Genomic DNA, 144,179 nt, shown 5'->3' with positions numbered 1-144,179 from the left:
GGGAAGGAAGGTTCATTTGATATTTTTGAAGATGTAGCACTCAAGTGGGACCTCTTTCCATACAAACCTACAATAGATTCGAGATCTCAGCCTCACTATAGGTTGAAAGAAAGAAAAAATCACTAGAGGAAAGGAAAGAAAGCTTTACATCTCTGGTCAAGCTCCATGAGGCCAGAGATAGAGAAATTCTTAAAACACCCTCCATTTACTAAGGGAGAATGCTTCCATCTAGTGACAATAGGAGGAATCTATAGGAGGATTGAGGATAGACACACTCACATGGGAGACATTTTTGCCCAAATTTCAAGAGAGGTATTTTTTGAGCACTTTAAACATAAGCAAATAGAGGAGTTCCATTCTCTATAGTAGAGGGGCCTTACAGTAGCCTAGTATGAGAGTTAGTTTCTTGAGCTCCTTCCTTGTATTGAATACATGAAGAATGAGAAATGATAGATCCACCATTTCATCATGGGCCTTGATTTCTCACTCTAGGATGTAGTCCACTTGGATTTCCCTACTACTTTTAGATGAGTAGTTGAGATAACACTAGTTGTTAAGGATACTCAGGGTAAAAAGGAGTCTCAAGATCAGTCTTAGAACCAAAACTCTACCTAGCATCAGGACAATAGAAAACCCTTGGAAAGGAAATAAAAACTATTCAGTAGGGTCCTTTAAGGGCCAACACTCCCAATAGTAGAAACCACAAAAGGATTCTAGGAAGAAACCATCATAGGGTTATCAGGGCACTAAGCCCAAGCAGTAGCAGTCATAGGGTCCTAAATAGAATCAGAAGGTATAGGCCCCTGATAGAGGGCCAACACCACCCTTACAAACTCACAACCAAGATCACAAAAATATGGAGACAAGAGATGACAAAAATGTTTCATAAAGCATCCATTAATACTTGAAAATTCACTAGAAGAGCTTACACTTGAAGAGCTTCTATTTTCCGAACTTGATTACAAATGATAATAAGCCTTCCTTAAATAGGCACTTCTAACCCAAGACATTACAAACACAACCAATGTGGGATAAAAGGTAAATACAACTACCTTTAAATAAATATTAAATTCCCACCCAAATACAACCAAGCACCCAACAAATATTAAATACATGATTTATCCAAAACCTTCTAGAATTTCCACCTACACACCTCGATTAATGGAATGACAACTATTTTTCTTATTTTTCTATTTACGTCACCTATGCACCTTGAAAATAGAAATTCCTCTTTTCTTCTTTTTTCCTTATTTTATTTTTAAATTATTTTTCCTTCTATTTTCGTCACTTTCTCTCTTCTCCACAATTTTTTTTTTTTTTTTTTTCAATTTTTTCCCATGCAAGATGCTCCTGCATCAGACTCCCCCAGTAGATAGAAAAGTGTGTTCCACACTTTGACGCCAAAAGTAAGATCTACCACCATCTTCATCTTCACCAAAGGCTTCCACCTCAATAGAGACAACAAAACCACCATGCAAATCTTCCACACCAACATCTCAACCATCCAATCAACATGCTCATTCCCAGAAACAAACTGAGCATAATGCTTCATTACCAAACTCCCATTCACATCAACAACTAGTGAATCCATACCAGAAATAACAAGCTCTGCATTAGCATCAACATGTAGATCTCCATCAACACATTCCACACTCACAACATCAACAACCTCATTGCTCACAACAAGATGCTCTGCAATACATAACTCACCTCCAAAAACAACTGGATCATCCACGACCAAGTGCTTTGCAACATACAAGTCACCACCAACATCAACTAGATCATCTACAATCGAGTGCTCCATAATATCCATGTCAGACTCAACCAATCGATCATGAAAACCAACATCTGTCCCAACATCAACAACATTAGGAATATCTTTAGCAACAACCTCTAGTTGCTCTGCAAGTTCTGCATCAGGCTCCACAAACTGATTAGCAAAACCAACCTCTTCCACCTCAACCTTCTTAGCTTGATCAGCCAATCTAGCATCCAACCGAGAAAACATCTTAGAAAAATTCCTCTCCACTATATCATGGATTTTGGCAATCATCTTAGGGTCCAATCCTCTTGGAGCCATCTCCCAAGATCTTCGTAAACCATCTGCAACAAATCCTTCCCACGCTCCTTGTGACAACCGTGAATTGTTTGCAAGTCAGATCGCAACCTACCACCTAGCACGAACAATCAATAACCACATCACAAGTCTAGGACAACGGATTTGCAATCCACCAGCTCGCCACAATCATGCCTCAACAAGTCCAGTCTTCCATCTCTGCATCCATCGATCAATCTGCATGTCCTCCCAAGGTCCTAGTGAAAATTTCCTCAGCTTCAACGATCTTGTCTACACACTCAGGAACTCCCACTCTGATAAACTTCACCCAACCAAGGTCTTGGTACAAACTGCCTCACACTTCGGCGATCTGCTTGTACACTCAGGAACTCCTGCTCTGATACCACTTGATAGAGGGCCAACACCACCCTTACAAACTCACAACCAAGATCACAAAAATATGGAGACAAGAGATGACAAAAATGCTTCATAAAGCATCCATTAATACTTGAAAATTCACTAGAAGAGCTTACACTTGAAGAGCTTCTATTTTCCGAACTTGATTACAAATGATAATAAGCCTTCCTTAAATAGGCACTTCTAACCCAAGACATTACAAACACAACCAATGTGGGATAAAAGGTAAATACAACTACCTTTAAATAAATATTAAATTCCCACCCAAATACAACTAAGCACCCAACAAATATTAAATACATGATTTATCCAAAACCTTCTAGAATTTCCACCTACACACCTCGATTAATGGAATGACAACTATTTTTCTTATTTTTCTATTTACATCACCTATGCACCTTGAAAATAGAAATTCCTCTTTTCTTCTTTTTTCCTTATTTTATTTTTAAATTATTTTTCCTTCTATTTTTGTCACTTTCTCTCTTCTCCACAATTTTTTTTTTTTTTTTTTCAATTTTTTCCCATGCAAGATGCTCCTGCATCAGCCCCATAGTCACAGCTAGCAAAGACTTGGCAGTCTTCTAGGGGTGGTTACAATGGATCTAGTAGGTTTGGGGGTCTACAAAAATCTAGATTTAGGGTGTATAGGCTTATACCTGGGGACCGTGCTACACTTGTGGTGGCATGGGTCACCTAGCCAAAGAGTGTCCATAGGGATAATTAGTTGGTGGTTAGAAAGGGGCTACCTTAGAGCCTATAGTTGGTGATATGGGTAGATCCCACAAAGAGTTGCAACAATGATAACCACAAGGCTAAGCATCAGGCCACAATTATCAAGGCCACATGTATAATACAAGGTACTATGGTTGCTATTTTATTTAATTATGGAGTTACTGACTCCTTTATATCTCATTATAGTGAAGCGTTGTGAGCTAGTGGCAGTTAGACATGATGTCAATTGAGAAGTATAGTTAGCCTTAGGAGCTAGAGTGTCAGTTACTTCCATGGTGCATAATTGTCAGGTTTAGATTAGAGACATGAACACGATGCCTGATGTATGAATTACCCCTTAGGGTTCATATGATGTTGTCCTTGGAATGGATTGGATTTATTCCCACAACGCCAAGATGGATTGTTGACAAAAGAGGGTAGAATGTGTGGATGAATATGGAATTTTTAGAGTGATCTTTGGAGTGAAAAGACCAGTATCTCTTCATATGATTTCTGCTACGCAACTTAGAAGGTGCATACAAAAGGGATGTCATTTGTTCTCTATCACCATTAGTGACAAAGAGGAGGATTCAAAAGGAGAGTTATCACTCATTGATCACCATTAGTGATGGTTGACACATTGACCAAGGTTTCCCACTTCTCACCCGTACATACAACATACATAGCATGAGACATAGTGTAGGTGTTTTTGCAAGACATTGTCAGACTTCATGTCATTCCCCATAAGATCATCTCTGATAGAGACTCGTTGTTCACATCATCCTTTTGGAGAGAGCTACATGTAGCATTGGGCACTAGGCTCAATTTTAGTGCAGTGTACCATCCTCAGACCAACAGTCAGATCGAGAGAGTAAATCAAGTATGGGAGGACATGTGTTATATGTACATGATGGACTATCAAGTCAAATAAGAGCAATACTTGCATCTTATCAAGTTTTCCTATAACAATGGGCACCATTCCTCTATAGGTATGCCACCTTATCAGGCCTTGTATGGAAGACCTTGCAAAACACCCTTGAGTTGGGACATGATCAAGGATAGAGTGTCTATTGGTCCTCAGATAGTCAAAGAGATGGAGCAGTAGATGACCTTGATTAGATAGCACCTTAGAGAGGCATATGATAGGCAGAAGAAGTATGTTGATATGAAGAGGATTGATTGAGAGTATAAAGTTGGAGATAGAGTCTTCTTGAGAGTGTGACTGCACAAGAGTCTGATTCAATTTTGAAAAGAGCTCTAAGTTGGCACCTCAATTCATTGGACCATTTGAGATCCTATAGAGGATAGGACCAGTTGCTTACTATCTAGCCTTTCCACCTAGCCTATCATGCATGCACAATATGTTCCATGTTTCTCTACTTAGAGGATGTATATATGATGAGTCTCACATTATAGATTGGGATGCCTTGCAAGTGGAGTCAAATAGGAAGTTAGTGTTGGAGCCTATCCATATTATTGTCTGATGGACCCTAGCTCTTTGAGGCTGAGAACTAGACCAAGTTAGGGTCTAGTGGGATTGTTATGATGAGGTCACGACTTCATGGGAGGATGCAACATAGATGAGATATCAATACCCATACCATCTTTATGAACTCTAGGAGGAAGTTCATGCCTAGTGGGGTAGGATGTGAGGCCTCACCCCAATCCATCATAGCACATCTAATACATTTCATTTTGACACATTATGACCCAATATGTTGAGACATTATCTGATGGATTGGACATTATTTATATTATTTTATGTCATGTGATGCAATACTTTAAAAATGCTTAAATAGGTTATCTAATGTTAATTTATAGGCCTGCATTAATATGATGTGTTTTAGTAAATAATTCAAAATTATGAATATGTTAAATTATGGAATTAGAGATGATTAAATATGTGTGCAAAAATGATAAAAAGGTAATTTAAATGAAAGTTTAACGTTTTGATTAATGTGATTATCCAAATGATACTTAAATATATACATGTGATTTTTCTCAAACTACTAATATTTGAATTGAGTGTGCAAGAATAATTAACCATGAAATTTATTGGAGAATTAGTAATTGACCCTGTGTGCAAACTGTAAGAAAAAGGTTGAATCCAATAAAGTGATTTGAACCTCATTGTCAAGTGTATTATTTGTATCATAATATGAATGTGTGTGTATCATTCTGTAAATTGTGACATGTTGAATGTTATGTAAAAGTAAATCTTATGGTGTCATTTGACACTCGTTATATGCATGTGTGCCGATAGGTCAAATTAGGGTTAGTAGAGTAACCCATTAATCTAAGACTAATTAGTTAGTAATCTAATTTAATTACCGGGTTTAGTGGAAATGTTACATCTTTAGGGTTTTTGAAGAGAAGATATTTCAAACCACTTGTATAGGTCCTAAAATGATCCTAGAGGCCAAATTTAATGTAATCTAAGTGCCCAAAGGGTATGTATATGGATTGGGGACCTTTTGCACCCTTCTAGAACTTCCTAATAGCATTTATGACCCCTAAAATATCCCAATTTTTCCTTTGTTCGAAAATGGATCATCGCCATGAGGTTAGTCAAGTTTAAATTTATCCTAAAAGGTTTTCTTGATGGTAGGAACAAGTAGGAAAACTATAGAAGGCTTAAGTCAAGTTTGAAGTTATTTTTATTTTAGGTGGGTGAGTTTAGTAGGTTATTTGGTGGCCATTTTGAGAGTTGAAAGTTGTTCACCCATTCTTTACATTTACAGAAAGTCAAGCTTGGAATTAAGGAGGAAGAAGGATTTAGCTAATCTCAAATCTCCATTGCCATAACCTTTGTGAAGGTAGGATTCTTCATGGTCATGTTCTTCATGCATTATACATTGCTTGCTTATGTAGATCTCTTGCACGTGTGTATTTTGTGTTTGTGTTGTAACATGTGAGGGATGGGTATTTGGGAGTTTTCTATTTACTTTACTTCCATGTTTTCCTTTTGGTTTTGTTGGGAAATCTATGAAGGGTGTGTTGGCATTACTCACCCTTAGATAGGGAATAAGTGGTCATGTATGGGAGAAGGGCTTTAGTTGGACTCTAAGTCAATGCAAATTCTCTCCTCATGTTGAGGAGAGGGAGAAAGTAAGGTGTTATGGGCCCTTACTTGTCAATACAAACTGATTTTGTTTTGGGGAAATAAGGAGAGAAAGAATGGAAGTTCATTGTGACTTTGTAGCCTTGGAAGATGCATATGATTTATGTTCGTGATTGACATCTCCTACCTAGAAAATTCATCTTCTCCCTAGTCTAGGTTCAATATGGAACCTATTGTGCATACCATGGATAGGATTTGTTTGTTGAGTGTGTTATTATGAGTGTATCTAATTGTAACCTAGTTGTTTACTAGTTCTCCTAAGCTCAGGGTGTAGCCTCACATCAAGGCCTTGGTTGGAAGGTGAGCTCTCCATGGTTGTCTTTATTTATTTTCAAATTTCTTGGATAATACCTTGATATGAAGCAAAATTGGATTTAGAGTCTTCATGGTGTTCTTGAGTTCATTGTCATGGAGACTTCTCCTTATGGTGATTCCATTAAACCTTGTTATATGCTATGAAGAGAAAGTTGGATGGCTATTGAATCTATTGGATTTCAATATTCCTAATGTAGTTGTTATTTTAATAAGGGAAATATGATCCTAATGTATAAAATTTGTTAGTAAAAATGACAACTGTTAAAAGGATTTCTTTGTAAATCTCTTGTAATTGATTGGTATAGGATGAATGTAGAAATGTAATTATTTCAAAATTCACTTCTTGTACCTTTGAAAATTAAAAGTGATCAATTATATTGTATTGATGCTATACAAAGATATTTAATTTGATTATGGCTATTTTCTGTAGGAAATTAGATTCAAATTTGATGTTTAATTAGTAGGGTTACCTTGGTCGTATTTAAAATAGTCAATTTGAAACAATGGTAATATCAAAATATGGACCCATCAAAATAGAGTTAAAATCAATAGGAATTAGTGTTAACATACCACTATACATCCTGGAAAATATAAATAAGGTCCTCTTTAAATCGCCTTGAAAAGTTCTCACAAAAAAATAAGTTGAAATTTTTTGTTTGTCAAAATGATCACCTACAAGATTATGTCAAATGCATGATAGGAGGATTTAATTCAAAATACATGATACTCATTACATTAATATTAAATATTATCCCTAAAAATAATATAGTCAACAAAAGAAAAAACATAAATATAATATGAAATTTAAATTACCTACTCAACCTTTCCCTCACCCACTAAACTTTATTGCATTAAACTCTTACCTTTATCCTACACTCCACATTCACATGTGTTTGACTTGGGTCTTCCTAAGGTTGGTGTACCATGCGCCCACTCATTTCATGTAAGATCTGACATGTCCTTTGAAAAGGGCATATGAAGGATAAGAATTTTGTAAGGTTTAAACCATATATTTTATGAGCTCCCTTTTTAAAGTCTTTTTTTGCCCATCCCATAAAAACCTATGTACAAAGCCCAAGGAATTTCCTTGCTTCATTTTTCAGGTTGGGGGAGTGTGCAAGGGATGAGATCACCCTCCCTTGGCTCACATGAGTGTTTGCCAAGCAGTGATGAGAGTTAGAAAAAGGTAATAGAGGATTGGGGAGAGTAGGTGTTAGTTAGGGATAAGGTAGGATTAGAATGTGATTAGGAAAAAGTAATGGGAATTAGTTTATGATTTAGAATATTTTAAATGTTTAATTTTTAATTTAATATTTTATTCAAAATTTTGCATTTATGTTAACAGAAAAGACAAAATTAGTTATAAAGGTAGTTTTAGGAAAAGTACTTAGGAATGTCTTAGGAGATGGTTAGGAGTTATAAGTTAGTGTTAGCTTTTTAAAATTTAAATATTTTATTGGGGTCTTTGAAATCTAAATTAAAAATTTTTGATCAGATATAATGGGATGGATAAAAAAATTATGAATATTAGTCAAAAGCTTAGTATTAAATATCAATCGAGATAGTGTTACAATTCAAAAGTTATGCTAGGTGTTTAGGTTGGATGATTGATTCAATATTAAGCATCTAAATAATATATGAAATTATAATATATTATTTAAAAATTAATTTAAATATTGCATTTTATTATTTTTATACTTATACTCAAAAGTTCATCTAATTTGAATTGTGAGGGTTATAGGATCGAAGGGGCGTTGAAAAAGTCATAGGTTGTTAACCTAATAGTGACTAGGAATATGATTTAAGGATGAAATGAATGTTATGAATGAATTAACACTAAATATTAAATTATTTAAATTAGTATAATAGTTTATTTTTAAAATAGGAGTTAAGGATCAAGGTGTTTGATTAACTTGTCGAAGATACAAAACTAGTTCACCTAGGAGATTGAACTAACTTACTGAAACAAATAGAAGATGAATAATAACTAATGTATCTTATGAAATTTAATGAACTTAATATTTTGAAATGCTAAGTAGTCAAGAAAGGTTGACCTGATTAAAAATTTAGGGTTTAATCAACCCAAACTCAGTGTTCCTATAACACCTTGATTTAAATGTTCTAAACTCAGTGTAGTTTGGTTGAATGACAACTCTGCATCATATTGAAAAATAACTAAAACTCACTTTTAATCCTTTGTCAACTTTCCATAACCTATTCAGTCTAGCATGTATTAACATAGTGAATTAATTAACTAATTTTTAAAAAAAAATTGTATGTTTTTGCCCCAATATTTTGTGCATGACACAATCTTAATACCCTAGCTAGAAGCTCTAAAGCTTATATCCCACCACACAAAAAGTCGGCAAGAACTAGGATAAATTACAATAATTTTTTTAATCCAACCATCCCTAATAGTTTTCCTAAAGTAGAAACTCTAATTGCTAACCAAAATGATCACAGAGATATCCAGATAATAAGTGATAAATTTAGTGAGGATAGATGGCTGGAACGTTTAGAATTGGAAGTGTATGCATTATGGAGTGACCCCAAAGAATTAATCCTGAAATTAATAAGAAGTTTAAAGGAATTTTTTAGGGACCAGGTAAATATCGCTACTTATTCCAAGTGTTTGATGTATTTACATTGTCTAAATAAACAAATTATGAATGAATTGGTTTCTATTTCGTATTGCTTATATAAGGGACATTCATTAAAATCCATAATATGAGAACCAAATTGTAATGAACAAAACTTAGGAAAATATCATGCTCCTATTTGGTCTAAATGTAAAAAATATTCCTCCATAATTAAATCATATTTAAACTCTCAAGAAAATAGGTAAAGACTTAGGTAACCTCATTGGTATTAAATTAGATTTCAACATGTATAGTAACATCAAGTTTTTTATAGATATAGAGTTATGGTAGAGGGACCTTAATAGGAAGAAGATTATCACAAATAGATCTATTTATAATCTTACCTTCACTAGATATGAAGGAAAAATCAACGATATCATTAGAATGAATTCTAATTGTAATGCTTATCAAGCCAATAAAATCACAAACCTAAAAGAGGCACAAGGCAGTATCTATGCTTGGAGAAAAAGATCAAAGTATGACAAAGAAACAAAAAAATAAAAGGATGGACATATTCAAAAAGTAAACAAAGGGAAGAATGAAGCTAATGAAGAAGCAATGGAAGAAGGAGAAGTAAGTATTGGGGAATCAAAGAAGCATAAATCATTTATAGAACACAAAAGATCAAGACAATAAAAGGAAAACAAAGAGAAAACAAAGAGATCAAAAGACAAAGGAAACAAGATTAGAAAGTATATGGATATGAAATAAAAAATCTCCAAGTTTAAACAATGCATACACTGCCAAAAAGAGAATGGTTTCATAGAAGACCTCAACTCCAGTATGAAGAGCTATAACAAATTATCTAATGTCATCTTATGCACACAAAATGATATCTATGATCAAATAGCCTTAGGAGAATAATTACACATAAAACATCTAAAACATTTAACTATTGATCAAAGGGTAGAGAAAGTTAAAGACCTAATAAACAAAGAAGAAGAAGAAAAATCCATAAATAGAAGGATAAAAGATGGGTCAAGAGATGGAGTAAGGAAAGAGATTATATAAGTTGAAGGAAGGAAAATAGTGAGTTAGAGTAGTAATGAATTCTTATCCTAGGTGGAAATTTTTAGAGTAGATCAGGAAACACTAAAATAGAGGTTGGAGGCTATAACAAATGAGAATGAAGGACATCATCTAGATAAGGAGGATAGAGAGCCTCAAGAACTAGAAAAAAGATATACAATAATCAGTGAAATAAATCATAGAGGCAATCAAAGTTTAGATAAAGTCTAATAATAACTTAGAAAATATGGACCGACAAGAGTTGATAGAAATAGAAATACAAGTAGATCAACAGGCTAAGGAAAACACTATACCCCCAGCCTCATCTCCACATTGGGGTAATGTCGCAATCTAGAAAAAATCAAAGAAAAGATCTCACAAATTTTGGCAAACTCCAACAAATGGAAAAGAACCCTGTGAAGGAAGTGATAGTGAGAAACAACAGAACTGGGAGGAATTGAACAAGAATGAGGATTCTCTAATACCACTACAAGTGGTATCCTTCACTAGAAAAATTAAGGTAGATGATATAGAAGAACACAAAACTTGCAAAGAATAAATGACAATTAATGATAATCAGATAGAAATATGCTAGACATGGGAAGAGTGTGGGGTTCTATATGATGTAGAGCAAATAATTGAGAAGGAAAAGGTCAAAAGTATGGACTAATATTATGAAGGGGGTAAGCAAACAAAGATAGATGAAATGGACATAGGGGATCAGATAATATAGGAATTAGAAGAAGAAGAGGAGGCCTCGAAGGAACAAATGGCATCAACCAACATCAATAATGCTCAAAATTTTATTGATAATTTAGGTATTTCAATCAATTGGGATGATTTTAAGACCCCAAAATGTGGTAAAAAAAAGATGGAGCATAGAAGAAAGTCACTAAAGGAATTGAGAACTATTGTAGGGCAATCAAAGGATCAAAAAAGTATCAACAAAAATTTGAATGCAGGGAAGGGGAAGCACCTTCCCACAAGCCAATGAGGATCACAACATGGAATGCAAGGGGTCTAAATACCCCTAGTAAAAAATGCTTTCTCAAGTGTAAGCTGACTTTATTTGAATCAGAATTAACACTAATTCAAGAGACTAAACTGAATATTGAAGAAGGAAGCAAACTAGAAAATAAACTGGATAGTTGGAAAACTAATTTAGTAAAATCAAATGGAACTTCATGAGGTATAGAAATCATGTGGAACTTGTGAAAAATAGCTTTCAACAAAATGGTCTCAAATAATAACTAGATGGGGGGGGGGGGGGGGGGGGGGGGGGGCGGAATTAAAAGCTTTAGACATAACCTCCAACTAATCCTTATCAACGTATATGGGCCCACCCAAACAAAAAATATAAAAGAATTGTGGGATGAAATCAACTCTTTTATGGAAGCTAATCATAGAGAAAACTTCCTTATCAGTGGTGATTTTTATGCAATCTTAAACCTTGAAGAAAAGTATGGTGGATTTCATATGGTAACACAAGTAATAACACATTTTAAAGAATGGTCTAGAAAAAATAACTTAATGGATATATCAACCAACAATGGAGTATATACATGGAACAATGGAAGAAAAGGCTTTTTTCACATAGCAAAAAGACTAGATAGGTTTTTTTTTTCCAAAGGGTACCTAAGTGCCATAGATCTGGCACTTCATTCATTAATTCTACCATATATTGGTTCAGATCATTACCAGAACATAATTGAATTTATAGAACCCATCAAACCATCAAGGAAACCATTCAAATATGAAAAAATATGGTTCTTAGACAATAATTTTATGGAAAACATTAGGCAATGATGGCAAGAAGGTGATCTTCAAGGATCCAAAATGTATTGCTTTGTGTCCAAACTTAAAATGCTTAAAGAAAATATTTTGAAATGGAATAAAACTCACTTTAACAACATGTTTAAAGAAAAAATAGACAATGAAGAAGATCTTAAGAAACTAAAAAAAGAGATAATAGAAAAAGGAATAGTTAATGAAAAATTTAACAAAGAGAAAGAGTTATTAGCAAAATGGGAAAATACATTGGCAAAAGAGGAAATCTTCTAGAAACAAAAATCAAGGGAGTTTTGGCTAGCAGAAGGGGATTGTAACACAAAATATTTCCATAACAACACTATAAATAATAGATCTATCAACAAAATTTTAAAAATAAAAAATAATGAAAAGAATATAGAAAAGGATCCTACTAAGATAACAGAGGTATTCATAAATTATTATAAAAATATCTTAAACAATTTTGATTGTTCTAATTAGATAGCACAAGATGTTAAAGCAATCCCTAAACTAGCCACAACAATATATAATCAATTTCTTAACAAACCTTTTTCCCTAGAGGAAGTTTAAAAATCCCTTTTCAACATTAACCTAGATAAATCTCTGGGACTAGATGGTTTCCAAGAATTCTTCTTTCAAAAGTGTTGGGATATTTTAGGAGTTGACCTCTAGAAGGCAATATAAGCTTCAAGAAGTGCAAGATCATTATTGATGGAGATCAATCACACCTTCTTAACTCTTATACCCAAAAAATGAACTATGAAGAACCTGAAGACATTAGAACTATCACAGTTTGCAACACTATTTGCAAAATCTTATCAAAAGTAGTAGCTTATACACTCAAAAGTATCTTTCCTAAACTTATTTTTTTAAAGAAAATTGGTTTTGTACCTAGTGGATCTATTTTAGATAGTATTTCTATCATTAAGAAACTATCCATTCAACCTCCACAAACAAGGAGGCTTGCATGCTTTTGAAACTGGACATCCAAAAAGATTATGATTTGGTGGATTGGAGATTTCTATGCAAGACTCTTGAAGCATTTGGGTTCTCTCACCAATGGATTAACATCATATTCAAATGTATAGCAACACCAAAAATTTCAATCCTTATAAATGGTTCTCCAAAAGGTTTTTTCAGTATTTCTAGAGGGATTAAACAAGGAGACTCTATGTCACCCTTCCTATTGATTATCATGGATGCAACATTTGGAAGATCAATAACAAAAGCTTAGATAGAAGGAAAAATCAAAGGAATAATTATAGCAAAAACTATCATGAATGTTAGTGACCAACAATTTATAATCCCACTAGTAGAAAGTATAATAGAAGAAGCACAAAATGTTAAACAAATTATACAAGAATATATGGAAGCTTCAGGGAAAAAGGTGAACGTTGAGAAATCAAAAATATTTTTCCTCAACACATCTCCTAGAATGGAAAATCTTATATGTAATAGTTATGGGTTATTTCCCATGCAAGCATTTAGGTATTCACTTAGAAAAATGGGTAAGAAGTACCAAAATATGGAATACTATCTTTAAAAGAGTTGATAAGAAAATTGAAAGTTAGAAAGGAAAATGCTTAACCAAGGCAAGAAGAACTATGACAACTAAAGCTATTTTATTTGTCATCCCTACATACTAAATGTCGTGTCTCCCCTTACCTAAAAATATTAATAAAAACTAGAGGGAAAACTTAGAAACTTCTTTTGGAAAGGAATAAAATAAAAAAAGAAATTAGTAGTAATTAAATGGGATAATATATGTAATCCCAAAGAGTTAGGAGGCTTAGGCATCAAGAATTTTATCTTGTATAATGAAGCATTAGGAGAAAAACTAGTTTGGTGCATGTATCAAGAGAGAGATAGAAAGTGGGCTGAAATTTTGTATCGCAAATATTTTAATGCAGAAGATCTGACATCTTTATTTAGAATTAGGAACCCTTCAAAAGGGTTTGATTCTTGGAACTTTATGCTAAACTATTGTTCTATCATTAGTAAGTATGCGACTTGGGATATAAGGAATGAAGAAGAATCATTATTCAGGGAGGACTCCTAGGATAGTCTTCCTCCTCTAGACAACCTCAATGTTCTAGGAAATGTTAAAAATACATTAGTTAATCTATGGGGAAAGTATGTAGACAATTACAAGAAACTCAAAAGGTTGAATAAGGAGGAAATTTGGATGTGGAAATCTTTAGAGTATAGATTTAACAACCAAAGAAAAAGAGACCTTTAAGCATCTACTTAGTCAACGATAGGTCAATCATAAGAACATAGAAGATAAACCCATATGGATGGCTTCAAAGGATGGGTTGTATAGTGTGAAGAAAGGTACAACCTTATAATCAACTCACAAATATGGGAGAAGATTAATATGCCTCTCAAGTTATGTTGGGATTCAGCTTGTTCTCTAAAGGCAGGGAAATTCTTATGGGTTGACTTTCAAAAGAGAATATTAACACCTGATAGATTTAGGAAGATGGGGTTTGGGGTACCATCAAGATGCTCATTGGTTAAAGAAAATTCTGAGACAACAAAATATATATTATTCCAATGTCCCTATACAAGGGAATGTTGGTATTGGCTTTGTCAAAAGTTAAATTAGACATCTCCTTTTTCAGAGAATCTTGATAGTCACTTAATTGGCTAGCCAAATGGTGGGAAATATAAAATATATTATAAACTATAGAATATATCTCCATCCATCCTCATGTGAGAAATCTAGAAAGAAAGAAATAGACATATATTTTGTAACTCAGAACTTTATATCCCCTCCTTTCTCAATAAAATAGAAGCCTTCATAATAGAAGTTATGAATAATAATTTAAGAAGATCAATAAAAGAAGAAGGGTCTTTCTTAGAGTCAGATGTGGAGATGTGAAGGAATTGGACCAATCTTATCAATCCTCCACTGGTTTAGCATCAAAAAAACATTCAAGCAAGAAAGGAACGTAGATGGGAACTGCCACCAATTGGGTGGAAATAATTAAACTTCAATAGATCTTCAAGAGGAAATCTAGGGAAGGAAGGAATATGATGTATCAAGTGTTATGAATTTGTATACTAGATCATAAAGAGAGCTAAGTAATTAAGCATCTCAACAAATAATATAAATGAACTAGAAGCTCTATGGGAATGACTCAGCCTAAGTTTAAAATTGGGCATACAGAGACTAATTATTGAAGGGGACTCCCATATAATTTTGAATGCTTTAAGAAAAAGGAAGATGCCAAATTGGATTATTAACTTGAAATTTCAGACTATAATTAATCTTATAGCTAAGTTTGAGGAAACTAGGTTTCTCCATATCTATCGAGAAGGAAATAAAGAAGCATGTCATCTAGCAAACATGGGAGTGGATGGAAATGACATTACAATCTGAGCACCTGAGATCCTACTTTGATTCAGGATCGTGTTCAAATTATATTTGGTTTATTTTTTTTTCCCTCTCCTTAGATTACCTTGTAATCCTTATTAGTTACGCCTTTCCCATAAATCCTTCACATTTAAATCCTCCACACATTACAAGATGAGATGCCTTTTTCCAACACATAAAACTGAGCAATCTGTAGAACAAGACTATTAGTGAAACTTGTCCATAAACCTAAACCAAGTGTAGAAAGATATTAGATGTATGTTACTTGTCATATATGAATTACACTAAATATATCTTGATATAGGTTTTATCTACTCAAAATTAGAAAGCTACATTTGTTGGACCTAACACTAACTTGTTGAAATTTTAATCCCTATATATATTTAAATTGTGTGGGTTGGAACTCTTAGTCATGTTCTTTTTTAGGCAGTGATTCAATAAATTGGTTTATGGGCTTTTCTATGTAGATCACATTATTTTTCTTAAATCTGTCAAGCCTCTTCATATGGTTAGCCATCATGACTTAGTCACACCTTATGCCAACTTCAGTTATTTTTATATCTACCATCTAGAACCTACTAGGACTTTCACGAAGGCTAATCTTTTGAAAATTTGGGTCTATATATTTCTTCTACTTTCCACCCTTATCACTCTTGGTTGATATCTCTGTTAAGTGTCCTTTGTGTTTAGTGATCCACAACCTAGTATAGAATCAACAAGATCTTTGTTTAATGCACTTGAAGTCATTAACCCTATTGACAACATGTCTAGGGTAGTGGTGAGTAGGGTTTTAGGGGAGAATTTTTTTTAATTATGATTACACTTGGTGCACCAACAGTTCTATTTTAGGGTAGTTCATAGCTTATCTTGTTAGGGCTCATGTAGGCCACTAGGAGATTATTCACCTATGCTAAAATATCTCTGATTCCATTTGGTTGGAGGGTCTCGAGAAAGAAGTTCTTAGTATAAATAGGCAATAGGAAATTCCACTTGTAGAAGTTTACATGTCAAATTCATCCGGCAATTTGGGGCAAGCAAATGTTATAAGGTGTCCAATTTTATATATACGAGATATCAATCAACTTAATAGAGAGTGACCTAAGATGGAGACCAGTATCATGTTTTTTCTTTGATGAAGGGATATAGTCATGGACCATGATAAGGAATGACTTCTTCATCATCTGAGAGTATTTGATTCTTACATTAAACCAGGGGTGGAATTTAGTGAGTTAAAGAAACTTTAATTTTCTCTCCCAAATCTGTATAAATCTAGAAGGGAGAAAACAACACATGTCTTAGCCCCAGGCTCTATGGTAATAAACTTGGAGAAAGTGGATGACCTAATCATGGTGTATTGGAAGAAAGAGGAGGACACTTGATCTCTCCAACCCTCTCTCTTTGAATTTTTCTTTTTTGGTTAGGGTCCTCACTTTGGCTCTATGGTGTGATTCTATTGGGGTCTTCCATTCATACTTGTTCTTTATCTATATTTGGGTATAATCTTTGGTCTATCTTGCATTTGTTTTCCTTAAGGGATTAGGTTATGTTAGTTTTGAGCTGCATGTCTTTTTTCACCTTGCCTTCTCCTTTTTGTCTATGTTTTCTACTCCTCGAGTTTGGCCTTTGGCCTCTATTTGTCATTTTGGTGTCATCTCTCTTCTCTAGATTTTTCTTCTCAATTCTTAATAGTTATCTCTGTCCTTGCCCATTTTATCCCTCGGTTGGGCATGCTATTTTGTTTGGGTGTCTATCAATCCTTCTTCTTTGGGTGTAATGATCAAATCATAAGCTTGTTTTAATGCCTACCCTTACTTGACTTTTCTAATTTATTTTGACCAGATTATTTTAGGCTTGTTCTATTATTACGTTTTATGATTAGCAGTGCTGGATTACCAAAATTGATTAATTGTATTTCGTATTCAGTTAATAAATGTGTTGAGTTACTTTAGTACTAGTTATTTCATGTATTCATGATAATACTTTGATGATGATTGTATAGAATGAATCCAGTTATTTTAATGATGTTAGTTAGATGAATAATTTTTATGCAATTTCTATGGATACCCCATACTTGCATGTGTATGGTGTGCATGTATGTTTTCTTTATGTTTGACATTTCTAATGTGGTTAAGGAAGGGAGTCATAGTAACCTTCTAGTCGAGATCTACATGATGTACCACTTTCTTCCATTGCCTATTTAGTTTAGAATATTGTGTTTATACATGCGTGGATTTTATGCAGATTGCAAGTTCCAGATCGACTTCCTTGAATTGCTAGGATGAGCATACCCTAGCACAGTATTTCAATGGTATAAGTGGGGAGAAAACTCTTGAGTTAGAATCCTAACCTAAGCCAATTGTCCTAGAAAATAGGACAAGTATTTGAGTTAGTTTCACCTTTCCAAATTTGTCATTAACTTTAATTCGTGATTTTGACCTAGAGTTTGATTTTATTCTTTGCCTTCAATTGAGTTGTCATCTTTGGTTTTGTCGGTTTGTTGTGATTTTTTGTTATAATTAAATCAAATTAAAAGATAATTTAATGGAAATTTAATAAAGAAAAATCAATATTTAATTATATTTAATTAATTGAGAAATCAATTAAATAAAGGAATTAAATTTAAAAGATTATATTAAAGTTCCATTTTTGATGTATTTATATATATTTAATTTAATGATAATTATTTAGGAGTTTTATTTTAACAATAAACTCTAAACAATATTATTAGTTGAATTAATAAATATATTATTAAAACATCTCGTGAATTTAATTAAATAAAAGAATGAAACTTTAAGATAAAGTTATGGGTCTAATTTAGGCGTAATTATATTTATTTAATTTAATAATTATTATTTAGGAGTTTTATTTTAAATACTAAACTCTAAATAATACTAGTATTTATATTAATAAATATATTATTAAAACGTCTTGTGAATTTATTAAATAAAAGAATTCATTTAAAGATAAAGTTATAGTCTAGTTTTGGGCATGATAATATTTATTTTATTTAATAATAATATATTTAGGAGCTCATTTTTAAATAAATGCTAAATATTATTATTACTTAAGTTAATAAAGATTATATTAAAAACGCTTTGAAAATTAATAAGAGAGAGTAAGCAATTATTTAATAAAGTTTATTTAATTAAATTACAGAAAGCTTATGCATGAAATTAAAATATAATAAATTAATCAAAGGGAGAAAGAAAATTAATTTAATAAAGATATTTTAAAATTGCTAAGAGTTGTGCATGAAAAGGTAAAAGATAACAAGTAATAAACAATAATTGATTAGTGAGTTCCCTCACATGATTGCACAATCAAAACCCCAAATTGATGGAGAACTCTTTATCAGAGATCACGTGATTGCACAATCAGAGCCTCAAATTAAAGGAGAACTCTTTATCAAAGATGTAGAGCTCATTATGCAATTACATAGGTTTTGGAGGAGCAATTTCAAAAAAAGGAGGTTTTTAGAAAGAAAGAGAATTTCTTACGTGCTTCGTTTGTTGTCAAATTAGCATCAGATTTAGGTAGAATCTAGTGGTTAATTTGCACAGTAGATTTAAATCAAAAATTTGACACTAGTCAAAATCTTTCTCTCTAAATCCAACATTGATTTAAAGCTCATTATTAATGACAAATATTAGGATTGGAATGAAATATCTCCTATCGCGGATAGAATATAAAAAAATACTTAGAAATTTCTAAACAGATAGAAGGCAATCTTTCAGGTGTTGATAATAAATCATTTTGATCTTAAGATTTTGATTAGGATTTTTCAAATGATTTGGGTTTGGTTTTGTTCTTATATTTTGATAGCCTATTAATTCCAAGATATAAGGGACATTGTCTATGTTAAGGAATTTCGGGCATATTTCTCCTAAAACATAGTTAAGTAATTGGAAATATGACAAATCTAAACGATATAATATAGTTAATGGGTTTAGGTAGGTTCTTTTTAAATTCAAGGGATGGATTTTGAGAAATTCAAACTCTCAAATTGCTTTAAGATTTTCAATTAGAATTGTAGAGGATCCATATATTTAGAACCTTCCCTTTCTATCATACTTTATTTTTCTTATGTTAGTTTCTAAATTATACATTTATTGTTCTTTCAATTGTATAATTTGTTATCTTCAAATCATAAATACAATTTAAATATGACTTCAAAGATAGATTAAAGGGGTGTCAATTCAAAAGAAACTTTCTACATATAGGGTTGTCTTTAAAAGATAAGAATAGCTACTCTTTTGTTTTATATAAAGGATATTTGGATTGGTACTAAACATTTGTTCAAGTTGAAGTTTTATTTAGTGATGTTGAAATCGAAGGAAGTGATTTGAGCACAATAGGAAAGCCTATGGTTATGAGTATCTCAAGTTCACTAATAATCCCCAATATCCTAATTTAGTTCTAGACCTAAATGATAGCAGATGAAACCTAAAGAGCATGTATTGTAAGGAACATTTTCCCTTGTACCCCAAATACAAAAGGGACAGATGTAAATTATCTTTTAAACTAAAAGAATGTAAGTGGCAAGACAATAATTATTATATCACTGGGGTATACCCCTTTCAATGATGTAATTTGTATAGGACTACTATCTTGGGCAAGACTGGAGATTTTCTTCTCTATTCTTTCCAACCAGTGCTTGTTTGAATGAAGAATGTTGTAAAATTGTTCTATGATAATAAAATTCACATGGTCTCAACCTTTTACCAATAAAAAAGTGAGTCATAATCCTAACTAGGGTTTCTATTCCCCAATTATTAAAAGCCACTAACTTTATTCAATAATAATTACTTTAATGATTTAATCCTTTCATGCACACTTAAAGAACTTTTTAATTAAAATATTATTTTATTTTCTCACTTTATTATTAATGCAAGCACTCCAATTATTTATTATTTAAAATCAAAGATAATCAAAGTGCATTATTTAAATGCAACTCTAATTAAATCATTATATTAGAACAATATTTAATATTTAATATTTTAAATTCTTTTAATTAAATTTTGTAAATGAGAACTTTAAATTAAATCTTTTAAATTCATCGTATATTCAAATAATTCCTAATAATTAAATATCATCCTATTTAATATTTCCCTTTTTTTAAAAAATAATCCAAAAATCATAAACAAGCATTTTACCAAGCAAATCTCATAGTCTAAGCCACCTAAAATGCATAAGAAAAACCAACCAAAGTGAAAATCAAACAACATATGCAAATAAAGACTCACAAGTTTATAAAGGGTAGATAATCAGATACGAATCCTTGCAAGACAAGTATTTAAGCTATGGTTGGGATTGGATATGATCATTAACTTCCCATTCTTACCATTGAGTTATTGTGATGGGGGCATGCTCATCCTTACAATTTAAGGAAGTTGATGTTTGGTCACTACAAATTCCATAAAAGATGAGCATGTGTGTGTGTGTGTGTGTGTGTGTGTGTGTGTGTGTGTGTGTGTGTGTGTGTGTATCTAAGCTAAACAGGAAATAGAAAGGAATGATACATCATGTAGATCCTTACTAGCAAGTGCTTATGACTCCCTTAACCACATCAAACACATCAAATAGAAAAGTAAAATAGACACACACCATACATATGCAAGTACGGGGTAAGTATTAAAATAAATCTCGAGTACAAATCATCACATATTTAAACATAACAACTCATCATCATGAATGTAAAATAATCATCATTTAAAGGTACATCATAAGAGATCATCATTAAAGCAATTGTATTTACTAACTAAGAATAATTAAAGCATCATTAACACATAAGTAATCATAATCACCAAATATATCTTGTGAAATACAATCAACTAAGTAATCATCACTGATATATATGTAATCCAAGTCATGAAACAATATCATATAACTACAAATCAAATATTGCAAAAACTAACACATGCATGAAATAGGCCTAAAAGAGTTTGACGAGTAGAACATAAAAGTAAACTACGAGTAGGCACTACATTTCATTTTGCACTGGAACACTCTACTAAGCTGAAAATTGATTTAGGCAGCAAAATGGAGACATGATATTAGTCTACCATCAATCCACCACTTTGACAATTAGACGAGTTGCCACAAATAAATATGAACTCTCAATCATGATTTTTTTTTACTCCCACAAATTCCAAAATATAGAATTGTAGCATTGTCAAAAATTTTCCAATGGGTTCCAAATACTTTCTAGAGCCTACCATCTTACCACTTCCTTCACTTTCTAGTCTCCAAGAACACTCCCACATACCACAATAGATTATTGAAATATGATTTGGAAATTTTAAATTACTCTCAATTCTTTACAACAACTTATTTATTAAGTTGTCTATTTAATAATAAAATTTCAAAGTCCACATAATCAACTATGATGCCACATTAACATCTTTTTTTAAAAGTTGGAAAAATCATCCCAATTTTTCCCTTTTTTTAGGATATGCATTGATGAGAGATTTTTAGTGGCTTGCTATAGATCTATAGATGTATTAGACACCATTCATGTATTGACTTCTCTCCCTTATTACAATCCCTTTTTCTCTTTCCAAAGAAATATTTCCCAAAATTAAATTTGCAATCATGCAATGAGTTTTCCAAAGAGCCATTTCTCAAAATTAAATTGACAATTAAACAATGACTAGTAACATAACACTACAAACATGAAATTGGGATAACAATACTAATATCATCTTTGACAACTAAAGGAGTAATTCTTAGAGCATTACATAAATATCAATCCATGTGAAGTACATACTAGTGCCATAGTGTCATCATTACTTGAAACAATTAGCCAAATCATTTGTATCATAGTTTCTAATCATATTGCCACAATACACTTGATACTTTGATTTTTTGTGTTTAGATCTTTGTAATTGTATGACCTACTTATATTTGAAACAAAATTTGAATTCTACAATAATATCAATACTACCAAACCTCCCCCAAAAAAATACCTACGATCGAAACACTCTTCTTATATTTTATACAATTTCTTATAAGACAAATTATCCAATTCTTTATTGTACATTTACATAGATTAATTATTTTATATAATTATTTCTTTAAATATATATATATTTTTCTATCCACACTATTAGTTTTCACTTTGAATAAAAATTGATTAATCTCACAATAACTTAAGAAAAATGTCACCATCAATACTTGAATTTAGATTAGCCAAATATTTTATATCATATTTTCTAATCATATTAGTATAATACACATGATACTTTGATTTTTGCATTTAGATATTTGCAATATACATTAATAAGACATTTTTTGTGACTACTATAGGTCTATTTTATTTTCTTCACTACTGCCCTAAAGTTTTCACCTAACATATCACCTATTGGACCCTTCTCATGTAACATATCACTATACACCATATATTGAGATAAAAATTATAATAGCACATTTGACAACTAAATGAGTAATGCTTAGATTCTTTAATAAATATCAATCCATGTGACAACATATCATTGTCATAGTGCCAAAATTACTTAAAAATAAATTAACCAAATCTTAAATATATTATCTTTTCCAATCATATCATGATTTTTGCATCTATATTTTTTTAATTAGATAATCAATTTATATTATAGAGAAAAGCTAAATTATACAACAATAATATCAAATCCCCCAAAAAAATACCTACAAACACACCCCACTTATAATTTCTACAATTTCTTATAAAATAGAGTATTGAATTCTCTATTATAAATTTACATATAATTAATATTTTGTAAGCCTAAAAATTTAATAGTTACAATAGAAAATTTGAGGTAAAATCTAATGATATTTTAATATTTGATTAATATTGTATATTTTATATGAGTCTTTTATGTAGTTCTTTTGATGAATAGTCCCTTTCTATTAGTAAGTTAATATACTAGTTACATATTCAAAAAAAATGGGTTGGGGGATACAAAATCACCCCATGAAAGTTCACACGACCAAAGTCAAAGTCAACAAACTATTCATCAAAAAAATATACAAGCAGATCCCTCAGGCCACCAAAGTAGTGCTAGTCGAGGGAGGTGGATCATCACAATCATTATAACCTCATGAATCCCTATGATTGGCAAGAGGACTAGGAATAGTCCAACCATCAGAAGCATCATCATCAAAAACTTTTTCTTTATCTTTCTCCTCTGCCCATGATAGAGAAATAGCTAGATCCAAGCGTGGGAAAGACCACTTGAAGCCACTAGAGCCAGGAGGAGCAACATGAGAGGGAGCCATAGGAACTAGAGACCAACTAGAGCTATAGCAAGGTGGAGAAGTCAAGCAACACCACCAACTAGCATTGTCACCACTAGGAGAATGATGGCGGGAGCTAGCGAGCGCGGTGTATGCGAGCAATGAGCAGAAGAACTATGACCCTAATGGCAGCCCCAGGGTGGAGTATGGTCAGCTGAGGAGTCAAAAGGAACTCTAGTAACCATATAAGGTGAGTTACCCCAATGATTAAGCAATTCTTAAAGGTGGGCCACCTCCAGCGCCACGTTGTTGGCTTGGACCTGAATCTACAACATGATATTATTAGAAATGCATGCTTTAGTGTACATAGAAACATTGAAATCAAGAAAGTTGTGAGTGAAAAGAACATCATTCCTATCCTTCCACAAAGTAAAAAAATCTCAATCCTGAAAGTATGCCAAATCTACGCAAATTGCCTAGGAATCTTGGGTGAATCACCAAACACAATCATGTGCCAAGAAAAGGGTTTTGGCCTGAAGGGCTTGAAAAAATCATGTATTCATTGCTAATAATTTTGAGCACGCCTACAAAACCAAAAAAGTATGACAAAATGAGTTAGGATGCCCACAAAAAGGACATCAATGATTTCAAAACACCAATATGCTTGAGTCGCAGCCCAAGGGGAAGCCCTTGAAACAATAGGCACCAAGAAAAATGGGCAATCTTAGGCTTAGTGATATTACTCCAAATAGTATCAAATTGCACCCTCCAATGATAAGGAGAAAATTGAAGATGCCAATAGTGGTTGAGAGTATTTGGCATAGGGAGATGGCGAGAAAGCTAGTGATATCCTAAGCTAAGGCTTGTAATTGGTGAAGGATGTGGTGGGATACTACTTCTAGTCTTTCCACCAAGGTCGCATAAGCTAGATTCTCACCTTGTGAATCAAATGATCTGGAATGGCAGAGAGCAAAATATCAAAAGTCTATTGAACTGGATGAGTGATAGCCTTCTTTATCACTATACCAAAGTTTTGAAAAATATATGGTGAAAATGCCTTGGAAATTGTTGTGGTTAGGGTTTGTTATGTATTGTTGTCAATTTTTTAGTGAAAACCCTAACTTGATAAATTTTTCCCCGAGCCCAGTTTAATCTTAATTTTTCCCTAGTAGGATATTCTTATGTCCTAAGTATTATGTCTTTACTCTGTCATTGAGAAGTTTCTTAAATCTGCTATCAATTTTGACCTTTACCCTAGGTTTTGTGTTCAAGTGGGAGATTGTATATGATTTTCATATTTTCCATCTTACATTATGGTCTTACGATTGAGGTTCAAAGCATCTAGTTATAACCCTAAGTTTTCACTCTTTTGATGTTATGAAGTAAAGGCTAGCAGAGGATCATAAAGGTAAGTGTTAGGTCTCCTGATGTTACGATAGCTAATGTAATCATAGCTGTGTTTTGAAGTTTTCAATCTTACAATCATCCCATTTCATGTTGTTGTAAGTGTCTTATGGTAAATAAAAAGTGATATGATGTTACGATAAGCTGAAGAGCATATAAGCATAAAGGCTTCAAAGGGAACCCTTGATCATATGAGAGCAAAGAGATCGTAAGATTGTAGGACATAAAGAACTAAAGGTGTGAATGGTTACAATCTTACGAAGTGGGGACTAGTGCATAGGCATAAGAAAAATGAACACATGTCAATTGAATCTCCTAAAGATACAAAGGGCATTGGATCATAATATTGCAAGGGTAGACCATAAAGGCTTCTAAGCATATGGTTGTAAAGGTCAAAGCAAGGTAAATGTTAGGGTTTTTGAAGCTATGTTGAAGAAAAGCCATAGTCAGCATATGATCGAGAGGTAAAGTCAATGGTTAAAAGAAAGCTTATAAAGTTACAAAGTCGTTTATATAAAATGATCGAGAGATTGTAAGACAAGAAAAGATGAGGCTCGATGCTACACAAAATTATGCTCATAAGATCGCAAAGGTCTATGTATATTGGAATGATGTTGTGAAAGGGTTTATAAATTGCGATGGAGAAGACATTGCAGATTGATATTTTGATCTTATGACAAGATGTTGATTGTAATATCATAGAAGACATGAAAGGCACCCTTGATCATGTGATAAGGAAGTGATTGTAAGATTGTAAAGGCCAAATTATTTCTAAAGATGATACTAGGGGTTTGAATTTTAAAGTGAATCATAAGATCACAAGCCCTAAAATAAGACATGAAAGCACTTTTTGCCCTTTTATGAGATGGAAAAATGACAGAAGTTGGAGTTCTTGACCAATAAGATTTGAGTAAAGTATAGAGAATGCAAAGCTAGATACTTATGTTGATGCTCCATTGAGATGACATAAAACATTGAGTTTAAAGCTTGTGCATGCATGAATTCAATGTGTAGAGATGGTTGATGAAGTAAATGCAACATAAAGACATTCTCTAGGCTAGTAATATGTTATCATTTATAAAAAGAAAAGATTTCCAAAGCTTTTAGTGTGAAGGATTCATAGTTTTCAGCACTAATTGTAGAGTTTCCAGATTTTTAATTCATAGTCAAGATGTCTGATAAAGAAGCTGAAGAAATCTAGGCTGTAGATATGGAAGTTGCTAAGACTTCTACTTTGAAGGGAGGGAAAACCTGATAGAGGAAACCTAATACATATGCAAATGAATGGATAAAGTTGTTCCCAGATTCCTAAAATGATATCTCTGCAAATGATCACGAGTTTAGATATTTGTATGCATTCTGCAGGGATGCTACATTCCTTGGTGTTAATGGGTATGAATTATTCTAATATTTCTACAAAAAGTAGATTTTATAAGATCACAATATGTAATCCATGGAAGAAAAATATGGCTAAGCTTATTTTCCCAGAGGTATTCGTGGTTGTTGATCTATTGAAGTCCCTAATCAAGTCCTACAACCCAGCTACCAAGTCATTTCATAGGCACGATGTGACTATTATGTGCGCATTGGATCATGCTTCTTTCATTAAAGCTTTTGGATTAGATGGCGCAATGGGCGAACCAATGGACTCAGAAGAACTTCAAGGAAAGTTTGAGAGAAATACAAAAGCCTAAACTGGAAAATATATGATGCAACACATCCCAATGGACCTCAAGAAGGTTGGGGATTATCCAAAGAAGGTAGATAAGATGATGCCCTTGGACAAATTCAAGAATTACTTTGTGAAGACTGTGTATGGTGTCCATAAAGTAGTAGGTAGAGATGGTTTTGATATGGTATATGGATTGATATACATTGTGGCTAGATATGTACATTATGCATATCATGGTGGAGATATGATTATATAGATTTCATTCTAGAGAAAATTAAAGGTAATATTGAGTTGGCATGGAGAGGAGAAATGGGGAGTTTTAGATTCAACCATTATTCATTACTTATGCATCTGATTCTGTATAAGAATGTGGGGTATATCAGCCTAGATTTCATTAATCAAACATTGGATGCCAATGGAGAGCTATCAATTCAATTATGGACATGGGTTTGGGATAGATTCTATCACTACTCTAATTGTGTTTCTTTTTTCAATTACTTTAGTTATGTGATTATGAGAATGCTAGACCCTAGTTTATGTAGGGCTCTTGAAGTGTTAAAAATTCTTTTGAGACCAACCCTCCTACCTACAAATAAGTGATTAGATCACAATTGGGGAGACATTTTCTTGTTCCCAACTTTTTCACTCATGAGAGTATATGGTTGTCCTCAACCACCCCACATATCCTAGACTAGCCATCATTGAATTCGTGTGGCAGTTGTTTTTGGTTAATAGAGAATATCTAGGGCCAAAAGTGCATAAGGGTACTTTTCTATGTAGGTGATTTAGAATAGGAGACTTTTCAATTGAAAAAGAATCCTTAGACAAAATTCATTCTTTCCTCCACCACTATAATTTGTCAATTGGTCCCTATAGGATATATGACCCAGATGGCTACATGAGGAACACCCTAAAAGAAATTAAGAATTATGTGTTTCCAAGTACAAAGGAATTACCACATGAGGACATGATTCTAAATATTGTAGCTGAGGGGGAAGCTATTGAAAATTTAGCTAAATTTGATGATGTTTTGATGGTAGAGAATGAGATGAAGAGAGCAGACCCAAATTTCAAGGGTTTTTATATGGATATCCCTTATCCACAAAGAATACAAAAGATGGTGGATGATTATGCTAAGATCATGGCACAAATGCTTGTAGGGCCAATTGGAGAGGAGGAAAGTATACATCTTGATAGCTCGGAGCCAAATGTAACTTTAGAAATTGAAGAGGATGAGCATGTTGAAGCATCATGGGTTACTAAGGGTAACAAAAGGTAGAAAGTAGTCCATATACCTAAAAAGATTAAAAAAAGGACACTTTAGATCATGCCTGGAAGAAATTAGTATTTTGTTGATCTAAGATAGAGTTACATACATGATAGAGTGAATGCAATAGAATTCTCTGACTAATCTAGAGTTGGTAGCAGTAAGATTAGATGTTAGGATCATTCAAGCTCAACAATTTATAGAAGATGACGAGTTCATCAAATCTATTGAGTTTAAAAGTTTCCTCAACAAAGTGAAGCAGAGTGAACTAGCCTTGAAACTTGAACCAAGAGAATCTCATAAAAAGAAACAAGAATTGGTTGATAATCTTCATGCCTATGACCGAAAGAGTGAGGTGATGACTCCTATAAAGGCTAGAGACCTAGTACAAAGAAGTGGTATGCTTCTAGTGCCTAGCTAAGATCTAGAACAAGCTTTCATGCTTGACCAGATAAGAAGACAAGAAAATGCTATATCTTATGAAGCATTTGGAGCTAATGGACTTTAGAGGGGATCATCATTCAATATTGATTCCAAGTCTCTAGCAGTATGGATCATGGCTCCTACAATAAATAAGCCTAAGTTAATGGATGTACAGAGTATTGACCAAGGAAACATGATAGTGTGGACTCTGCAAGGCACATCAGGTAAATAAATTTCTTAGGATATAAAACACTTCTCGTGCATGAATAAGGCTAAAGTGGGAGAAATATAGAAAAAACTAGCTAGAGCATTCCATGACTACATAGATGTTAGGAAATTCTATAAAGAAGAGCTTAGGAAGAGCCATGTCTATAAATAGAGGATAGAAGAATTCTATGAAGAAGAGCTTAGGGGTTAGAGATTGAAGTTGCATCTTTGAGAGAGCAACTAGCTAATGTAGAGCAAAATAGGGTACAGGGTATCCAGGAACAACCAACAAGGGTCACAACAAAAATGTCTACTCAGACTATAGAGCTAGAGACAGAGGAAACTAAGCCAAGAAGGATGAGCACTGGTGCTCAAATCCCACAACAAGATGATGAGGTAAGGGCAACTGTCCTGAAAAGCATGATAGGCCATATAATAGAGACTCTGAAGAAGATTTCTCAATAGTCTCATGCTCTTTATATTTCCATACAAGATGCTGAGCATGTTTGCAATGAAGCACTTGCATGGCTATCACCCACTATTAATCTATGGGGGCCATATATACAATTCTTAGAGAGGCTAATCATGTTAATGACAAAGAAGCCAAACCTACTAGATAAAACCATTACAATTAAAGAAGGCCTAGAAATAGTAAGAGAACTAATAGGTTTCTTTACTAGTAAATTACAAATGATACAAGGTAGAATGAAAGTCTTGTCACAAGGGATTAAGCCTTGTATCCCACCAATTTTGGCTGTTGACAGTAAACTGAAGGACTGGCAAGAATGGTCAGGTTCTTTCAATTCAATACTAACACAAGCAGGAACAACATTAGTTTTTGAAGATGACAATGTTGATGTTCCTTTTAATATTTTGATTGATCCATTGTTTAAAGTTGAAATAGACTTAAAAACGTTTTCAATAGAAGCAAAAACCATCACAGATGCTAGGTGGGATAAGGTGAAAAAAGACTTAGGTGAAGTTAGAGACATTGAGTGGCCTATTAAAAGAGAAATATATGTACAGAAAGAAGTGGGGGAAATTAAGGCTCTACTAATAGGGAGTAGTTAGAATTTCAACAAAATGACAAAATAGATAAAAGGGTAAAGAAAAGGGGCAAGGAAAGCGACAAATAGTTAAAGACAAACATAAATATGTTGGGGACACCTACAAAAAGTGCCACTTGCCAAATTTGTAACTACATTCCAATTTTCATTAAAGTATAGAGAATGCTTACAAAAGTAACATGTGAAATATATTTGTATTTGTTTTCTAGTCAGTTTTTGACATTTGTCCTCCCATCTGAAGCTTGTTGCAATCCTTCCCATAAAAGGATTTCCAAGATGTGAAGTGAGGGTCCAGAGTTTGTAGATTTAAATGTTTATTGCTATTGCAGTTGGTCCAATTTTGTGTCAATGATATGTTGTATTCAATTTTGCAAGTCCAAGAATACAATGAACATTGAATGGCTAAGATTGTCAAGTTTTGTGTTATATTCCGAATCTTATATTAGCAATGTGTGATTTTCAAGGAAGATTAATACAAAAAGGGGAATTTTGAATATCTGTGTCTCTAATAGTCCATTTGGTTCATGGAATTAAAAAAATCAAGATTTCTACAAGCCTTGGTTTAGCCAAATCAAAATTTTGCAAATCTTCATTCTGATTTTGGGGATTTTATTTGAACCGTTTGTTTCACTTGGAAGATTCTTGTAAAGACACATTTTTATGCTTAAGCTTGGAGTTGAAGGAAAATTCCAAAAAGTAGTCCAATCTATTATTTTTACACTCAAAAAACATAACTAGGTTTTGATTTTCAATTCCTACTTGCTAGTGGGAAGTTGGAAAACTTGGTTTTGAGGCAAAATTGGAAGTTTGGTATGCTAATTCCATTTTACCAATTTGAAACAAACACAAAAAATTTTCAAATCCGAATTTTGAAAAATCCAATCCCTGTCATCTTCCAGGAACCAAATGAACCCTAAATTCTATCTCTGGTTTCATGTATTTGTTATCTTGAGATTGATTGAATAAAGTTCTTTCAATTTAATGCAGCTAGGATAGGTTGTATATTAATTTCATTGTTGCTTTTAATTCAAAGAATTAAGTAAATGCTTCTATGAATTGATAGGGTTTCTAGGCATATGGGCAAGATATCATAAGAATGAGATTTAGGATTAACAACTGATAATTTTAATTGCAAGTCAATTAAATAGGTCAAGATTCTATTGGTTTGACTTTGTATAATAATGGATAAGGCACTAGTCATAAATTGGTGATAAAAATTGATGTATTCATATGGTTACACAATGAACATTTAAATCAAATTTCTATTTCTATAGTGAAGAATTCTAATTGTTGGTCATTACTTATTTGTAATAGCTTTCTTCTAAGTTATAGTTGGCTACTGTAATCAAAGAGTTAATTATAAGTCCAAGAAGATGTTGATTTTTTTTGCTATAAGGGATAGATGTGGAGAGAAGAGTGTGAGTGAATAAATTTTGAAGAAGAATATCAAAGCACAAACCATTTCAATCCCTGAGGTGGACCTGCCTTGGCCCTGTAGAGCCTAAAGTGTAGAAAATCTTTGTGCTTTGTTGAAGTTGGTCCAAATATGAGATAAATTGGGTTGAATATGAGAATTAGCTAATCTTTAGACCTTATTGTATCTTTTGTATCCTAATATTGGGTTTAACAACCTGGTAGTTTTGAAACACCAAAAATGAGCAAGATGGAACTAGACTTGCATATCCTCCCAAGATTTGAGACTCATAAAGATCTTGGAAAAAGGTCCTTAGGAGTCTTGATGCCATATTTGGAAATATGCAGAGCACTAGCGCCTTGAGTCTTGGTCAGAGGAACACCCTGAATGGAAAACAATGGGGACCACCAAAGGTTCAGCTGATTCAAAGAAAGCTCATCATGAAACCCATCACCATCCTAGCGAAGCCAAGGCTTCACAACTTCCCAAGCTTTCCAAATGCTCTTGATAACAAAAGAGTTGTATATTTGAATGGGTTCCCACATGATGAGAAGGTTCTGAAGACCAATCCCCTTCCACACAGGCTTGTTAACAAGAAATCTAGAAGATATACTGTGCCAAACCAACACTTTCCAAGCTTCATTGCTAGTGAGAGCATGAATAATCCACTTAGCACAAAGAGTGAGCCCTTGCTTCTATGTGAAAAGAAGGCCAAGACCTCCAAACTCTTTGGGGAGACAACAAATATTCCAGGCAACCTTTTGAAAGCCATGATGATCAGAACCAAAAGCCCAAAGAAAGTCATAGAGCAAACATTCCAGCTCGAGGTAGGAGGCTTTGGAAGGAGCCCAAGAAGAGGAGCAATACACATGAGTAGCCACCAGAACCTTCAAGCAAATATGGAATTTCCTTGCAAGAGAAAGGGGTTTAGTGATCCAGTAATCAAGCTTTTTCTCATTTTTCATGAGCACATCATTCCACAATTCCATCGAAGAAGCTTGAAAGGCGAAGGGGATGTCCAAAAAGTGGAATATCTCCCTGTGAGTAACCCATTTCCACTCAAATTGAGCAAGCTAGGGTGGTACTGGAAGAAAAGATTGTCTGTAACAGAGGGTGTTGTGCCATTGAATAACTAAACTAGAAGCTTGACAAAAGGTGTCCAAGCATTGCAATGCATTAGTGATATTTTCCTCGTCCTTTAAGAGAGTGAGAAAAGAGTCATCAACAAAGTGACCATTGACAAGCTGAGAAGAAGACTCAGGCAAGTAAATGTCGTGAGCCAAACCAAAATAAACAGAGTGGGCAAGTAAGTAACCAAACCCTTTAGCAATAAGAACATACAAAGCTGGAGCCACAAGCAACCCTGCTAGATAGATTGAAAGAGCTCGAAGGCTTTAGATTGAGAACTATTAATGGTAATGCAAGCATTAGCATCTCTAAAAAGCATTTCCACAGACTGAAGCAAGTTAGGGCCAAAACCCAAAGCCTGAGGCATAGCCAAAATGAAGGGCCATTCAATTCGATCATAATTTTTGGAAAAATCAATTAAAAAAAATATTCTGCTGATTGGACTTGTGAGCCCACTTCATGCCTTCCCAAACAACAATGATGTTGTCAAGATTATACCTGGGCTTGATAAAACTAGTTTGCTCTGGTCGCACAATTAAGGGAAGAAGATGTTGAATCTTGAGAGATAAGGCCTTAGCAATAATCTTGTATGACACATTAAGCAAGGTGATAGGCCACCAGTTGCAAATATTCTTAGGGTCACCAACTTTAGGTTTTATGTAATTTTTATAAAGTGCACATATATAAATATTTGAAAAATATTTTTTTTTATTCGAAAAAATATATAATTCAAATTAATCATTAATTCTTTATATTACTATTATAACTTGGTTATATTTTAGTGTATTAATCTTTAATTGAAATTGATAAATTATTAAATACTTTTTCTATGTTTAAAATTTTAATATAAACGTATATCTTAAAATGTAGGTACAATAAGAATAGTACTTTTTAGCAATTTCAAAACTTAAAATTCTCACATATAAACAATAAAAAAAAAAATATAGAAATTAATTAATAATTTTGGTTAAATTAGAACTAGTTGATTACCATTGTATTAGCCTACATTAGCCTACCACAGCAAATACAAAAATAAAATAAAACTCATTTTTCCAATTTTCCTTGAGGAAAAAGCAAGAGCTTGGTGCTAAAAATCTAAGAAAATCATCTCAAACTTTTGAAAAAGTAGTGGTAACAATATTTTAACGGCTCCCTCGAATGACGCGCTATGGCACTGCGTTTTTTGTTTTAATTTTAAAAACCAGGTTGTCCGTAGCCAATCAAAGGGCTTTCTGGCGGGCGCGGATGTTTACAATCATACCGTTGGACAGGAAAAGATAAAGCAGGGGAGAATGAATGAATGAAGAATGAAGAGCAAAGGCTTGTCATCTGCGACTTCATTGATAGCATTCATGATCTGCGTACAAGGCACGATTTCTTTCTTGATTGTGGGCGTGAAGAGAAATTGAGGTACAGATATGCTCATGACCCGTCTCCAATTGAAAATGTTCTAGGAATTCATCGACCCATCAGTTGTATAACAATAAGAATACGAATTTCTCTCGTAGAGAGGATCTATGATAGTGAGGAAAGAAAAGGATTCAAGGTAATTTCAAGATGGGTTCTCATGACCCTTCTCCAATAGAAAATGTATGGTTAATTGTGAAGAGAAGTCGCCAAATACAGTGCAGCTAAGAACCTTGCATTCTTTCACGTTGGATGTCATGGGAAGATATTTATGTTGTGGGTATTCATTGATCCACTAATGACATAACAATAAGGCAGTAATGATCAAATCAGCAAGTCAAGCTTAACAGAGTACCTTTGGCCATGAAAAACAGAGGAATGGGATATGAAAAGCAAAAGAGGCAAGGAGAGGCAGCGAGCAAAGCAATTGAAATGGAAGAATTCTCTTTCCAGGCAATGTAAATCAGTTTCTAATATGCATTATCTCGTACTTCTTGCAATAGGACATGGGCATACTTTGTTTATGCTATTTTCTTTACTTTTCTTGTCGTTGTGCTATGCTTAATTTTTTTGTTGTGAGAAATTTCTATCGACGCCTCTAAATGAAAATATTTCTTTAAAGGGCTTTTTCCATTCACGTTAACCTGTCGCCTCCCCATGCTTAGAATTTCAACTGGAAATACTCTGTTGCCTGTCTTTGTCGTCTTCCATTTCCTTAGGCTTTTCAACCAGGCATCCCTAATATATCATGTTCCAGGTCTCAAACAGCCACTGTTTTAAGCCATGAAGCCATGGTTACAGAGGACAAGGAGGATTTCCAGGTCATCTACCATCTGTTGCTCCTTGAAATATCATTGCTGTCAGACTGAATTGTTATTAGTTTACAACCCACTAACATGGAACTTCACATTTTTTTTTTGATTTTGACCACATGAAAAAAAAGAAAAATAGCTCAAGAGCATCATGTTTTTTAATTCAAGTTATATTTTCTTTGGTTTTCATTTCCAACAAGGCAATATTGAGTTTAGTGACTCTTTTTTAGCTGTTAACAGTTTTAAAGGATTTTAGAATTTGAATCGTACAGTGGGTCCATGGAAATTATCATGTACTTTAGCCTTTCTAATCATAGCACAGTCATCTCTATACTTAGGTTTTCTTGTTATCAAGGCCAGTTATTGTCTTAGGTGGAAAAATACGGCTGTCAAATTTACTAGAAAGAATATTAGCTATTACCATAAACTTGCATCATTCTCTTAACAAATGAAAGAAGAAATTGTTTGTTATGTGGAGGATGTGCCTCATCTATCCTCAGTATTTACTGAAAAGAAAATTGAAACCAATGTCCAAAGTCCTCATGCATCCCACCTACTTAGTTTTCTGTGATGGTCTTGTTAGCAACTTAGCACACATATATGCACCCTTGCTAAATGCAAGCTTAGGTATCTGGTGAAACATGGGATGATGTCTTAGAGTGTAGGCTCCGATAGTTAGAGATCAACCTCTAATCATAGAGTTGGTTTTCCATTTGATGTAGCTTTGGAGAGTGGAAACCAATCCACTTCTTACAACACTCACCGAGGAAAGGGAGAGGAAAGCTAACTGACTAAACATATGATAATGCACCAATAATAGGACAGAATTATTAACTTGCTTCCAAGAGCACAAGATTATCAAAAAATCTAACAATTTCTTGCACGCAATCTCCAACCTCACTAGCATTTACATAAACATTTTGCATGAAGGCATAGTTACAGGGTCATCAGGACCACAACTATAAATGGACCAAATGTTGAAGCACAACATACAACCTGCAATCAGATGATTAACTCTACATAAAGGTATATGGCTGGATAAAAATATACAACCAAAACAATACACATTACACTGAAAATCGCAGGAAGGTCTAAACTTAATTTATTGCCAATCCAAGTTCAAAGGTTACAGGTTACTTTATTACTACAATTTTCTTAAAAAACCAGATATCCTATTCTTGTTGAATTTTTATGCTTTATCTTCTTGCCGAAGCATATTTTCAAAAATGAATAAAAAAACTTTCCTGATTCCCTTGGAGCTAGTTCATGATAGATTAATGACAACAACTCCTTTCATTATACTGGCTCAAAACTTTTGGGCATTTGAACTTTGAAGATTCTTCTCAAAGATTCCTAAAATAATCGACAGACTCCTAAGCATGGCATAGAAGATGATGGTCATTTGATTTATTCAGCTCAAAATAAGGAAATTCTCCCTGTAAGACTCAAACTGCTTTTCCACCTCCTGCATAAATGGATGATGATTTCTAACTGCAATAATTGTCCTTGATTGCCATAAGTCCCCCCAAATTGCTTTTGCATAAAAAAGGGCACGTTTCTTGGCTTCTCACCAATTGATTTTAATTTTTCCAATTGGTATTTGGAACCCAAGGTTTCATCATAGGTAATTCTGTACTCAGCATATCAACTTCATTATATGCACCAGACCAGCAACTATGTTCTTGAGGCCACCATCAAAATGGTTCCGTGGATGATGATGATGCATTTTAAAACATTTTTATCAAATGCAATCCTCAGTAGTCATGTGCCCCGTTTGCTAAGCTTCTAAATAACTGATAAACGATAACTATATTGTGAAAAATACAAGCGAACAGTTTGAATAGCTTCCTTGCTCTTTCAGCTTCATTTAGCATTATGTCAAACAACTTGTATGCTTTATGGTCCCACAATTTGCAAGCATGCTGGAAACCAGTGCTTTCATTACCATTTTATGGAGGCTGCTGGTCAAGGCATTGAGCTTCTATGCAAAATTTTTGAGCAATTGAGTCCTTGGTGTGCACCTATTTTAAAGACTCTCAATGTATGATATTGCTGACCTTCGTTATAAACAAATAGCGGTTCCAATGTCTTGCAATGACTCCTCTAATGTCATAATTATTTGATGCAAATAATAAGAACCCATTTGTTTTTGTATTGCTAGCAGAATTTTTAAGATTACAACCCTCAAACAAGATTTATTCCAGCAACAACATTTCTTTATTCATTAATGGAATTTGACACCCAAGAAGTTCTTTTGCTTCATAAGGTTGTTGGGATGTCCTTCCAGACACCCAAGAAGTTATTTTTAAAGCCATTGCTTCATAATGTTGATGGGACGTCCTTCCAGACTTTCCTGCTTTCCCAGTTGAATCTTAGATTAGTTCTTCTTCGAAATTTTTCAAAATTTTGTATAACTGTCAGAAACCCTTCTATAATCTGAAATCTATTTAAGAATTTACATGCTGGCACTTGTGTATGTATCTTGTCAACTCATGACACCAATTTCTCAGGGGAAGCCTCAGATGTATAGCTTCCATTGACACCACCTGATAAATATAGCCTCAGCCCTCTTCAATTTCGTCAACAAACACCTACTACATTTGTCAATAGCTCTTTCCACATATATGTGTAAATTGAACAAGATAAATACTTGGAACAAAAAACAACCCCTCACCATCAAAGCAATTTTCTCCATGCATTGGAATTCTGTAGTCATCTGAATTTAAAGAAACTTTATCCAACTTAGATTATTGGGTTCTGTATATTTTAAGATGCAATTTGGACCTAGAGTTAGCTCATATGTCCTAATTCAGTAAAGTATGTACATGACAGCACAGCTTCCATTCTTCTGATATACATCAAAACTCCCTTTACTTTCTTTAGTTTTCCTTCCTTGCACAGGGCTTTAATCATTACACTAAATATATATCATCTGTAAATGATATCAAACCCAAGCATTTTTGCATCTGTTATCCACAGAGTTTTACTAGTTCTCCTTCAACAGAGAACTAAGAAGACTACTGCAAGGTTCAATTGCAGGAATGAACCCAACTTCAGTCAATCTACAAATTTCAGAATCCAAAAGTCCATCAATGTAAAATGGTAATGCAAACCTATATAGAGTCACATAGTATCTATGGAACAGTCATATTCATGCATCTGAAATAGGAGTTTCTTGATTTTACCTTATCCTAATGGTTCGTAAGAATGTGAACATTTGTTATGCCTCCTCCATAAGCTTGAACACATGCCAATGATTGAAAAAGAAAATAATGATTTTCCTCTCAAACACCACCCTAAACCTACATGGGGCATCAATGCCTAAACTTTTACAAAGTAGACAACTTCCCTCCCTTTTGATGTACATGTTCATTTGAAACATTAGGGTTCTACGAAAATTTCTGAGATTTAAACTCAAGATATCTTTTCAAGAAAAATAAAAAATGCGCCTTAAACAAAACTCCCTCAAGAGCTTTGAAGATTATATGATACCTTCCTAAAAAATAGACTATTGGAGTTTTTTTTTTGGAAAACTCAAATTAGTTAACAAGTGACAAGTAGGAGCTGAAGGGGCTTTCTAATGAATGATTCATAAGGCACAACACGTGGTGAAGGTTTTGCAAATGGGGTTGCAAGCAGAGTGGGTTTAACCATGGAGGAAACTCCGTAGTTAAGCATGCTCAAGCTGGAGTAGTACTGGGATGGGTGACCTCCCGGAAGTCCTTCACCTCTGTGAGCATCACCTAGATCCAATGAGTGCTAAGTGTTCCATTCATTCTCATGAGAGATGGGTTCAGTGGACACTACTCATGAAATATGGGTCAATGAGTTTGACTCAAAATTCACATAGTTAAATCCTAATAACAAGCTCCATCATAATAATGCATAAAAACATAAACCAAAAATTTGCAACTAGAACAATGAATTTGTAATATTACAAACCAAGCTGAGAAGTGTCACCAGAGACCAATTCAATCTTTGTACCATAGTTCTAGAAATTTTTGTTTACATCTTGATACTAGCATTATCGTAGTATGCAAAGAAAATATTTTATTACTTATAATGCAAAATTATTTATATTCTAGTCCTCTTTCACATTGATCAACTTATACTCAATAGCAGATGAATTATTGTCCTTCTTTGCAACAAAATCTTCAAGTCAAATAACTCAATCCTACACCAGTTATCATCAACAAGATTTATGGATCCCTAATACTAATCTTTCTTCACGAACGAGTATGGTTGATCATTTGTACTTAAGATTCACTTCCAAAATATAGAAATTCAACACATGAATGCTAGTTTTGGTAGCTTGGACAATTGTTTGTCCATTCCCAAGAATTATTAAATAGTTATTTTTTTGGAGACTTTGGCTAGAGTCAAGACAATTATTTATTAATTAATTGTTTCCTTTAGGGACATCTAGCAACCAATTTGTTAGGGTTTGTTAGGGTCTAATTATCCCAATCGTTGATTGAGATTAAATCATGGTCGTTAGTTTTCTAATGAGAGTAGTATAAAAAGGGGTTAGTGGGCATTTGGAAAATGTACTCTTGAAAAACACTTGTAGTGATAGAAAATGAATTTGCAGCGTTAGCAAATAGTTTTGCAGGGATAGCAAGGGTATGGTTAGAGCATTGAGGACAACAACAATCGATTTTCAGTAGGAGAAATTGCTAGAAGAATTTTTGGAGGATATTATTGGAGCTCTGCCACTAAGAAGCAAGCAATTTATGTATCTCTTAATTTGCTGAAGTTTAATATAAATTCCTCATTTGCAGTATTGGTTTTCCCTTAGGGTTTTTTCTAGGGATAATTTTGTTAGGATTGAGCAACACTAAGAGGGGGAGGTGAATTTGTATTGCAACACTTTTAAACAATTTATTCTTTTTACCACAATACAGATAATGCAATACAAATTCACCTCCCCAAGGGAAAACCCCGGTGGAGATGATACCCACAAGATAATGCACTAGTATAAAAGTGTCCTTGTTAGGAGACTTGACCCTATTAGGAGTTGATACATTACAACCAGTACATAAGTCCCTGTTAAAGGTCTTCAATTTTGTTAGGAGTTGATGAGAACAAAAGGAGCTCATTGCTCAAATACAAGGAAGGTTGTAGCTACCTTCAAGAACTCATTGTCAAATACATTAAAGATTACATAAAATTTTTGGGTTATACCCAACGAACTATATATAGCATCAAAATTCTTGATTAGTTCCTGTGGAATCTCACATTTTCTCTACTCTGATAACTAGCATCAAGGCTCACACATTACATAAATACCATTACACATCCTCACGTGCCATAATGCATTCCTTTAAACCACCATAATCCTTTGTTTCTATTGGCTTTACAAGGACTCAACCAAACATATCCATACCCATATCAAAGTATAGAACACAAAACAAAATCATGCTATCTAAGAGTTAAGATCTTGGATGTCATCCCTTCAATGCCGAGTAAATCAATTGTCAAGCCAATTCAATTTACTAAGCCAATTATCTCGAATACCAAAATTGTTCTATATCACTGCCTTCCTGGACTTGCACTACTTCATGATACCATAACTTTTTCTCCATCACATTCAAAACCAATGACCATAATAGTATACCATATACATCATATCCCTATAATTACAAAGCCTTCTGATCATTCCTCTATCATTGTTGACCAAAACTGTCCAACTCTACACTGGATCCTTCTTAGACTTGGATATTTTTCACTTATCTGACTCATCAAAACTTATCATCATGACTGGCAGTCATACCAGAGATGTATGTTGCCATTAATGACAACACTTGCATGGTTGCATGGCATACAGTTGCCAAAAATCTTGCCCTTTGACATTGATAGCAATGTTTAGTGAAAATTGGTTGTGTCCAATGGCAAAAACCAAATAGCTTTATATAGCTAAGGTGACATTTCTCCCCCTTTACCATATAATCTATATACACAAGTCTATCTCTCCCATACAATATTATAAAACATTTTTCTGTCACGACCCCTCTAGGCTACTACTTACAAATCTTCACATACTTATAGATAATTTGTTAAGTATGACATGTGATCGTATCATCAAGTTTTACTTAATTTTTAATTTCTTAGAAGCAATTCATTTAGATATATATATTTTAATATATGAATGTGCTTATGTAGAGGTAAATTATTTAAAATTTTCATGAATAATTAAGTTCTTATAATATTTAATTTGATTTTTGTGAAAAATGAAATATTTAAATATTTTGTGATATTTAATTTGGTCTCTTAAGTATTAAATATCTTTGCAAATATTTAATTAGATTTCTTTAATATATGGTTATCTAAACATCTCGCAATGTTTAAATTAGTTGATTCTTCTAGATGATATTTATTAATTCTTGCATCTTATAATATTGATAATTGATAAGTTCTGAAATTGAAAACAATTTTAAAAGAGAACGTTTGGAACAATTACATTTAATCGAATTTTATTTAATAAAATAATTCTTGAATAATCGATTTAATGGATAGAACATTATTTCACCATCATTCATTTTTATAATAAATATTAAAATTTAAAATCAAAATAAAATTACTGTTGGCCAATTTTGCCCCCCATTCAGCCCATCATTGATACCTAATTTGAGTGATCTTCAATGGGCTAGATCCTTTTATATGGGTTAACACACTTTTTGGTTGGGGTTAACATCTTGTGTTAACTCAGTCTCTTCATGAGCCGAGTTGGCTCGATTCCTTTATTGACCAATCTAGTTCAGTTCCTTCATTGATCAAGATGGCTTGTTTTCCTCATTTTCTGAGTTATAGGTTAACAAACGTTTTCTGTTAGGGTTAGCATTACTTGTTAACCATTTTTGCCATTTTTGAGAATGACTTTGCTGCTCTTTCCGAAATAGCGAAATTTGCTATTTCGGAAGGCTTACCTTTTTGCTTCCATGAAATCGCGAAATTTGCTACTGTCTCCTCCATCGTGCAGTTGGGAATGTGCCAACCAATCATTTTTTCCACGTGGTGGATTCTTATCATGTTGAGTTTCTTTTAATTAGACAATGGTCGTATTTTTGCGTCATTGCTTGGGCCTCTTGTGAAGATACAATGGTTGTTAGATTTTGGAGCATTTTGTGGATATTTTGAGCGCATCTCAGCCGCTCGTTTATTTTGAAGAAAATCTTGGATCTACGGTTGGGTTTTATTCATATGTTGGGGAGATTCTTGTAGCATCTAGGCTGTCTGTTTCAACAAGAGGATCTACATCGACGGTTCACACCTTTTTTGGGCAAATCAGATTTATTCCACGTGGCTCAACTCTGTAATTTTCGCGGCGGGTTAACATTGTGTGTTATCCCATCCCACATTTTTTGACGACTCGAATTGATTTGTTGGGGCCATGACATGTGACAAGGATTGTTTCTTTAATGTTGAACGACATTCTTGGGCCTTGTTTGCATGACACCTTTGCATCTCCGTGCCTCATTAATGATTGTAACGATCAAATCTCATGGGACTTGATTTCTTATGGTTGGGTGCATTTGTTTTGCCCTTCCGATCACTTCACTACAACAAGCTGATTTCAAGATCAGATTTTACTCTGATATTCATTTATGGCTTCTCTGCAACTCAACTCCACTTTGGTTGGGGTTTGAACTTCAAGTTAGATTTGAGTTATGCTTGAACTCTTCAAAAGGCAATTGTAAATACTTTTTTCGGGTTCTTCTCTGTTCTTCTTTGTTGGTATTTTGCAATAGCGTTATGCTCTGCAATTTTTGCCTTACATGAATAGAAAACCTAGCTTCTACCTCATCTTGCTAGTTTGATATATTGTGCATTTTATGCCTTGTATTGATTATTTCTTTTCTGTTCTTTCAAGTTTGTATGTCGTGTGTATCTTGCTGTTAAATGTTGTTGTGTGAACTTGTTTCCTTGCAACATTTATTAGTTTTACCTTTATGTGGATTTTGAAAGAGTAGATTTGGGTCAAGATCTGTGTATTTTTGTGATTTATTCATGTTTTGTGCAGTTATAGATAGAGTTGTAACCGTTATTTCTATGTGGTGCATCACCCCCTTTCCCTTTAGGAATTTAATTTTATGCATTCCTTCTCCCTTTTCCTCTCAAGTGGTAGCGTAGGTGCATCTTGATAGTAAAGAAGTCGACCTTCTTTGGAGATTTAACCTCAGAGCACAAGTCCCACACTTGGAGGTTGTTTCCATGTTACACAAGGTCGCTTGAGGGTCATACCTCAAGCAAGGGTGCCAACTTTTGTGTCAACAATTACCTTGGTAGACTTCCAAACAAAGTCCATGATAAATGTTTATCAAGTTTTCAAATAATTCATAATATTTACAAGCAAAAAAAGGGAAAAGAGTTGAATCACAAAATTTTAATTATAAAGTAATTAATGGTCACTTAGCACTCAATATAAAATAATAATAAGCGAACTTATGAACTACAAGGTATTAAAAAGAAAATAAATGCATATGACAAGCGAACTATATAGAAATAAAAGTATGAGCTGATAAAAAATAAAAGTCCATACTATAGAATGGAGCATTTACTTCTATTACTTCACGCACAGGTCTGGACTGCATATGCGTCCATGCTGGAGAAGAGAGGTGACATTGATGGAGAACGTGGCTGAATGTGAGCAGCCCATGGATGTCTATAGCCACATGTGACCTCTAGAACAAACCCAATTTGATATACGCTAAAGTATATGTGCAGCTATGATCAAATTTGGAAAGAGGATTTTGGAGCAGAAACCCTAAGTTATTGCCGATAGAGAAAAATATAAAGGTGAGTACCATCATTTTCAAGGGCATACTATGCGGCTGGAAAGGGTGAATGAGGAGAGGTTGGAAGTAGTATGCCTGGTTCATCTTGCACCCAGCTTTACAAGTGTTCCTCCTACAAGATAAGACTCCTCTTTTTTGTTTTTTGAAAGAACTTCAATGTCTTAGACTAGGTATGTTGCTCTCTAATTTTATCTTCATATTACTTTTTGTTCTTAAACTGTGTCAGTAGTTTTCTTAAAAAGAGGAAAGAAGAACTATCTGATTGTTATTTGGTTGCTGCTGTAAAAAAATTATAAAATTCTGGAAAGTTTATCTATTTAATCTCTTTTACCTAGCAACTGCTGTAGAATTTACCTAGAATGAGTGCTCTCTATTTGAGAAAATGTCTCACTGTTGTAAGTAGTTGGCTGGGAGCTATTAAAATGAAAGGATTGACATAGAATGAGTGCTATTTGTTTGAGAAAATGTCTCACTGCTGTAAGTAGCCAGTTGGAAGTTATTAAAACAAAATTTGGATACTTCTACCACCATCATTGCCATAAATCTGCTGGCTGGGAGTTGTTTATACAAAATGCACTCCTTGCACCTTTATTTTGTCATGAACATGTTTGCTAAAAGTGATTTTCTTTGGGAAAGGATTGATATAGATCGAGTGATAATTGTTTGACAATATACCTCACGTTATAATGAATGCATAAATATTGTTTCAGACAAACTTATTGTTAGGAAAAATAGTGAATGAATAACAATTGTTTGACAAAATGTCTCACTGTTTTAAATGGTTTGTTGGAAACTATATAACAAGGACTATGCACTACTACTCCATAGTTATGGACTGCGAGCTGTTTAATAGTAAACTGTGCAACCATACCATTATATAAAAAATCTAATTGCTGAAGGTGGTCTATGACAATTCTATCTAATTCTGAATTTTTTTTTATGGAAATGATACTTATTTATTAGGTTTCATGAAAAGGTTTTTGTTCATAGAATAGTAAACAACTTGCTTGAAGTTCTAGTCATATTATTTCTAAAGTTTATCTTTATTTTGGAAATACTATGAACCTTTACTCTGTTTATGGGTTGTATAAATTATAGAACTGATTTTATCTAATACTAAATCAGTTAGTAGAAGAAAGAAATCTGAAAGTAGGTACAACAAACAAGAGTCTGGGTATAAAATTTTATATAAGAATTCGATTTCATTCCTCAATACCTTGTTGTTTAGGATCTCTTTTAGGAAAGAATAGAACACTGGTGTGTTTCAGACATTAATAACAGTAAGGTCTATAACCAGTTGATGCTGAAATAAATAAATTTGGTATACTAAGAGTTAAATATTTGGCTAATAGAAAATGTATATATATGTTGCATCAGCTTCAGCTTAACAAAAGCCTCCAGTCGATAAACTCGAGATATCCAATCACTAAAACCATGTTGAACTGTAGAAACGAATGTGCTTTGGAAATAATAACGGAGAGGAGTAGGGCATGTGCGCATAGCCAAAACTCTTAACACAGTTATATATATTTTTCAGGACAATATCATTGGAGAAGTTAATAGATTTCTCAACATAGTTTAACTATGCTTTCAAAATAAATATTGGTTGGGGTTAGGAAAGATGGTACAGGTTACTGCTTGATTTTTCCGAGTGGGTGTATGATGACGAAGAATTGTTTGAAAATGAAACAAGCCCTTAAAGGGTTGTTGCCATAGTAATTACATCAAACTTAGTTTAAATAGAACTACATATTGTTAGTGAGGGCGCTTTCCATTGGTGTCTTGATCTCATGGGTATAGGTATGTAGGCAGCTTGGAAGGTGAAGGATGCCTCCAAAGCACAGATACCATAAACATAGATTTTTGTGGTTGTTTACCTTTTGCTAAGCTATAAATTCCTAAAACTAATACAACTTTCAAAACAAAAGGATTCTCAGGAAGGTACCTATACTTGAATAGATGCTCGAAAACCTGAGAGGGGGTATAGGACTTAAGAAACATTCGGTAGTTTAGCACCTGGCTATATGCTCGAAACCCAAGGAAGGGTGCAGATTTTTGTTAACTTTGTTTAGAACCTTGGCACACCGTAGGGCTAGATGTAAAATTCTAGCAAGCAACCCTAGACCCAAACGGTCCCGAAGGGTGAATAAACTCTGATTAGAATATAGTGATATTCCTATCCACATAAGAATCCATCCCGAATGGGTGGAACAAAGCCATTTAAAATAATTGTTTATTTATATTTTTACCCAAAAGCGAAGATGGCCCGATTGACCAATCTGTTGCTCTAGGCAGAAGAGCCTAGGTGGCTAAATGAAATTTTGTCCCGTATGTACTCATCTCCTGAGTAATCAATAAAAAAAAAAAAAAAAAAAAATATATGGTGTGAATTCTTGTAATCCCAATATTTCCACATAAGAATCTATCCCAAATGGGTGGAAGAAAGCCATTTAAAACAGTTGTTGTGTAAGCACCATCATATCCTTAGAAAAACAATAGATTACCAGAAGAATGATCATAGTAATTCAACAAGAATTCACACCATACATATATTTTAATTTATTTATTTATTGATTACTCAGGAGATGAGTCCATATGGGAAAAAATTTCATTTAGCCACCCAGATTCTTCTGCTTAGGGCAATAGATTGGTCCAATCAAACCATCTTCACTTTTGGGTAGAAATATAAATAAACAATTTTTTTAAATGACTTTCTTCCACCCATTCGGGATAGATTTTTATGTGGATAGGAATATCACTATACTCTGATCAGAGTTTATTCATCGTTTGGGACCGTCGAGGTCTAGGGTCGCTTGCTAGATTTCACATCCAACCCTATAGTGTGCCAAGGTTCTAAGCAAGGTTAACAAAAATCTGCACCCTTGCTTGGGTTTCGGGCATATGGCCAAGTGCTATACTACCAAATGCTTCTTAAGTCCTATACCCCGTCTTGGGTTTTCGGGCATCCGGCCAGGTATAGGTATCTTCCTTAGAAACCTTTTGTTTTGAAAGTTGTATTAGTTTTAGGAATTTATAGCTTAGCAAAGGGTAAACAACCACAAAATCTATGTCCATGGTTTCTGTGCTCTAGAAGTATCCTTCACCTTTCAATCTGCCTATATATCTGTATCCATGGGATCAAGACACCAATGGAATGCGCCTTCGCTAACAATATGTAGTTCTATTTGTACTAAGTTTGATGTAACTACTGTGAAGACGACCCTTTAAGGGATTGTTTCATTTCCAAGTAGTTCTTCGCCATCATACAACCACTTGAGCGAATCAGGCGGTAACCCATACCATCTTTCCTAACCCCAACCAATATTTATTCTAAAAGCATAGTTAAACTATGTTGAGAAATCTATTATTTTCTCCAATGAGTTAATCCCAAAAAATATATCTATGTTAAGAGTTTTGCCTACGCGCACATGCCTTACTCCTCTCCATTATTATTTCCAAAGCACATTCGCTTCTACAGTTTAACATGGTTTTAGTGATTGGATATCTTGAGTTTATTTTCTGGAGCCTTTTGTTAAGCTGAAGCTGATGCAACATATATATATGCTTTCTTTTAGCCAAATATTTAACTCATAGTAAACCAAATTTATTTATTTCAGCATCAACTGGTTATAGGTCTTACTATTATTAATGTCTAAAACACACTAGTTTTCTATTCTTTCCTAAAAGAGATTCTAAACAACAAAGTATTGAGAAATGAAATGAAATTCTTATATAAGATTTTATATCTAGACTCTTTTTTGTCATACCTATCTAGACTCTTTTTTGTCATACCTACTTTCAGATTTCTTTCTTCTGCTAACTAATTTAGTATTAGATAAAATCAGTCCTATAATTTATACAACCCATAAATAGAGTAAAGGTTCATAGTATTTCCAAAATAAAGATAAACTTTATAAATAATATGACTATAACTTCAAGCAAGTTGTTTACTATTCTATGAACAAAAACCTTTTCATGAAACCTAATAAACAAGTATCATTTCCATTAAAAAAAAGTCTTTTCCATAATAACTTTGTTGTTTTCTTCTTACCTTCTATCTTGTTCTTCAAAAAGTCCTCGTTATGTTCGAGTGATTTAAGAATCTCTTGCACTCTATTCATACATTTCTTGATTGCTTCGTCTATGCTATCATGGGAAGTAGAGGCAAATTTTGGACATGGATTTGTATGCTGTGAAAGAAACCATGACATTTTTGGGTAAGGTAATCATCGCCAACTTGGTTTACCTCATACAGGAAGGAGAAATCAAATCTTCTAATCCCATTTTCTAATGGTGATTTCTTCAATCATCTTTGCCTGTTATTAATTGTCTTACCATCTTCGGGCATATTGTTTCTCCATAACTGCTTTTTTTTTATAGTTCGTAATTGCTTCTTTCCTTGATTAATTCCTTCATATTTGAGGCACCGTTGATCATTGGAATTAGAAAAGTCTTCAGGATGTGTGTATATTCGTGTATCTTTGATCATTTTCAGCTTGCTAACTTGGCTTCGAGCGTGTGCTTTCTGTGGTTCACTAATTTAATTCATCAGTTCATTCCTTTAATATGTTGGTCGTCTTCCATGTCGTGTAATGACCCTGCTCAAGTCTGATCTCAAAGTGTTGATAAGGAACCCAAGGAATATTGTCAAACAATTCACTTGCAACCGCCCAGCTTCTTGGTTTATGTGATCAGACTGATATAAATGCTTGTAGAAGAAACCAAAGTACTCAAAACGCTTAGAAATCAAACTACAATGCATAAACTCTAACCTAGAAGCATCAATGACTCAATTGCATCTTTAACAATGCTCATATATGACTTCTAAATACAAAACATGCACCTACAGCCAACTGATAATTTTAGCTAATAGTTGGTATGCAACCTATATGTTGATAAGAACATCTACAACTATTGACAATTTGTCAAATAGTTGGTATACATCTTCATATCACATTCAAATGAACATTACAATTATGTGAGACTTCCCAAAGATGACGACTTATTGAAATGCAATTTCCTACACAAGTTTTTATGGAAATGCCAAGACTCTTGGCTTACAACATGACCCAACTGAAAATGCCAAAGTCTGATTACATCGTCTACCTACAACAGCTCTATAAAATGCATCTAAATGACATGTAGATAGCATGAAATCTTCAAGGAACCTGTAGCTTGGAGTTGACTTGAGTCTCCAATGGTGAAGCAAGCATTATGTCAGAAGATGAAGACCTCATGAACCCAAATTGAGCCACTTATGCTACCGCCCCTGTTTTTGAAGCAATGGCAGATATAAAATAATATGTAGCCTCTTGGTTGCCAACAAAGCCTCCAACAAGATCGCTTAGACCTCTAATATGAAGTGCCTCCACTCCTAGATGAAATTGTCCCAAGATGAAGTGTCTATGAGCAAAATTGAACCTCTCACACAAGCTGATATGAAGACAAAAGTTTTGGAAATGACTGGTATAAAAATTTGAGGATGCAATGGAACTCCTTCATGCCAAATTTGTGGAAGACTTAACACCAAAATGTCTCCTCAAAGCCCTAAATCGAATCATACAAAAAACTTGGCCAAAGGCCACTAAGTTTTAACAATGGAGCTCAAATAGAAAGTGTGGAGTAACTTTCTCCCAGCTGCAATAATTCAAGTGATATTTCACACCCTCAAAATTGCACACCAATTGAGAGTTTTCGTTCTCAAAGGCCAAAGACAACTGCAGAAACCCTAGGCTCCACAACCATCAAACATCAACATCAACAACGACAAATTTGGATCATGAGAATGAAACCCAGGATGCCTATTTATCCTTTTTCTCCACTTTCTCTAGAAACTTATAGAACATTATTTTATTTTATTTATTAAGTGACTTTATAAGATATTTTATAATTCAAGTCACTTTATTAAATTAATTAAATATAAAGTTACCTTTTTATATTTATTTATTTGATAACTTTATAAATAATTAACTTAATACCACTTATTTATTTAATTAAAATAATTAATTAGTCATCCTCATAAATATTCATTATTTTGGACAACATAATTAATTAAATTAATTAAATCAAATTACCTCCAAAACGGGGACATTATAGTCCGCCCCTCCTAAAATTGCTTGTCTTCAAGTAATTCACCACCTAGATCCCACAAGAACTGCAGAATGTCCTTGTCATCACCAAACAACTCCTGCAACATTTGCTTAAACCATCTGTCGTTTTGTTGTACCAACTCAATACCATCACCAAGTGCCGCAGAAGTATAGGCCTCAAGTGGAAGCAAGCCAAGAGACTGATCATCCTTGCCTCCAAACTTCACGCAAGATAAACTATCATCCCAGCTACTCAGCACATGCGCTCTTGAATTATGCATCATGAATAGGTCATGTACATGAGAATAAAAAATGAAGCTGTAAGCATTCCTCACCATGTACACCTCTAAAATCTCCTCTATGAGCCCCATTTGCAATCCCGACGCACTAGTAGGATCACAAATATTATCAACAATGCTCATCTCAAGACTGGAATCAAGAGAGCTATCATCATCCAAGCCATAGAGTGGATTGTCATATGACCAAGTGGCTTCCACTTCGAACAATGGATTGAGAGTCATCTCATGTTTCTCTTGAATTGCCTTTTTCTTTCTCTTACTGTCCAGTCTTCTAATACAATGCAAGCCTCCATCCATAATACCCCTCAATACATGCCTCCTACCATCAACCTCAAAAGACATTTCCATCTTAGATACATTGTGGGTAAATACTCCCAAGTTCTGGAGCCACTTCATTCCCAAAACTATGTCCATCTCTCCCATGTTGACCACATAAAAATCTAAATGTAACTCATAGTTGTTCAATCTCAAGGCTAGATTAGCAACCTTTCTGGTGCATGCGAGAGTATATCCATCTGCTACTCGAACTCTGAATCCATCAAAATCCTCAACCTCAAGTCTGCACCGAGCTACAAAATCTCCATTAATAAAGTTATGTGGCGCACCAGTATCAAGCATAGCAATGCAATGTCGTCCATCAACTGTCCCTCTGAACCTAAATGTAGTCTCATCCTAAACATTGGCAATATATGCCATGGGAGCAGAAGTCTCCTCACCTTGATCAAGTTCTGAAGCAACCTGTTGATCAACTTCATCAGAATTAGAGTCCTCAAAGTATGCCCACATGAAACGATTTTCCTTGCTCTTCAGCCTCAAAGGGAAATCATGATCCTTTTTGTAAGGCTCCTTGCACCAATAGCATAACTTCTTCTTCCTCAACTCTTCTCGTGTCTTCTCATCCATCACAGGTGCTCATTTCTTTTTCTTGTCTGATTGTTGGGGAGTCTCATTTCTTGTTGAAGGGATTTCCTTATGCAAGCTCTTACTCTTTGGTGCTGCAAACTCCATGCTCCTAGCCTTCTTCATTGCCTCCTGAAGAGTAGGAGGATGAAAGGCTTTTATCCATCCTCTCATTGGCTCTAATAAGCCCTCCATGAATAACACCACCAGTCATCTCTCTGAGATATTGGGAACCATTACTAACAATCTCTGAAAGTCCCCAATGTAGTTCTCCAAACTCCCAACTTGCTTGGGTTGAGCCAAATCTCTAAAGTATGATTCAGGGTCTTTCTTGTCAAAGCATTCCACCAATCTATCCACAAACTCTTGATAAGATGTAATCTGTTTATGCTGCGATGTAACCAACCCATGACACCACTATTCGTGTGCTGCTCCTTCCAGGTGCAAAGTGGCAAACTTGATGGCTTCCTCTTCTGTCATGGGTCGAAGAGCCAAGAAAGTATCCAACTTATGAATCCATGACTATGCAGTAGATTTGCCACTTCCATCAAATATAGGTAATGTAAGCTTATTACTGCTTGAGATCCTTATTCTGATTCTGAGGTCTCCTCTCCTGTCAGGACCTGTAGTAGTCCATCATCGTTTGTACAAAATGATTAAAATGCATGAGCACTCGAGCTCCTGGTGTCAATCATTGCCATTCATCATGAGTAGCCATATATACATCAGCAAAGGTAGGCCCCTCAACATCTTCAACATTCTCTTCTACTACACGTTCTTCTCTCAAGAAGTTGGGTCGTGTAGGTCTATCTGCTATTTTGGAAAGTGTTCTATGAACTCTAGGTGATCCCATTGCACTCCTGTTATCCCCTTGCTCCTGATTCCGTCTGTCCTGTGTGTTCATGCGCTCAACCACGATGGTGGGTGCTTGCAAAGCCTTAGCCATCCGCTCTTGTCCTATAACCATTGCTCTGAAAAATTCCCTTGTTTCTTGATCCTCATTCCTATTGTCTCTTGGTGGGCTATGCTCTTGCCTGTCACCCATGGTGTCTAGCTGCCTGTCAAAATCTTGTTCCCTGTCAAACCTAGCTCACCTGCGAGTGTAAAATCTGTGAGAGTCAACCTCAGGTGGCTACGTGTGATTTCTAAACCATCAGGATGGCTTGATTTACCTCTGATATCATCACTGTATTGACCCTACTCAAGTTTGATCTCAAAGTGCTGATAAGGAACTCAAGGAATATTGTCAAACAATTCACTTGTAACCTCCTAGCTTGCTGGTTTATGTGATCAAACTGATATAAATGCTTGTAGAAGAAACCAAAGTACTCCAAACACTTAGAAATTAAACTACAATACATAAACTCTAACCTAGAAGCATCAATGACTCAATTCCATCTTTAAAAATGCTCATTTATGCCTTCTAAATGCAAAAAATGCACCTACAGCCAACTGATAATTTTAGCAAATAGTTGGTATGCAACCTATATGTTGATAAGAACATCTATAGCCATTGACAATTTGTCAAATAGTTGGTATACATCTTCATATCACATTCAAATGAACATTACAACTATGTGAGACTTCCCAAAGATGATGTCTTATTGAAATGCAATTTCCTACACAAGTTTTCATGGAAATGCCAAGACTCTTGGCTTACAACATGACCCAACTGAAAATGCCAAAGTCTGATTATATTGTCTACCTACAACAGCTCTATAAAATGCATCTAAATGACACGTAGATAGCATGAAATCTTCAAGGAACCTGTAGCTTGGAGTTGACTTGAGTCTCCAATAGTGAAGCAAGCATTATGTCAGAAGATGAAGACCTCATGAACCCAAATCGAGCCACCTATGCTGCCACCCCTGTTTTCGAAGCAATGGCAGATATAAAATAATATGCAGCCTCTTGGTTGCCAACAAAGCCTCCAACAAGATTGCCTAGACCTCTAATATGAAGTGGCTCTACTCCGAGATGAAATTGTCCCAAGATGAAGTGTCTATGAGCAAAATTGAACCTCTCACACAAGCTGATATGAAGATAGAAGTTCTGGAAATCTGAGCATGCAATGGAACTCCTTCATGCCAAATTTGTGGAAGACTTAACACCAAAATGTCTCCTCAAAGCCCTAAATCGAATCATACAAGAAACTTGGCCAAAGGCCACTAAGTTTTAACAATGGAGCTCAAATAGAAAGTCTGAAGTAACTTTCTCCCAGTTGCAATAATTCAAGTGATATTTCACACCCTCAAAATTGCACACCAATTGAGAGTTTTCATTCTCAGAGGCCAAAGACAATTGCAAAAGCCCTAGGCTCCACAACCATCAAACATCAACATCAACAACGATAAATCTGGATAGTGAGAATGAAGCCGAAGATGCCTATTTATCCTTTTTCTCCACTTTCTCCAGAAACTTCTAGAACATTATTTTATTTTATTTATTAAGTGACTTTATAAGATATTTTATAATTCAAGTCACTTTATTAAATTAATTAAATATAAAGTTACCTTTTTATATTTATTTATTTGATAACTTTATAAATAATTAAATTAATACCACTTATTTATTTAATTAAAATAATTAATTAGTCATCCTCATAAAATATTCATTATTTTGGACAACATAATTAATTTAATTAATTAAATCAAATTACCTCCAAAACGGGGACATTACATGCCGACATATAATAGTGCATCCAAAGTCAGAAGCAAAGTGACAAGAAGATGGAGCTGTGGGTGAAAATAAACACCTATAGAAAAATGTGCAGTCAGGGTCCTAGCCATTAGAGGGATTGAAGTCATGCGTTGAACTGGGTATGGAAGTAACTATAATAGTTGACCAAAAGACTTACATCTGGAGCACATACCGTTGGACTAGCTGGAATGATTGTCATCGATTATGAAAGGGAGTTTGATTTCTTACATTCAAACTTCAATACTTTTTATTACTATATGAACCCTTAAGCAATCTATATTTTGTATTTATCACGTCAATGGGAATAGTGTATAGCACTGTTAGGAAACATTAGGATAAAATGACAAGACTTATGTGGAAATATTAGCTGCAGCCTTGAACTGATTTGATATCTTCATAAAAGTGGGAAGATAATGTACAAATGGAGGTTTTTTTCATCTTTAGAGGGAGATTTTAGCTTCAGAGGGAGACTTCATAATTAAAAGGGAGTGCTTATGGAATCCCCTTCATTCTCATATATGCTTATGATACTTGTGGTATTTGTAAAATTTGAGACTTAAATGGAGCTAAGTCTTGTTTTGTTATGCCTATTTTATTCTTGTGTGAATAAATGAGATTGTAAGAATCAACTATGATAACTCTTTTGCTCTTGGTGTGATCATCATGTGGAGAGAATCTATGATGGGAGTTAAATGTCATGTTGAGTGATTCCATGACAATTCATGTGCATAGAATATGTGATTGAAAACTTAGCTAGCATTCTTACAAATTTGTCATGTTAAGTGATTCCATGATTATTAGCAATGAGCAAATTGGTATCTTAGTGTCATGTTTAGAGATACCAAGAGAACATCACAAAAGCTATTTGTGTTTCCTGTAGGGTTTTTATGTTGAGTGATTCCATGAAATTTTTATAGGATCCATGTGATTGGATTTTATTATTGATATTTTGGTTGCAGCTTTATGTGATTAATCAACTAAAGATCTCTCTTTGCCTAAGAGGGAGTGTTGAAGATTGTAGTTGCGATAGAGATCTTTATCTTTGGAAATATGGACGTTATTACCGTTATAGTCACCTTCAGCTGAAAAGGACACATGATTAAATTGTTCCTGTTACTAAAATTTTGCACATGTGTAAAATTTAAGTATGAAGACGTGGAAAGTACATGAATGCCATTCATTTCACAAAAGAATTTCCTTGTATTATTCATCAAAAGATAGATACAAATGATATTTACAACTGATAGAATGAAATGAAATATTGAAAGTAAATTTCTCTCACATAATTGGCTGTGAGAGTAACCTTCAAATTTACTATCTCTATTCTACAAAAGTGCATAAACATGAAAGAAAGAGATCGAAAGACAGTGTCATAGGGCACCGGTCATTGCCTGTAATGACTGGTCGTATTGCATTACTCCAATACTGCTTGCTTGATGCCCCAAACTGCATTTCCTCCAAATCTCTGAGTCCTGCATCCAAAGAAAAGATGTGTTAGATTCAGTGGATCTAAGCAATGATGGTAACAACTCGCCTCATAGACAAACATTCTATACTACTGTCATGACATGCACTTGCATAAAAAAGAAACATATACCAGAAAAGAGGCAATCATCATTATATCAAGTTTTTATTGCTAACATTTTTGTTTCTTGTGCAAAATCTTATCTCTCATAGGTACGCAGATATAACCGTAGGCTCCCACGAGGGTTATGAGCCTGGTGTGCTCATGAGAGGTAGGATAAAAAAAAGCTAATTTAAAATACAAAGCATCATGAAACTCAAGCAAATATACATTAGCAGAAAGGGAAGTGTCAATGCAACAATATTGTTTGTCTTTAGTAGGGACAGGCATCTAAAGAAAACTTCACAGATATCCTTAGTTGGATGATAGGGGTACATACAAGAAAGGTAAAAAGAAAATGCAAGGAGACTGATTTCTTTAACCAACATCATGAAAGGATATGAGGTGAGTTACTCAAATGGCCTCAAGATGCCAAAGAAACGTATCCTTTAGCTTGCAGCAGCAAATGATCAGAAATGTATGCTAATCAACATTAAAAGCAAAAAAGCAAAGGCAATGACTAATATTATCAGAAATTGTGATTCCTCTAGAAGCTGATTCTGAAACTCCTCTGATAAAGACAGTAGACTCCAAGCATTGCTATTAATTTAGCACACATACAAGAAGAGAAAAAAGGTTATATTATGTGAAAATGGAGGTTTCTTTTCTCTTGCCAAGCATGATCATCTAAACTTAGTTGATTAACTGCATACAGATAGGAAAGATTCCAAATCTTTTCATGTTAGGTGCATGTAGTTTCTAATACTCAAATTTGTGAAGAGTATTGAGCAGAAAATACTTCAAATTTCTTCAAATCTATAATGCAACTTTCAGGTACCCAAATGTTTAACCAAGGTCGGGTTTGAAAATGCAAAAAATGTAGAATGGGATCTATTATAAGAATCAATGAGTGTTTCACAATCAGCAACTGAAAGCTTAAAATTTGAAAAGATATTCTACATAAAGGAGGGGAGGATGTAGAGATTTAATAGTAGAGAATTTTCACATTTGATTTTTTCTTTCATTAACAGAAGGGATAGATTCGACATTTTTTTTCTAGCAGAAGGAGTATAGATAAACCAATCAAATATGTGAGCAGGAATAGAGACACACTCATCAATAAACTAAGAAGTCAAAGAGGCTCATGGACAGGATGGTTTCATTGATGGAAAAGAAAAAGCATATTTCTTAGGCGGCAGAATTATTATTAACTCAAAGAAGAAGTTATCAAGAGTTTGCCTAATGGTGGAATGTTTTAAAGGGGATATTAAGAACTCAAAAATATAGGTGCTCCAATGACCCTAGTATGTCAACAATATCAAGTTCAAGAGGTGTCACAAATATCCAACACTCACGGCCTTTGCAGTTCTGTGTAAAAATGGTGTTAGAAACAAATCCAAATTCTTCTGGGGTTTCAAATATGAAACATATTTTTTATTTAGAGTAGAAAAAGGTAAAACCCCATTAGAACAGCAGTGAAGCATCAAATTTGTGTCAGCTAAAGTCACGTCGATAACTAATGAAACTTTATTTGAAGGAAAAATTATGTGCTTAAATAAAGAAATCATGCATTTTTCTCCAATGAGCGGTAAAGGGAAAAGAAATTAGAGCAATAAGCAATTACTTATCTCCATGTTGTACTTTCAGATCTATTGACAACTCTCAAATTCTTTTCAAACAAGAATGCACATCCTTGACAACATTTTTTATGTCGAATTTCAAGCAAGCATCATTGAATTCGCAATTACATTGCACAGCAACAGCAAAGTCAGCAACCATTAGCAGCCGCGGCTTAATTATTAATTGATGGTTTAATAATTATATAACAAGCACCGATATAGAAGAGGTCAAAGACCAAATTCGAGCTTGAAGACAAGGAGAAAAATTCAATGTGCCATTTAAATGCCCAAAAAATCAGGTTCAAAATGCTTTAGGAAATCATCAAATAAACACTATCTCTACGTGAAAGCAAGAAGACTCAGTCATGGCATTCCAAAGTGGTGGTAAAGGTGCACACAAATAGCCACGTCTTACTTCAGCCAATAGACTAGATAATTTCTGCAATGAAGGGTTTCAAATGACGATGGAAAGAGCCAAGTTTTGTGCAAACTTCAACAGCTCCACATAAGAGACCAAGCTATGGTGAAATTGTAGGCAAAATGGCAGGATTATGCTCATGATTTCAGTCATAGAATTCCAACTTTCCTCACAAACTGCGGCTAGGGTTTTCTAACCCTTGGAAACCATTTTCATCAATCAACCAAATAGAAATGAACAATATATTTTAACTTCTTCTTTTGACTTTTATATATTGTTTTCAATTTGATTGAGATTTGGGGTCCATCATGCCCATTTTGTAAAATTTTTACAAGTATATACTATGGTTATTTGGGAATAAAATTTATAATAATAATGTCTTAAAATATATTTTATATATATAATTTTATTTTATTAAATACTATCGATATTATTTACTTAATAAGACATTATTTAAAATTATGTCTATTAAGTGAATTATCAATATCATTTAATAAAATAAATATAATTTAAAAAACTTATTTTAAAACACTAATGTTATTATAACTTTTATTATGACCATATATATTTGTAAAATTTAAAGCTTGGTAGTTGAAACTTATAAACTAATTGTCAAATTCTTAATTGCATTAGGAGAGTTGGCATTTTTAGTTGCCAAGTATTGAAGGGTTGAAGTCAATTTCAAATTGAAAAGGGAGAGCTTTTATTGTTGCCATGCGTTTTAGAAGTGGTGTTGCACTTTGAGTCTTGACCGGGGACTTTTGAGTCATTTTGGAGAAATTTGTGGAGATTTTGGAGTTCCATTTGACTTGACACCATGTGACTATTATGGAGTTGTTGTCTTGCATTTTCTCACCACAAAATGTTGGTAACAACATGAAACTTTTTAAAGCTAGTTTCACATTTCTCTAAGCTTGAATTTGATATTCAATTGTTTAATGTTGATTGATTAATCCATTTTAATTCGTATATCAAATTGTTTTACTGAAGGCCTTCATTAAGTCCTTTTCATTTTGCTTTCTGTCGAGCCTTTGCTTATTTTTGAAGCCTTCATAGTCTGTTCTTTTCTTTTGAGTTTGTGTTTGTTTGTTTTTAGTCCTTTGGTTTTGCTCATGTCATGCCTTTCGATTTTTCCTTCGATTCGGTCTAACCTAGAGGTCAATCGGAGTTGCTAGTCAAGAGTTATGCCCGTTTTAGTGCCTCAAAAGTGGACATTTTAGGTGCAATAGCACAAATTAAAAATATGATGTTATATTTTCAATTTAACATTCACTTTTTGAAAAATATAACATTATACTCACTTTTTGTTATGTTTTAAAGTTAATTTTACTTTAAATTACTTAAAGTGACTATAGTGCACTTTATGTTATAATTTTAAGTCGAGTTACTTTTAAATTTTTCACTTAAAGTAACTATATAACTATATAGTTTCATATAAAATTTTTGGTTTTAAAAATCAAATACTTATTTAAATGTCACTTTAAAATGATGTTTATGTGTTATATTTAATAATATGATAAATGAATATTGTTTTTGACCCATTTGGTGACAACTTTATAAATTTTAAGTGAATTACATGACTAAAAGGCTCCAAAAGTGGACATTTTATATGCAATTGCATGTAAAAACTATGAAAAGTGGACTCTTTACATGCCATTGCATATAAAATTTACTTTGGAGGAAACTTTTCATGCCATTGCATCAAAAGTTCACAATAAGTGGGCCTTTTTGATGGTATGACATGAAAAGTCAAGTTTTTATGCCTAAGCATCAAAAAGGTGAGATACGCTTTAAAATGTGCAAGTGACCTCAAAAGGTCCAATTTTACCTATGAGCACATTTTAGAATATGCTATGCACTCCAAAAAGTGCGATTTCACTTGTAGGCGTATTTTAAAATATGCATATGACTCCAAAGTCTGATTTTGGAGGAAGACATATTTTAAAATGTGTAATGTCCATCAAAAAGTCTAATTTTGAGAGAAGAACATGCACTTGCTCCTCAAGAACCTGATTTTGGCCATATCTTGTTTTTTTCTTCATGGATTTGCACAAAATCTTCTTCATTCAAGGCGTTTTGGCTTGGTGATGAGTTTGCTTGCATCAAAGATGGATTTAATAAGTTGAAAATTGTTTTTCAAAGTCCAAATCTAGGGCACGTTTTTGTAGAAAACTCCAAAAATTTTCATTTTTAATCAATGTTTTTGCATGAACATGAATCGATTTGCTCTTTTTGGGTGATTACATTGAATATTGATTCACATTTTGATGTTTAAACACCAAAACGTTTTACTTGGAGATTCATGGCGAAACACGATTTTTCTAAAAATGTCCCATGAGTTTATATCTTTAAAAACGTTTGAATATGGAGAGGTTTTTGGGCACATTTTGGCATATTGCAACAATTTCTCCTTGTTTGCTTCCCTCTCCCATTCAAATTTGCAAGATTGGAAAAGGTCTCACCATTTTTGAAGAATTTTTCAAACATTGGAGCATCTTTTTCCTTCATATTTGGCATGTAAGTGGACTTCTTCCTTCTTGTAATTTAATTCATGCTTATCTTTTGCTGATTTTATGCATGAAATTATCAGATGATTGCCATTTGTGAAGATTTTTGTCATGGAAAGTGCATTTTCTCTTTAAATATGAAGTTTTCATTCATTTTCATGTTTTTGGTTCTTTCCCAAGTCCAAATTTTGAATTTGAGTTTTGAAGTGCATTGGATCTTGGCATGTTTGAGTTATTTTCCAAAGGTACGTTGTTTTTTTTGCATTTTGTATTTTGTGCTTGCTTGCCGATTTTTCTCCACTTGGAGAAGTTACAAGTTTTTTTCCAAAATCTTGTTTTTGCTTCATTTCATGCAAAAGCATTGCCATCTTTCACATTCCATTTCCATGTCATGAGACTTCATCTCTTACTCAATAAAATGCGATTACATGTTTTCCATCTCATTTGCCATCCGCACATGCATGTAATCCCATTTTTCGCTTCTATTTTCACCCATCTCACTTTTCACTTCCATTCGCATGAAACGATTACAGGAAATGTTTTATGTATAATTGCATCCAAAAGGTCCGATTTTGATTCAAAGTCACATTTTGGAAAGTCAAAAAAATGTCACTTTCGCTTCCCGTGTACTTTGACTTCTCTTTTTCCCAAAAAGTGACTATAAAACTCATTATTTCACCTCCATTTTTTCATTTTTGCCTCTTCATATGCATTTGCGCTTACATGAGTAAATACATGTTTTCGCCTCATTCCATGTTTTACATTTTGACTTTCATTCGCACATACGTGTAAAGTGTATCCTTCACTCGCGTTTGCATCTCATTTCACCCTCCACCTCCTGTTACATATTACATTTACATGTACTCATTTTTCATACAATAAACCCTTGAAAATGCTAAGTCACTTTTGAAATTAGCAACTTTCACTTTGCACGCATTATCATGCATTTCACCTTCACACATTTTGATTTCATTCCATTTCATTTCATATTCCACTTTCACACTTTCATATCATTAGATTTTGCTTTCCGTGCCATTGGATATGCATATGCTTTCTCTTTGAGGTTACTTTGTTGGGTTTATGAAGTCTCCAATCCATTTTTTGAATCTTCATTGCTGATCCGGAATTCACTTGTATGGAGGTTCCTTCTGATGATGTATTTATGTTTTGAGATTTTTGTGTTGCAGCACAAGCACAAGATATGTCCTCGCCGTCCAAGTCCAAAGGCAAAATGAAATATCAATATGATAAAGAATTGGCTCATGTAGCTCCTTCTTCAGTCACATCTGTTTTGGATAACGTGTTGGACATGAAGATTGGTCATGTAGACATGGCTGATTTTCTACAAAGAATTGAAGCCCCGACTAGTCATGAAATGAAGCACATTAGGAGAAGCAACATTCATTTGGTATCCACATTTCTTATGGCAGCTATAGAACTTGGCTTTGTTTATGGATGTGCATGGTGTTTTACTCCCAAGAAGAAGACTATTAAAGATGTTGATGGCAAGGTTATCATTAGCCTTGATCCTAAGATTATAGAGAAAATCTTCAAAGTTCTGCGTAAATCAGAATATGCTGATTTGACTAAAGGATCATCATTGGCTTGTTGGAATGAGCAAAAGAGTTATTATCAGAAGTATGTCAACTTTTACTGGTTAGACAATAAAAGAAACAATTTCTCCAAATGGCCAAAGACTGTTCATCGGTCAAATTTCAAACAAGAGTACAAGGATCTCATCATCCTTCTCAGTAGGATTTGTGGCCTAAAAGATTCTTCTGATTTTGAGTCGTGGATGTATAAGTTTATGTTTCAAATTATGGAGAATATAGAACACATCTTTTGGGGAGAACTTATCAGTACTGCACTCTACCAGCAGATATGTAATGTGGGAACATCAACACCTTTCTATATGAATTCTTATTTAGTCTACATCGTTGTTGCTGTGGGATCTTTCTCTGGTCTTTCTACCAAAGGAGATCATCTTCAAGTTCCTATTTGGGATTACTATGACCAAATCACTTTGGCAAATAGTAAATTCCACTACAGAAGAGTCCAAGATGCCTTCTTTGGACATTTCAGGAGCTTGTTTGATAAGCAGTTGTCCATCAAGAGAGTATTTGATGCAGCATGGGAGAAGGTGAACTAGTATGACTGCATTTTTCTTCAGTTTCCCACTTTCACATACTTGAGAGTTGGATATTTCAAAGGAGAGCCGTATACCTTACCTAGGTATGCTACAGATCAAATCATCCTGATGGAGCTAGCTAGATAACTCATGGACATGCAGAGTGATCAGCATGCTTCACATAGGCCCAGATTTGGCATTACCTCAGCTAAGCCTTTGGCTATTGACAATTATTCAATTGTAAAGCAAAGAATATGGAAGTAGAATTGTAGTTGATTACATTGAAAAAGTTCAATGCCAGATTTGATTTTGATTATTAAGAGATGAATTCTCAGATAAAAAGAGCCTATACTCATGTTCATCGCATTGAGGACATTTGGATTGATATAAGAATAGAACTTGACATCATGAAGATGGATTATTGTAGATTAGCAGCAAATAATTGATCTTAATATATTGGAAATCCCTTCAGATTTTCAAGTTGAAGATGATGGCGACGTCTTTGATTCAGAATTTCATCAAGCTGGCTTTGATAAGAAGTGTCCTTTTCCTATTCAATGGCAACAAAAGGAAGGTACATCTATCATGGATAGGTTTCAATCCATCCTAGTGAACACTAACAAATGGTTGAAAAGTAAAGGCCTTAAAAGAGTAAATCCTAAGATGGGCTTGGATTGTGGAAGTTTTGGTCCTCCTAGTAGGAAATCACAACTGGAGATTATAGGGAAAGATGGTGTCTCATCTTCAAATGCCAAGAGTTCCCTCAAATTCAAATTGAAGGGTGGAAAAGGAAGTAAAACATCTCAAGTTCCTGAGTCAATTCAAGAATCAGTGGTAGAATCAGAAGAGGATTTGGAAACAAAATATGATAAAGAAGTTTCAGATGAAGAAGGAGAAATCATGATCACATCTCTTCCAAAGCTTGCACAAGCTTGTATGTCTTTTATACATGAATAACCCTTTTTGCAGGAGGTTGATCACGATGTAGATTCATTTTTTACTGTTTTCACTCATTCCATTCTAGTCTCAGAGGTTAACACCACGACTCTTCCTATTTCATCTGCTGCTCCTCGTGTTCTTGCACATGAACAATATGATCACTTAGCAAATGTGTTTGAAGATTTTTTGACTCTTACCAGTGGTCAAGTTTTCCAACTTGATACATCTTTGATAGGATTTAAACTCTTCATGATAGAGTCTTCTCAACATGTTCCCATGCCTTCACCGGTACAGATTGAATCATGTTTAGTCACTATAGATATACAATCTGGATCAATGGCAATGGTCTCTACTATGCCTACTTCTGTAAATGAAATTTTCAGCCTGTTTGCATAGTTAAGTAGAATAACAACAAAGAGAAGGAAAGTGGTTGTTTCTCCTGAAAATCTTCCTGTGAAGAAGACTAAATCCAAATGTTTGAAAGATAAGATTGTTTCTAGAATTTTAGTTGATTATGATAAAACCAAATTTGTCGAGATAGCTGAGCCTTTGGTAGATAAACCTGTTGAAGAACTTACTTGTTTTGACTACAAGTTTACTAAAGTTGAAGTTGGAAAGCAATCTCGTTTGGATTATTTGCAAGATGCTCAAGATGCATTGACAAATGTATCGAAAAGCAATCATAAACTTTGGGAAAAGAAGAATCAATTAAAATAGGAGATCTCTTGTTTAAATGAGGTTATCCAGAAACAATCTTCTCAGAGTGTTGTTATATCTCAAACATCTAAAGAGAAAAGGTTAATTGAAGCTACCAAGTTTTGGATACAAGAAATCATTTCTGAAGGAGTTCGAGCTATCATAGAGACATTTGCAATTCTTAAGCATGTCAAATATATGAATGAAATGGAACAAAACTTGATTTTTTCTTTGACTCTGGAAGCAGATAACCTAAAAGAAATCCTTGATGATTGGGATGAAATGATAAAATTTGGTCTGGATGCTATGATCTCATGTGATATTCTTGCATCATGTGAGATGTTCTTCAAATTTTAAGGGCTCATTGGTTATAAGGAGGAGACATTAAGGAAGCTGATTACAAAGTTGCAGGTGGCCTTGGGAGATTGTCAAGCAGTTGAGACAAATGTTACTTGTGATTTGGAACAGATGGGATATCGTGTTACTGAGGATTTTGGTAATCTTTTGACAGAAGAGAGAGTGACTTCCAAATATACAATCAGGATTAATGCTGATGTAGATTCTGAAGATTTTGATTCGCACATGATGAACAAGTTTGTTTTGTATAAATCTTTGACAAAACTCTTGTTAAATACTACAATAGAAAATTTCAAAGTTATGCAATCAGCATATGAAAATGCAGTAAGAGTTGAAGCAATATCGAAGACGATGGAAATTGCAGATCTTCCCACAGTGCATGACATCATTGTCAAATTCAAGGCATTGAGAAACAATCTCTAAGATTGTTGTTTTGTTTCATGTTAGTAGTTGTAGAAGAACGCATTACATGAAAAAGCATAATTACATGTAATGCAAGTTACATGTATGTAAAAGGATGTAATGCGAGTTGCATGTAACCCTTTGTTTTCTATAGTTAGACTAAGTCAAAGTTGGTTGAGTTGTTCCTATTTTTTCCTCCATCTTTTTCTCAACTCCTGTGCCTATATAAAGGAGTGCCCTCCCATTGTAAAATCATCATTATCTTTATGCAAGAGAGCTCTAGAGAAATTGTGCTAGCAAAACTTTGTTTGTGTAAGCACCATTTTGAGAGAAAGTGAATACAAAGGAGCATTCGAGACTTAACTTTGATTAAGTGAGATTGTTATTTGTGTGAATTGTAAGCTTTGTTTATGATTCATCCAAGTTGTCTTTGATTCATATTGTCTTGTGTTATTGGTAATTGTTTTAGTGAATTGAATTGAAAAGAGTTAAGAAACAATTGAAGCCAGAGCTTTGACTAGGAGCAATTGTGAAAGTGTATAGCTATAAGCTTTGTCTGTAGCTTATATTTTCTTCTTAATTCACAAAATAGCTAAGTATTCTTACTATTAGGAGTCTTTGTGCCCTAATTGTAAAGCTTTTCATATAGAAGTAGGATTGGACTTGAGCCAAACTGGTACATTTTTAGCTAGCCTTTTAGTGAAGGTTTATCAATATCATTGTTTCCAGCTCTTGATAGAAGTGTAGTTAGAGATTCACCCTGTCCATTATTTGCTCCATGAGTAAGTGGATTCTTTTTTGAAAGTTAAGAAGAAAGGATATTGGTAACACCCATTTTATAAAATCTCTCGACTTCTTGCTTACCTTGAGTTGATCCAAAGAATAGTGAGAAGGAGGAGCCTTCCCTTTAAGGTAGGAGAGACTCCGTCTCACACGTTGTGGCTGGTCATCCTATTTTGCGACTGAATTTTTACTCAAAACTGTCAGTTGCAAAATATCCACCCAATAGGAGTAACAGTTTGACATTGATTGGAGGTCTTTTGGAGTGGTTAAAAGGCTTATTTTCAGGGGTTTTTGATTCTATCCGACCTACACTTCCTAATTTTATGGATATGTTGTTTAGTTTGAAAGTTGATATATACTTCTCATTTTTAAATGAGAAGGAGTTCTCTCTTATGCAATTTGGGCTCTTAGTGATTTTTCTATCCTTTGGGCATATTTTTACATGATTCTGTAACTCAGTTTATGATATTCAGAAGCTACCTTGGAGACTATTTTGGCATAATTCTTATCATCTTCTTGTCATTTGTAGAATTGTGTTTGTGTGATTTGATCAAATTGTTAGTGAAAGCCTTATTTTCCTTTTAGTTTTGTCTCACTTTTGTACCCATTCTGTGATAAAATATATGGCATAGGTTGCAGGTTGTGTATAGAAAAAGTAATGTGCTCTCTATTGTAAAAGATTCCTTTTCCTTTATTGAGCTAATATCCATTTCAACCTTTCTGCAAAATATTTATGTGCATGTATATGTTAGGCAACTCGTGTGAGTTTGAATATTATTTCATTGTTTCAAGTGTAAAAGTTCTCTAAATATCACAGATTCAAACTTTAGGTGCATAACCATAGGTTTAGTTTTTTTCTTTTCCATATCTTTCTATCCCTTTCCCTCATAAGTTTCCAAGCTTTAAGTGAAGCATCTGATAGGAACTGGCCTAGAAACTAGAGGTCTCACTTCATCACATGTCCCATGTAGAAGTGATTCCCATGTCATACTAGAATTACCGAACTCATTTAGTTCAATATCGGGTGCAAAATTTTGATACTTAACAGTTCCATTAAGCATAATGACATGTGTCATTCAACATGCGTTAAGGCATGAAAATACGAAGAGTTGTAATTAAGAGGCATGTTTTGGGAAATTGGTGAGACCTTCGGTTGATATGTGAAGATTCTCTCCGTAAGTTATATATATCGCATCAAGTGCTGGGCATTGTAGACTTGAATATTTTAATGATCAATAAAATGATTTTTGTTGTGTGGTTGGGCTTTTCCCTTCATTCTAGAAGGGTTTTCCTAGGATAGCTTTTGGTGTTCATTGTTTCTCTTTTATGATTTCTTTATTGCTGTTTATCATCTTTATTTTTTGGGCTCAAGATTTAACAACAATAAGTATTATATGATGTTTTACCCCATTAGTTGTTTTAGGTTATCAGTTATTATTAAGGACACTAGCAAGGTTACCTTAGAGCTACTTTGTTGTCCAGTCGAAAAACCATAATAAGCAAGGTAACTCCATTGTTCTCAAACCAAGAGTATGGGTCCCTTGGGATCCCAACATGACCACTCAATGTGATCATGATGCAGTCTCAAACATTGACATCATGAACTCCAAATGTGATCATAAATTAAGCATTCGGGAAAGACCATAAGGAAGGAAAATGCAATTACAGGTGCTCACAACATACTCAATTGGGCACTTTGCTAGGGGTATGGTTTTGAACACAAATCCAAAAATGACAAAGTAAAACCATACAATGGTTGCAAAGATGGAGGACATTCCAACCCAATGTTTAAATTATTTTGAACATGCCAAATGATAATTTTGGGAAGCACACAATAATTCAACCCCAAAAATCCCCTAAAAATCAAACTTCCAATAAACCTATGAAAAGAAAACCCATTTACCCTTCGGTACCCAACAACACATCCATACACAAAAATCCCTGATTTGAGCACTCACAGAAAATTTTGCAGCATAACACTTAACCCCAAATTACAAAATGAGAGAATGCAATGGCTCATATAAACCCAATGGGTTGATAAAATTAAATAGATATCATGGAAAAATGCTAATTCTCAACCTGCTAAAATATTGCAACATATTTCATTCGAATTCATGGAGCAAATTGAAAGTTACAAGATGCCCTACCTCTCACCAATGGAGAAAAACCAGGAAATGAGAGAACTAAACTTGCACAAAAATACGAACAACTCTGCAAAAAGTTGAGGAATCGCAAAAAGGATCAAACAAGCTGCTATCCACAAAGATCCGATGCACATATCAAACACAACAAGAAGAAAATTTGATTTTGGAGCAAAATTCCAATTTAGCTAAAAGCTAAAAGCCAAAAGTAAAAAGTTAGTAAAAGAACTCTTATTTCCAGCTAAAAGCACTTTTTACAAAAAAGGGCATTTAAGATAAAAGCCACTTAAATAAAATTACCTATAACTTCTAGAAAATCAATTAAATCAATTCCAATATAACAAGATTCAGTTGTGGCTAACTAGTTGGGAAATAAAAGTAAAGCTAAAACAATAAAATCAACATTTAATTCTAGATCATCTGTCACAGTTGCAAAACTCTAAATGCACAAACATGTTCATAGGTATAACATAATATGTATTATGATATTTGGATTTATCGACACATACTAGAGGGATAATAAATCAATTAAGGATATGCCATCCATGGGCATTTTCGTTTCAAATATGAAAGGCTCGTGAAACTATCTCCTATCCCACCGTCAGAGATTAAAAAACACTTAAATTCTACAACTCAAGTAGATGGAGATTGGTTCTTGTTCACAAAAACACGTGAACATCAAGTATAGCTGCTCACAATATAAATAGCCGAAGCACATCTACTAACAATAGAATGCCTAATAGAACATTGATGTTGTAGTGACTCGTAAAGACTATTGTAACATTGGTTGTTCTATTTTCTATTCTGCAGTGTACGTATCACTAAAATAAACATTGCATTTCATTTAATCATTTCATTTAAATATAAAGTATTGAAATTGACATTTATGACAATATGAGCATAACACAGTGGAAGTCAATAATTAAAATATCCAACATCATATAAGGCATCATGTAATAGGGAATCCAATAAAATAATTTTGATAGTATAATCAATAGTACAAAATACATCAAATACCATCATAAGGCATTATTATGTCACATCAAATAGCGTCATCATGCAGATATGATGAAAACTGTAAACAATAACATAATCTAACCATCTATCACAACTAAGGTATTGGCAACCAAAATAGTGTACTATCATCAAATGCATCTCATCATGTAGATAATTACATAATAGTATAGCTTGGATCAAAATAATTATGGAACAAAATGCATCCAAGGGAGGCACTACACTTTATCCCTTACAGGCTAGGAATGTGGGAAAAAAACCATTTTCCTTGACCATCAAATCTCCTACAAGTTCAATTTGAAGCACATAAAATAATTATGCCTAAGGAGTTCAAAGGTTCTCTTTATTCACTCATTAATGAGATTGATATCCAAGAGATTGCCAAATGGGTTGATAAAAATGGCAATGATAGTAGTTCATGAGATTCACATTAAAAATTTATGCCTAAGGCACTCAAAGGTTCTCTTTATTCACTCATTCACCAGAATGATATCCAAGAGATTGCCAATGGGGCTTTATAAAAATGGCAATGATAGTGGTTATCAAGGCCATGGTTTGTAGAGGTTGCAACTCTCTAAATATTTTCTAGGGCTTTCTTCATGCTATCATAGTGACCTTTTTACTTAGGATTTTGGAGGCAAAGGTGGAGGAGGTAGATTTTATAATTTGAACAAGTATGAGATACACAGTAGAGGTAGAGGTCATGGCATGAAAGGCCATGAAGAATTACAAGGACATTTATTCAAGTATGAGGGCCCTAGTTTATTGTAGCTTTTAATCAGGTTTTGTCCGCTATGTTTTCGTATCTTGCAGTCATGATTTTTGTAATTGTACCATCAAATAGTAACCATTACACTTAATTTATAAATTCTCATTATTAACATAAATATCATTATAACATTGGCTAAGATTAGATCCTTGAATGACCATGTGACTTGGCATCTTTGAAGCATGTTGTCTTGTAGGCCATTGTCACTTTCTTCATGTTGCAGTCTGTTTGATGCAAATATGAGAATACAAGGTATAGGTAGAGGTCACGGTACACAAGGCCATGAAGAGTGACAAGGGCCTTTCATTAAAATATTGAGGGTCCTAGTTTTTAATCTTAGCTTTTAATGTCCTTTTGTCTAGCTAAACAAACTATGATTTTCTCTCTTGCAATCACGATTCTTGTAATTTTACCATCAGATAGCAATTAGTATATACTTATAAATATTCTTTACTAATATAAATATCACTATAGATTAGCTAAGATTAGATCCTTGAATGATCGCATGAATTGGCATATCTATTGCACATTGTCACTTTCTTCATGTTGCAGTCTGTTTGATGTACCACGTCTTGTGCTGCTGTTGCAAAGTATAGGTTGTATTTTGTGGCTTAGGTTTACATATATATTTCCCATTCTATTTAATTTTAGGCATTTTTTATTTAAGGAATCTTTTCATTTTTCTTAATTTTAGGCATAATTCTTCCATAATATATTATTTTTTCTGTTTGTATGTTTGTCAATAGCCTTGTAATTACAATAATTGATGAATATGGTGAAGATTGTTGCAGACCAGATTGAACTCTACACCCATATTTTCTTAATTGTTTTCTTTTTTCAATTTCTGTAGATTTCTTTAAGGTTTTCTAAAATTGGAGCTTAGCCTAAATTTTTAATCGAAATGAAGAAATTGAGTCAATCACTCAAATCTAGTACAAATGGTCATTAAAGATGCACACAAAAAGACTCTAGGAAGACAGTCATAGGTTTAAAATTTAGTAAATGGGTTGTTAATATTGAGCCATTATCCATCTCTAGCTGATTTTTCCATCTCTAGTCAATTGTATAATTGTAACGTAAACAATTTGAATCCGAACCTTTGTTGATGAATTTTTTTGGTGATAGTTTTCACTTGTAGAAGTGAAGATTATTCTTTGAACTGTTGCCCAATATTCAGGGACTGTACTTGCCAGATGAAGTGCATCCACCTCATGTATTTGTGCTTGCAAAGAGATTAGTATCTGCTGCTACATATATTTATTATGTATCCATGTGTAATATTAATTACCTCGTTTTGTTTGAAATTTCACAAAGGAAAGAACAATAAACTGAGAAAAGTTTAGCATACAACAGAGTGTTTCTGCTATTGTAATTCCTATTATCTTTGGAAATATATCATTTCTGCTGTTACAAGGTCTATAATGATGTTTTTTCCTTGTATAAAACCTAGGTTTGATGCATAAATATTAATATAGGAGAAAATACATAATAGCAGATTGAACATGCAGATACAACTGGCACTGGAAAGTTTCTTTTCGAACCAAATCTATACATGAATTTTTTTTACATAAAATATGGCAACACCAAATACCTTGACATGACAGGTTGTTTGTTTGTGGACAATGTGGAAGTTCAAGGTGAAGGTTATAATCTAGATGCATGGAAAGTCTGCTAGAGCAGTGATGGCTGTTGAAACCCAACTGTAGGAGGTTGCAGAGTATGAACAGTGGTATGAGATTTGTTAATCTTTTATTACTTTTATCTTAGAGCCCTATTCCAACTTGCCACTCTCTTCTTTCATACCTAGAAAACAATTTTACACTCAACTGCGAAATCAGAAGGTCAAAATGCTCCAAGCTGCTTACAAGTAGTCATGTGCTGTTTGTATTTTGGATGATGGGTAATACGCAGCAACAGGAGCAGAGCATGCGACTTGGTTGGTGAGGTTTTCCATGAAAGGAGTTTGTTTTATGTATAAAATGCCCATCTCGAGTTTTAGCTGAATATTGGAATCATGTAACATTCATGCTACTTAAAAATATTTGATATAATTATGTACATGTAAATGTATCTTGTATGTCCAAAACAATGATATTCTTAGGATGCTCATAGAAAATTCATTATAACCACGTAACTTGCAAAGTTCAACACAAGTCCTTTTCCGTGCATGAGGTAGTAAGTGTGATTAAGAATAGAAGGGATTTGTTGGCTTGAAGCCTTTTGAAATTGCACATTGAATTGAGTCAGCAAACGTGGAAATCAATTGAAATCAATTGTTCAACAGGTGTTCTACTTTAAGCTAATAAATAGATCTTATTAATGGGGCCTTTCCGAAAGACTATAAATGGGATATTCATATAACGTAAAAATCAGAAACTGTGCTAACTTGCCTTAACCAAGGCATGACTGGGTTATAATGAGATAAGAAAAGCATTAACGGCTTCACATATATGCCTACATCTAGAAAAATCACAACCATACTTTTATAAGCCTTATATATAAAAACATCTGTACAACAATTTTGATACTGTGCACACCATATCTTGCAGATTTATGACAATTTTGAAGTCATCCGGACTGGGTATTGGCAAGATTGTAAATCCAGGCTTTCTGAATTCCTAGTGGGACTTAATCAAACAAATGCCTACAGTTATCTGTATGTGCATATGATTATTGAAAAGAGGTGGAAGCTGAGACATAGAGCCCTAAAACCTAGTTGGAATACTTGTCAAAACTGAAGATAGAGATTAAAGCTCTGCAACATGGGTGAAGAAAAATGCTCCATTTAAGTCCCCAGCTTCTTGCATTACACCATACTTTTTTCCTTCAAACTGCAACACGCCCTATCTTTCTGGCTGAACTCGTCAACCTTACCTGAAACATTTGTAAAAATTGAAACATCAAGAAGTTATTCCTTTAAAGGGATGGAGACTCCTTTCACCCAAAATATAATGACCCTTACTCAAAGGTCACTAAAAACTACTAATACTGAACTATGCAATTATGTCAAACACTTGGCATGTAGTCTGAATTGTGCAATATAAAATATTGAATATGTACCAAACAATTTCATCAAACACTTGGCAAGCAATCTGATTTGTACTTCAGATTTTTATGAAGTTGGCACTATCTATCTTCTACCAAGGATGCAATGCAAAGAGTCCTCATTGTTTTAATTGCTCTTTAATGTTTGTTACATACAATAGACTTTAATTAAAATATGCAAAGTAGACAGTGACTGGTTTTTTTTTAATAACTGTGACAGCAATGACTAAAATTTCAAACCCTTATTACAATTGTGACTCCCATTCACTCAACTAATTGTTATATCGAAATAAGGAGAACCTGGATTAATGCCGATGATATTCATTGAATGATGACCGAATTGCAACCTCAGATCTGTTCTTGACCTACCCCTATACAACCTGCCAACACTGCCATACTTTGTTACTCAAATGCAAAACCCCAGAATGACCTCCAATCAATTTTGCCCAAGTCTGGTATGACTGAATTTCAAACTGCAACTCTGCAAATTCTTTATGAATTTTTTTAGTGCTTTGATTAATGACGAAAATGGCTCAGATCTGAGCGCCTGGGCTGTAGCAGGGTTGCAAACTTGATTTCACACAAAAACAACCAGCGAGGAAGGAGTTTCGGTCAAATATATGGCTCCAGCTGCTAATTTTCGAACTCCAATATTTACTGCAAACCCTGGCTCGAAATACCCTGCCTGATTGATATTAATGAAGCTAGATGAAAACACTTTACTCTTCTTGCCAATTTCGAACCCCTCCTTAATATTCTTCTCCACCAAAATGATAATTTTCTGAGTATAGCCAACTGTGAAAATGCAACAAGAATTCCAATTTGCCCCAACAATCAACCCTTCAAAACTGAAGTAAAAACTTCCTTAAGATATGCAATTAAACTCCTCAAAATAAATCCTCTAGATGTTGGCCCTTGGCCACAAATTATGCTCAGCTTGAGATAGCTGAATACTATCTCCGAAGTGCAACCCCCTCAGAAGATCTTTCACTTCCTCAGTTATGCAATCTCTTGAGAGGTATCGTTCTCAAGGGATTATGCTAAATATTTGCAGACCTAGATGGTGCCACAAATGCTCATAGAGACAAAGTAGTAGAATCATTAAATCAAGTGTGTTTTTTAAATGAGAGGCTAAGCCCTCTATTTATTCACTTTTCTAAGAACTTACTAAGAACTTCTAGAAGCATCCATTATAACATCTCATTATAATGCACTTTTATAATTAAATAACTTTATAAAATAAAAAGTGCAACTCAACTTAGAATTATAACATGTAGGTCCAATACAAGAAGTAATGATAAAATATAAATAAAATAATATCTCCAAGAGCATAATAAACCATCCAATTCTCAAATAAATGCTAGAATGACTCTCTCATCACAACCACCTGTCGACGAGAGTCTGTGATACACTGATCTGGCACGCACAACGATGCCAACCAAAACAGGGACATTACACAAAATAACTGGAAACCATTACTTACCTCACTCCACACCCTAAAACATGAGTAGAGGAACTCAACATAAAATTTGCCAAGAAAAACTTACAAAATTGAGACTTATTTTTCCTCACCTACATTAGGCACTTGAGATTTTTTGACTTGTTAAGCTTTGCAAATGGTGAGTTAAGTCCTCTAAGAAGACATATGACCTAAAATTCAAATTGGTACAAGTTGCTAAAATTCTTGTGGTGATTATTTTTTCTCTTGTTTTTTGCCAAGGCATCTCCAAAAGTATCAACAAGACTTCCTTTGGCTCCCTCGACGTTCTTGGTTGTTGATACAGGTTTATTTATTTGTCTAGTGGAGCAATTTTAGTGCTTTAACTTTTGACTGTAAACTGCTGCTTCAATATGATACAGTTGCACTCAATATCTTGCAAAATTATGGAAATTGTTGAAGTCGTATGGATTGGATACTGGGAAGATGTAAGATTTTAAATGCATCCTTTAAGATTTCTTCAAGGACATTCCTTAGCTTTCTTGGCCTCCGTGGTTGCTGTTGTAGGTGTTCTTGTTCTGATGGTCAAGCAATACTTTTTATTCTTTACTACTCAAAATGATTATACTGTTGATATGTAACAGTCATGAGTAACTGCCTTTTCATTTGTGCTACCCACTTGTTGACCTCCCCCCTTTAATGGTTAGCCTGTACATATTATCTATTTCCTACTCAAGAATTTCTATGACTAATCTTCGAATATTCTCTACCCCCTATCTTTGATGGAAACAACACTATCATTATGCATCCAAGATCTTGTATAATAATAACTGCAGTTTTTATAAATCCTTTAGTGATCTCTTCCAATGCAAATTTGGTTTTTTAAGGTAGCCTGTAAAGAGGTTCCAACAACCATGTTACAAATATAATTGTAATTAGTGCTTACAACACTATATTAAGTTTGTATTATTGTTGTCCCTATTATGCATGCTAATGAGTTTTCTTTGAATGTCATAACTTATGACAGCCATCAATGCTACCCACTCCTCTAGATTGTTGGACCTCCACTATGCTAGACTTTAAACAAAGATAATATTTCATATTTTGATAGATTGATATTCTGATTACTTGGAATCCATTTTCTGTTCCTTTCTAGGCATGCCTTTATAGTTAACTATGTACAAGCCTTTTTAAGCCTATTCCTTCCCTTTCTACATTCACTTTTGTAGTTACCAATGGTCTTCCTTTTAATAGTAATATGACTATAATGGACCTCTATTGCTCTTTAACATAACTTTCATATTGCAAAATTTTTCTTCATAATTGATTCATGAGTTTGAAACCTCAAAGTGCTTCTTCAAGTGCTACGATTTTAGCTATCTTCTCATGAAAGTGAGTGACTTCTACTTTGCTAGGTTGATAAGCTTGCAAGGACTGTGATATGTTATTATGCACTACATATATCTCTACAGACAACATATGTCCTTGTAGTTACCTGATATGTCCCATTATTGATTACATAGTTCAACTTCTCGTTCTCGGCCACTTCTCGGCAAGGCCAAAAACAATTTCTTGGCAAATATTGGAGAGAAATCGGCAACTTCTCGAGAATTTAAAAAATGACTTTAATTTAATTAAAAATGCATTTTTTTCACAAAATTCAATAAGTAGATGCATGTATTGAGTCAGTAAATAACTAAACAAACCAAACAAGCTAATTTAGATATATATAAATGCAATAAGTAACAAAATCACATCCTCATGTGGAATGCCGATGTAGTCATAGCCTACAGACTCTGAACTCTGAAATAAGCTACAAATAGTAAATACTAAATTGTCTTTGTTAAAGATTCAAAATTTAAGCAAATACAAATGTCAAGTTCAATATGAAACTAGTCTACTTCTTCCTCTTCCCCATCCTAGTAGCTCTAGTAAAAACTATGGGAGAGAGAGGGGGTCTAGCAGCTCTAGCCATAGCAGTCGTTTGTGGTGGTGCTAATGTTGGCCCTGGCAAGGATTCCTCATCATCCTCATCCTCACTATCATTGTCCTTAGACTCCTCATTCTCACTGCCCTCCTCCTGAATGTCATCTAGTCCCACTGCAAAATTTCCCTCTTCCATAGCCTCCCTCTCCAACTCATATATCTCATCCTCAGAGAATAGTGAAGGTTGCTCCTCTATTGTCCAATCGCCAAAAGGATCTATGTCATCCAGATCAAGTGGCTCAATTGCTGCTGCCATTACCTTTCTTATGCACAACTTGAGGTTATAATGCACAAAGACAAGGTCATTTTAACATTTTTGTGCCAATTTGTTCCTCTTCTTTGTGTGAATAGATTCAAACAAGATCCAATTACGCTCACAACTAGATGAGTTACAAGGTTGACATAAGATGCAAAGAGTAAGCTTTTGCATATTAGGGACATTACCACCCCAATTTTGCCACCAAGCATCTGCAAGATAAATATTAAAGAGTTAGAAAGTAAGATGAGGACAAGTTTATGTAGCTTATTTATCTACTTCACATGCATGTGAGAGACTCGAAATTCCAAATATTGTACTTGGTGTCTGAGTCTGTCTGCCTCTCTTTGCCAAGGCTGAGGAGAATAGTTTGCCCGTTGCATTTTGATACACTTCCATCTCGGTCACAATGAGGTCTCTCATTGCAATGTCGGGTACCATCCTCTGCATGCATTCACTAAAGCCCTCCATGACATCTCCATTGGGATTCGTATATGATGGAGAGAAGCGGTAACAAGGGTTGAGGAAATACCCTACTGCATGAATGGGTTGGTGGAGCTGATTGCTCCACCTCCTATCAATAATATCCCATAAGGGTTGAAATTTTAGGCTCTCTCCCTTGTACTTATTTCCTACAGCCTCTTTCGCCCTATCCAAGGCCTCATAAAGGGACCCCATTGGGGTTTGTTCCCCATCTACCAAGCAGAGAACTCTAACTAAGGGCCTCACCACCTACAATTGAAAAGTAGAAAACAATTATTAATCAAAGAGTAGGGCTATAAAATAATAATGAAAGACTTGATTAATAAGTACCAAAAAAAATCAAATTTTGAAGTTTCCAACTCACATCCACAATTTCTGAAGCTTGCTCAAAAAACTCTCTGCCCATCGACCTTCTTTGAATAACTTGACTATAGCCATTTTGGACACACAAACATCTATCTCAAAGGATTCATATGTTTAAGAACACATTTTGCGACATTAAAAAAATCATTGCAAATCTTGTGACCACGGGTCTAACCAACTCCTCGTCTTTAGTGTAGTCTCTCATCAAGCGAAGGACCCAAGGGTGATTGTAGATATATTTTGTTATCGTCCTTGCTTCCTCTACAACCGGTTTCACCCAATCCAATTTCTCTATATCCTCCAAAAGAAGGTCAATAACATGCACTGCACAAGGAGACCAAAAGAATGTGTTATGCTTTTCTTGTAAGATCCTACTTGTTGCCACATATGCCGCTGCATTGTCGGTTATGATTTGCACCACATTTTCAGCCCCAACCTCTATCACAATATTCTCTAGCATTCGAGCCAAATTCTTAGCCGTCTTTATTTTGTCTGAGGCATCCAAGGATTTAAGAAAGATCACTTGATCCTTGCAAGAAACTAAGAAGTTGATGATGGTACGGTTTCTTTCATCCGTCCATCCATCTGAAAGTATGGATCAGCCATATTGTTTCCATTCTAACCTTTTCTTTTTAACCACTTCTTTGCCCCTGCAAACAACATCTTTCAACAATCTACAAGCACAACATAAAAAATGATATTCACTTTAAGTACACTAGTTTGATTAAGAAAAATTACTTTCAACAAAAAAAAGTAAATTGTAAAACTGTAAAAGTATTAAAGTTTGAAACAAATGAATTAGCTCCCACTCAAGGCTGCAGGAGTAGGTGGTTTGTAGCCCTTTTCTGCTACTGTACAACCAGTCACAAAATTAAGAAAATATGGACTTGCTGCAACATTGAAGGAGAGCTTGTAGCTTGTTAAAAAACCAAAAATTAGCACATTGAATGTCAAGTTGCGCATGCACATCACGGTTCCATCCAGTACCCTCCAATGATGGTTGTGCTCCAAGTGTGTTTCTATGCACAAAATAACCATCAATAGAAGAGATTTGCGGTCTACTAGACCCAACAAAAGTGGAAGCTGAGCCCAAGGACCCACCACAAGTAGGTGTGTTCCATACGCAGATCCTTGGGCCATGAAAAGAGCCCACTATCCCCTCAATTGCTTCTTCTTCTTCATCAAGGGTGGCTAGGATACCTAGTCACATGACACAACCCACAACATCTCATTATGAATCATGATAAATTGATAATTTTTTGAGCACAAGCATTAGTCGTGATTAAAAAATAATAAATGATTGTTAAAACTTAAAAGGAAACATACCTTGCGATTCGTAAATGGTTGCCCTCATGGCCAATTTTGCCCTTTCCCTTTTCAACTTCTTCTCTTCTTGGGCATTAAGCAAAGCAATCATCTCCTTTTTTATTTCCGTCGTAGTCGCATCACAAATCCTTGAGTCATGCTTTTCTATACCAACAAGGTGGTACTTCAAACGAGATATGCCTCCACGGATTTGTCTTTCACATTTTATGCATATGACACTATTATACTCTATTCCTTCAGAGGCATATTTCCATGCAAAGTCTCTAGCCCCTTTAGGGTGCATGCCTATGAATCCAGATGGACATGTGTGCCTATGAATCCAGATGGACATGCTATGAGACCACTAGAAGATGTTGCTGCCCTAGATGCAAAGGAAGCCATATTTGTTGGAGAATCAGAGAATAAAACAAAAAATGTATTAGCCTTAAAGTTTTGAAATTATTGAGAAAAACTTGATTGTTTTTAGAAAAATTGCAAAAAGATGGTGTTAGGTCTTTGCCTCTTTGTCATGACACATTCACTCTAAAACCATAAAATGTATTAGAGAACATTACAAATGCAAGATATGCAAGTATGGGAAGACAAAAAAAAATTTAACTCAAAAGAAAAAAAATTGAGAAACTTACTTGTGGATCCGGATTTGCTTGGAAAGAGCTTCAAATCTATTTCGAATCCGCTCCTAATCTGCTAAAAATCACTACAAATTGTTGTCAAACACCTAAGTGCTGCTCCAAAACCCTTCTCCTCCCCATCCAAAATGCCAAATGCAGCAAACAGAAATGAAATGACATTTTTTTCCAAATGCGGGTATAAACTGGCGCCGCCCAAGAGAAGTTTTCAAAATATTGCGAGAAGTTGGTGATTTATCGCCAGTATATCACCCTTTCCTCGTTGTGAGAAGTTCAATTTCTCAACATCAAAACTCGATGATAAAATCATGTTATTTCTCGACGCCCAGAACTTCTCGTGATAAGTTGACTTATTGGTGATAAGTCAGTGAGAATTTAAACTATGATTGATTATATGAATGATATTTAACATTGTGAATGCAACATCATTCATTACTATTGAAATTTTTTTGTTATGAACATAGTCTTCATAATTGTTGTTGCAAACAAAAATTAGGTAAGAGCCTTTGCCTGATATGAAGCATATTATCCTTAGAAACATAATTCTTTATGTTTGTTAACCTTTCTGAAATTTTCAATCTCTATTGCAAAAGATTTGTTATGTCATGTGATGAGCCTCATTTCTATCGAAAATAGTCTATATTATTTTCTTTTCCTGTTGTCACAAAAGCTTGCACCCTTGTCCAAAGTTTTTACCCAAGGACAACCTTGTGAAACATGGAAACAACCTCCAAGCTGTGGGACTTGAACTATGAGGCTAAGGCTTTGGAGAAGGTCGGCTTCCTTTACTATTAGGATGCACTTAAACTATTCTTGAAGAGAAAAGGGGGAGGAATACATGAAAGTAACTATCTGATCTATTCTAAAGAGGTGATGCACCAAAATAGGGTGTTCAGACCAATCTCTTCCCATTCATGGACAATACCATTATAATGACAGTCCAAAGATATACGGATTCGGGCTTGCTTTAATCTATTAACCACGTATAGATAAGACAACCACATGAGTGACACAAGGAAAAAATGTTTCATTTCTTATCATTCATAGGCCAACATAGATACATAAATGCAGATTATAGATATTCACAGTACATCGAAGAGAGGCAGACAAAGCTTGCACAGTACATTGATGACTGAAAGTGATAAGACTGGATGTCATATAACTTAGAGGCAAAAGGGGATTTACAGTAGCATGCCAAGGCAATACCAAAGAAACAAAGAAGATCCCCCTTTTGCCTGTGAGTTATATGACATCTTGTCTTATCTCTTTCAGCAGTTAATGTACTGTGGAAGCTTTGTTTGCCTCTCTTCGATGTACTATGAATATCTATAATCAACATTTCTATATCTCTTTTGGCTCGTGAATGATAAGAAGTGAAGCATTTTTTCCTTGTGTCGCTCATGGTTGTCTGATCTGTATGTGGTTAATAGACTCAAGCAAGCCTGAATCCGTATATCCTTGGATTGTCATTATAATGGTACTATGTATGTATGGGCAGAGATTGGTCTGAACACTCTATTTTGGTGCATCACCTCTTTAGAATAGATTAGGTAGTTACTTTCATGTGTTCCTCCCCCTTTTCTTTTCAAGAATAGTTTAAGTGCATCCTAATAGTAGAGGAAGCCAGCCTTCTCTGGAGACTTAGCCTCATAGTTCAAGTCCCACAACTTGGAGGTTGTTTCCATGTTTCACAAGGTTGTCCTTAGGTAAAAACTATGGACAAGGGTGCAAGCTTTTGTGACAACAATTTTTGGCATGCTCGATGGGACAATATATTGTAACATTTAAAATTCACTAGCGTCGAAAAGATTCCATGTTCATACTGAGGAGATAGTATTGCCTTCAGTATAAAGCCTTCAAGAGGCTTATTGTTTAGAAGTACTTGACGACTCTAAGCTTCAAGCACAATCTAGTTTCTAGACCAAAGTTGCTGCAATTCATGCCCAAGAAACACACAAGGGCATCTTCCAGAGGTAATTTCCAGTACTAGGAGCTTTCTCTTTCTAATCCAAGAAGAATGGCTAGAGTATCTTTATCACTAGTTAGGAGTGCGACAGTAACACATACCCCTCCAAGATCTATCTCCACTCCTCTTGTTGTTAGGTATCAACCTAGAATACCATTTTTTCATATCAATAGAACACTTGCTTACATGGCTAGAGCTCATGTTTTCGCTACCTTTAATGGTGGAAGACCCCTTCTATTAGGCCAAAGACATGACATACTAGTAGCAGCTCTTAAGAGTATACCTGAGTTTACTGGTGAAACCTCCATCTCCCCTGTTGAGCATATTCAAGAGGTGTCTAACGTCTGCAATATTCATAGTATCATTGAGGATGATGTAGTAGTTAGGCTTCTGGCCTCATCTCTGAAAGGGAAAGCACTACAATGCTATAGGGGTTTGCCTCATAACTCTATTCCTGATTGGGATGGGTTAGGGGCAGCCCTATGTAAACATTTTGAAGACAAAAGTGACCACTTGTCACTTTTAGAGCAGTTGACAACTATCAAAAGAGCCCCACATGAGTGTATGACTGATTTCAATTATAGATTTCAGAAGACATGGGACAAAATATCTACTGTAGTGAAGCCCTCTCCTGGTAATGCATTCTTGTATTACCTCAGAGCCTTCAACAGTGATATTGCTATCACTTTGCAATCTATGGGAGGGGACACTCTACCAAATGCTTATGAACCATAAGAGCTAAAAATATTTTGATACAAGGAGGGAAGTTAGCCCCAAGGCCCGTAATGCCTTTCTTCCTTGACTTGCCCAATCATTAGCCTACTGTGGCCCCTATTCATGTTTCCTCTGTAAGTTAGCCTCTTACTGTGATTCCAGTAGCCTCCACATCCTCCAATGGAATTGAAAGGATCAAGGCCATAATGTAGACGCTAATGCAAATGTGGATAAGAGGATGCTAGATCAAGAAAAGAAGATGGAAGACAACAGTGCAGTGGTGCAAAAAATGGGAAATGAGCTAGTGACCATGAAGGGGCAACAAGCTCAAAATAGTAAGCCTCTCCAACTCCAGAGTCAAGGTCCCACTCATGGTAGACCTCCAAACCAGAGTCATGTCCCCTACAATTAGAATAGACCTATCGACCACCCTCACAATCAGAATAGACCTATTGATCATCGCCAATCTTCAAACACCAACCTAAATAGGGCTTTAGTCCCTCAAAACAACCTTGCCCAAGATCAAGATTTTTGCCCTTCTTGTAACTACTCCTATGGATGTTGCATGTGTTAGAAGGCAAAATTTTATTTGGGTTTGATTGTACCAAAGTGAGGGCTTTCCCAACAACACAATGCTATTCAACCTGTTGATACTTTTCAGTAAGATGATTATTCTTTCATGAACCGCCTGGTGGAAGAGCATGGTAATGTAAACCAAGATTCTTGTGCTTACAATACCAAGAGCAAGAGAAGAGTTGTGGAAGAGGTTGCTCCTCAACCTCCTAATCAAACTTCCACATCAAGTGCAGTGCCATATGTACAAGTAGTCGCTGAGCAACACAATGCGAATCAGCCTGCCAATGTCCCTTAGCAGCAAAAGCAAGGTGAAAGAAGAGATAATGTTGTTAATGTTTTAGCATTAGTAGAAGTAATTCATGTTTATCTGATATACTAATCTATGTTATGTTTAATAGATGAAGTTGTTACTGTCGATTATTAAATCCAATGCGCACACACACACACACGTGCTTTGGATAATATATATTTGCATTATAATTATCGGCACGTAACAGTGTACATATCGACAACAAATTTTATATAGTCAAAATATAATATCAGGCTCCTTGATAGATCATTCACGGGTGGTTAAATTGTGTTACATTTTGTCTTGGTTATACATAACTATAATCATGCCCCCGAAGAGGCATAACTCTATGTGGCCAAAGGCCACATAGAACCATCACTCTTCAGGAGTCATGACTCTCCACTTTATATATTAAGGATGGTGCAGATCGCTATTGAAACATCATCTATACATGGCATTTTGTATTAGTGGTCTGCACTCAATTTATCACTAGCAACTCTCCATTATATATAATTTGTAGGTTATCAGAAGTCATATTAAATCATCAACAATATAGAAAGGAAGTTGACCTTGCTGTCATAGGTACCAGAAATCTGCAATAATCAAAGTATAGGCTACTCATAGTTATACAAGTAAGAGTTACATTGTCCCTGTGTTAATTGTTTTATCTATCAAAGATCCAATTAAAACTAACATGGTATCAGAGCCATTCTAATAAGAAAAAAATATTACACTTTATATATATATATATATATATATATATATATATATATATATATATATATATATATATATATATATATATATATATATATATATATATATATATATATATATATATATATATATATATATAAGGGGCTAAAACACTAAGTTATTAAAATGGTAAATCATGTGAGACTAGAAGATAGGCTTAAAGGAGCATCAAATCTCTCTTCATGGAAAATTAGAGTAATGATAATATTAAGGGAAATGGAATTAGAAGAATTTATTGAATCAAATATGGCCATGCCAGAAAATGGACCAAAAAAAGTAACATGGAAAAGACATAATAACAAAGCTATGAAGATCATTATAGATTCCGTAAAAGATCATATCCTACCATCCATATCTAGTCTCAAAACTGCCTTTGAAATGTTCTCCACAATTAAAGATACATTTGAAATCAATAATACTAGTAGATTATTAACCTTAAAACAAGATCTACTTTACATTAAGATGAAAAATGGAGAATCAATTACCTCATATTTTTAAAGAATTTCTGAACTAAAAGATCAACTAGCAACAATGGACAATTGAGTTGATGACAAAGAACTCAACATGATAGCACTGAGAGATCTTCCATTATCATGGGAAACATTTATTCGAGCGTTAAGTTCTCAACCCGAACTTCCAAAATTTGATATATTAAAAAATGAATGCACTGAAGAAGAATCTAGACTAGTCTCAAGAGGACTGAGTACAAATCAAGAGGGAGAAATCCAAATGTAAAATCAAATAAGAAGAGAAAATTCAAATTCAACAAAAAGGAGTCTAACAAATCTTTCAAGCAACATGATTGGTCAAAAGTTAGATGTTTTAAATGTGACAAAATTGGTCACCCTCCCAAATTTTGTCTTGAAAAGAAAAGGATTCAAGCAGCCCTAGTAGAAATCAAAGAAGAGGATGAAGAGAGAGAATGAAGAGAAAACTATGCATTTTACTTAGTCCTTTCAAGTGAGTTAAACTCTAATAACAACACTTGGATCATCGACAATGGAGCATCTCGACACAGCACCAATTTTAAAGACAAGTTTGAAACCTTCACTGAACAAGCATTAGAAGAAGTGACCATTGGAGATAACTCTACTCATCCTATTAAAGGAATTGGTTCCTATTCAATTCAACTAAATTTAGGAACCATTCTTCAACTCAAGAATATCTTATATGTACGAGGAATTAAAAGAAACCTAGTTTCTATTTCTAGTCTTGCAGATCAAGGTTTCAGAATCACATTTATAGAGGAAAAAGTTCTAGTTTGGCCCAAGAATTCTAATATTAAGAAAGCCATTGCTATTGGATTTAGAGATGGAAATATTTATAAACTTTGTAATAACCAAAATTCAAAATTAGCTTTGTGTCATAAAACTTCAAACTCTAAAATTTGGCATAGGAGGCTAGGTCACCTTCACTTCCAAGCATTATAATCATTGGAAAAAATTGTAAAAGGTATTCCTAGCCTAAAATCTGATCACTCAAATCTTTGCAGAGGATGTGCCTTAGGCAAAGACACTAAACAATCTTTTCTTATTAGTAGTCACAAATCTAAGCGCATCCTTGAACTAATTCACACTGATCTTTGCAGTCTTATGTCCATCCTGTCTCTTAATGGATGCTTCTTCTATATAATTTTTATTGATGATTACTCTAGAAGAACTTGGATCTATTTCTTCAAACAGAAGGAATCAATTGAAGTCTTAGCCAAATTCAAAGAATTCAAAGCCTTAGTTGAAAATTAGTTAGGACATAAAATAAAAATCCTTAGATAAGAGAATGGAGGTGAATATGTTTCTGATATTTTAATTTTTTTTGCATTTCTGTTGGGATTAAGAGGGAGTTTTCTATACCTTATAATCCTCAACAAAATGGAATTGCGGAACGCAAAAATAAATCAATTGTTGAATCAATTAGAACAATGATGCATGACCAAAACCTTCATACTTCCTTCTGGGCTGAAGCATCTAATACTGCTGTCTACATACAAAATAGGTGCGCATACTCAGTTTTAGAAAACACCACTCCATAAGAAGTATTTACAGGCATTAAACCTGATCTAAGTCATTTGAGAACATTTGGATGTCTAGTTTATAATCACATACCTAAAGAGAAAAGAACAAAACTAGAACCTTCTAGGAAAAAGGGAATATTTATTGGATATAGTGAAACAACTAAATGATACAAAACCTTCATTCCAGGACAAAGAACAATTGAGATTAGTGGAGATGTAAAATTTGAAGAAGATACTGCTTTTAAAATTTTCAAAAACAGTGATGAATCTATTATTGAGTCTATTCCTAAAGAAGATCAACAAACAAAAATTGAGAGGGAGGATGATTCTAAACCCTCCTCTTCCACTATGCCTATTCATGAAGAATCTAAAAATATCACTAATAAAAGAGAGGCCACTTTGGGCGAGGAAAATGATAGAAGAGAATCATGTTGAACTTGATGAAGTTATGTGAGAGAGCAAAAGAACAAGAAATCAATCATGTTAAGTTGCTTTGTTAACTGAACTTATAAAAACAGAACCTTCTAATGTTAAAGAAGCACTTTCAAATCAGTCTTGAAAAGAAGCAATGATTGAAGAATATAACTCTATATTAAAAAATGATGTATGGGATGTGGTGCCAAAACCTAAGAACAAATCAGTTGTTTCTTCCAAATGGCTATTCAAAATTAAACATGCATTTGATGGTAGTATTGAAAAATACAAAGCCAAATTTGTAGCACGAGGGTTCTCATAGAAAGAAAGCATCGATTATGAAGAAAATTTTGCTCCAGTTGCTAGATATACTTCTGTCAGAACCATCTTGGCTATTGCAACATCCAGGGGATGGAAGGTACACCAGATGGATGTCAAAACAACATTCCTAAATAGCAAGATTGAAGAAGAAGTGTATATTGAGCAACCAGAAGGGGTCAATACTCACGACAAAAAAACTCATGTTTGTAAGTTAAAGAAAGCACTTTATGGTCTCAAATAGGCTCCTAGAGCTAGGTATGAAAGGATAGACAAATACTCATTAAAGTTAGGATATTCCAAAAATGAAACTGATCCCAACTTATATTTCAAAATAGATGGTGATGATATGATTGTACTTGTGTTATATGTTGATGATCTATTGATAATAAGTGAGGAATATCTCATAGAGAAATGCAAACAAGAACTCACAACAGAGTTTGAAATGAAAGACTTAGGACTACTTCACTACTTTCTTGGATTAGAAGTCTGACAGTAGGATAATTGCATTATTCTAAATTAGGAAAAATATACAGTAGATATCTTAACTAAATTTGGGATGATGGAATGTAAACCAGTAGCTACTGCTATGGAAGTAAATTTACATAGTTGAAAGATGATGTGATCAAATCTAAACCTACAGATTCTACATACTACAGACAGATTATTGGATCTTTAATGTATTTGGTTAATGCTCGTCCTGACATATGCTATGCTACTCAAACCTTGAGTTAGTTTATGTGTGCACCAAAGAAAACACATCTCCATGCAAAAAAATACATTTTGAGATGCTTAAGAGGTATTATTAGAATGGGAATCAAATATGAGAAAATCAACATCGAACTTCATAGATACTCAGATTCTGATTGGGTAGGCAATCCTATTGAATGTAAAAGTACTTTTGGAAATTGCTTTAGTCTAAGATTTGGCATGATTTCTTGGTCTAGCAGAAAACAGACCTCGGTTGCACTAAGCTCCACTGAAGTAGAATACATCGCATCTTCTCTAGATGCTAGAGAAGCAATATGGTTACGAAAGTTGTCAGCTGATTTGTTTAAATGACCTTTAAAGCCCACCGTGATCCATTGTGATAATCAAAGTTTCATCAAGCTTTCAACCAATCCAATTTTCTACAATCGCTCTAAACATATTGAAATTCCTTTTCTTTACATTCAAGGTATGGTGAATTGAGGAATCATTCAATTAGAGTATATTTGTACTAATGAGCAAACTGCTAATATCTTTACCAAGCCTCTGGCTAAAGTGAAGTTGAAATACTTCAGAGAAAAACTTGGTATGATTAATTTGTAATATTAAATCAAATTTAATTTATATGTGTTTATGCTTCTATTGTCTATTAGTAGCATCATATGTAATGAAAGGTGATGATCTTTCATATACATAGTTTTTCATAAGGTAATTATTTACAAGGTGACGACTTGTAAGTAATAGGCCTGTTGTCATGGACATCTCTAGACATTGCTTAAAGCAATTAGAGATCATGGGTAAGAGATTTTCATGGACATCTCTAGACATTGCTTCAAGCAATTAGAGATCATGAAATCCTATGGGCATCTCTAGACATTGCCTCAAGCAATTAGAGATCATAGGTAACATTTTTATTGTGATTACTCTAGCTATTGTTTCAGATAATTAGAGTTAATATGTATTATGATAAACATTCATAATTTTGTGATCTGACTTATAACTGTTTATTGTGTGAAGATCAGATAAAGTGATTAGATTTTCTATGCTGAAATTCAAATGGTATTTTACTTCTCCCTTGCTAAAGAGGGAGTGTTAATGTTTTAGAATAATTAGAAGTAATTCATGTTTATTTGATATACAAATTTGTGTTATGTAAATAATAGATGAAGTTGTTACTGCCGATTATTAAATCCAATGCATATATATATATATATATATATATATATATATATATATATATATATCCAATGCATATATATGTGTGTGTGTGTGTGTGTGTGCGTGCGCGCGCGCGCTTTGGATAATATACATTTGCATTATAATTATTGGCATGTTAAAGTATAAATATTGGTAGAAAATTTTATACTGTCACATTATAATATCGGGCTCCTTGATATATCATTCATGAGTGGTTAAATTGTGTTATGTTTTGTCTTGGTTATTCATAACTATAATCATGCCCTCGGAGAGACATGACTCTACGTGGCCAAAGGCCACGTAGAACCATGACTCTTTGGGAGTCATGACTCTCCACTTTATATATTAAGGATGGTGCAGATTGCTATTGAAACATCATCTATACACGACATTTTGTATTAGTAGTCTGCACTCAATTTATCACTAGAAACTCTCCATTATATATAATTTATATGTTTTCAGACGTCATATTAAATCATCAACGATACAAAAATGAAGTCGACCTTGCTCTCATAGGTACCAGAAATCTATAATAATCAAAGTACAGGCTGCTCATAGTTATACAAGTAAGAGTTACATTGTCCGTATGTTAATTGTTTTATCTATCAGAGATCCAATTAAAACTAACAAATGTGAATGACACCCAGATTGTCCCACCTCAAACTTCTACTTCTAAGGCTCCTACCAAAACATCTAATGCTTCTTTTGGTGTGGTAGAGCAAATGAAGGAGACAAATGTGAACATTTCTATGCAGGATGCTATAACTATTGTGCCATCACACAGGAGATTGCTACAACAGGAGTTGGAAAGCATTGAACTTAGAGATCAGCTGCCAAACATGGAGAATGTTGTGAGTTTGGTACAACCATCAAAGGAGGTAGAAATAAGAAAAAAGGTTAGACCTCCTCCATTTTATGTTTCTTTGATTATAGGAGATAAGCTAGTCCACAACTGCATGATTGATTCAGGGGCTAGTAGTTCAGTAATGCCCAAATGTGTTGCTAATATTTTAGAAGTGAAGTATGAACCCATTGTTAAGGATGTGTTGTAGTTAGATGTTAGTGCTATCAAGACTGTGGGAATTATTAGAAATGTTGAAATGGCCTTACATGCATGCCCAGGCTATACTGTAGTTCAAGATATATCAATTGCTGAGATTGAGCCACATTTTTCCATTTGTCTTTCAAAAGACTTTACTACTCAAATAGGTGGTGACATATCTTCTGATTGGTCATATATGTTTTTTAGAACTCGATATGGAACCAAAGCTTCAATCAAAGAAGAATCATTAGCCCTGCATCATATTGAGCCCTACACCCTAATCTCATCAGTTTGAATTGTACCATCCTAGAAATAGATGAAAATGATACAACAAATGAGCCTGCCACTTCTTTAGCTGATACACCTGATTTTCTCTTGGATGAGTGGGCTAATGCATATCAGTTCGATCCTATATCAAGAACCTTGGAGATAGGCCTGGGCACTTATTGTATATCAAAAAAGGATGCTCTTGTTCCCAACTTAATGAAAACCAAAGAAGATACAAGTGGGTTATGGAATATGTATTTTGATGGATCAAGAAATAAGAATGGATCAAGGGCCAGTGTGATGTTGATTTCTCCTGCACTAGAAAGGTACTACTTCTCATTTAGGCATACTAATAATGTGGTCGAGTATGAGACATTAATTCAAGGTCTCTCACTTGCTCAAAAAAGAGGAATCCAAGCATTAAGTGTATATGGAGATAGTGAGCTAGTGATCAATTAGGTAAGAAATCAAAATGTTACTAAGAATAGCTTGCTCAAGTCTTATAAACATAGAGTATGGGATTTTCTTGAAGGTTTCAATGCATTTAATATTTAGAGCATCCCTAGAAGAGGAAATAGACATGTTGATAGACTTGTGGCAGTGGGTGCATCTTCTGATGTCCCAAGGAGCCTTGAAGATGAGAAGAAGCAGAAGATTAAAGTGGTGGTTAGACCCCCTATCCTTGATAATGATATCAATTGGTAGGTTTTTGAATCTGATGCACAAATTGTGAGTTTCTTGCAAAATGAAGTAGAGTTCTCAGATAGAAACTGGTCAAGATTGTATGACCAATATGGTGATCAAATCATCAACCTCAGCTCCAATAAGTTGCTTAAGGGACTCATTAACTTAGAGAGTGTCTTCAATCTTGATGACAAAGCAAGGGATGGAGGCATGAAACTTGTTGCAAACAAAGGAGACGACATGCCAGTAATAGTTGCTGGTTGGAGGACGCTAAATATGGGGAAGGTATGTTTTGAAATTGAGCAAGAAAGTTTTGTCCATCTATGTCAAGAATTTAATGATATATTTTCTTGGACATATGATGATTTAAAGGGTTTTGACCCTAGTCTATTTCAACATACTATAGATTTAGTGGATAATGTCAAGCCTGTTAGGCAAAAATAGAGACCAGTAAATCCCAAGATTGAGCCCGTAATGAGAAATGAGTTGTCCAAATTAATTGAAGCCAACATCATTTCCCTATTAAGCAGTCCTCTTGGGTGAAAAACCTTGTCCCTATTAGAAAACACAATGGAAAAATTAGACTATGTGTAGATTTTAGGGATCGTAACCAAGCCTTGCTTAAAGATCATCATTCTCTCACTTCCATTGAACATATATTGTCCAAAGTTACTGGTTCAGAGAAATTCTCCTTTTTGGATTCTCGAGTTATAATCAAGTGTTAGTCAAAGAAGCTAACAGCTTTAAAATTGCTTTCACTACCAAATGGGGCACCTATGACTATAGTAAAATGCCTTTTGGACTAACAAATGTAGGTGCCACGTTTCAAAAAGCAATGGAGTTAAACTTCAAAAATATGATTGAAATGTTTGTATTGGTTTACCTTGATGATATCACAGTGTATTCAAAAGATGTAGTAGAGCATTTTGGTCATCTCAGATAAGTGTTTATAAGATGTAGATTATGGAATATCTTTGAATCCAAGCAATTATGTCTTTGCCACTAATCAAGGGAAATTATAAGGATATATTGTATCTAAAGATAGTCCTACCACTGATCCAGAAAGAACAAAGGCAATACTTGCCCTTTCTCTTCCTAGTCACAAGAAAGGTCTGCAAAGTTTTGTTGGTAGAATAATTTTTTTGAGAAGACTTATTCCAAATCTAGCTACTATGGTGAAACCTCTTACAACAATGCTAAAAAAGAATGTGGTCTTCTCATGGACCAAGGAAGGGAAAGTAGGTTTTGAAGAAATCAAAGATCTCATAACTTTAGCTCCTACTCTCATTAATCAAAATTTTGATAAAGATTTCATTCTTTATACCTTAGGAGGTGATTCAAGTATTTATATTGTTTTGACTCAATTAAATGATAAAAATAAAGAGCAACTTATTGTTTTCTTTAGTGAAGGACTTCATGAATATGAGAATAAGTGCAACTATGTGAAAAAGTAGGCCCTTGTAGTCATAAGAGCTTTGAAGAAATTTAGACACCTGCTATCTCATAACAAAATCCATTTGTTGGTTCCTCATGCAAGTGTTAAGGATTTCTTGTTGAGCAAAGACATTAGTGAGAAACGAGTTGGTTGGATCACTAAGGCGATGGAGTATGATGTGGACATCTAGATTACCAAGCTGGTAAGGGGGAAGGGATTGTGCAAACAAATGATCTCATCTTATGAGTCTAATGAAGTTGTCTTGGTACTGGAAGAACAATAGGAGGCAAGAAGTGACGATCTAAAGAGCTCGATAGATAACATGAAGACCTTCTTAGCTAGGGATGGATATCCTCAAGGGTTGGATAGAGCTAAAAGAAGACAGTTCAGATTGCAGTCCATTCCTTATGCTATAATTGTTGGTGTTCTTTGTAGGAGAGAATTTAATGGAGCCTTGCTAAGATGTATTAATGCAGATCAAGCTGATAGAGTGATCACAGAGCTTCATGATGGTCCTGATGGTGGCCACTTTTCAGCAAGAACCACTATAATGAAGATCATGAGAGTTGGTTACTACTAGCCATCCTTGTTCCATGATCGCCACAAACATGTAAGGAAGTGTGAAAACTGTACTTTCTTCTCAGGTAAACAGAGACTTATAGCCCTTCCACTTCACCCCATATAGGTTAATCAACTTTTTACCCTGTGGGGATTAGATTTTATTGGTCCTATTAATCTACCCTCTAGCTCTGGTCACAAATGGATTCTAGCTGCTATAGATTACAAGGTGGACTGAGGCAGTAGCCTTGAAGGATTCTACAGAAGCTTCAGTTGTGGAATTCCTTTATGGAATTGTCACAAGATTTGGTGCACCTTCCACCATAATATGAGATAATGCCAAATCATTTGTACGAGCTCAAATTTGTGCATGGGAATTGAGCACATCTTCTAATAACTAGCCTCAAGGAAATGGTTTGGCTGAGTCATCCAATAAAAAATTGATCAAAATCATCAAGAGAACTATTGAAGATAATCAAAGGTGTTGGTACCAGAAGCTAAAAATTTCCATTTGGGTTGATAGAATAATACCCAAGAGAGCCATAGAAAATTCTCCTTTCATGTTAGTATATGGTGGGGAACTTAGGCTTCCTATTTCATTGGAGTTTCCTACTCTTGAGCTAGCTCATCAGTTGGAATTAATTGAAAATGATGCTATGTCTGTAAGAATGGAAGACTTGATGAAGCTAGAAGAAAAAAGAAATCAAGCAATGCGGACCTTAGAGATACATCAATAGCAAATGAAGAGGAACTTTAATAAGAAGGCTAAGGTCAAAAATTTCAGATAGAGTGATCTTGTGCTGAAGTGGGATGCAGACAGAGCAAACATAGGGAGGCACTCAAAGTTTGATACCTTATGGAGTGATCCCTATATGATCATCAGTTGCAAGCAAGCCAATGCTTTCTAGTTGAGCAGTCCTGATGGTGAAATCTTGCCTATTCCAGTCAATGGAATATATCTTAAGCCCTATTTCTAATAAAGATAAATGTTCATGTACATAATTAGAGTAGTTTTCTTTCTGTTCTTTCCTGTTTTCCAAGAAGTGCAAAGGCACATGTTTTGTTTTGTAACATAGAGTTGTGGTTTCAAGTTTTTGCAAGTTGCAGAGGGAGAAAGGCATGTTATGGCTCAGAAATGCTGTAGAAATGATAAATTTGATGAGTTTTGTGGTTCAAGAGACTCCGTAGCCCAATGGATCATTTTGGTGGCCACTGGTCATATACCAAGCAGATTTGCATCCCCTCTGAGTCACTAGAAATGTTAGCCAAAATGCTCTCCTACCAGAAAATCAAATTCTCATGATAATCTGCTTAACGATCGCTTAGAGTTTTCTATGAAATAATTTAAACTTTGGCTATGTTCCTTATTTCATTTTGTGTCTTAGAATGTTTTAAGTCACAACCATGCAATTGCGTTGTGTTCACACAGTCGTAATTAGTTAAACACTAACTAGGGTTGGGATGGCGAAGGCATGCCTTGCTTTGTTTTTGCCTGATCATACAATTTTGTTAACACACTATGGTTTAAGTCATGACAGTGCTGAAAGAGAAAATCTTCAATGCTTGAAAGATATATTTTTCATTGTTAGATCTTTCAGATCTACGGCCAGCGCACGATCATAGTGGGTTAAGAAGTGGCTAAGTTTTGAGTTGCTCCCCTTGTTTCGCTTGGCCGCAAGGGTTAGAAGGGAACCTCAGGTTAAGATGGTGATGGTGCAGATGTGATCAAAACCCTAGCCTTCCCAAGGTTGCGGTAGTTAATAAAGAATGTTAAGAGCAGGTTGGGAGGCAACAATAACTAATGGTCCTAGTTTCGCAAGCAAAACCTGTTATCGAAGGAAGATGGTGGCGAAGTTACTATCATGGGCGGTCAAACACAAAGTATAAGTTGAATTGCTGATAGAGTGGTAGAATGGTAGGAAATGTTTGATCAACATGGCAAGACTTAATGGTTAATTCCAGTTGACTGAAATACACGGCTAAATTTGGTAAAATTAATGATAGCAAAAGCAACTCCTTGATGATGAACCCAATCTTTTCGATCTCCTGCAACCATTTTCATCATTCCCTAGGCCTGATAAATGCAAAGAGATTCTCTAATGACCACCATTCCTGACCTTTCAAAGCTTTGTTTGGTGAAGAAGTGATCTTCTCGTGTATGGATTTGCATTGTGATCAGATCTTTCTAGCTTTGCAGTGATTATTCTCTGTAGATTTGATTGTAGTGGTTGAATTTTCTCTTACAATAGAAGTTTGTTAAATGTTGTGGATCTCTGATAGATAAAACAATCACAAAAATAATAATTGCAGAGAATTTCTTACTTGAATAGTGCTGAAAGTATTTCCTCCTTTATAACTTTACCAGCGATCACAGTCAGCCTTCCTTTGACTGTATACTGAAATGAATGGAGATGATCTATATTTGATGTTATTATATCTACAAAATGAAATGTTAACCAAGTATCTTTTTCTCTGATCGTAGGTACTAGAATGCCATAGATTGATTGCTTTTCACTGCGATCAGAGGGCATATATATAATAGGGCAAAGCACATGTCTCTGAAGAGTCGTGTCTCTTCGTAGGAATGTTTCATAAAAAAATTAGCTACCTTGTCTAATTATAAGTTTGACAAACAAAATGAGGCATCATAATATATTTGTCGATAACACTGAAAAGCCCGATCACAATATATAAAAGGCTGCTGATAACAAATGAAACCTGGTCATAATATATTAAATGACTGTCGATAATCAACTTCATGATACTACATGTACATAAGCATATATACATATATTTACACACACACACACACACACACACACACACACACACACACATATATGTATGTATGTATGTATGTATGTATGTATATATATATATATATGTATGTACATACATACATATATGTATGTATACATATACATATATGTATGTATCTACATATATATATATATATATATATATATATGTATGTATGTATGTATGTATGTATGTATGTATGTATGTATGTATGCTTACATACATGTAGTTGATATAATCAGCAGTAATTTAATTTATTCATAAGCTTAGATCAGTATATCAAATAATCCATGTTTTGCTTCTTCTGATGCTAAAACATTAACACTCCTCTTTAGCAAGGGAGAAGTAAAACATCAATAGATTAGAATTAGAAAAATCATGTAATCAACACAATATGTATTAAAATCTCTGAACAATATAAAATATATCTTGTGATCTTTACTTGCACTTTAGCAATGTCTAGAGATGTCTATAGTGATTAAATTTTCATTATTTCTACTTGCACTTAAGCAATGTTTAGAGATGTCCATGACACATTCATGGTCTCTACTTTCACTTAAGCAATGTCTAGAGACATCCATGATACACATGTTGGGTGATGCGACGCGCTCCCCTGCCCACAGGTGGTTAATTATGTGGTGTTCCATGTTCACTAACAGTCATGGCTTTTGGTGCAACGGCAAATGGGCCCCACAATTGGTATCAGAGCCTGGTTTTGCCCTGGTCATGGGTTCAAATCTCTCCGGTGCCTTCCCGACCCGCGTAAGCACCTGGTATGCGCGTCGAGGGGGAGATTGTTGGGTGATGCGACGCGCTCCCCTGCCCACAGGTGGTTAATTATGTGGTTTTCCATGTTCACTAACAGTCATGGCTTTTGGTGCAACGGAAAATGGGCCCCACAACACATATAATCTCTATTTGCATTTAAGCAATATCTAGAGATGCCCATAATATACTCATGATCTCTACTTGCACTTAAGAAATGTCTAGAGATGCCCACATAATCTCTACTTGCACTTAAGCAATGTCTAGAGATGCCCATATAATCTCTACTTGCACTTAAGTAATGTCTAGAGATGCCCATATAATACACATAGGTATATTATTTACAAGATCATCACCTTGTAAATAATTTCCTCCTAATGAATATGTCCATGAAAGATCGTCACCTTTCATCACATATCAACTACTGCTAAGTAACCAATAGAAGCATAAACTCAAATGAGATAAACATTTTATTTCAAATTTTATCATTATAGTTAATCATACCAAATTTTTCTTTGAAGTATTTCAACTTCACTTTAGCAAGAGGCTTGGTAAGGATATCAACAATTTACTCATTTGTACATATATATTCTAGTTGAATAACTCCTCAATTCACCATGTCTCTGATGTAATGAAATGGAATCTCAATATGTTTGGAGCGATTGTGAAATACTGGATTAGATGAAAGTTTAATGCAACTTTGATTATCACAATAAATCACAGTGGGCTTCAAATGTCTTTTGAAGAGATCTGATAACAACTTTTGTAGCCATACTGCTTCTCTAGCACCCAAGGAAGATGCAATGTATTCAGCTTCAGTGGAACTCAATGCTACTGAAGTTTGTTTCCAACTAGACCAAGAAATCATACCAAATCCAAGACTAAAACAATATCCTGAAGTACTCTTCTGCTCAACGGAGCTTCCAACCCAACCAAAATCTAAATATCCAAGAAATTCAATGTTGACTTTGTCATATTTGATTCCCATTCCAATAGTGCCCTTTAGATATCTCAATATGTATTTAGCTGCATGTAGATGTATCTTCTTAGGTGCACACATAAAATGACTCAAGGCATGAGTAGCATAGCATATGTCAGGATGAGTATTTACCAAATACACTAGGGATCCAATAATTTGTCTGTAGTAAGTAGGATCCGCAAGTTCAAATTTGTTCATATCATATTTCAATTTGTGTAGATTTATTTCAATAGGATTAGTAGCTGGTTTGCATTCCATCATCCCAAATTTGGTTAAAATATCAATTGTATAGTTTTCTTGGTTTAGTATAATATAGTTGTCTTGTTGCCAGACTTCTAATCCCAGAAAGTAGTGAAGTAACCCTAAGTCTTTCATTTCAAATTTTGCTATGAGTTCTTTCTTACATTTCTTTATGAGATGTTCCTCACCTGTTATTAGAAAATCATCAACATATAATACAAGGATAATCATATCATCACCATTAGTTTTTAAATACATATTTGGGTTAGCTTCATTTTTGGAATATCCTAACTTTAATAGGTGGTTAACTATTCTTTCATACCAGGCTCTGGGAGCTTGTTTGAGTCCATAAGTGCTTTCTTTAATTTACAAACATGAGTTTTGCTGTCATAAGTATTGAACCCTTCTGGTTGTTCAATATAAACTTCTTCTTCAATCTTGCCATTGAGAAATGTTGTTTAAACATCCCTCTGATGTACCTTCCATCCTTTGGATGCTGCAATTGCTAGGATTGTTCTAACTGAAGTGTACTTAGCAACAGGGGCAAATGTTTCTTCATAGTCAATGCCTTCTTTCTGAGAGAACCCTCGAGCTACAAATCTTGTTTTGTATTTTTCAATACTACCATTTGATGCATGTTTAATCTTGAATAACCATTTGGAAGAGACAACTGATTTGTTCTTAGGTCTTGGTACAACATCCCATATGTCATTCTTTAATATAGAGTTATATTCCTCAATCATTGCTTTCTTCCATGATTGATGTGAAAGAGCTTCTTCAACATTAGCAAGTTCAGATAGCAATGCAACATAACATGATTGGTTTCTGATCCCTTTTCTTTCTTGAATTGCTTCATTTGATTCAACTTGATTTTCTTCTAATATTTTCTTAGCCCAGAGAGGTCTCTTTTTATTATTGCTGATGTTTTTAGGCTTTCTATGATTAGACATGGAAGAGAGCTCAGAATCATCCTCCCTCTAAATTTCTGTAGGTTGATCTTCTTCAGAAATGGATTCATCACTATTACTAAAAATTTTAAATGTTGTGTCTTCTTCAAATATTACATCTCTGCTAATTTCAATTGTTCTTTGCCCAAGAATGTAGATCCTATATCCTTTTGTAGTTTGACTATATCCAATGAATATTCCCTTCTTCCTGAAAGGCTCTAATTTCGTTCTTTTCTTTTTTGGTATCTGAATATAAACTGGACATCCAAATATTCTCAGGTGACTTATATCTGGTTTAATGCCTGTGAATACTGCCTCTAGGGTGGTATTCTCAAATATAGAGTGATGGCATCGATTTTGAATGTAGACAACTATATTAGATGCTTCAGCCTAAAATGAATAATGAAGATTTTGATCATGTAACATAGCTATGGCTGATTCAACTATGAATCTATTTTTTCTTTTAGCTATTACATTCTATTGAGGATTATAAGGTACAGAAAAATCCCTCTTAATCCCAATAGAAATGCAAAAGTTTTTAAAGATATTAGATATGTATTCACCCTCATTGTCTGACCTTAGGGTTTTGATCTTTTGACCTGATTGGTTTTCAACTAAGGCTTTGAATTATTTGAATTTGGATAAGACCTCAGATGACTCCTTTTGCTTTAGAAAATAGATCCAGGTTCTCCTAGAGTAATCATCAATAAAGATTATATAGAAAAGACACCCATTAAGAGAGGGGATTGATAGGGCCAAAAAGATCTATGTGAATAAGTTCAAGAATGGATTTGGATTTATGATCACTTTTAGGGAAGGAATGTTTAGTATTTTTACCTAATGCACATCCCTTACAAATACTTAAATGATCAGCTTTCAGATTAGGTAGACCTTTAACAATTTTTCCTATAGATGATAAAGATCGATAATTAAGATGACCTAGTCTCCCACGTCAAATTTTAGAGGAGTTTGACTGACCATTACTAATGGTTAAGTTTAGATTAGGGTTTTGATTATTACAAAGCTTATAAAGACTCCCATCTCTGACTCCAATGGAGATGGCTTTCTTAGTAGTTGAGTTCTTGGGCCAAGATAGAACTCTATCTTCTTGAAATGCAATTTTGTATCCTTGATCAACAAGTCTGGAGATGGAGACAAGGTTTCTCTTGATTCCTGGTACATACAAAACATTCTTCAGTTGAAGTGTAATTCTAGAATTTAGTTGTATAGAACAGGAACCAATTCCTTTAATAGGATAAGAGGATTTATCTCCAATGGTTACTTCTTTTGATGCATGATTAGAGAAGGTTTCAAATTTATCCTTAAATCTAGTGATGTGACGAGAAGCTCCACTATCTATGATCTAAGTATTGAGGTTAGTGTTTAATTCAGTTGAGAGAACTAAATAGAATGCATAATTTTCTTTTTCTACTTTCTCAATATTTTCATCCTTAACTTCCACTAATGCTACTTGAATTTTTTGCTTCTCTGGAAATACATAATAGGAGTGACCAATCTTGTCACATTTAAAACATCTAACTTTGGATCAGTCATGTTGTTTGTGAGATTTGTGATTTTTGTTGAATTCCTTCTTGTTATGTTTAAACTTTATTTTCTTGCTTGACTTAGTATACAATGCTTGGATGTCTCCCTCTTGATTTGTAATAAGTCCTCTTGAAGCTAGTCTGGATTCTTTTTGAGTACATCATTCTTTAACTGATCAAATTTTGAAAGTTCAGGTCGTGAACTTAAACCTCGAATGAAGGTTTCCCATGAAAGAGGAAGACCTCTAAGAGAAATCATGCTTAGCTTCTTGTCATCAACTTGATTATTCATAGTTGCGAGTTAATCCTTTAATTCATTAATTCTTAAGAAATATGAAGTTATAGATTCTCCATTTTTCATCTTTACATATAGTAGATCTTGTTTTAAAGTTAATAATCTACTAGTATTGTTGATTTCAAATGTGTTTTGAATAAAGGAGAACATTTCAAATGCAGTTTGAAGATAAGGTATAGATGGACGAATATGATCTTTTACTGAATCTATAATGATCTTCATTGCTTCATTATTATGCCTTTTCCAAGTTACCTTTTCTGATTCATTTTCAGGCATGGGTAAATTTGATTCAATATATTTCTCTAATTTCATTTCTCTTAATACTATTAATAATATGATTTTCTAGGATGATAAATTTGATGCTCCATCTAGCCTATCTTCTATCCTTACATGATTCACCATTTTAATAATATGATTTAAAAAAAACCCTCTCTTTTAACTTTTAAAATTTTAGATTGAATAGATACTTTGTAATAGTTTTCCTATCAGTATAGCTTTGATACCATGTTAAATTTTGTGGATCTCTGATAGATAAAACAATTAAAAAAAAATAACTGCAGAGAATTTCTTACTTGAATAGTGCTGAAAGTATTTCCTCCTTTATAACTTTACCAGCGATCACAGTTAGCCTTCCTTTGACTATATACTGAAATGAATGGAGATGATCTATATTTGATGTTATTATATCTTCAAAATGAAATGTTAACCAAGTATCTTTTTCTCTGATCATAGGTACTAGAATGCCATAAATTGATTGCTTTTGGGTAGATATATAAGAAGGCAAAGCACATGTCTTCGAAGAGTCATGTCTCTTCGTGGCCTAAAAGCCACGTAGAGGCATGCCTCTTCGTAGGCATGTTTCATAACAATAATAACTGCCTTGATTAATTATAAGTCTGACAAACAAAATGATTCACGATAATATATCTGTCGATAATAGTGAAAAGTCCAATCACAATATATAAAAGGCTGTTGATAACAAATGAAACCTAATCATAATATATTAAATGATTGTCAATAATCAACTTCAATATACTACATGTACATAAGCATGTGTGTGTGTGTGTGTACATGCTTACATACATGTACTTGATATAATGAGCAATAATTTAATTTATTCATAAGCTTAGATCAGTATATCAAATAATCCATGTTTTTCTTCTTCTAACACTAAAACATTAACAAAGTTATCTAAGCTATGCTTACTCTATAAAGGCAAATTTTGTACTCTTTCTTAGGGTTAGATCTCTATTTCTTTGGTATTGCCTTGGCATGCTACTGTAAATACCCTTTTGCCTTTGAGTTATATGGAATCCTATCTTATCTCTTTCAGCTATTGATGTACTATGGAAGCTTTGTCTACCTCTCTTCGATGTACTGTGAATATCTACAATCTGCATTTTTGTATCTCTTTTGGCCTGTGAATGATAAGAAATGAAACATTTTTTCCTTGTGTCACTCATGTAGTTGTCTTATCTATACATGGTTAATAGATTAAAGCAAGCCCAGATCCATATATCCTTGGACTGTCATTATAATGGTACTGTCCATGTATGGGCAGAGATTGGTCTAAACACCCTATTTTGGTGCATCACCTCTTTAGAATAGATTAGGTAGTTACTTTCATGTATTCCTCCCCCTTTTCTCTTAAAGAATAGTTTAAGTGCATCCTAATAGTAGAGGAAGCTAACCTTCTCTGGAGACTCAGCCTCATAGTTCAAGTCCCACAACTTGGAAGTTGTTTCTATATTTCACAAGGTTGTCCTTAGGTAAAAACTGTGGACAAGGGTGCAAGCTTTTTGTGACAACATTTTCCTCTACTATAATGATCACGACCTTTTTAATATTTCCATTGTGAATGATTGTATAAAAATAAGTGAGATATAGGTTTGAGGTGTAAGTTACCAGATTCTCTCCTAGACCTAGGAATTCCTAGTTCAATTCTCCCAAAAGTCTGGTCCTTGTCAAATTCTGTCAAAAGTCTGCCATAGAGACCGAATTTTGTTGGGAATTCTCACAAAGGAACCCTAACAAAATTTAGATGAGTTTGGATTCCAGCATAGGAACCCAGAAAAAATTCCTAAGAATTTGGTCAAAAAACACCTTTTTATTTACTTTTTCAAAAAGTTTTTAATGGAAAATTAGACTTAGAATTAGACTCAAATGCATGGTTAGACTCAAATTAATAATCAAATTTAATTTGAATTAAATGCTACTTGAGAAGAATCGGGATGAATAAAAGTTTCAGACATCTATTATGGAATGTATGTAATACACCTTAATTTGTGCCTATAGGGTAACATGTATAGAAAACTATCAATTGAAACAAATCTAAAGAAACCTTTAATGTAGTTAAATCTAGATCCAAAGCCTGCTTTATTGGCTTCATCCAATCTTGACTCTAATCCAAAGCTGCTTTCTTTGAATCATTGAGTATCATAATTACTATGTGAAGCTTACAATATGGCACAATCACAACATTGGCCTTAAATAGGCCTAAAACATTACTTTTTGTACTTCTAATTTGCAGCAGTAGAATGATGATGATTTGCTTGATGGTTTTTGATGATATTTGATCGTGATGGCTGATTATTTAAGTTGACATTGTTGTTTTTGAACAAAAACATTGATATGGTGTATTTTGCTATGTTTCTTTAATATTATCATAGTGGTGTATGGACATGTTTGCTGCTGCATATCTATACATATACACATACATATTGTAAAACATATATTCTTGTACAAACAAACCCTAATCGAATATGAACCCAACCAAAAAAAATTGAACAAATTTCAAACCCAAATCTTGAACTGGCAACTTTGTTTGAGGTAATATTAGAAAGATATTACAGATTATATTTACTAATAAACATTTCCATTGTAGGTTGGGAAAATAGATCATATAGCATGTCGAAGAAGGTGGATAGGAAGGAATGACAATCGGGCTTCACAATGCAATTTCAACAGTATGAAGCAATTTTCAAATTATTAGTTCTGAACAATAACTACTGGTGTTTAATTAGACCTTTTTAATTTAATTTTTGTTCCACTTGATGTATCATTTATTCCTTCGTGTAGAGAGTTAGCTTAGTTTGAGGCCAATGAATTCATCTATTCTTAGTCAATTTGTTTGTAGGTGAAACCAACTTGTTTAATCTTTTTCAATATGTCGGCAACCAAACAAATTCATATGTATTTGTTCTATTTTTTGTAAGCCATAGGATTTGAAAACTATATATATACAATAGAAAATAGTATGGAGAAGGTAATAGCAGAAGAGTTAATACCATAAGATTGTGACAGTTTTGAAATCTATAATAATATACCTTAAAAATCTAAAGAATTCTTGTCAAAGATCATTTCCCCATGGATAGAGAGGAGGGTCCACTCTTAAGATATGCTGGAAATGATTCTTTTGTATTTCTTTTAATTTTTTGTTTGGTTTGTAAGTGTTATAGTTTTAAAGCATTGACAAAGTGTACGAAGACTAGCATATTTTTATTGTTTATTTTTTGAGTAATGAGATTGTGGCTATTTTTTATTGTAGTTTCATTTGTCTTATAATTTCTCTTATAACATTTTTTTTTGTGGTGTGAAAGATACAATTCTCATCACAATGTTTGCACTTTTTGTAGAAAATTACAATATCATGTCTTAATCACAAATCTTGTAGAGATTTACATGATTTCTATGGAAATTTATTGACATGTCGAATTTTTGAGAGACTTTTGTTGTCCTCATACAAAAGTTCCTAGTTTTACTACCTATATATCTTATGCATAGACCATTTTACTAATTTAAATTTGAACCTCCCTTCATGAAGTTTTCTTTTGAGATGACTCTCTCATGTAGAGCTGAAGACATTATCCTTTGAATTGTCACCTAATATAGAGGGGTTGGACTTGCCATGTAGAGGACATATATCTCATGGATTCTTTACTACAAAGAGATGAGTAGTTTGTTGAATCTATTCATTTTGAATCCACACTATGCTTTATTAATGAATCTAGTGTTGTATTTTTTTAAATTTTATTAGTAATAAATTGAACAAAGCACAAAATTTAGGAATACTCATCGTGATCTATATAATATTGATTTGTTATTTTTTTTTTTTCTTTTGGCTTACTTGACTCTTTGATCACAAAATGCCTAAGAAGGTTGCTACTCCCTTTAGGAAGAAGGTCATGGTTACAAGTGCAAAGGCATAACTACACAACATTGACCATTCTCACATTCAACATGGACGACAATTGTTTATTTTCATATAATTTTCTTTGATTCATGTCATTCCTAACAAATTCTCTTCTCAAGAGTTTGATTTATAAGTTTTTGTATATCTTTTGCAATTTCAAGCTAGATTTTAGCCATGTACAATTCAATGGACTTATGTCCTTTGTTTAGTAAGTAATTTATTTGTGCAAAAATAAAATATAGAAATTATTACAAATGATGATGAAATTTACTTGAACGATATTATAATATAGTTACATGGGTCAATGAGTTTTGACTCAAAATACTACACAATTGAATCCTGATAGCAATATCACAATATAGTTACATTTTCAAATATGTTACATTCTAGATCACTTCTGCTTAGATGGAGAGGAGGGTCTACTCTCAAATTTTTTTTACAATGATCTCTTGTATTTCTATTTTTAGTTTTCCAAAATTGTACATAGTGTAATTTACCATTATATGATGCTCCTATCTTAGGAAAAAAATTGAATGTAACTCTCCACTTCCCTTTATCTCTCTTTTCCTTTTGCACTAAGATTCTTGACCATGTTTCTTTGTTGAGATAGGATGCACGCATTGTGTGGAGACATCCACGTGATGTACAATCATCTTGCAAATTTTCAGATGTGTAGTGAATCGCTAAGACATTACAACTTCCAAGCTTGTAGTGTAATCTACTGATTGCCAACATTGAGAACAACTTGAAATTTCATTTTTTTCACTTCATTTGATCTTCTTCACACTCTTTTGGTCTTCCTCCACACACTTTGAAGCTTTTTGAACATTTTCATAATCTTGGACAACTTTCACAAAACATTTTGGCATTCACAACATGATGTTTCGTCATTTTCATCAACTTTCCTTTACTCCATTGGGCTCTAGCTTGGTGGCTTTGAAAGGGAGTTACATCATTTTATTTCATACTTTTGTAGTATAACATAATCTTTTGATAATAGTCTTACAATATTGTTACCTTTTTCATTTATCTATTGTCTTTGTAGGTATCTATCACTAATCATCTCATCTATGTATTTGGTTGTTGTGCAAGTGGAAACACAAAAGTAGGGACTTGACTGAGGCAAGTCTCCAATAGCTCTAACAAGTTTTTCTTGTTTCTATGTGTATAAGTTTTTGTTAGAGATAAGAGAGGAGCTCTTGGGATTATACCATCACCTTTAGTTGTTAGCTCTCCTTGTAGCTCATGCATTTATATTATCTCTAAAGTGAATTATCCTACAAATTTGCACAATTTGTAGTTATCTATCACCAATTATCTCACCTATGCATTTGGTTGTTGTGTAAGTGGAAACATCAAACTAGGGACTTGATTGAGGCAAGTCTCCAAATAGCTCCAATGATTTTTTCTTGTTTCAATGTGTGTAGATTTTTGTTAGAGATAGGAGAGGAGCTCTTGGGATTATACCATCTCCTTCAGTTAGTTTTCCTTGTAGTTCATGCATTTGTATTATCTCTAAAGTGAATCATCCGTGTGATGCACAACCATCCTACAAATTTATAGATGTGTAGTGAATCACTAAGACGTTACAACTACCACCCCTATAGTGTAAACTACTAACCACCAACATTGAGAACAACATGAGATTTCCTTTTTTTCACTTCATTTGATCTTCCTCACTCTTATAGTCTTCCTCCACATGCTTTGAAGCTTCTTGAACATTTTCATAATCTTGGACTACTTCCACAAAATATCTTGGCATTCACAATGTCATGTTTCATCATTTTCATCAACTTACCTTTATTCCATTGGGATTTGGCTTGGTGGCTTTGAAAGGGAGTTACATCATTAAATTTCATATTTTGATACCATAACATAATCTTTGGATAATAGTGTCACAATGTTGTTTTATTTATCATTTATCTATTGTCTTTGTAGTTATCTATCACCAATCATCTCATCTATGTATTTGGTTGTTGTGTGTAATATCCCCGCTTTTGGCTAGTCTAGGTGGTTGATAGAGTTAGCTCATCATAGCAACCCTTGTCAGGTGACAAGATGTGTTGGGGGTCTCAGTTATGGATTTACTATTTTTAGTAAGTCTATTTTTAGTAGTTGTTATTCTTGGCAGTGTAATGGGTGGCTTGGCAGTTGGTCATCACTTGCGATTGATTAGACTAATAATTACATAAGCTCTTATTTATTTATTATACATTGAGTTGAATTATTATAGTAATGTTTATATTATTATAATAATGACTTTTAGAGATATTTCTAAAAGGCAAGTTGGAAATTTTTGAGTGTCAAGTTCTTTTGGGAAACTTCCACCTTTTTTGAAGTGGAGTTTTATGGAAACTTTTGCCAACGAAAAGCTTATGAATGAGAGCTCATTTCATTGGGAAAAGCACACTTGATTATATATATTCTTTTGTTTCCTTTGTGGCTCTTTCCTTAATTCTAAGTTATTCGCCCTTGTTGAGGTATAAGGGTTTGAAGCTGAGAGGTAATTTGAATCACTATTGAGGTATAGTGATTCAATTTGGGTTTTGTCAAATTTTCCCTACTATCTTTACTGTTGCTAGGAGGTACTTCTTATTTGGAAATTTAATTGCATTTCCATATGCAAGTTTGCTGAAAGTTTGATATGCACAAATGTGGAGTGTTCTTTTAATTTGCAGTGACTGGCCACACCTACGATTTATTGGAGGGTTTGTTTGTATTTGAGGAACAAACCAGTTTGGAGGAGATTGATTCTGTGATTAATTATCCAAAACCTACAATTTTGCATTAAATTATTTGGAGATGCTTGTGTGACTGTCATAATTGTTGTGAGGCAACACTTTGAGTTTGTATGTCACCTACCAGTTATTCATGTTGGCAATCAGAATTGGAGGCTACGACTAGGGGTTTGGGTGTTTATTACTAAGGCCTACAAATTGGAAGATAAAGTTGCATTTGATTTCTTGTAGACCTGTGACCACATTTTCTAGGTCTATACAATTGTCTTGGAGCCATGACTTATGCTGGAGGGTCTGCAATCAATCCATATGGTCTGCCATTTAAATTTGGAGAGCCACGTTAGGTGTTAAGGTGACAGTATGTTGGTAAACAGATTTATTCTTTCCAGTTCTGACTCACAAGTGCCCTAATTTGTGAACAAATTCTGATTACAATAGTTTGGAAAGTTGCTTCTAGGAAGGCTAACTTCCCTCTAAATTGTTAGGTACAACTCCCTATTGCGGATTTGCAATGAATTTTTCTATCCTAAGTTTAACGGGGTATTTTCTTAACCTGAGAACATGAGAGGTTAACTGAGTTAAAACTATACAAGATTTAACCCAAGTGAGAAATGATTTCGAGAAGATTAACTAAGTTTATGAGTCTCACACATCCTATGAACTCACAAGACCAAATGGTTCTAATATGCATGCTACCTTCTACTAAACTAAATTTATCAGAAAGTAAATGTAGAGAAAGGAAAATTAATCACAGAAAAATGCCTAGGAGATCCCTTTCAAACTCATAATGACAATACTTATCATGATTAGTTTGTTGCCTAAAAATAGGGGAATAGAGCTCTGTTCTTTCCTTTTAAATTCAGAAAAAGAGAAGATAAAACCATTAACATCTAAAAAATTGGAATAGAAAATAATTGATACAAAATACCATTCAATTGACTCTGCAACATCAAGTACTTCACACCAAAAATTAGCCAACCCTTTATTAATCTTTTAATCTCATACATATGGGACTCAAAGATGATCGTTACATAGGAAGTTCACTCGGTTCATCTCCCTCAAAATGACAAATGGAAAAGATCCTAATTTCCCATTACAATGATTACATCAAAATATGAAAGAAGCAGAAAATGAATCACTTCACTTTCTTTCCTTTTTCAGTTTTTGTCCTATAGGACTTGGCAGCAACCATGATTGGAATTAGCTCCTCATGCCTATGGACATGTACATTGGTGTATCTCAAGAGCCATTTAGAGTGCTCTTGGGCCAGGCCTTTGATGATGCCCAAATGATCTTGTAGTTCTTCCATGGCCACTTGCACACCTCCACCAAGGTTCTGCAATTCAAATATCCTATTCTGAGGATTAGAAGCTATTTCTATCAGACCATCTATAAAATTAGAGAAGTCTGTCTGCATAATACGTATTCCAATGATTGCCTTTCCTTGCCCACTAGACTATGAATCTGTGTGCAAGGCTCTTAGTAGTTCATAAACTTTGTCTTGCTCCTTCTTTACTTTAGCTTGAGTTTCCTTTAGTCCCTTCTCTATAGTTGTGATCATTTTGGACTTGAACTGCATGCTCTAAAACCATTCAACTAAGGGCTCATCCCCTTTAGGCAAGATCTTTGTTTCTGTAGCCTCCTTTTTCTGCATGTGAATGATCATCTTCAATAAGGAAACACAATCTTCACTCTTTATTTTCTCCATAGCCAAGGTTGCTCTATTTGATGATATGCTATCCTTCTCTATTTCTAGCCTTAGTATAGCATTGCCAATATGCTCTATAATGGAGAGTCCTTCAATCTTGAAATTTCCATTCCACTACCAATTTTCTCGAAATGCTTATCTTCTTGGAGGTGGGAGATAAGGGCTTGAACATCTGTAGTAGTGGGATCACTAGTCATAGGCATCCTGGAAATGCTCGCCAATAGTGTAACCAATTGCCTGATGAAACCATTCAATTCTTATATCTCTACCTTCATTATGATCTTTGACAACTTGAAGCTTTCTAATTACCCTTCAATCACTTCATTTGTTGACTTCCATAAGCCAACCTTGGTTTCATGTCTGGCCTCTCCAAGATCCATGGAGTGTAAGGAAAAATCATTAGAAGACATGTCCTCCAATCTTCCTTCCTTGATGGGCTTGGCAACTTCCATGGTTAGATGCCCTGTTTCAGGGTCTTGTCCAAGGATGGACAAAGTCTTTTTCTTCTTGACTTTTCTCAATGTTGATCTAGAGTGGATGGCAAGGGATAGAGTATTTTTGTTGGGGGCACCTTCATCCTTCCTCTTTGTTTTTCTCTCTAAGGTATCCTCCAACCATGAATCTGTACTTATTACTTTGGAGGCCATTCCTAGAGAATCTATGCTGAACATTTTTCTTTTGGCTAGAGTGGTGGCTTTGGCAGTCAAAGAAAAAGGATTCTTTGGAGTTTGTGAAACTAGCTACGACAAGCTTTGAGCTTTCTCCACTTCTTTGGATTTCTTTGCGACCTCATCAGATTCAGTGGATTTTTTATCACTGCTTCCATCGTCTCACAATTCTACCACTTGTAGATGAGGGCTACTTGGTAAAAGGAGTGCAGGGCTCACTGACGAGACTGGACTGCTATGAGGTGAAGGGGGAGAAGTGACCGCAATGTCTTTGGCTTCTTCCACCTTCTTCTTCTCAGCATTCAATGGGGATCTGATCACTGGGAGGGAGCCATCATGGAAAGTTTGCGCAATGGTGATGTTCTTATAAGGAAGTTGATCACCTCTATCAGATGGTTGGGCTGGTCCTTGGGTGATAGCCAGCGTTGCACTTGATGTACCACCTTGAGAGGAAGGAGCTGCTCTAGCTGCTGAAGAGGCTTGAGTTGTCGCACTTTTTCTTTGGCTCTTCCTTTTTGTGGTCCACTGGATCCACTTCCCGGTTCTCTTGATAATTCAGGCCATCATCACCTCTAGATCTTCACATGCATCTTCATAAGGCTCAAAACTAATAGGAGTGCCCCTCAACTTTGTCAACTAGGTATTAGTGTACATGTTTTGTCCATCATCCTCAACTCCTTCAACATCAAGGTTGATTTCATACATTTTTAGTTGATCTACTGTGAGCCTAGTAAAAGCATGATTACGGCTCTCAAACTCATCTTTGCAATTAGCCTAGTAGTCTTCTATGGTGGTGATATGTTTAATCACACTTCCAATCTAAATAACATCCTTTTCATATCCGTTTGGGTCAAACATAGGTCTCAAGACCTCATACATTTCTAGCTTGTACTTCATCTCAAATGAATTAAGCATGTTCTTTGCATCGGAATGGGATTTGCAACTAAAAGCTCCCACCTTCATAGGGAACTCAGAGCCCTTCTTCTTTAAGCTCCTACTCAACACATTCACCTAAATTACCTACCTCGTGATCTTGATCAACATGATCATGTCACTCGGGTAACTTGGTAGCTTCAAACGAAACCTGTCAAAAGCTACAAGATGCAAACATGAAAAGGATGAGAACTGGATGAAAAAGCTCCCAATTTGGCTGATAGCCGCTATAGCTTCCAGGCTAAATATGCTTTCTAGACACCCTTGAAGTTCCCTGCAAATTCTCATAGTAAATTCATCATTAACTTTTATATAGTCGACATAACTTTTCTCTAATTGTAAACAAGGGTAGAACTAAGACTTCACATCATTAGGAAAATTCTCCACCCTTGGGAGGCCTGACCATAATTGCAGAGAAGCTAACATATAGATGAGGAAAGAAGACATATAGAATGTGTTGTAGAACTTTGCAGGACAAAGAGCATTGGACAGATTCTTTCTTACCTTGTAGGCCCAATCAATGTATTGGGTATTAGAACAAATAACTTGCACCAAGAAGAAATATTGTTCAACAAAATTCAAAGCTTCTACCTCACCTTTCAATCTGTGCAAGAGGACCATGATGTCGACAATCTTAGGCTTGAGTTAGTCCCAAACAGAGTCTTAGGGACCTTACTCTTGGTGCCTTATGGCTTTTGGAACCATGATTGCATGATCTCCTTTCTACAAATCATCTTCTTGGTAGAGAATTCAGAAATGGCTCCTCTGACTATTAAATCCAAAAAAAATTCCCGCTTTGGAACTCGAAGGCAATTCACCACAGTTTGCCTATCAATAGAGATCAGTACTATGTTATCTGGCAATACAAATTGCCTAGTGTCTGGGTTATAATGATTTATGCATTCGTAAATCAATTTAGGAGCCTAGACTGCAATTGGAAAACCAGTTGCTTCAACTAGCCCACATCCTCGAAGCTTCTTAGTGATGGGATGGATTGGCTCCGATTTCACTCTCTTTTGAAAATCTTGCATGTCAAAGAAATGGATAGAGGTATCCATGAAATTCTGTAGAGAAAACTTGATTCCATTTAATCTGTTGAAACCCGTGAATCTAGTTACCATTCCGTTTGTGGTGAATTTCAAAATCTAGAAAAGCAGAGAATAGTAAATGCATAGATGCTAGCTTTTCAAACAGAGGTTGTGCAAATTAATAGGATAACAGTTTGACCAAGAGCGATAATTTGCAACTGTTCATGTATCTCTCTATATAGGAGTGTCAATCCATTTGTTAATCTTTAGGATTTGTACCACATGAATGAATTGAAGGAGAGGTCTGTTGAAACAATTAATGGGTGGTTTCAATAGATATCTCGATGTCTTTTCACTTTTTTAGTGGCCCAACGGTAATTTTATATCCTCTCACACTTACTTTCCCATTTTCCCTTAAGTTTGGAAAGTCACAAATAGGATACTCCATAAGAGAAAATCCCCAGAGTTGAATTTTTCTTTAGTAACTTTCCCACAATGGTTAGATTATTTCCATTATCATCTTGAGAGGTTTAGCACACAAAATATGGGTTTAATCCACTCACCAACTTGATTTTCTTTAAAATCTAGAAAATTGTCCTGATAGGTTCAAAACCTGCTAGGGAGAAGACAATTTTCATTTCTCTGCTCAGGATTTCCTTTTCACCTTACCATTTGATCATGGTTTCCTTTGGGTTTGGAGATGTCAAAAAGTAGTGCGAAAAGTCATTAGGGACCCACCTTTGCTTCTTTTCCTTCAAAATTAGCTTTTTTAGGAAACTGACTTCATGGATTGAAAACTCGCCAAGGAGAAGTCAGTTTCTAGTTTTTCACCTAGAATGATTTTAAGAATTGTGACGAATCCTGAATGTTTCCTGAGGTAGATAATTGTAAGAGGAACATTAATTTGTCATAGGGTACCTTTTTATCTTTTTATTTCAGCCTGTATGCATCATTTGCTGCTTTCTGTGGAAAATCGCTTTCATGGGTTGAAAACCTACCGAGGAGAAGACGAAGTCTAAATTTCTACAAACTTCTATTTTCATGGAGAAAATGATGAATCCCAAGCATATATAACTCTTTTAAATGATCTTTGCATGTCTCGTGAATGTCCATTTGATTAGGTACTAAACTACTTGCAAAAACTCACAACACAAAAAAAAAACCAGCCGACTATGAAATGTGGGGAAGGGGAAGATGAAAAATCCGATGAAGACTCTTTCCACCTAAGGGGACTTGGACTTAGACTTGAACACACCTATGACCTTACTAGAACACAAAATTTCCACTTTGCGAATTGGTTAGAGAATGAAAAGTGGGGCAACATAGTAGTATTAATTATGGGTTGCAATATGTTCACAAAAGGTTGGTTATAATGTCCCCTTTCTAGGATGACAAACATTTGTTCATGGATTGACCTACTATTAGAGTTCTCGTAGGTCAATAGAGTGTGTAGGGACTCATATAGGGCATATAGACCCAAACATGAGCTTTTCAGGTTGATTTGGGCAATCAACAACAGGTTTCTAAAATTTAGGAGGGATCCTTGATTTTAGGGGATTGATTGGGAGTTGTCTAGGAGGCTTCTAGAGACCACTAGGGATATTTTGGAGACATTGGATGCATCTCTTAATTTTTAGTAAGAAATCCCACTTCACTAACACACTCTAAAGATGCACATAGCAGAGGAGATTCATCAATACTCAATTTTAGAGTGACAGACTCAATCTCCTACTTTTTAGAAGGTAGCTACTTGATTGTAGGAGGAGATTCCTATCTTTTAGGAGGTTGTGACATTTTTCGAAGTTGAGGTTCTATGAGATCACCCCTTGGTCTCAATTTCAGTAGATTTGGGTGTGTTACCTATTTTTTAGGAGTATCCTTAGATTTGAGGGTGAGACTGCCAGTTGGCCCAGGTTGTCTAGTGTCAGTCATAGGCAGGTGACAAACTCAACTTCATGTTTTGGAGGTTTTTGGGTTGTTCTTTGGCTACTTGGGAAATATTTTAATATATTTAGATATTATCTTGAGTTAGCATTTTAATAATTTAAATAAGGCTAAGTGTTTAGCAATTTTGGAGTAATAAGGTGTTTTTTGGCTCCATATGGATTGATTTGCCTATGTATGATAGCTATTTGGAAAGAGCTCAGTCTCTACTATTTGATTATCACTTATCGAGACCTATTTGATGCTTGGAACTATTTGTCATTAATAAAGTAATGATTTATTTCTATTTCAATGACTTTATTACGAAAAATAATGTTATATTATAAAGTTCAAATGAATTCCACTTTAGGGTTCTTTTAGTGTTGGAATTGTGTTGGTGAGGGGATATAAGGAGAAGAAAACCTAAATGTGAGTATCTTTATCATTTTGTCAACCTATTTTGGACACCATTGCTTTGGAAGAGCATTCCTCATCTAGGATGCAAACCCGTGCTAAGAGAAGATTTGTTGGGATGTAGCCCTCAACAAGATCAGATTTGAAGGTTCTTATGCATATAGTTTGATCACAACAGAGGATCAATTTCTAGTATTGCTGTCACACTTTACAAGCAGTGGATTTATAGGGAAGGCGACCAGTTTGGTTCAGCTTGGCTTTTCCTTATAGCAGCTTGCAAGAGGAATTCTAGAGTGTTTATTTGTAGCAAACTGGAGTTTGGGATATTTTAGTGGTATTAGAGCCTTGAACCTACCAACCTGTTGGGTTAGTTGCAGGTCAATACCATGGCTAGAATAAAAAATGGGTGCTCTAACATTTCATCTCCGTCAACAAGTACAAGTAAGATGCCTCCTGCTAAGGCCTTCAATGATGCAATAATGAGCACCTATCATTAGTATCGTTCTTTTCCTAAGGAGATACAAGACATGCTTGCATTCACACAATTTATGGGTATACCAGATGTTGATGATGATTTGGTATTCAAAAGTTCATATCAGTACCAAGAAAAAAAAGAAGAATCAAAGGATAGAAAAGAAAGTATTAAGAGAGAAGATAAGTCAACAAAGGAAACAAGAAACCAACAATAACCAACAAGAGGAATTACTAGATGAAGATCTTGAGGGGGTATCAAAAGAGGATATTGAAGAGAGCCCTGCTCTTCAATGGCATTCCACATCTTTTGCTTATGGATTTACACATGTCCATAAGCTTGTTTTGGAGAGCCAACTGAAGGTTGGTGAAGAAAAGGTCATTGTAGCCTTGTCACATTTTGAGAGTTCCCACAAGTTAGTAGAGAGCTACATTTGGAAGATCCAACTTGAAGGAAGATAGAAATATAAAGAAGAGGCTTTATCAATCTCTGATTTGCATGTGCTTAAGACAACCATGGAGGCAATGAAGAATAATTACTTAAACCTCATTTTAGATAGAGATCAGCTTCTTGACCTTGGTGTTATTTATTCTATTGCTTTTAGGGGGAAAGAAGAGGAGGTTGGTCAACTTATTTCAGAACTCTTAAAGGTTAGAGAAACTTTGGGAAATTCTCAAGTAGCTCTCCTCATAGAAAAAAATCAGATTGAAGCACTGAGTAGGGAGTTGAGTTTAATCCATGCTTTACCTACAAAATCAGAAACCTACCTCTTGCAATAGCCTATTCAGATAGACAACATATTCATGAGGTCAATGAGGAAGAGGATCCACTTGATGATACATTATTTAGTGATATCAGTAGTTCCATTAATACTGAGGATATACAAGATGATTCCAAAGAAGATATAGAGGAGGATTCCAAAATTCTAAGTTTTGATAGCAACAATTTTACTTCCCATTCTCATGAGTTTGCTGCCTATTATCTTGAAGAAGTTGATGACATATATTTAGTCATTGTTGATAACCCCTTTTCCAAGATGAGTGCTGATTTGATTTTAGATAATCCACTCTTTGAATTGAATGATGAGGAGGCTCTTGATCTTGATGACACAAATGATATGAGGAGCTCAATCTTGGAGTATGATTGTGAAGTTGAGCATACAATTGGTGGGCCAGCCACTCAAGATTTGTTCCTTATGGGCATGGATGGCACATATTCTTCTGTTAAGAGATGGCCTCATGGTTTCCTTGATGAGGAAAAAATAACCTTGCTAATTGGTGACTTTATACTCTTTAATCCATTGAGGATTAGTGACTATCCTAGTGGGGATCTTATGACTGATCCAAGATTTTCACTGTCTACATTAGGTTTCCAATAGTATGGAAATGTTGGGAGGTCCCCCTATAGGTTAGCGATGGAGTGGAGCATGTTTCTTGTTGATTGGAATTGGTTTGATAATGTTTGATATCACTTGTGTTGCTAGTCAGAGTTATGATAGTGAGATAGGGTGGCCATTATTGATAATTTTTGAGCATGCAAGATATTACTCACCCATAGTTATGGTGTCCTACATAGACAGAGGGTTCTTGATATGATGGTGATAATATGAAGTTCTTCTACATCACACACAGTATGACATATGTTTGATTATGGGACCCAGGTATTGATTTGTGAGATACATCACTTTACACAAACTTTCATATATTGCTTCATGGTTTGGAGTGTTTGGGCATTTTTGTTAGAATAGAACAACTAGTTGTATGTTTGAGAGATATGGAGGGTTGTATGCTATGGTTGAGCATGTTATCTTTTTAGTTTCCCAGGATTGCATCAGAATCAAGGATTGTTAGTAGGGACTTCATAGAAAGACATTGGCAATATGGGTTTGCACATCTATTCAAATAGGTGCCATATGAATATGTTGCATTTTTTTAAAAATTGGTTTGGAATCCAAGAATCGACATGTATAATACATTCCTCCAGTGGATTCATGGTAAGATGCTACACTTTGAAGATCTTGATGTTTATATTAGAGTAGCATAACATTTGGGTGGAACAGTGTGTTCCAGATTGATATGGGAATTCAATAATTGGTTTTCAGTATGTAGATGGAAATTGCTTGAGGACAAGCAATCTTTGATAAGGGAGGATTTGTAATGTCCCCTTTCTAGGATGACAAAAATTTGTTCATGGATTGGCCTACTACTAGAGTTCTTGTAGGCTAATAGAGTGTGTAGGGGACTCATATAGGGCATATAGACGTAGACATGAGCTTTTTAGGCTTGGTTTGGGCAGTCAACAATAGGCTTCTAAAATTTAGGAGGGATCCTTGGTTTTAGGGAACTGATTGGGAGTTGTCTAGAAGGCTTCTAGAGACCACTAGGGACATTTTGGAGACATTGGATGCATCTTCTAATTTTCAGTCAGAAATCTTGCTTCACTAACACACTCTGAAGATGCACACAACAGAGGAGGTTCACTATTACTCAATTTCAAAGTGACAGACTCAATCTCCTACTTTTTAGGAGGTAGTTTCTTGATTGTAGAAGGAGATTCCTTCCTTTTAGGAGGTTTTGATATTTTCTAGGGTTGAGGTTTTATGAGATCACCCGCTAGTCTCAATTTCAGGAGATTTGGGTGTGTTACCTATTTTTTAGGAGTATCCCTAGATTTGAGGGTGAGACTGCCAGTTGGCCCAAGTTGTCCAGCATCAATCATAGGAAGGTGACAAACTTATTTTCATGTTTTGGAGTTGTTTGGGTTGTTCTTTGGCTACTTCAGATATATTTTAATATATTTAAATATTCTCCTAAGTTAGCATTTTAATAATTTAAATAAGACTAAGTGTTTAGCCATTTTGGAGTAATAAAGAGTTTTCTGGCTCCATCTAGATCGATTTGCCTATGTGTGATAGCTCGTTGGAAAGAGCTCAATCTCTACTATTTCGTTATCACTTACCGAGACCTATTTGATGCTTGGAACTATTTGTCATTAATAAAGTAATGGTTTGTTTCTATTTGGATGACTTTATTGGGGAAAATAATGTTATATTATAAAGTTCAAATGAATTCCACTTTAGGGTTCTTTTAGCATTAGAATTGCCTTGGAGAGGGGATATAAGGAGAAGGAAACCTAAAAGTGAGTATCTTTTATCATTTTGTCAACCTATTTTGGACGCCATTGCTCTGGAAGAGCATTCCTCACCGAGGACGCAAACCCTAGTGCTGAGAGCAGATTTGTTGGGACGTAGCCCTCAACAAGATTAGATTCAAAGGTTCTTATGAATACAATTTGATCAAGGCAAGGTATCAATTTCTAGTATTACAGTCACACTTTGCCAGCAGTGGAATTTTAGGGAAGGCAGCCACTTTGGTTCAGCTTGGCGTTCTTTACAGCAGCTCACCTTGATCCCATTTTAAGCTAGCATCAACCTCGTTTGAAGTACATCTGTATTGGTATGATTCTAAAATAAATCAGATTTTGTTGGTATGGTTTTAGAATCATTTTTAGATTAGTATGCATAGTTGTATATGATTTCTATCACTTCTATTTTATTAGTTACTATTATTTATTCATTTTAATTCCTATATTTTGAAAAATGCAAAAAGAAACAACATTCTTCTATAACTTCTATCTAGCTCTATAAGATCAAAGAAAAATCTACATGAAAATATAATTTATATAATTAAACATTATAGTAGAAGCAGAGAAAATATCCATTTGGTATATTTCATTGGCATTAATTCCAGTAAGCTGAAAATGATTTGGGAGTTCTAGAAATTGAGTTAGAAGAATCTCCATTTAGCTCTGAAGTTGTGATTTTCTTTTCTAGCCTTTGCAGTTATAGTGAATTCATGCATAGTTATGAGGAGCTAATAAATATCCAAAGGCTACAATTTAAGTGTGAGTCAAAGAAAATTCATATTACCAAGTTCTTAATGAATAAAATGATGAAACTTTTATTTTATGATATATTGTATCAGAATTTATGTGACAATGCATTAGAGTTTATGCAAGTTCATGGTGCAAAATTGTAGTTGGTTCTTTTAATGCAAAAATTAAAACAAAATTGGCCTAAGGGTTGGCAAGCACTTCCCTTTCATTCTCTAGTTTGAAGTTGGGAAGCTTGCCAAGTGTTTGACAAGATAGCTAACTGTCTGATTGGTGTGATAAATTGGGGATCAAAACAAATGTATAACTCTACAAAAACTCAACCCACTTCAAATGCCTTTGGTTCAATTTTTCTTGACTATTCAAATATTGCAAAGCTTGATTATTAGTATACAAAAGAAACTCCTTTGGAAGAAGATAATGTATCCACTTCTTCAATGCTTGAACTATAGCATAAATTTTTTGATCATAAATAGAATATTTTCTTTTTGCATCATTCAATTTCTCACCAAAACAAGCAACAAGTATACCTTCTTGGCTCAAAACAACTCCTATCATAGTACCACTAGCATCACAATCTATTTGAAACACCTTGTTAAAATTATGAAGTGCTAAATTAGATTGCTCAATAACCTTTTGTTTCAATAGATTAAAACTCTTATCTACTCCTATAGTCCACTTAAATTCTTTCCTATCCCCTCTCATTGTTTTAGTCAAGGGTCCACAAATACTGCTAAAACCTCTTATGAACTTTCTGTAAAAAGTAGCTAGTTGATGAAAAGATCTTAGCTCTATCACACTCATTTGATTAGACCATTCAAGGATAGCCTTTAGTTTCTCTAGGTCCATTTTCAGACCTTTTACTCAGATTACAAATTTGAGGTACAACAACTCCTTTACAAAACTGCACTTCTTCAAGTTTATCAACAACTTTTCTTCCCTCAACTTATCCACACCTTGTGAATATGAATCAAATGTTCCTCCAATGTCTTACTAAAGATCAAAATATCATCTAAGTAAACAATGAAAAACTTATCCAAAAACTCCTTCAATACCTCATTCATGAGCCTCATGAAAGTGCTTTGGTGTATTAATTAACCCAAAAGACATGACTAACCACTCGTATAGTCCTTCTTTTGTCTTCAAAGTAGTCTTCCACTCATCACCTTCTCTAAGATGAATATGGTGGTACCCACTCTTCAAATCTATCTTTGTGAAATACTCAGCTCCACTCCAACAGTCCATAATATCATCCATCCTTGGTAATGGAAATCTATACTTGATTGTGATCTTGTTGATACTGTAAGAATCTATGCACATCCTCCATTATTCATTCTTCTTTGGTGCTGATATGGTTGTACAACACATGCACTTAGACCCTCTGGAATCAACCCCTTTGTAACAACTCATGAACTTGCGTATTCAACTCTTTAATCTCTGCTAGTGTCATTCTGTGTGTTTCCTTGTTTGGAAAACTAGCTCCTGGAACCAAATCCATTTGGTGAATAATCTTCCTCATTAGGGGCAATCCATTAGGTACATTATCTAATACAATATAAAAAAACTCTCCCAACATATATGTAACTTCTATAGGCACTTGCTCTACTTCTTTACTATCTTTTGGAATTTTAATAAAACACATATGCTTATGATTCATACCTTTGAGATACTCTTTTCTATCAAGAAAACATATTTTGGTAGCACTACATACCTTTTCTTCTTTCTCCTTCAATGGCTTCAACTTATGTTTCACTCCATCCTTAGTCATAGTGTATGCATGTCAAACTACCACGAACTACCTAGCAACATATGACATATCTCCATAGCTATGATATCACATAGTACCCATTCTTGGTAGCTTCCAATCTTGATCTTCACTTAGCGTTGCTCATTGACCATGACCTTGTGGTCATCTTGCACCAAAGCAATATGGTATGGACACAGGTGTTTCTATCTCATCAACTTCAACTTGGTGACCATCATTTGTGATACCAGATTGTCAGTAATTCTACCATTAATGATCACATCACAACACTTATCTTCACATCTGCACCTTGTGTGAAACAAGCTTCTTTTTTTATCAAGTTCATTCTCACCACTTTGCAGGACTCTTCTGTTAACTATGACCTCTCCTCTTTCAGCATCTTTATATGTGCAACTCTAGCCTGGCCTTCTATTCTTTGATCCATCCTTCCTTGGAACTAGGTAAATTCAATTTCTTTATGCTCTTCTTTTTTGTAGTGAAAATATTTCCCACAAAAACCTCCTCTTCCAGATCCTTATCCTCCGCCTCTTCATCTTTGATTTCTATTTTTCTGATCATAGAAACAATTGAAATTATTTCCCCTTTGGTTCTAACTACTACTTCAAGCATCATCCTTGTTCTTTTGATCATCATTTTGACCTCCATAAGATCATTTGCCAGATCTTCCATCACGATCTCTTCCACTATTCTTGTTATCAAACTTTTTGCTTAGTTTCTCCTCAACCCTTAGGGAAAACTAGTATGCCTCCTCAATACTGGTCACTTGGACAAGACTCATCTCATCCTAAATGCTTGGTCATAACCCATTAAGATAACAAATGACTTTCTCCTTATCAACTTCTGCATGGCCAGTTCTAATGAGAACTCGATAGAACTCTTCAACATACTCTTGAATAGATTTCTTGCTTGCTTCAACCCTTGAATTTTCTTCAATAGATCAAGCTCATAATATATGGAAATGAACTATTGTTTCATTTTAGCTACGATCTAATCCCATTTAGTTATTTTTTTCTTTCTTCTTTCATTTTGATCCAACTAGATCTCTTGCCACCAAATCTTTGCATGACCCTTTAGTTTTGCCTTCACAAACTTGACTCTATCCAAATCTTCAATATCTTCATATTCAAAGTACTCTTCCAATTCATTACTCCATTTGATCAATTCCTTTAGGTTGAGATTTTCCAAAAATGAGGGAAAATCAAGCTTAGGTCTTTTCTAATTCTAGAAATGGCCCTAAAAAGCTTTGCCTCCTATAGGTTAAGAACTTCCTCTATTGCATCTAGGTCTATGTTTGCTTCTTCTCTTTCATCCTCACTTTCATTATCTCCTATGGCAAGATTCATTCCACTACAAATCTATTCTTGAATTGTTTGCATTTACCTTTGGAGGGTTCTAAAATCCTTAGGTGTAACACCTTTGACTCTTCAACCACACTCTCTTCATGGAGGGATTTTTGTGTTTTTACTAAAACCCTAGTGCAAACTACCTCACAATCAACAGTCTATCTACACGCTCAGCCCAAACCATGATCCTAGTGTGAACTACCTCACAGTCAGTGATCTATCCACACACTCAAGAACTCTAACTTTGGTACCACTTGATGAAGGGTGCTCCCCTCAATACCATAAACCATAACACAAAACAAAGAAATAACAGCAAATGTGAGAACAAAATATGGATTTCTTATTTGTGCCACAAATGTAAAATTATAGAATTCACAAGTACAATATGCTAACCCACATGGGTGCCTTCATTACAATGATTTCGAAGACAAGCTATGAACCATCACCTAGAGCTATTCTAGACAATATTTGAGACTTTCTTAAATAAATTTTTTTATGTTTCATAGGAGGTTCTAGATAATAAAACTTAATACCTAGGGCTAAAAGACCCGAAAAATACATATACAGTCGGCCAAATACATCTTTGACAATTATTTTAGATATTTCGGGTAGCCCAACTTCAAAAGGCCATAACTCTCGAACCATTGCTACGATTGGCTATTATAACCACTTTTTAGGAATGCTAGCTCCTAATCTATACATGTAGGTTTAAGTAAGCACCCTTCTATCAAGTTTTTGTACCTCAATCGGTATTTCTAAGGTCTCCAAAAGTGAGCTTGAAGATTTTTCTACAAATTTTTCCAACAAAAATCTATAATAACTTCTCTGATACTTAATTTGAAGCAATACAATTTTTACGGTAGGCTTATAACTCCAAAATGAGCCTTCATATAGAAAATGAGAACATTTTGAGCTCATACGACAAAATTACTAAAAGTAGCAAGCTCCCATAAATAGTAACACCCTGTCTACTAGTCCTTATTAAAATAGAAAATTCTGAAAAGAAAATATTTTTGTGTGATGCAAGATTTCTCTTCCACCTAGGATGCTCCTACTTCACTAAGTCATACAAGTGTTGAAATAGTTCAAGCTACTTAGAAGTGATTGGTATGAAACAAGCTTCTACATCTACCAAGTGCATGATGATGTTGAGTGTTGATAATGATTATTGAGTATTAGAACCTCATAGAGTTTGTCTTCAAAACCCAAGTGCCAGTAGTTGGGCTAACATTATGATCTTAATGGAAATCTATGTTGTACCCAACTTTGATGAATTGTAATTTGGATAGGTATATATGTAATGAATTATAGCATATCCAAATAAGTATGTATGTATAAAATAAATATAATGTACAGAAGCGTGAATTGAGAAGGCTACAACCAATATAAGGGGCATCAAAGATTTATCTATCATATCAAGGTGATCTTCACATTTAAAAGGAATCTTAACCAGCAAATCAGAGTTTTTGATTAGAGATCAGCCATTAGCTCACCCTAGTAGGTGTATCAGCTAAATCCTTTAATAGGGTAGACTTAACAGTCTTTGTAAAATCTCTTTACCAAGTGCATACTTCATTGTATGTTTTGTAAATCCTTTAACAAGGATGACCTAGTAGTCCTTGTTTCTCCTAATAGGTCATATCATCACAAGTGATCAATTGTAAGCCTTAACCAACCAACTTTATACTACATTACTAAAGCTTTTGGGTATAATCCTCACCCTAGTTTTACATTCTATTTGGAAGGTTTTTGGGTCACCATATCTTGTGTCAAATTGCCATGAATGTTTATTTGCTTTCATTCTTTCATGGTTGCAATTAGATCATAATATTAATGAAGGACTAAGTGAAAGTTTTATTGGTTCTTGATTCACCCCTCCCCTCAATAACCTTACCTATCTAATATTTCCAATAGAAGATACTAAAGAATCATAAGATGAAGTATATGATGATCATGAATGGATGTTACACAATGATGAAGAAGAAGATGATGATGATGATTTTGGTGATGCTGTCGATGACGGTGATGATGATGATCATGCTAATGAAGATGGTGATGATCAAGTCGGTGATGGTCATGATGGTGATGGTCATGATAATGGTGATGAAGATGATGATGATGATGATGGTGATGATTATGATGACATGGATGAAGACATGATCGATAAAATGTATGTCAAAGTATGATCAATGCCAAGTATGATGGGGTCATGATTTATTTTTAAAAATTTGTTTGACTTGTATGTTTTTATAATTAAGTTATTATGTGTTGAACTCTACTATCATGGAGTATATATAATGATATTGCATAGCTACCACACAAATTTTAGAGGTAAGCAATTAAAAAATATACAATGCTTTTGATGAATGCATCATGTAATTTTTGTCTTCTACATAATTTGTATCATATATATCATGTAATTTTTGGCTAACTTAAGATAAATGATTTACATATGCAAGCTATTTAACGCCTTTGACCATGATCTTGCATAGTCACATGGATAGACAAGTATAAGTCAATATACCCTATAGATACAATTTTTGATTTGTATATTTTCTTTTTACCATCAACATCAACTTTAGTCCTAGTATTTCTCTCATTTTATGGATTGCAATTGTCACCAAATAGGTATTTGTTTGTTCTATCTTCCTCGAATGAGGAAAATATGGGAATATTGACTTCAATATATAATCTACTATTTTATTAATAATTTTTTTGGTAAGTCTATTACTTTCATTTTGTTGTTGATTGCTAAAAATTACTAATCTTTTTCATAGGGTGATGTGGATACTCCACAAGGCACAGGTGGGGATGTACCAACTCACGCACCTTCTTCAGTGAAGGTAAACCTTAATTAGTGTAATTGTAAAAAATATATAGAAACAAATGTCATATTATTATGTTCTTTTCATTATGGTTTTGGAGTTATTTTGATGGAATTTTATTGATATTGATGTTGCAACTTGATACTTATTGATAGGGAAAAGAAAAAATAATAGGAGATCAAATTCTGATTTGAATCACAAGCATCATTTGTAGATGGTATCGCGTGTAGCACAGACCCCATATTCATGGTCCATAAACTCATAACAAAATATAGTGATAAAATTCTTAACCTTGTGCTCAAGAGAAACATAACAGAGGAGACAAAGGCACTAAAAGAAGAATTGATACTTAAAGTCAATTTTTTGAAGGTAAGAAGTAATTAATCTTAAGCACTAATAAAATTTCAATAGATGCTTATATTTTATAGTATCTTATGGAGCATGATCTAAAATATTATGTGTTCTTCTTACAGGATTTTGTGACACCTACAAGACCGTGTGGTCAATATGGTAAGGGTTCTAGTGCACAACCTTCATGCAAGTAACACTTTATCTTTATAGCATTATAATACTTAACTTTGATCTTTATCCATTGCAAATGAAAACAAACAATTTTGCAAATGTCTTGGCTAATAATGTGTCTTTCTTCTTTGGATTTCCTTGAAAATCATAGTTTTATTTATGCTCCAAAGTCCATAAAACAACTCCTATGAGAAGAAAGAATGTAGTAGTTATACACCACATTCCTACATCAAATTTATGCACTATTACAATTATACAAAGATAACCCTAGTATGCATATGTACATTTACTCTAGTGTACCAAAAAATGCAATGTCAGAATTATATCTTTCTAGCCATAGAAACCAATCACATCTGCAACTTTCATCATTCCATACATATCATTTATATATGCAACCACAATATGAAGCTATTCATTTCTCTCATAGAAATGAATCATTCCATATTGATATGATGACAAAGTTGGATCTATTTTTCTAAATGAAAGAATTGGTAAACAAAGTTTACTCGCTACATGTGAAACAATATGAACAATAATAGAAGGTTGTGGCCCTACTAGTGCGACATTATTTGTTTTTGTCAACATTATAACACTTAACTTTGATTTTTGGATGCTTCTAGCTAGTATCACATTTGATTTTTATCCATTAGAAATGTCTTTGCTAACAATGTATTCTTCAGCTCATGATGAAGTGCAGATGCCTTCTTTGGTCGTAACTTTGATATTGTTGATTGCATTGTTAGCAACAAGGATCTTGCATACTGTATATGAGCAATGTTAGTATGCTAATAGAAACCAAATTTAAATAAAGCTTCTACAAACTAAACAAAATTCATAAACTTCAAGATAGACTAAGATGAACTCTCAATTGAGAATATGAGCCATTAATGGACTCTCTCAATGAGAAGCTCTCTTGTTGAGTGGCTTTGTCTAAATAGATAGGATGTATGCTCAAGTTTATGCTTCAAATGGATTTGGAATTTGGGTGTGAGTGTATGGTTTTGATGTAAAATGGCTTCTTAAAATGGCATTATGACTTTACTTCAAGGATTGTGTTATTTTGCAAAGGGGAAGGATCCAATTTATAGGCAAGAGGCTTGAGGGATTGAGGGCTAAGATGAAAGGATTGGAAAAAGCTCATGGAGGGCTCAGATTGCATGAGAAGAGAGCACACAAATTGTGCTTCCTTACAACCAATCAGGGAGTGACACATGTCACAGGGTGAGAGGATGGAGGAAAGGGGAAGGATGAGTCAACAAAGGAGGCTCAAGGGATAAAATGTTCATAGAGACTCTCATAATGGCTTGTATGAGCAATAAAAGGGCTTGGAAGAGTCATTTATGGCCTAGTGGACTTCATAAAGTTTTATGGTTGAGATATTTTGAGGGAGATGAGAGCAATTTCGACGTGGGCTTGATTAGGAGGGTTTTAAGCTTGCTTAGGCTTGTGCAAATGATTAGAGGATGGATTAGGATGGTTTAGGATTAGCTTAGGGATAGGCAAGTGGATGGCATTTAATGAGGGTGGGTGAAGGAGGAGATATTTGTTAACTTTGGCTTGGGTTAGTAAGTTTTAACCCATTTTTAAGGAATGTGACAAGGTTAGGAGGGGATTAGGATTAGGTTTAAAGACATCTTCTAGAAGAGTCTAGACTTTGGATGAGGATAAAGACTTTCTAGAATAGTCTAGAATTTCTTAGGATGAGGATGAAGACTTTCTAGAAGAGTCTAGAACTTCTTCGGATGAGGATAAATTAGATTTTTAGGAAATAAATAAAGTTTTATTTATTTCAAGGATTTGGGTTGAGGAGATATTTATTAAAACTTTTTTTAATAAACATGAGGATTAATATTTAATTTTAATTAAATATTTTGAGTTGGGATTAGGGGTAGGAAATGATGGGATTAGCCTTTAATCAAAATTAAAGAAGGGTTAGAAGATTTTGGAAGAGGTTAGTGGTCTTAAGCAAATTGGCCAAGTTTTGGGCAAAAAATAATTTATTTATTTATTTAGGGTTTTTTGGTCAATTTATTAATTAAATAATTAATAAATAAGGAAATAATGTTTAAATAAGATTTAAACATTTTTGGGAGGGATTCCTTAATTAAATATTTTTAATTAAGATAAAGGGATTTAATGGCATAAAAATAAATAAATTAATTAAATAATTAATTAATTAATAAATGATGATGTCATCAGAAATTTTTCAAAAAATAAAAATACTTTATTTTCTAAAGGTTTTTAGGTGTCTACACATACATCTTTGACTATGCCAAGTACAACTAAATCCTTATTTTACTATATTTTGTAATGTGCTAATCATGCATTATTATTTTTTGGGTGAATTTTATACTCATGAACCTATTTTGTGCACTAATAGATACACCATCAATTGATAGAACAACACAAAATAGTACTATTGAAGTTGAGCCATCTTTTTGTAGGAAATGATATTTTCTATGATCATCTTTCTAAAATGTTTTTAGTGATTACTTTGGATATTTATCTTCTAGTAAGTTTTTTTAAAACAAAACATGTTGGTCAAAATTTCTACCAAATATTTTTTGACATTTCAACCAATCCATCGACAAACATTGGTGGAACTTTCAACCAATCTTGGTTGACATTTCCACCAAATAATTGTCAATATTTTGACCAATGCATCAACTAGCATTGGTGGATATTTTGACCAATGCATCAACTAGCATTGATGGATATTTCAACCAATCTTTGGCGAAAATTTTGACCAATGCATCAACCAAGATGTCATTATGGGTTTGGCATCCTGGATGATGCTTTGGTTGACATTTCGACCAAACTTGGTCACAATTTTGACCAATGTTATTATTAACACTAGAGTTCAATTTCGACCAAATAAATCATTGCAATTTTGACACCTACAAGATTTAGTCAAATTTTCAATGAAAAAAATAGCCACAAACCAATTGGTCAAAAACTAGACCAACATAAGTCAAAAATTTTACCAATGTTTGTCAAAAAATGAGTCAAAATGTAGTAGTGTCACCCCCCACCTCTTAGTATTTCTGATTTCTAACAATATCTTTATCAACTTCACAATTTCTCCCTCTTTGGGTGTGCTTCACTTTTATTATTCTCCTTCATTGCTTACTCATATTCTCTCCTCCTTTGATTCATCTTCTCTCTCTTTAGTCATTCTCTCCCCTATTGACAACAATGTCAAAGATATCTATAAGTCCCAATATGAAAGTTATATAAAACCTTGTAGTTATACCTTATACCTTAAATTTACTATTTACATTAATTTCATAACAAATATTTTTACAACTTTAGAAAATGTCCCTAAAGAGTGAACTCTTGTGTCAACTTCACTATCTAATAATCCATGAATTGATACAACATGCACCTTCACTTAGTGAATCTTGGATAGGGGAATAACCCCTAACTTACCTCTTAGATACCCAAAAGCATCCTTATGCAATGGCTTGGTAAATATATCTGCAATTTTTTCTTTGAGATTCACATATTCAAGCCTTACTTGCATCTCATGTTCTTGCTCTCTCAAGTAGTGATACTTGATAGATATATGCTTGGTATTTTCATGCATCAATAGACTCTTTGATATATTTATTGCACTAGTGTTGTCACAATAGATAGTAATGGGCTTAGTAATTTCTTCTTACATTCCTTATGACAATTTCTTAATCCACACAATATTAGAACAATTAATTAAAACAACAACATACTAAGCTTCAACAGTAGATTGTGAAATGCAACTCTATTTCTTGCTCAACCATGTTATTGATATTTCTCCTATGAAGAAAACTCTACCACTTGTTCTCTTTCAGTCATCCATATTACTATCCCAATTAGTATCGATGTAAACCTTTAGTTCAAAATCACCATCTTGTTTGTACCATAATCCAAAATATTTATTCCCTTTAAGATACATGAATATCCTCTTAACAATAGTCATACGTGTATCCTTAGGATTAGAGAAAAACCTTATAATAATTCCAATTTCATGTGTAATATCGGGTCTTCTATGCACAACATACTATAATTTACTAATTATTAATCATTATTGTGTCTCATTTACCTTAGTTGTAGTATCCTCCTTTGATAATTTAATGCATCCATTCACCATAGGTGTACTGACTAGTCTTGACTAATACATGCCAAAAATATTCAATATCTTCTATATGTACTTAGACTAAGTTATAAATATACCATTCTTTGTTTGATGAACTTGTAAAGAAATGAAGAATTTGATCTCACCAAACATACACATTTTAAACTCTTTGCTTATTTGATCAACAAACGACTTACATAGAAAATCATTACTACCAAATATAACATCATCCACAAAAAATTGAGCAATCAATATGATGTTTACAGCTTCACTCTTGAAGCGCAAATTATTGTTTTGACTAGTTCTTGCAAACCCAATTTTAATCAAGTACAAATATAACCTTTCATATGAGGCTCTCAGTTCTTACATTAGTCCATACAATGCTTTGTTCAATTTCAAGACCATGTACCTTTGATCAGGTTCAACAAGTCCTTCTAGTTGTTCTATGTAGACTTATTCTTCAAGTATTACATTCAAGAATGCATATGTAACATTCATTTGATACACTTTGAATCTCTTATAAGTAGAAAATACAAACAATTTTTCAGCTTCTTCTATTCTTATAATAGAGGAAAAAGTCTCACCATAATCAATTCCCTTTTCTTGAGCATATCCTTTGCAAACTTGTCTCACCTTGTTCCTCACAACTTCACTATTTTTATTTAGTTTGTTTTTGAAAATCCACTTTGTTCCAATTACATTCTTATCAGTAGGTCTTGGTACCAATGTCCAAGTGTTATTTTTATCAATCTAATCAATTTCTTCATTCATATCAATTATCCAATATTCATTCTCAAGTTCATCTTTCACAATTCTTGGTTTAAATTCAGCAATTAAACATGCAGGGTTCTTCAACTTACTTCTTGTCATGACCCCAATGATTCTATCTCCAATTATTTATTCAGGTGAATGGTTCTTTCTCACATATTTTAAAAGAATAGGCTTGTTTCTTTGATCTCCAACATTATCTCCACTATGTTGGAGCTTTTCATTCTGCTTGAGTTGTTTTTTCTATGGCTTGGGTAGAACAGACTGATGCTAAATAGAATTTTGCTAAACTTGGTAGCACTATATTGTTGTTCAGATATTGCATGCTAACACTTAGGTACTACATCAAGTGTGTCATCATAGGCATAGATTGTTAGAGTAAAGGATTCATTTCATTTCATTTATTAAATTACCTTTACTCCCTACTTAAAATTTTGCTTTATGCACATGCATTCCCATTTAATAATTAAATATTAATTATTAAATGTCATTTACCTCTTAGGTTTTTCCTCTTAAATTTTAAAATCTTGTTCTATAAGGATTGATATATTGTATATTTCTCTTATATTTTTGTTGAAGAAGGACATTGTTGAGAACAGATTGATACAAGTATGATAAATATGTTTCAATAATTGTTTTATCACTAATGGAAAACCTATTTTTTTTGGTATGACAACTGCTTATATGATTTAAGTACTATTACCTATTTGATTGATGAAGAGGATTTGATCAAAATATGTAACAATATCACCTAGAGGAAAGGTTGAGTTATGTTATGTAAAGGAGTATAAGAATCAGCTAAGACAGTGATAGCATGGTGTATTGATAATCTACTTAATGTTGCAAAGGTTGGTTACTCTAAACAAGTTTAGAAGAATAAGTTAAAAAAAAAAGTTTTTCAACAAAGATTGACTGAGTGGACAGTAGGTGTGGAGCAAATTCAATACAAGCCGAGCATAAAATCAGTTGGAGCCAAGTAAAAGTCTATTCTAGTGTATGCCGAGAAAAATAGTGGATGCCAAGTAAAGTTTAGTTGATGTCGAGCACTAGTAAACTTTAGTTCATGTTGAGTGATTTTACAGAGGATTTCGAGCAATGTAGTATGTGTCAAGCATCAGAAGAAAGTTAATGTCTAGTGTCAGCATTATTAGAAAGATCATGAATTCGATGGATCTAAGCTGACAAGTTTGTTTTCTTGGATTGTTTGAACCAGCTAGAAGATAAGATTGATGAGTTGGTGCACAAAATTCATGGTAAACCATTTTGAGAAAAATTCAAAGAGGATTAAAGAAGAAGTTTCTAGAACTGATATGGAATGAGGGGTAGATTCATTGTATCCTAGCAAATCTGTCCAAACCGTAAATTGGAAAATGGAGAATGAATGATAAAAGATCTTAATTCTCTATTTATAGGGATGGCTAGTCAGAAGAAAGGGTTGTCATGTGTGAGAACCTAAGGAAGACAAGGAGTCAAGGGTATTGCTTCATCAAGTGACCTAAGTGAAGAAATCTACAGTGGCATGTTAAGAAAGAAGGTTTAAGGGTTTGAATGCTTGAAAGGTGAACAATCTATCAGAGCTAAAATGTGTGAAGGCCAAGCAGAATAGAGGACTAAAATAGAGATTTGTAATCTGCAAATGGAGTTGTAAGTTATTATCATATCAAGCCTTACTGTTACTCTCTAATAATTGTATTAGTCTAGGGCAACTCCTTTGGATTAAGTTTGACCTAATAGTCATTTGTAAATCTAGGGTGACATTCCAAGTGAATGGTCTAAAGTCCTCTAACAAGGCTCACTCCTAACATGGTGATTGAAATCCTTTAATAGGGTCACATTTAATAGTGTGTATTGTAACCTTTAATAGGGTTGGCCTTTCATAGGGCATCACTTTAGAAGAGTGAAAAAGAGTAGCATGTTACTGGTGGTTTTTCTCAAATTAGGTTTCCACATAAATCATTGTGTCGAGTGTGTTGTTGAATCTATTATGTTTCATATTTACATTTTTGCAAATTAATTTGATAGTAATCTACAAGTTTTAAGTGATTTCATAATTTTATGGATGCATGATGATAAATGTTTTATGGGTTTGCTAAGATGTAAAAAGTTTTATTTATACATATGGACCTCATTTATTCTAAAGAATTCCAACAATTTTTTGTTTGATATCTCTTGTCTTTCCTTCTTTGTGACATGTTCTTGCATGCAAGTATTCTAATAGATCTATGGATTTGTATTGCTCAAATCCTACATGGTACTAGAGTTGAATCTTCTACAACTTGTTCCAGTTTATTGAAGAAAATATGAACAAGGTTTGTTGGATTAGATCTGATAGTTTTTAGGTATTTCTTGTTGAAATAGGTAGGTCTCTAAAATTTAGACCATTTTGAGTCCAGAAAGACATTACAGTTGGATTTGGAGCATGTTAAAACCCTTATTTCCATATAAGGAACTTTGATTATGGATGTTGTTGATAAGAGAGGCAGAATTGCCTTGCTTTAGAACCTATACTTGCACATGTCCCAAGGAAATTTAAAAAAAGAGATATTTATCAAAATTAAAAAAGTGTTTCCCTTTATAAAAAAGTGCAACCCATGGCCCACCAAGCATTCACCGTCACACCACTTGCACACAGCTTGTGCCCAATGTGCACTTAGCCATTGCCACATCTACTAGATTGCATCATCCATGCAAAACCATCATGGTCCTAGTCCCCTTGTACCCACCTACAATCATGTGGGGGCCCAAGGACTTATTTTTTTAGCCCCAAAGAAACTTTATTTGGCATAATAGGGTGCTTGTATTTTTTTGCTATATATTGAGCATATTGAGGCATTTTTTGGTAAACAATATACTATTGAAAATATGATTCCAAGATGGATGCATTAGTATAGGTTTTACTAGTAAATTTCCCTAGAATGTCACTTTATTTTATTGTTGAAGTTCGATGATCTTTTTTGCATTCTGAGGGACATAACTTGCTTAGTTTTGCTTTATTTTTCAATCTAGCAGAAGCATCACAAAGATCTCTTTGAGATATTTACAGATTCCTTTTTATTTTCATCAAAACTTTTCAAAGGTATATATGATACTCAACTAAAGTTATGTTTTACTCTTACTTGTATACACATTCCTTCTAGCATTTAGGGTTTAGTTTTTTGCATTATGTGGGGTGTTTTTAGTTCTTCTTTCTATTATTTACATCAATAAACCAAAACTATATCAAACAAACACCTTATAAGAAATGGATGAGACTCCTTCTTGTATAGTTCCTCTAAACCTACATAACTATCAAACATGAATAGCTACCATGACACAACTTATCCATTTAAAGGGTTTGTGGTCTTGTTAAGACTAAGTGTAGTTAGTTTTTTAAAGGACCTATCATACCTTGTAGTACAAGAATAAGATGGATGAGGCCATGGTTTGGTTTCTTTAAGTGTTTTAAATACCTTACAGTTTCATCTTGATGAGTGTGATACTCCTTGAGAGATGTGGGCCAAGTCCAAGAACTTGTTTGGTACCATCAATGAGTTTAGAATACTTCAAAGTGAGGCAAAGATTACATCACTTGTACTTGATTCTTTTCCCTTAATTGAGGACTTTTTGATGAGATTTAAATAATAGAGATCATTGTTATATGGTTGTGGAAAGAACAAGACTGATACAGAGTGCATCTATCTATTTTTGTCAAAGCTTTGAGGAAAATTTCACATTTTCTCTTCCACCTTACATTCCATTATGGATGCTTTGGGTCATAGATTTAACATGCCCACATTTGAGGTATTCCATGATTGGTTGGCTAGAGAGCATGTCAACCTTACAAAATTGAACTCTTTTCCAGGATCAAAGAATCAAACATTGGTTTCTCAAACATCTACAGGAAAGTCAAAGCTGAAATTGAAGTCGAAAGAAGATTTAGATAGTAGTGAGAGTTCCCCCAAGCCATCTTCTAGGTCAGATACTTTGAAATCCACTATAAAGGGTAAACCTTCCAAGTCTGGTGAATCTTCCTCCAAGACTAATAATTTTATAGGTTATCCTTGTAGTTTTTATGGCAAGGAAGGACATCCAGTTTCTAGGTGTTGGAAACATCTTGAGGCCTTAGAGGAGGTCCTAAAGCAACATAGTATTTCTTCATTGAAGCCACCACCTCCTCCTTCAAGGAAAGGACATGCCCTTTCTACAAAAGCTTTTTCTTCTTCTACTTTTGGGATCATTGATTCAGGTTCTTCCCACCATATGATAGACTCACCTAATTTGGTTACCTCACTTATTTAGAGTGTTACTACATATATTAATGTTGGTGATTTTGCACAGCTTTTAGTTTTAGGTTCTGGCACTATCTATTTGTAGGATGGTTCCCTATATGATGTTCTTTTGGTTTTGGTCATTTCTATTATCCTCTTGTTTGTTTATTAAATTTCTCATTCTAGCTCTGGTAAGATAGTTGAGTTCTCACCACATAAGGTGGTTATTCAAGACTTCCATGGTCCTGATTTGGTTGTTTCTACTAGGATTGTTCACTTACAGTCTCACTTATATCACTTTGATAGTTTTGAGAGCTCTGAGTCTATAGGTGCTTCTCTTATTGCTCATGTAGATACACTGAGAAAACTTTGGCATAATTTTTTTGTCCATGTCAACTATAGATGTCTACAACAGATGAGTACACAGGAGCTAGTGACTGGGTTACCTCAAATCTCTTGTATAGATAGTCTTTTTTGAGGTTGTGCACTTTGAAAACATCATAGAGATCCTTTTCTATCATGTTGATCCACATGTTCTAAGGCACCATTAGAGTTGATGTATAGTGGTCTTATGTCATTCCCCACTCTATCTTTTTTAGGTGCTCAATATGTGCTTACATTCATAGATGACTTCTCTAGACACACATGGGTGTACTTTTTGAAGTACAAGTATGATGTCTTTGATTCATTTTGAATCTTTAAAACATTTTTTGAGAATAATTTTTGTCTTTCTATCAAGCTTATATGCACTGAAAATGGTAATCAATATGTGAATCAATCTTTTAGAGGTTTTTGCATTAAGGATCGTTTACATCATCAATTCAAAGTTCCACATACCCCTCAATAGAATAGATTTTTTGAAAGAAAGAAAAAAAATTATGGGTGATGACCAATTGTATGTTATAGTCTCGAGGTATGAATCCTTCCTTTTGGGTTGAGGCTATCAATTGTGCCCACTATCTTCAAAATCAGATGCCTCACAAGGCATTGTGACATATGGCTCCTAAGGAGGCTTGGACTCATGTCATTCCCAATGTTTCTACATTTTGTATTTTTGATAGTGAGGCATGGCCATTTATTCTAGATGCACGAAGGAAATTCATAGAGAGGAAGACCCTACTACTCATATTTATTGGCTACTATGGATGTGAAGGCATTCAAGTTGTTCGTGTTGGAAATATAAGAGGAGTAACTAAGAGGGGAGGGGTGAATTAGTTACCACTAAAATAATTCCAAATCCCTTAGATGTCAATAAAAACTTCTTATTAACTCAAATCCTTTCATATCTCAGTAGAACTAGATATTCACTATAACTCAGTTAACAAAGCAATCTTGAGATATTAATGTGTATTAACCTTTAGTAACTTAGTTGTAGAAAGATAAAGCAGTAATAAAATAACCTGAATACATGATATACCAATATTTAATGTGGAAACCCAATTTTGGAAACCACCATTGAAAATAATTACAACTTTTCACTCTTTTATAGTGAACCCTATTAGGAGCCTACCTTGTTAAAGGTTACAAAACACACAGTTAGGTGTGACCCTAGTAAAGAATTTGAATCATCTTGTTAGTAGTGGCCTTGTTAGAGGTCTTAAGAACTTCAATCTAGAAATGCCACCTTGTTAGACAATTTACAAAAATGACTGTTAAGTCAACTTTGTTAAGAGATTTCTTCATTGCTACAATTGTTAGAGAGTAACAATGATTGACCTGATTAATGAAGTAACTAACTTGTAGATTTAGATCACTGTACTAGCTTATCCTTTGGATCTTTCCTAATCTAAATATTATTTCTAGCTCCTTGGATGTTGTACCCTTTACTAGATATCCTTCTTTATTCGCATCTTATCTTCTTTCACAACTTCCATATTTCAATCCACAACTTGACCTTTCATATATATGAAACCTAATATCAATTCATCTTGAATACCTTTACAAATAAATAATTAACATCCACTAATATGTCTTGAAATTTTTTAAAAAAAAACAAAAATATTATGCTATAGGTCGGCTGATTTGAACTGGGTCACTCAATTACCATTGAGTTCCTTGGTAATCAACTTGACTCAGTTCACACTAAACCCCTTTGGCAATCAACCTGAATCAATTAATACTTGAATCCTTCAATGACTAACCTATCTCTTTTAACACTTGATCACTAAACTTGGCTTGTTCTAAATTTTTTCTTGGCTACTACTAGAGTCTTCTGAGCATGGTTACTACTGGTAGTGCTCAATTAGAATGTAAAATTTGTGTAAAATCAATGAGAATATACAATTGAATAATTATTTTCAACAATCTCCCTCTTTGGCATTGATGGCAACACAACATGTCATAAGAAAAGGAAATTTAGAGCAATCAAAATGATTTATAAGATTTTATAATATCCTTAGCTTCATTTTGATTCTTCATCCATGAGAACTCCCTCTAAGATTCTCCCTATGACATCTTAACTTTAGACTCCATTTGATAAAGTTGTCCCTCTTGCTAATATACAATTGTCTTCCTCTAATTCATGAAATCAATCTCCCTCAATTCTTTTGACATGAGCATGACATATTCAATCTCTCCCTCTTTGACATCAAATGCCAAACACTTGATACAATGAGTTTATAATGTACCTGATGTACTGATTCATATGTAATGAGCTCTGACTTCTTTGCATCAACTTGATAGTTCTTCAATACAGTTTGGTTGATGCATCACTAATCTATACTCTAGTGAGCATCCGATAGGGGAATGACCCATAGCTTTCCTCTAAGATACAAAAATGTATCCTTAGGTAATAGTTTGGTAAATATGTCAACAACCTGCTCCTTTGTGTTCACATATCCCAATCTAACCTATTTATCTTGAACTAATTCTCTCATAAAATGATACTTGATTGCAATATTTTTTGTCTTAGAGTGCATCACTAGATTTTTGGATATGTTTATTGCTCTTTTGTTATCACAGTAGATAGCCATTGGGTCCTTGATTTCTTCCTATATTCCTAACAATAGTTGCTTGATCTAGACTATGCTAGAATAATTAACTTATATAGCAACATATTGTGCCTCTTTTATAGATTGGGAGATATAATTCTACTTCTTACTGATCAATGACACTAGCCTCTTTCCAAGAAAGAATGCTCCTCCATTGGTGCTCTTTCTGTCATCAACACTTCCATCTTTATCTACATTAGTAAAGACTTTCAATGCAAGGTTTCCTCCTTTCTTGTACCATAGACCATGGTCTTGAGTTCCTTTTATATATCTCATAATTCTTTTAACTATCATCGTATGATTTTCTCTAGGATTTGCAAAAAACTTTGCAACTATACCAACTGCTAATGCAATGTAAGGTCTTTTTAAAAAAACATACTGAAGTTTCCCAATCATAGATCTATAGGTAGTCTGATTTATCTATTTTGAATCATCATTATTGGATAGTTTATGTCCAATAGACATAGGTGTTCCAATTGGTTTGGAATCTTCCATTCCAAAAGATTTCACTATTTCCTCTAATTGAGTCTCAGTTTGAACTATCTACAACTCAGGTTAAAGTATTTGCAACTTAGGTTGAACTATCTGCAACTCTTTTTCCTCTGTCTAAGACTTGATTTCATCTATCTGAGCTAGAAAAGATGTAGTTTTAGTGAATTCTAGGTATAAAAAAAATTACATTTTGTCTAATTTCCAATCCTAACTAGGTTTCCTTTACCATCTAGAAGATAGGAATTCACATTCATGAATTCTACCTTGTATCCAATGTTGTTTAGTTATGCCACACTTAGAATATTGTGTCTTAGTCCTTGAACCTAGTAAGTATTGTAACATTTGAGTTCATCGATCAATGTAATGCATCCTTTTCCCTTTACATAAAATGGTTCATTGTTTCCAAATTTAACACTTCCACCATCATAGTGCTCCAAGTGTTCAAAATTGGTTTTTTCACCAATCATGTGATGAGAACAATGACCATCTATTATCCATGTATCATTCTTGCTATCATGAGAAATAAGTGCCATATTTTTATTATCTTCATCATCTGACTCATCTTTAATAGTAATATATACCATTTCATCTTCATTATCACTATCATAATCTTTAGCAATATAACAAGATTTATTACCTTTATCTTTGTAGCTTTAAAAATTTTATTTCCTTTGAACTTGTTGAATTTTTTGTCATCTTTATTTTCTTTGTTTGGACTCCTTGCAGCAATGTGACCAACTTCTTCATAAGAGAAAATAATTAATAGAATTTTGCCTTTATATTTACCTTTTCCTTTCGGTAACCTTCTTGCAAGTAGGGTTTCAATAACTTCAAGGTCATCATTTGATTCTTCTTCTTCACTGTCAGACTATTTTCTTGTTGAGTTTCCTCCCTTTTTGCTAGGAGTTAGTTTTTCTTTGAATGTTGATTTTATGTTAGGAGATTCAAGAAGATAATTATCAAAGTTAGCCAACACAAATGTTGTTAACCTTCCCACTATTGCATCCAAAGTTATATCATTTTTGGGATCACATATCATCTCTTCGATAGTTGAAACTCTAATTACATAAATAGGAAGAAGGGATCTTAATACCTTGTTGACTACTCTCACATCATTGATTCTTCCTCCTACAGCTTTGACTTCACTCATGCTTGCCTTTGTTCTTTCAGTTTATTCTATAATGTTTTCATCTTCTCAATTCTCATTTGATCAAATTTGCCTCTTAGACTTTATTCTTTAGCTCTTTTCACATCGTCATCTCCTCCATAGATCTTCTCTAGTTTGTTTCACATATTAAAGGCAATAGGACAGTCTTTGACTTCATAAAATTTGGAATAGTTGAGAGAGGTAGCAATGTCAATCATCATTGTCTTCTGATTCTTTTTATCTACCATCTAATCCAATGTCAAAGGATTAGGAGGTGACACATATTGATTCTCCAAGAAGTGTAGGCTTGTATCTTCAATGGTTCCCAAATGTAGCTTCATGAGTTCCTATCATGCTTTGAAGTTTTCTCTGCTCAACTTAGGAATCTCTCTTTTGTAAGATGTCTTGATATGTAGCTTAGATCCTTGAAACCTTTTCTACAAGCACCAATAGATCTAATACCAATTGTTGGAAATATAAGAGGGTTAACTGGGAGGGGAGGGGTGAATCAATTACCACTAAAATAATTCCAAATCCCTTAGATGTCAATACAAACTTCTTATTAACTCAAATCCTTGCACAGCTTGGTTAGAACTAGATAGTCATTATAACTTAGTTTAATGTGTATTAATCTTTAGTAAATTAGTTGAAGAAAGATAAAGTAGTTAAAAAATAACATGAACATGTGAGACACCACGATTTAATGTGGAAACCCAATTTGGGAAGACCACCAATGCAACTAATTACAACTTTTCACTCTTTTGAAGTAAGCCCTGTTAGGAGCCAACCTATTAAGGGTTACAAAACACACTATTGGGTGTGACCCTATTAAAGGATTTGAATCACCTTGTTAGGAGTGGCCTTGTTAGAGGTCTTAAGGAATTTCAATCTAAAAATTCCACCTTATTGGAGGATTTATAAAAATGACTATTAAGTCAACTCTGTTAAGATATTTCTTCACTATTACAATTATTAGAGAGTAACAATGATTGACTTGATTAATGAAGAAACTAACTTGCAGATTTAGATTATTTTTCTGGCTTATCCACTAGATCCTTCCTAATCAAAATATTCTTTTTAGCTCCTTGTATGTTTTTTCCTTTATTAGATATCCTTCTTTTTTCACATCTTATCTTCTTTCACAACTCCCATATTTCAATCGATAACTTGACTTTTGATATATATGAAACCTAATGTCAAGTCAACATGAATACCCTTACAAGTAAATAATTAACATCTTGCAAAAATAATATAAAAATAGTAAAAAAAAATTCTATTGTAGGTTGGTTGATACTAAAACTGGGTCACTCGATTACCACTGAGTTCCTTGGTAACCAACGTAACTCAGTTTACATTAAACCCCTTTGGTAACCAACCTAACTTGATTAACACTTAAATCCTTCAATGAACTTGGCTTGTTCTCAACTTATACTTGGTTGCTATTGGAGTCTTCTGAGCTCAGTTACTATTGATGATGCTTGGTTAGAATGTGACATTTGTGTAACATCAATGACAATATATATTTGAATAATTTTTTTCAACAATTTTATCCTAATTCTAGAGAGTTATTATTTTGGTGAGATGTCTAGTTTGATGAGCATTATCCTCTAATGGAGCCTTCGTCACTTTCTTGTCCCTTATTGCCTAGTACTTCTTCTTCTTCTCTACAAGATTATTTATCCTTTTAGGAAGATCTTGATGATGATCCACCTTCCCCTCCTCTCCCTAATATCCTATGAGTACTCAAGTGGGCTTGTGATACTATTGATGTAGCTAGACCTATGGTAGGAGATCCTTTAGATTCTTGTTGCGCTTGTGCTCAGACATCTTGTACTATACTATTGAGTTAAGTCATTTTAGGTGATCCACAAAGTTTTTCACATACAATAGGACACTTAGATTATGATAGGATTGTGGATGAGGAGTACTCTTCATTGATGAAGAACCACAATTAACATCTTTTTTATCTTCCTAAAGGAAGGAAAGTTGGTTCAATGTAGGTGGGTGTACCATACCAAGTATGTTATAGATGGTTCTATTGATAGGTACAAGAAACATCTTGTTGTGAAGGGTTTTTCACAAGTGGGGGTATTGATTACTCTAAGACCTTTTCTCCTATTGTCAAGATGAATTCTATTTATCTTTTCCTCTCTCTTGCAATTTCTTAAGGATGGACAGTATTTCAAATGGATGTGAAGAGTACCTTTTTGCATGGAGACCTACACAAGGAGTTCTATATGAAGCAGCCTGAAGATTTTGTGCAAGAATCTTCTATGGTTTCCAGACTTAAGAGGTCCTTATATGGTCTCAAACAAGCCCCTCGAGCTTGGTATGACAAGATGGATTCCTTCTTGCTTGTATCACACTTCACACACTGCCATTCTGATCCTATAATGTACATTCAATGTCATGGGGCTGATTTCTTGATACTTGTACTATATGTTGCTGATCTCATTATTATAGGTAGCTCACCTTCAATGCTTTAGAGTTTACAATGAGCTTTAAGAGAGTAGTTTGAGATGATAGACCTTGGGATTCAACACTATTTTTTGGGTCTATAGGTTGTTTAGTCTTTAGATGGAATAGTCATTTTTCAGTAGAAGTATGCTCTTGATATGCTTTAGATATTTAAAATTATTGATTGCAAGCATGCTCCCACACCTTTTTCACTTGGGAATTGTTTTACCTACCACTTTCTCTACTCCTACAATGGATTCCACATTATATAGACAACTTATGGGTAGTTTTTTGTACATCATGCACACACGTCCTGATCTTTCCTTTGTGGTTGACCTTGTCTCTAGATTCTCCCATGATCCTCATGAGAGTAATTGGAAAGCTTCCAAATATATTTTGAGGTACATTCAAGGTACTATATGTTATGGAATTCACTATACATCAGGGGATCCTCACATTATTAATTATACAAACTCACATAGGGTTGGTGATATTGATGATCGAAAGTCTACTTCAAGATTTTTTTTATGTCCTAGTTCTGGTCCTATCACATGGTCTTGCAAGAAGAAACATGCTCAATTATTATCATTTACAAAGGAAAAATACATGGCATCAATGCCAACTATTTAGGAGGTTGTATGGCTTCGACAGTTGACAACAGAGTTTGGATTTCCTCTTGATAGTTCCATCTTTCTTTAGTCTGGCAATTAGAGTGTTATACACATTTTTTGGAATTCATTTTAGCATTAGTGGACCAAGCACATTGAGCTTCATATGAAATTCATCTAGCATATGATTTAGGATGGCTCTCTTATCTTGGAGTATATTCCTACTTATGAGTAGGTTGCAAACATATTCACTAAACCTTTTATGTCCTTGTGGTATCTTCATCTATGTTTTATGCTTGGGGTGAAGGAAGTTGTCCTTGGGGGGTCTTGGTGACGAGTCCTTCCTTCCTTATTCTTTTTTAGAATTATTCTATCTCTTTTTTATAGTAGAGGTTCTTCAAACTAGTTTTACCTATTTATTCATTTTTTAGAGATTTGGTTGTGTTGGGTACCTCATAAAACCATGTTGTTGGGACCTATTTATGCTTTCAGCTTTGTAATTTCCTATATTTTTTATGTATTATTTGTAGCTACATTGTTTCTCATCTTAAGGGGGGTGTTAGATTAAAAGATTAATTTAATTTAATATAGTTTATTAGATTACCTTTACTCCCTACTTAAGATTTCACTTTATGTGCATGCATTCTCATTTAATAATTAAATATTAATTATTAAATGTCATTTACCTCTTAGGGTTTCTCTTTTAGGTTTTATGGTCTCCTTCTATAAGGATTTATCCATTGTATATTTCTCTTATCTTTTTTATCTAATAATATAATCTTGCATATTTTCATAGCCAAACCCTTGCCTTCTCTTGTCTTTGCTTCTCCATGACAGCTTCTTGCATCTAGGTATTCTACTAGATTTGTGGATTTGTATTGCTAAAATCCTACATAGATAAAATTATTGTCATCATTAGGTTCATTTCTGCTATCCTCATCATTCTTTTTTGCAGGTTCATCAATTCTCACATTTACACTCTTAATCATTGTGTAATTAGTAGTTTTGTTGAAACATTTATAAGTTTTTCTCTTAGAGGAATAACTAAGGAAAATATCTTCATCACTTTTACAATCAAATATACCATTTCTAGCATCTTTGCAAAGATAGCATCTACTTCCAAATACTTTGAAATAACTCACGTTAGGTGTATGACCATACTAGATTTCATAAGATGTCTTGTTTGCTCCTTTCTTTAGTTGAACTCTGCAAATCATTTCAGCAATCCATTTCTCAATCATTAGTGTCCTTGAACAATCAACAATAGACATGTTTCTCCTTTGAGTAGCTCCATTATATTGTGGTATCATCAAGGCAGATAATTGTCTCTTGATTCCATCACAAGAAAAAAGTTCGTAAAATCAACAAACATAAACTCACCACCTCTATCAGATGTCAAATATTTCATTTTTTCCAGGATATTTTTCAACTCTTGTACTAGTTGAACATATAAAAAGCATGTGATTGAACTTTCATGAACATGACAGTCATCGACAAATAGTATGAAATGTTTGTCACCATAATAACTTCTCAATCTTGCTAGTTTACACAAATCATTATGCACAAGTTCTAATATATCATTAGAGGTATGTATTCTATTTGCAAAAATTGACTTTTTCATCTTACCAAGTTGACATTCTTTGCACATAACATTCTTAGGTTTTTGCAGATTTAGTAAGCCTCTAATTATTTTCTCTCTACTAACCTTAGCTATGTTCTCAAAGTTAACATGACATAACCTTTTGTGCCACATCCATACATCCTCAACTTTTTCAAACAAGCAAGTAGAAATTATAGGATCAAGGTAGAACATATTGCCTTTAGTTTGTTCACCAGTATTGACCAATTTTTCATCATCATCAAAGATATTTACTTTCATATTTTGAAATTCAAGCTTGTGACCTATATTATTTAACTGTGCAACACTCAACATATTGTATCTTACTCCTTGTACCCAATAGGTATTATCAAATTGTAATTTATCATTAAGCATCAATGATCCTCTACCTTCTATTAGACATGGAATATCATTCCTTGGCTTAAGAGTTCCACCATCACATTCTTTATATTTGTCAAACTTACTAAGATCACTAGTCATTTGATATGATCATCCACTATCAATGGCCCAAGTATCATTCTTACTAACATGTGACATAATTGATTTACCTTCTTCATACTTTTCCTTATTAGGGTCTTCTTTCACTATAACATACACTACTTCTACTCCATCTTTCTCATTTTCAATGTCTAACTTAGTGTTCTCTTCTAAAGTAATATAGCATGACTTCTTCCCTTTTTCTTTGAAGTCTTTTCTCTTCATGTACTTGTGATCTTTCTTGTCATTTTTGTCTTTCTTTTCATCCATGTACTTTTTATGGCATCTTTCAGTAAAATTTCTTACTTAATCATATTTGAAACATATTAGAGGTCATTTACCTTTGCCTCTAGATAGCCTCCTTACAAGAAATGTTTTAATCTTGTTGGAAATACAAATGGGAAATGTATACTTCTAAGAGGGCGGGGGGGGGGCGGGTGGGGGGTGAATCAAAAGTACTAATCTCTAACCAATAAAACTTTTAACTTTAAAACAATGCATGCATAAACTTATTGAAATACAATGTAAAGTAAATTTATCCACATAAACATTTGACACTAGATATGATTACCCAAAGACCCTCCAATGAGAAGGTAAAACTGGGGTGGGGATGACACCCACAATTCTTCACTACTATAGCAATAAAGTTCACCTATTAAGGTTACATAGTTTGACCATTCTCATGATCTTCCTTATGAAAGGCCTGTCCTATTAAAGGCTTACAAAGGATTTTTAGATCCCACCTTGTTAAAGGATTTTAATACCCTGTTAAAAGTGTGGTTGGCTAAAGGACTTTAGAACACTCACTTGGGATGTCACCTTGTTAAAGGATTTCACTATGAATATTAAATCAACCTTAATATAAAGGATTTCATCATTTTGATATAGTTGTTAGAAAGTACAGTAGAATGTTTGATCTAATACACTTGCAATTTGGTATTTCTAATTTCAGATCTCAACTCAGTCCATCTTGATCCTTTTAGTTTTGATATGAAATTTTTGTATCCTCGATCCTATGTTCTTCTAACTAATTCTACAAATCTATCTTTCTTCTAAGTCACCTTGAATGTATACTTACCGATTCACCCCTTTCACTACTTTCAAATCTTCACTAGTATCACATCCTCACATACATTCACTAATGCTCTCTCTCATGCTTTTTAATTATGGGGCTTCATCTCCCTTTAAAAAGACTTTGGTGGCTTAGGGTTAGGTATGAATCTGCGATTGAGATTCATTCATTTTTTCCATTCAATTACTTCCATTTTCCTGATTGGTTGCATATTGATTGCATAGGGAATCCAAATAGATTTGATCTTATCTTCAAAGCTTCGAGATCTATCCATAAGTTGTCTCAAAAATGGTTTGCATAGTTTTTTGTGCCATCACAAACAACTAGGTCATTTTTGTGTTACTCGGCATTTGATGATACTAATGCTCAACACATACTATAATTCTATTTGGCTCGGCACTTGAACTTACTCGACATCTACTATTCACTTGACACTTGAACTGCTTAGCACTTACTATTTACTCAGCACTTGATTTACTTGACATCTATACATATTATACTTGGCATATGTTACTAGTTCAGCTTGAACTTAGTAAAAATCTTAAATGTATGGACACTCAATTGTCAAAACCAATCTAAGATCAACAATCTCCCCCTTTGACATGAGTGGCAAAAACACTTAACTATACATGATGAATCTAATCTCCTCGAGTATAATATACATCTAGTTCAGCATATATACAAAACTTCAAAATTGTTCAAAATTTTGTAATGAACCATATACCTCAAAAAAATTTGTGACTCCTCTTGAGTTTATGTGTCTTTTCCTGTATCCAAAATCTCTTTGAGTAGATTTACCTCTTGTTGTTACTCTTTGTCTTAAATCATTCTGATACTCTTTATTTGATATCTACTTTTCTATTGTTTTCTCCCCTTTATTTGCTCTTTTTTTTTGTTTATTTATATCTCCTCCTTTCACTTGTCTCCCCCTTGCATATTTGTCTCCATTTTTTTATCTCCCCCTTTAAATATTTCTCCCCCTTTTTTACACTTATATCAAAGGGTCTATACATTGAGTGTGTATTTATCCAAGAACTTCTTATTAACTTCCATTAGAATCTTGAGAGTAGCATCCTAGTTGTCTATTGCAACATCTAAGGATTTGATTTGGATGACTATCTCTATTGGAAGGTGAACTAAGCCATCCAATGTTGAAAAATTAGGATCTTTCTTG

At 34.1% G+C, this 144,179-nt stretch overlaps 2 long non-coding RNA genes across 3 annotated transcripts; one reads left to right on the top strand and one right to left on the bottom strand.

The window, feature by feature from the left end:
- The first annotated feature begins 33,437 nt into the window (after positions 1-33,437).
- Positions 33,438-101,939, top strand: LOC149533562 (uncharacterized). Its single transcript, XR_016356959.1, has 3 exons — positions 33,438-34,092; positions 43,025-43,411; positions 101,481-101,939. It is a non-coding gene; the product is annotated as an uncharacterized LOC149533562 (long non-coding RNA).
- LOC149533563 (uncharacterized) lies at positions 54,410-72,716 on the bottom strand. Of its 2 annotated transcripts, XR_016356960.1 has the most exons (4): positions 71,912-72,716; positions 71,292-71,440; positions 66,790-66,853; positions 54,410-54,701 (listed from the first exon to the last, which is right to left on the bottom strand). It is a non-coding gene; the product is annotated as an uncharacterized LOC149533563 (long non-coding RNA). The 2 variants fall into 2 exon arrangements; XR_016356961.1 differs by lacking the exon at positions 66,790-66,853.
- Positions 101,940-144,179: the final 42,240 nt, after the last annotated feature.

The sequence above is a fragment of the Cupressus sempervirens genome, chromosome 10 (assembly GCF_028749045.1).
Source record: "Cupressus sempervirens isolate cs-2001-9-10 chromosome 10, ASM2874904v1, whole genome shotgun sequence".
Classification (NCBI taxonomy): domain Eukaryota; kingdom Viridiplantae; phylum Streptophyta; class Pinopsida; order Cupressales; family Cupressaceae; genus Cupressus; species Cupressus sempervirens.
Note: the sequence above shows the minus strand (reverse complement) of the source record. Positions and strands in the feature narration are given on the sequence as shown.